This window comes from Chenopodium album, chromosome 26 (genome assembly GCF_948465745.1).
Source record: "Chenopodium album chromosome 26, dcCheAlbu1.1, whole genome shotgun sequence".
Taxonomy (NCBI): Eukaryota; Viridiplantae; Streptophyta; class Magnoliopsida; order Caryophyllales; family Amaranthaceae; genus Chenopodium; species Chenopodium album.
Window position 1 is genome coordinate 9972577 of NC_137859.1, and position 119544 is coordinate 10092120.

Sequence of the window (119544 nt, forward strand, 5' to 3'; positions counted from 1 at the left end):
AAAATTTGTGTACACTTGATATACTGTGATAGCTGTGCATTTTGTTCTTGCTGAATGTTGTTTTGTTGTTCTGCTTTCCAAATTTGTATACAAAGTGTGCTTGTAAAAAATGTGATGTGATTTGATATACTGTGATAGCTGTGCATTAAGTTTCAATTTTTACTGAATGATTTGAATTTAATCAATAACTTTTTCATATTATTCATTTTGGGCATATACAATAGTGTTTTCTTTTTCGCAAACTATACTCTGAATTTTTTTTTTTTTTTTTTGAATGAACTTTTGAATATTTATTCATACTCTTGAAGGAGAAGCTTTTAACATAACTCACATGAATTGTTGCACTGAAAAATTAAATATAACCATGGTGAATAATTTATAGATTTTAATGTGACGAGGAAGACGATAGATAATTGCTCTATATTTTTGAAGGAAGACCTTTATAAATACATACTACTCCGTACCTCTCTTAATAGGAAGACTATTCAATGGCTACAATAAACATGTACATACAATAGTCATTACAATTGTTTTCAATCTCAGCCATTAAAATTTTGAAGGATAAATCTTGTTCATTTATTTGTTTGACTATTAAAAAATTTAAGTCAAAATTTGTTTTTTTAAATTTTAAAATTAACGATTTGTTTTTTCTCAAAAAAAAAAAAAAAAAAAAAAAAAAAAAATACTTTCATTGCCAAATTATGCGAGTTTCTCATCTACCCAGCAAATCTCTTGATCTCCATTAATTGTACAGAAGAAAATCAACATGGTTATCTTTGTATGTTAGAATATATGACATAAAGCAGAGAGGGAAAATGTCTAATCGTTGCACATAACCTGTAACGGAGGTAATATATCTTTAGCTTAGTTATAGCCTTGTTTGTAGGCTGACATTTGACTTGTATTGTGTATATATTCTCACGCTTCTAATGAGAATGCAACAGATTGAATTCCTTCATGGTATCAGCCTAATTTTGATCCACCCTAACAAACACCTATATATCTTCTCCTCTTTCTTTTCTTTTCTTCTTCTGCAGCTGTTTCAATGGCCGAATCTTCCAAGTTTCATCCTTCTCTCACCATCAACAATGTCCAATCCCTCATTCCCATTAAATTAGATGCCGAGAACGGCATGTATCATTCTTGGTCAGCCTTGTTCAAGGTCTTAGTTAGGGTTCATGGTTTGCATAATCATATCATTCCTCCCACGGAGGAAAAAGAAGTGGCCGCGTATGCAGCATCTAAAGCCGCCAATCCAGCCCTATGGAAACGTCTTGATGCCGCGGTCCTCAATTGGATATATAGGAATATCTCCCCTGACCTCCTTACTGCGCTATCTTGCTTAAGGACGATACCGCTCAAGGGGCATGGGCGCGATAGGTCGGGTCAAATTCGAGTCGGGTCAATAACAAGTCGGGTTGAATTCAGGTCGGGTTAGTAATAGGTCGGGTTAAATTCGGGTTTTGAAGGGTTAAAACGAGTTTGGGTCAATTTCGGTTCAAGTCGGGTTCAGTTCAGGTCATTAAATACGTGTTACATTCGGGTCGGGTCATCTTCAGGTCAGTTCATGTTCGGGTTCGAGTCTCAAATACTCGGGTCAACTCGGGTCTAGGGTTGGTTTCAGGTCGAGTCAGGTCACCATTTTTTTCGGGTTTAGACGGGTCGAAATTTCGGGTCAAGTCGACTTTTGATAGCTTTAGGCGTCGGCAGGTTTAGGGGGTTGGAGCTTTGGCTCAGTGGGTGGGGAGGGTGTTGGTTTTTTTATAAATTTTTTTCTAAAAATAGTTTGATGATTAAAAAAACTCTAACTATTATTAACCCCAACTCCAATTAGATTGTTCAATTAAATTAAAAATAAATAAATAAATAAATAAAGTTTAGGGAGTTGCAAACTTTTATGTCATAAAGTTTAGGGACTTCATAAACTTAACCTGTTATTGTAGATCATATTTGATTTGAGTGGGTGAATTGCAACTTTTATAGTTTGAGTGAGTAAATAGCAATTTTAGTCCTTGTTTGGTTGGATGTAGGAAGTAAAAATTCCCATGAAATTTCAATTCCTATGAAATTGTAATTTCTAGGAATTTTTAAAAATGTTTGGTTGGATGTAGGAATTTTCACTTCCCACGGGAAGTTTCACTTACCTGGGGCGGAGGGGGGGCTAGGTAAGTTAATTCCTCCATATTATGGATAGTAGAACTTCCTAGGAAGTCCCAATTCTTACATTATTGTCAACCAAATAAGCATGCATAAATTCATTTTCTAGGAAATTAAAATTCCCATAAATTTGTTTGTCAACCAAACAAGGTGATATGTCCATTATATATATATATTTACCCCCGTTCCTTGGTCATAATTAGTAGTGTTTTTGGCTCTTTCGAGCCACTTTTATTACTAATATGTGTTTTCTAGTGTTTTCGTAGTTTTGGTTGAGTTTTGTAGGGAATTGCACCTTTGGAGCATTTTCCCGGGATTTTATGGAGCAACTATGAGCATTGGAGGAGCACGACCATCGTTGAAGCCCAAGGCCGGCTAGAACCATCGAGCCGGTGATTAAGGGCTCGATATTTGGAATACCGAGGTTTGGACCGAGTATTCAAGACCCGAAGAGGAGATCCGGATTGGGCCGAGGAGTCGAGCCCAATCGAAGTCCAAGCCTCGAGGAGCCACAAGGGCCCGATCGGGCAAGACTTAGCCCGATCGGGCGATGCAGCAGCAAGTAAGGCCATGCGTGGCCTAGGCGCGCCCGATCGTGCGAGGCTTAGCACGATCGGGCGAGGTGCGCAGCAAGGGAGCACGAAGCAAAAGGCGCGCCCGATCGGGCGGCCCCTAGCCCGATCGGGCGCGTGTTTCTGGGGAGCTGAGTTTGACGAAACACTTAGTTTCTAATTAGGAGTTTTAGAATTTCGTTTAAGTACGTTTTAGGATTATAATTTTTACTTACTTTTTCCCTTTTTCTTTCTCTCTCTACTTAATATTTTCTCTCTCTAGACTTTTCTCTCTACTTTTCCCTTGTTCTTGACTACTTTGTAATTCCGTCGTCTTGGTACGATTTCTATTTTAATTAATTTCAGTAATTTCTTCCTTTCAATTCCTTATGACTTATTTTATTACTTTGCATGCTTTAGATTTAATTATATCCGAGTAGTTTAATTCTAGGGTTTATGGGGATCCATAATTAATATGAAGGGATAATTTATTATTGTCGATTATTGATATTGCATGATAATTTCTTATTGAATTGTTTTAATTCTTTGCAATTAGATTATGAATCGAGCAGATGTAATTTTATTGTGAATGTTTAGCAATATTGAATTGATGAATCGAGCAGATGTTAATTTAATATTAAAGGCTATTTTCAATAGGAACTTAGATCTAGTAAATTGCGAGAGCCTGTTAGATCTATGTTGGTTAGTAAATTGCGAGAGCCTGTTAATCATGTTATCTGTGCAATGTTGATTAATTGATTGTTATGTTTTATCCCGAAATATTAATTATTGGTGAACCTGTGACCCTAGGCCTTTTTATTATCGACTTTCTCCCTAAACTTAATCTCCGTAGTTTAATTCCTTTTTTTTACAAACAACAAATTTGTTACTTTAATAATTTAGATTATATTAATTAATTAGGAGTAGAAAGACCAGTTTCCCTGTGGATTCGACCCTACTTCCCTATCTACTTTAGTTAGAGGATTTAGGTAATACTTTTGATTAGGTGATACGACCTTAGCCTGTCACAAGGCCTAGAGTTTAGGGAGTGAGTGTATAGTTAATTCCTTGGTGGAGTCTATATTTCTAGGCAAATTTGTCAAAAAAAAAAAAACCTTTTAAAAGCCCTATTTTGCAAGAAAAAACCTTTTAAATGATTTTTTGTTAAAAAAAACCACCACGATCAAATTATTTGTCTAAAGAAACCTAACCTCACTTTTCAGGCATTGACTACAATTCTCCGGCGTTGACCTCCCCTTTCTCACCACTTGCACCCAAATTTTTTTTATTTGCACACCACCTTTTTATTTCCCCTCTTATTTTCCCTCCAACTCCACTCTATTCTCTCTCTCCTTTGTTTTCCATTGAAGCTCTGCAAATCCATCACATCAGTTTGGCTTTCTCTCTCCCTCTCATCTGCTGCATGCAAATAATTAAGGTTGGGTAAGATTAAATTCACCATAATGTTACTCGAAATAGCAAAAAAATTGAGGCTTTTTTAACTTTGAACTTACGAACTTCTTCTTTTCAATGGCTAAAGGAGGACGAAAAGGGACGTTTGGACGCAAATCAAGGTTCCCTAATTACATTGTTAAGGGACGATTGAACCCTAGAAATTGTGGAAGAACCCTAATTTCCTTTCAATTGCTTTAATTTGGGGAATTAGGGTTCTTCCACAATTAGGTTAGCCCTAGAATATACAAGGAGAGAATTAGGTTAGCAAAAAAAAACAGTAGTGTGCAAGTAGTGAGAAAGGGGAGGTCAACGCCGGAGAATTGTAGTCAATGCCCGAAAAGTAAGGTTAGGTTTCTTTAAACAAATAATTTGATCGTGGTAATTTTTTTTAACAAAAAATCGTTTAAAAGGTTTTTTTTTTGACAAATGTGTCATATTTCTATTCTACATTGGTTGTAATTTTGTAAATGGATAAGACAAAGCCATTGGGAAAGGAAATAGTAAAACGGTTAAAAAACACAAGTAGAGTAATTTTAAAATTATCCATGCACTTGTACCGTTACCAAAATACCAACTATCAACCCATGTTACTTTTGGACTTGCTATTGTCCAGCTGTCTTCTTTCTCCGTTTTTTCTACGGGAGATAGATATGAAGAAAAAGAAACACACACAAAAATATTATGGAGTAATAAATAATTACAAGCATACAAAAAAATAATATGGAGTAATAAATAAATAACAAGCATACATTTCTCAAAACATACAAAAAAATAACACTGGTACCGAATAATAACAAGCATACAAAAAAATAATACGGAGTAATAAATAAATACAAGCATTTCCCAAGGTCCCCAACTATGCTTACTAGCTCCAATACTCTTTAAAAAAAAAAAAACTCACGCCTCTTTGTACTTAATCAAATTTCATCTAACCCAACTTGAAAAAAAAAATATACTGATCATTCTATAATGCATAACTTTAACTATGAATGCTATTATTAACATAATTGTAAAAAAAATGCTAATTATTACGAGTAAAATTTTAATATGATATGTATGTTTAATTTGCCTATGCATAATTTTGACTATTAATATTTTTAAGGTAAAAGCTAACGAACGCCCCGGGATGTTGATTAATAAGATCGGATACTAAAAGTAGAAATATTAACTCAAAATAAACATTTATTATATCGATCAACACATGATTTTGACATGCAATCTCAAATTAATACCATTTTAAGGGATTATTTAACGGCCTAAGGGCATTCGCTAAATCGCTACGTTAGCAAGATTCTATTTTTATTAATATAATTGTAAAAATTATAAAATGACATTTTTTGAAAATATAATTAAATCTAGTCAATTCTAATGAAAGTATGAAACCCAACTTTACTATATATTTATCATTATTATGTTTAATTATAAATGATGAGCAAATTAAAGTGCGTGGATAATAGACTATAGTGTCAAAAATCAAAGTGAAATATTGTAAGTAAATTACTCCCTCACATCCTATTTGATTGTCTGATCTCGCAGAAATTCCAGTAATCCAATCATATAAAATCTAATACTCCGTACTACGTAACCTAAAACAAAAGCATATACTTCATAATTAACCATGGTTTTTTTATAAAAGGGAAATTCACAGCGATAACCCCCAACTTTTGTTACGCACCAATGGTAACCTCCCTCATTTTTTATTATACAAAGTGACCTTAGTTAAAAACTTCATCTCACTCATAACCTTATTTCATTAATTATTAACTATGATTAGATTTATTTTTAAAAAAAACAGGAAAATTAAAAAGATTAACCCCAACCACCAAAAACCAGCCACCCCCACCTGCTAGCAACAATCACCCTTTCCGGTAACGCTTCCAGCTAGGTTTCTCCGACCTCCAGCGATGCTACTCAGGCTCCCTGACCGCCGGTGACGCTGCGCCTGCTCTACCTCGACCACCGCCAAGTTAAATTCCCAAATTCCCGTCCACGACCCTCACTCTCTCTCCTCCTTCTCACGTCACCACCTCTAAATCGCCAAACTCAAATTCCCGACCACCCTCCTCAAACCATTAGATGATTCAGATTCGACCACCGATTGATCTCTCTCTCTTTTTTCTCCGCCTTCTCCTTCACCGATCAGCCACCTTGCCCCTAGTGCAGCCCACAACAACCATCTTACCATCTTACAAATTGTGGCTAATTGTTCAAATTCGAACAATGTAGAATGGAATTGGAAGAACCCTAGAAATTGGGAAAAATCTAAGAATTGACAATTGCTTGATTTAAGGTTCGAAAAACACATTGTGATTGAAAATAGAGGACAATCGAACGAATTAAAGCACTGATTGCTCAATTGCGAACTTAATTTGAGCGAAAATGGTGGTTGCAATGGGAAGAGGAGAGAGAAGGAGGGTCGTCGACGGGGTTTGGGTTCTGGATAATGGTGGGGCGGCTGGGGTTGCGTCCCCGGCGGGGGGAACGGGGAACCCTAGAGACTGGCAGGAGGTGGTGAACTGGTGGTGGGGCTGGCTGGATTGGTGGTTTTCCTTTTTAGTTTTTTTTTTAATTTTTTTTTCAAAGCTTACCATAGTTAGTTTTTTTTTAATTAATTAACTCTCATTAATGTCATAAGTGAGATGAAATTTTCAACTAAAGCCATTTTGTATAATTAAAAAAAGGAGAGGTTACCATTGGGGCGTAGCAAAAGTTGGGGGTTACTGTTGAGAAATTCCAAAAAAAAAAAAAAAAAAAAAAAAAAAAAAAAAAAAAAAATGAAAAATCAATGGTTAAACTCTTGTGTCTTGACTTGCATTGCATGTTAAGCTACCAATATATACTTCAGAAGAAAAAAAATAAAAAAAATAAAAAAAGATAAAATTAAAAAAATTATTTGATATTGTCATCCCTATTCCCTAATCGTGTCCCTATAGAATTTGATTAACGTGACATGGATTTCTATATCATGTTGGGATGAGTATGTATGTAATAATTTTTTCCTAAGTCTGTGTGACAAAGGCTGTCAATAACAATCAAGTTAAGATAAGTAAAATTAATTTAATTAAACACTCCTTAATACCTTAAGATACGTACGGATGAACCGTTGACCAATCTAGCTAGCTACTATAGTATGTACATATAAAGAGTACGTTCATTAGTGTACATTGAAAAACCTTGCAACATTAAAGCAACCTAGATAACAAACAATCAGTCAATAACCTAAGAAAGAGAGTACTGAGAGTAATAGTGGAGAGAAGGTTGTATGATGCAGCAAGAGAGGGGAATGTAACATCCCTGCTGAATTTGCTCAAAGAAGATCCAATAATTCTTGATAGAATTTCAACTTTAGGAACATATTCAGAAACACCCCTTCACATAGCTGTTGTTTTAGGTAACTTTGACTTTGCTAAGGAACTTCTACAAAAAAAGCCAACCCTTGCCACTGAAGTTGATTTACACAAATCCACACCACTTCACCTAGCATCTGCTACCAACAATGTTGAATTGGTAACACTTCTTCTCAACGTTAGCCCCGGGATCGTGTGCCGAGCCCGGGACGCGTATGGAAGATGTCCTGTTCATGTTGCAGCTATTAAGGGTCGAATAGATGTGCTGAAAGAGTTGCTGCGAGTTGATCCTGATGCCGCTCTCGTGCGGACGTACCAGGATGATAGCATTTTACATCTGTGTGTTAAGTTTAATCAATTTGAAGCATTGAAGGTGTTAATTGAAAGAATAAGTGATAATGCTCTCCTTAATTGTGGGGATTGTGATGGCAATACCATCTTACATCTTTCGGTTCTTAACCAACAATCTGAGGTATGCTTATTTTTTCGTTACAAGTATTTTAAAATTGCCTTGTTCAAGTCATTTTATCCTTGTAAGGACTCATTCTCTTCAACTTTGTTCAAATATCGCTACTTATTTTTGTTAAAACAAATCAAATCAGATGTGACCAAACATTTTAAATCTAGTTACTTATTACTAATTATTTTTAACTGTGTAGTTTAAAACTACGCGATACGATTAACCTATATAACATGATCCAATTTAACGTGTTTTCCTCATAGATTAGTGTAAAAATGTAGTCATCGTTTAATCAGATTAGTGGGTAACAAAATCTATATTTTAAAAATTTGTATGGTAAATAAAAAAAAAAATGGGATATGTACAAAAAAACTAAAGTATGGTCTTTTAGTTGTACCATAAGTCAAAATTACATAATTTCATAATTTTAATATTTGACTTTTTAAAGAGAATTTTAATATTTAACTTAACATTAAACTTTCTATACTAATCTTAAAATAGAAAATTTTCAAATATGATGTTACTAAATTTGTATTATTATGTACTTTTTTATTAAATTTAATCTGAATTTATTTTATTTTATCTAATATTATTTTTGCAAAATATGATGAAACAAGCACATCCTCAACAATATGTGCTAAAATTAAATTAATTGAAATATACGTACAAATCCTTGGAGTTGTATTTATTGAATAACACTATATTTTCCTTATTTCTTTAATATGTTTTAATCTGAACTTATTTTAATTCGATCTTGATATTTAAAAAACAAAAATTAAAAAAATGTAATATAGAGTACTATAAAATAAATAATAATAATAATAAAAAAAAACCTTTTGCTTTTCTTCAATTTCTTGTGAACACACATGGTTTTTTTTAGTATTTTGGGCTTAACAATTACTACTACCTCCGTCCCCTTTTGATAGTCTCTTATGGGCATTTTTCACGGGAATTAATAAACACAAATAAGAATAGTTAAAGTACATTGAAAAAGTAAATTGGCATTGGATATACAAAAAAGTAGAGAGAGAAAGTAATAAATGTACATGGGAAAGCAAAATTTACATGGGAAATTTAAATTTGCACAAGTATTGTTGCAAATTGGAGGGAAGTTTGGTAAAAAAAATTAATATTAATGGTTGTTGGAAAAGGCAAATGGGGTGAACATTTTGGGACTAAAATTTGCCCAAAAGGGACTATCAAAAGGGGACGGAGGGAGTAGTATTTTTTGGGGCCAAGGGATGGCCATGGCCCACCCGGATGTTAAAGCTAAACCTAAAGCAGTATAACAATATTAATAGAGAAACAAAACTGATTTTATACTTCATCACACACTTCTCTACTCAATGATGAATATAAATATCATATGAAATAATAACCTCAAGCTACAGTATTTACATTAATGATGGCGTGTTCGGCAAAATATAGTTGTGAAGGTAGTTGTTAACTGTGTAGGTAGCTGTTAGCTGTTATTCTGTTAACAAGCTGTTAGCTGTGAATATAAATAATTTAGGTATGAGTGTTCGGTAAAGTAACGGTTAACTACTTGTTACATATAAAAATCAATATTTTATTTTTATAAATATAGATTAAATTTTCAACAACTACCTCAAAAGCTATTTCTACTTTCAAAAGCTAATATTTCTAACTTTTCATAAAAGCTACCTCTATCACTAAAAGCTATCCTAACCACTACTTTGCAAAACACTCACATTTTTTGCTTGTGAGTCAAACCACTAAAAACTACCTAAAAGTTACTCAAAAGCTAGCGCCGAACACGCCGGTACCTTTTACGAGTCTATCTATACCGATCCAAAACATATGATCTTTAATGTGTATATAGATGATCATATATTACAATAATATGTTAGCAGGCGGTCAACTATCTACTACAAATCCAAACCATAGAAGTCAACGCAAAGAATGGTGCAGGCCAAACAGCAATGGACATCTTATTCAAGGGTGTAGGAGGTATGATTGGACGCACCCTTCATAATGCTGGAGCTGTAATGACGAATACTAACAACCTGAACCTTGCATCACATTCGCTTCCTGAAAACAACGGTGGTAATGGTATGAGAAAGAATTCTCTGCTGAAGTACTTGCAGGACAAACAAGAAGCTGTAATGGTAGCAGCATCACTGATAGCAGCAGCCGCCTTTCAAGCCGGTGTCAATCCTCCTGGAGGCATTTACCAAGAGACTATAGATGAAAATAAGCAAGAAGTAAAGGATCAGCATAAAGCAGGCACTTCTATTATGGCATACAGTGACTCACGCCTTTACACTGCGTTCATTGTTGAAAACACAGTCGGGTTTGTAGCTGCCCTGTCTGTGTTCCTGTTACTTCTAACAGGGTTGCCTCAGAAGTACAAGTTCTTTAAAGGGCTTTTTATGGTGTCGATTTGGATGGCTATTGTTGCGATTGCAGCGAGTTACGTGTCTTCTGTAATAACGCTTGCTCCTCCTAAAGAACAAGATAAGATCGTTGCATTTTCTTATGCAGTGTTAGTCATTGCTGTATTGTTGTGGATTCTGATTATTTTGTGGTATGCTGGTTTTGGTCCTCGCATAGTTGGGATTATTCACCAGAGGCGTGCCTCGAAAAATGGACCAACGACGACACGAGCGGGTAGTCTCCTTGGGGGTGCAACAACTGGTGGTACTGGCAGTGTGTAATGATCCTGCTATGTTGAAGTTGATTTGTGATGGTTGAATTTTATGCAGAGTGGAAAACTTTACAGTTTACTCTGAATATGTGAGTGTGTTGTGTATTTTGTTCTTGAAATGTTGTTTTCCAAATTCTAGTGTGCTATTGTATTTTGTATTTTGTGACTTAGATTGGGGAAGTTGGTCCATCACAAAGTTTCTATTTTTACTAATGATTTGAATTTAAGCAATTTGATCATTCTATTGATTTTTGGGCATGTACAACGTTTTCTTTTTTTACTCCATGCCTCCATTCGTACTCTCTTCATAGACTTTGCTTCACTCTATAATTGGATTGACTAGAATTGAACTGCATTGAAATTTTATAACGACAATGTTAAGTACACATACACCGAGGCAATATATGAATCTATGATAGTTGTACAGTAACTACAATAATTTTGTAGCCACTTATTTTAACGTGAACCGTTGATAGTTATTGATTTAGGAAAAATTCATTGGAATAATCCGAGATATAAAAGATCTTCTCATATTAATCTCAATTGCTAGTTATTATATAATCTAAAAAAAAAGGTGGGTAGATATTTAATTTTCCCTCCAAAATTATTTATATACGAGTATGAACAAAAAAAATAAATAAACAAAGTTATAAAACAGTCTGTAATTAACCTGTCATCTTCCTTCAAAAAAAATAAAATAAAAATAAAAATAAAAATTTAATAATAAATCTTCTCTTTGCTTCATCATTCACGCAATAAGAAGAAATTTCAGATTCTGTAATCTGCAATTCAAATATTTCAAAGGTTAGTTTATAATTTCGATTTACCTTTTTACAATTAGTTGTTGAATTTGAGTTGTTGGTTGCTCTTGGTTGATTTTTTTTTGTTTTTTTTTTTTTTTTTTTATGTTAATGGAAGGTTTGTATTTTTATATTATCAAATACATATATGCAAGGTTTGTATTTGTTGATCTTGAATTTTGTTTGTTGCTAAAATTGCAAAGAAAAAAAAAATTAAAAAAAAAACGCATAAAATTTGAAATCATTTCTGAGTGCCCATAACCTGTTCGATAAAACGCCTAGCTTAATTTAACTATATGATAGTCTATATATATGTTAATGGAATTTGATAATATAAAATTTGTTAATTTAACTATATGATAGTTTATATATGTTAATGGCATTTGATAATATAAAATTTGTTCTTGCATTTATACAAAACTATAGACGGTAGCATGTTATTGCTTATAGTATATGATCAGAACCAGAAATGCCTGATTCTATCCAGTTTGTCGAATTCGGCTCGTCTTTTTTTTACCCCTGATACACATTAATGAAGGGAAAACATAAGATAAAGGGAAGATGCACAACCTAGTAAGAAGAAACAAATTTTATATCCTAGTGAATTGCTGACATTGTAGGCTATTATTTGAATGTAATGTTGCCATTGGAGGAAGAATATAGGAGAGACGAAGCAGAAAAGCTCGTATTATTGCTTCGAGTATATAATTGTTGTTGCATTGCTGTAGATGGTCCTCCTTTGGAGCTGTTGGTATTGCTTGTTTGTTGGTCTTTTGACATTGGTGATCCTTTAAGTTGTGTGTCAGCCTTTGCGCAATCTGCTTCCCTTTCTTGTCGTATTTCTTTGAGCATGGCTTCTACGTCTTTCATGGTGGGGCGGTCATTAGGGGAGGGTGTTACACAGAGTAATGCCACTCCTATTGTCTGCATCATCTCCTCGACTTCTGCTTCTGATCTTCCCTTTAACTGTTGGTCTATTACGTCTGCACCTCCTTTTCTTAGCCTCACCCATTCTACAATATGTAGACCGTCTGGTATGGTTGGGTCAATTGGTTGCTTCCCTGTTAATACTTCTAACATGACTACTCCGTAGCTATACACGTCACTCTTCTCTGTAACCTTCATCATGTAACCATACTCTGTACAATACACAAAGAGTATTGTTATTAGCCAAAAGATATCATGTTGAAGGAGAATGCTAGTTTATGAAGAAAAAATAATGTGTATCAGGAACAGGAAGAAATATGCTTACCAGGTGCCATGTAGCCATAGGAACCGGCAACAGTGCTGGAAGACCGAGCAAAATCTCCTTCATCGACAAGCTTGGCTAGGCCGAAGTCAGCAATGTAGGGCTCAAAATCAAGGCCTATTAGAATGTTGTTGACTTTGATATCCCTATGAACTATAGGAGGGACACAATCATGGTGTAGATAAGCTAATCCTTGAGCTGCCCCTAGGATGATCTTATACCTTAGATCCCAGTCCAAGCAACTTCCACTCCTTTCATGTAGAAGACTCCCTAAGCTTCCATTAGGCATGTAATCGTACATAAGCAACCTTGTATTCTTGTTCCAACAACATCCCAAGAACCTAACTATGTTTTTGTGACGAATGGAACCAAGAGTCTTCACCTCAGCTGAGAAGGAATCACGTCCATTGTCCTTGAATCTGTCTTTCTGACAATCATGTTTGGCTCCCATTGTTGCTGGCCATAGCTTCTTTACTGCAATCAGCTCTCCATTTTCCATTTCTGCTCGATAAACTGTCCCTGAGCATCCTTTTCCAATGATATTACTCTCCACCAAGCACTTCAGAACATCATCAAGTGCGAAATTTAGCTTTTGGAAAGGAGTGAATTGCCAAGGCCAGGCATTCATCCCTATCTCAGACTCACTGTCATCTTTAATCATTTTCCTTGCCCTAGCAACTGCAATGACACCTAGAGCCACCAGTATAACTGTCAGAGCTACCAGTAACCCGATTGCCAATTTCAATTTCTTTGATTGCCTACTATGCCCTGTATCCGATCCAATGCCATCACCTACAAAGCATGAATCATGATTTTGTGAGCACAATCCTTGATTTCCTTCCAACTCCTTAGATGATAGCTGTCGAAATAGCTTGTTATCCGGTAGAAAACCTGTGAAATTGTTGTAAGATACATTCAGAGACACCAGATTATCCAACGCAGAGAGCTGCATCAGACTGCCTTCAAGCCTGTTGTGAGACATGTCAAGAATGTTCAGCTTCTTTAGGGAAGAAATCTGCGGGGGTATAACACCTGAAAGATTGTTACAGCTCAAATTTAAGGCAATATCAAGGTCTTGAATTTGGAAAAGCTCCTGTGGGATCCTTCCTGACAATCCGTTGCTGCTTAAATCTATCAGTTGAAGCTCCAAACAGCTTCCAAGGGATGATGGGATTGATCCAGAGAGAGAATTTCCTCCAAGTATGAGTGAATTAATTGAAGCTAGTTGGCCAAAACCATCTGGAATTGGACCTGTAAGTTGGTTATATGACAGATCCAGAGCTTGAAGCTTACCCAAAGATGACAGTGAGTCGGGAATGGAGCCCCTGATTGTATTGTTGCTCAGATTTAGCATCTGCAACTCTTTGCACTTGCTTATCTCATCTGGAACTGACCCAGAAAGGCGGTTATGAGATAAATCTAGAAAACTAAGACTTCCAAGGAAACCTATTTCTTTTGGAATTTCCCCAGTGATCCTATTGTTAAAAAGGCGGAGACGAATGAGGGACTTGCAATTCCCAATCTCAGGTGGGATTGAACCTGAAATGTGATTGGAAATCAGCAGCAGCTTCGTGAGGTTTTGAAGCTGAAACAGACCAGAGGGCAAGCTTCCAGTGAGTGAGTTGTGTGATAAATCTAAAGCTTGGAGGCTGCTACAATTAGCCAATGCAGAAGGGATGCTCCCCTCAAGCCTATTCTGCCAGGCAAAGAGGATTTGCAGCCCACTCAACCTTCCTAGCTCGGCCGGGACAGAGCCTGTTATCTGATTATTATCAACCTGCAATTGTACTAGATTTGCAGCATTGGAAAGAACTGTTGGAATTGAGCCAGAAATGTTATTACTACTCAGCATTATCTCTAGAAGGTTAGGTAGGTTCCCAAATGATAAAGGTATAGTCCCAGATAGGGTATTCAATGAAAGATCAATAATTACCAAGCTTGAGATATTCCCAATCTCTTCAGGAATTGCACCAGACAAATTATTCTGCCAAAGCAGCAACTTCTCTAGCTTTTCAAGCCTACCTAATTCTTTAGGGATTGACCCAGAAAGAATATTTTGATAGAGATACAAATTCACAAGCTCAGAGCAGTTACCTAGTTCTGGTGGGATCTCCCCTGACAGCATTGTAGTATAAACTGCAATCGTATCGAGTTTACTCAGCTGGCCCAGTGACCTTGGAAGCGACCCCGAAATCTTTGTATCTGCCAACCCAAGCACTGTCAAATTCTGACATTGCCCTAGCTCTTCTGGTATCGGCCCAGAGATATCCTTGTTTCCGCCTGCCCTCAATGCCTGCAGATTTATGAGTCTGCCGAGCTCAGCTGGGAGCTCACCATTGAAGTTGTTATCAAAGAGCGAAAGATTTTCTAGGCTAATACAGTCACCTAACTCAGCTGGGATTTTCCCAGTGAGCTGGTTGGAGTTCAGAGTCAAATCTTGCAGGCTCTTAAGCTTCCCAATTGTACGAGGGATATAGCCGACTAACCCATTCGAGCTGAGATCAAGTAATGTCAGCTGCAGGCTATCCCCTACGCTTTCCGGGATTAAACCAGTTAGATTACAACTAGAAATGGTCAGTTTCTGAAGGTGGCTAAGGGTTGAGATATTTGAAGGGAAAGGTAGAGCCAACTGTATTGACTGAATGTTTATTTCAGAAACAAAGTAGTCAGCAGTGCAAGTAATAAAAGACCATTTACAAGGGTTTTGGTCCAAAGGGTTCCAGTTTGAGAAAGCAGAAGGTGGTGCAGGCTGGGAAGAGCTATGAAGCCATGAATGTAGGAAGAGAACTTCATTGTTTGTGTATGCAAAAGATGTGGGGAAGAAAAATAAAGAAAGAGAAAGTGTTAGGAGAAGGATAAGATGAATATGGACGTGGCGGCGGATACGGTGTTGTTTGTGGTGGGGCTTGAAGGGTTGCCTTGGCATCGGCGCTGGCATCGGCATTGGCATTGACATTGGCCTCAAACCCAACATTTCTCTTCTAGTTTTTGCATTGGTTTTCACTCTCTTTCTCTAGGGTAACATCTTACTAATCAGTTTAAGATTACAATGCTTTCAAAACAAGCAAGCAAAAAAGAGTGTATAAAAAAAATTTAGGTGAAGAAAGATTATGAGTTTGTTTAGTTAATAGCCCACCAGCTTTCACCTCGGGGTTCTGTGTTTTGTGTCTGTCTTCATAATATTTTGATTTAGGATGGGTAATTTTTTATACTAAGGTTTTAAGTTTGAATTGAATAGCTTTTGTAGCCATGCAACCCCATGTGTTCATGCATTGTTTTCCTCAAAATAAGGTCAGTGTAGTAAATTAGTGATGGGCTGTGGTTTAGCTTGGATAATCGAGCCTCTAATCTAGAGTCACTAATGTTAATTATTGGTGCTGTTCTTTATTTTCTTATTGTTAATTACAATTAGCATTGCGCGTCGCGAGACTCCTAATCTTATGCCTCCTAATCTTGTGGTTTTTTTCCTCTTGTCTTTATGAGTTTATGTATCATATTGTAGGTGACAAACAAGAAGGTGAAAGTAGAAAATTAAAGAATTAACATATGTGTTTGTTTGTGTCCCAGGTTTATGTTCTTCACTTTATCTAAATGTGATGCTTATTTGCTGCTTCATCTGAATAACTCACATTGGAATCCATCCTTGATTAATTTTTCTATTTGGAAGAGATAACTTATGTTAATGTATTATGCCCCGGTGTTTAAGGTTTTGAACACTTAGACCTTTTCACGTCTCGCCCATCCATAGTGGTGGATCCAGAATAGGTATACGGATAGGAATATGATCGTACATTTGTATCCCACTTTTATAAATATTTGTGTTTCTTTTATGAAAAATCTTAAATTTGCCGCTGTTCACACGTTGTTGCTTTGATGTATACAGTATACACCTTCCCACACGGCCACACCTTACCTAGATGCCCAAGCACACATCGTTGTTATTTCGAACTGTTAATCTGTTCACTGCATCTTATTTTAGCTTGTTAGTTGTTCATTTAAGGCTTAGGGTTTAGTAAAAGCACATTACACTGCTCAATGCCACAAGGAGTAAAGCTTAAAGTTCTGATAGTCTATCAAAGTATAATTAGCAGTAAACTTTAGTGAACTTAATTGCTTTAACCTTGCTTCCTCTTCTAAATTCTTACTATTAGTTTAAAGCAAAGGAAAAACAAACATGTACTTCTGCATATTTGAATAGTTTGTTATTCACATTAAGATGATTTGAAATAGTATAGCTCATCCTCTTTTTTTACCCTTATTTTCTGGTAAAATGAGCATCATTTGGTTCCTTGATTTCAGCATATTGTTCCACCACAATTAATATAAATCCAAATTATAGAAAAAAATATACCCTTGAAATGCAAAGTTTTCAACAACTCCACCTCATGTTTTGGCCCCTCCTTTTTCTTCAGTTTTTCAACTTGTATATTTCTAAATTCTACTGTAACAAACTTTGTTTTTTTAAGAAAAAATTTCCCATTATTTTAGGATGCAAAATGTGTTCAAGAATCTTAGACTCGAGGATCAATAAAAGACCCAAGACTCTTTCTGCGCTTATTATGTCTTTCTTAGCTGGTAGTGCATTGCTGCTTTCCATCTTCATTATCACAACATTACCCACTCATTTATGTCCCTTTTTAAATTTCATAAACCAATTATGTTAATCTTTTCCCAAGTGTATAAAATATTGGTTGATAAGTAGAAGACACCATATCAAATCAAAATCTCGTACAGGTCAATCTAATCCTAGTTTAGCTACCCTTTTCCAAAGTGCCCTTCAAGGAATTGTGATACGGAGTATCAAAATCCTTTGTACTAACTAATGTCACGGTGTATAATTATATTAGACTTATATGGAATACAATCCAAGACTTTGCATACCACCACCATTTTTCAAGACTTTATCGACTAAACTAGTTTGCGTTTATAATATTGTATTTCACACAACTCATTAGCCAAACTAAAGTAAGTTTGTAGAGTAACACATACTATTACCTCTCATCACAGTTAATATTTTTTTTTAATTTTTTTTTTTAATATGCATATAGTACTAAGAATCTAGCAGCGAAGTCCCGAAGTAGTATAATTCAATATGTTCAGACCTGTATAGTATCTTTTGTTTTTCAATTAATTAATTATTTTATCAATTAAGTTAATTGATTTTTATCATTAGACATATCTAAGGCACGTGTTCGGCTCTATGATAATCACACAAAACGAAGTGTCAAAAAATTTCGTTGCTTGCTTTTGTCAAAGTCAACATGGATTAGCATTTGCCATATAAAGTGAGGCCAATGGATGACCTGGTCATTTGGTCATGAGGAGAGAGAGAGGAGTTTTAATATTAAAAAAATGAAACAAAGAAAAAATTGGATGAGAGAGAGTTCATGACCTGGTCTTGAAGATGACCAAGCTCAAATTTTGGTCATGAAAATGTTAATGACAAGTGGCAGTCTATTATTAGAAGAAGAAAATGACAACCATTGGGAGTATGGTAAAAAAGTAGGAGAGAGAAAATCATGACCAAAGTTATTTTGGTCAACCATTGGGAGTTTTTGGTCATGCTTGGTCATGTGACTTGGTCATGGATGAGTGGAAAGAGAAAATAATAATATAATAATCCATGACCAAATATTTTGGGTCATCCATTGGGTGTACTCTTATACTCGACCTTGTCCTCCAAGGCTACAAAAGCAGATACATATATAGTCTTTATTGTGTGAATAATTTATACTCAATAGCTCAACCTAGAATATACATGTTAATCTAGTTATGATAAGAAAATGGATTTTGGAGGGGCTAAAAACTTAAACACATAAAACAAGCTTAGATAAACAAATACTATTTTCGTCTCATAGTCCCTAATTTAGTTAGCTACATTTGAGAGTTCACACCGGTTGAAAAACAACTTTTCAAAACGTATCAGGAAAGACAGAGTTAATATGTTGTCCATAATACGTGTAAATATATAATTACATTGAAGAAAATTACGACAAACTTCCAACGTTTGAAAACATGGTGATGTAAGTTCATGTTAATGATACAAGAGTGAATACATAATCAAATTTTACATGTTCTATCATTTGGACATTTAATGAAGAAGGTGATGTTTGTTGGGGGTTTGAGTTAATAAATTTTGGATGCATATTCTCAAACTCCTGAATTTAGGGCATTACATGTGACATAATGACATCATAACAAATCAAATAAACAAAAAATATGAGGTTGGAGCCTAAAATAAGTCAAGTATGCATATGTCATAATTAATTTGCATCTCAAAAATTAAGGTTGGCTTCACAAACACTACTCAATGAGTTAGTTTTAGGGGACAAACAAATGAGTGAGTAGTGGGGATGACAATGAGTGTAATTAAACACTAAAGGTAGGTATTAGTACGAGTGTACGACTTAGCAGTTTTCTTATGGTATAAATATAGCCCAAAAATCAAGGTCATAACCTCGGGAATTTCTATGTTAAGGGAATCTCACCACGTTTGTTTCTCAAAGTTGTACTACTTGTTGCATTTTTTCCTCTTCAACCTTGTTAAAATTGTGGAAAGTGGTCCAAGTTAAAATGGGCCAAAATCTAATTCTCAAGTCATCATGGTTTCTTTGGGTAGAGATTTGGGCCTAATCTGGTCCAAGTATTAAAAGAAAAAAGTTGCAATAAAAAAAAGCCACCATGTAAAAAATGCTACTACCTCTAGTTCGCATACTCGAAACAAAGGAGTATTATTTGTAAGACATAAAATATTCCTTTATTGCGAGTAATGCGAAGCAGAGGTAGTATATGAGATTTAAAAAACTGCAGTATGGTCTGTTTATGCAATCAAGTTAAGACCATCGAAGTTAAATCATTAAAATGAAATGGAGATTAGAACTAAACAAAAAATGAATCATGTTGTAGAACTTTTGCTCAAATCATTGTATTTGGTAGTGCAGGAAAAACCGCCATAAACAATTACCAAAGGAGCAAGGGAATATCATAGGCAAGCATGTCCTCAACTGTTTTAACCAGCTCCAGTTTGGGCCTCATTCTCTTCAATTTGTTAAAATCATAGTTGTGATTGAGGACTTCTTTATACTTATCCACACGAGGAAAATCTTCCAATGGTATTCCAAACTTCTTTGAGACCTGTTTCGCAAAGTTGATGATATGTGAGGAGATAGAATTGTAGAGAAAACAAAACCAAAAACCAAAAGAACAAAATTAGGATTTTGACTTGGAAATTAAAAGCATTAACCTTCTCAAAGTCATCTTCAAGATTATCACAAATTTGAAACTGATCTGTAATCCTCCAGCTGAAAGGCATCTTTTTCTTCAGGTGACTCATAATACAAGCATGAATCTTCGCATCTTTGGCACGTTTTGCAAAGTCCATGATCTGTATAATTTGATAGGATAATTACAACCGTACAAATAGTCTCAAGATGAAAAAAGAAATTGCAACAAAAGAGGGAACAAGCAAGATTTTACAAAATTAAACTTACTATTCTTTCACGAATATCAGGTTTTCTGTAATTCTTCAGTTCATTCAGAAAGTCATTCTTTACTTTCTCCGAGAAGCTGCAGAAAACAGAATTGTATAATGACGTTGATTAAATGATTAGTAACAACAAATTCACCAATACTATGTAAATATTAAGCAGATTATATCCAAGCCAAAAAGAATGTAAATTAACCGAAATCAGCCTGATGATAGACGTACAATATAGAGACATACAGACTATGAAGTAGATTACTCTAGACAGTTGAGACCAATCATAAAACAAGACCTACCCAATATAAGCAGGGCAAGCATCAGGTCTATTTATAACCTTCCCAAGTGACCACATCAGTGAACCATATGCTTTGGTCATCTGCAATTTGTACATTGCTCGATTAGTTACACTCCCTCCGCAAGTGTAATGTTGGCTTTTTCTTTTCTAAAAGCTCCATAATAAGTCCAGTTCACTGGCAACTTTATTGTATTCTTTTTATCGCTCTCCTTATCACATGACCTACATTTTATATACAAGCAACTCTCTTTGTACAACCCTATAATTTCAAATCAAGATCTTACCATCTCAGCATTCATGCAATCATGCCATCAACCCTATATATAACAATACGGAACTTGTGCTCATGACCACGTAGTGATGAAAGTAACCACTTGAATTCAGCACAAATCTCAGGGTTGTGAAGATTGAAAAAGAGAAGAATCATGTCACACTTTTGCGCACACCATAATATAATCTTTCTATATTGAGTGGTTATCACATGTCCACGACGACGAATCGCAGGTGTGTCCACAAAAGAAGCATACTCCAGCACCTGATGTCAACCAATGCAAACTCTAAAATTAGCAAGATGAAAATTCACAGTGAATAAATATTTAATGGCACCGTATTATATATATAGTTACCTTGTTTTTCAGCATTGCACCCTCCATACATGATAAGACATCCGACCCACACATTTGAAGGGAATCCAATGTATCTGAATTTCTAGCCAACACAGACCCCGGCACGTTCTTATTAAAAAGTCCATGCTGTGAAATGAAATGACCCAAGTTACTAACAACCAAAAAGTAACAAGAAAAAACACATTGTTTATTTGTTTCACAGATTTTCACACAAGTAAAAACCAATTGTGACACAACTATTCATTACACAACCGAAAATTCCAAGTAAATTAGCAGAAGAGAAAGGGCCAAACAATGATAGCATCTAGATCCTGGACTCAACTAAAAAAAATGCTAGTGACAATAATACCTTGATAAAATAAAACTTGTCTGTATGGCCATATTCGGAACCTGTTGGATGTATAGCAGAAAAATAACATTTAGTGAAGTCAGAATCGAAGTATTTCAATGCACATACATGAAAGCAAATACTTTGTAGAAGACCTGGATAATCACAGTCGAACAGTTGTTTCATTAATGAAGTTTTCCCGATTGAAGATTCTCCCAACACCATAACAAGCGGGTCAAAGGCAAATGCAAGTCTATCCTAGCAAAAGAAAATAAATCAAATAAATTATGATGATAACATCTACTAAACAAAGCATACGTGCTTAGAATTGACTACAAGGTATTAGAGTTTACCAACATAGGAGGTAGCGCAAAGTCACAAAAGTGATACTCAGTCTCCAATGGCTTCAGCTTTTCCTTGTATAGTCTCTCCATAACTTCTGCAAAGGACATTTCTGAAAAGTAAGGTTCCTGCCCACAAACACATCAAGAAAACAATCAACATACATACTTTTCCATTGGACCATTATGCAGAATCGCATCTAATCAAACATCAGTAAACAAGCAAAGTCCGTATAACAATTGTGCTAGAAAGGGAAGAAACAAAGAACTGTGAAATATTTTTTACGGGGTTACCATGTTGAGGAGGACTTTGAAACAGACTGCTTCAATAGGTGATTGTGCAGCATTAACAAAATGGATTTATTTGTTGTAATGGCAAATATGACCAGAGATTTTATAAAAGGCATTTGAAAAGAGAATAATTCTGCAATCTTAAACATGGCAACAATCTTTGTAATTCCCATAATCATGCAATCCCATGATCTTCTCCTAGAACTACGTTGTGTAATTAGTTAGCATGATTTTAGCTGTATTTATAGAGTACTCAAACTAAACCAACTCACAAAATGTTCATATTCATACTCAGTTTGACTTTCGAGCACATTTAATATAATTTCTTTTTTTTAAATTTATTATGCACACTAAGTTATTATGTTGAGTTAATAAAAATTGATTGCAAAAATTTCGCCAATAAAGAAGCAATATTCCCTATAAGTCATTAGCATATCATACTAATTTTCTATTGTAAATATAATCACATAGGTTATCAATCCGAATTACATTCCAACCAAAATTCAGATTAAAACTACTATTATTATGGAATTTAAACTAGGCCAAACCACATAATTAGCATTCAATTATACTCCAAACATAATAAGATAACAAATTAAGCTTGAAATATAATCATAAAATTGATTAAACAATGTAATTTTTAGAACATAAGCTTACCTTTGCAGAAGGTTTTTTTTTTGCTTTTCCAGACATGCTTGTCCACTCTTCACCATTGATCTTTGATGCCTATCAATCACATACTATGCCACATTAAACTCGGCATTGGCATATAAACACTACTACTACACTATTAAATTATTATCTCCTTCCGACTTTAGTTGTTACATTACAAGTTCAAATGACATTAACATATTAACCTCCAGATGAAGGGAGAATATCGAATAGATCTTGAGCCATAATTCAATTACCTCAAGCAAAGTATGGCCCTTTCAATAGGCTCGCCTCTTGATCAGGTACAGGAAGAATACAGTCATTGATTGTTTTGGCTTTAAAGGAGCCGTCTCCTTCATGAGAAATCCAAGGGGAAAAAAAATAAATAAAAGCAAGTTAAGAAACTAATCCAAGTCCAAGCAAACATTATTACAAGCAACAAATTATTAGAAATCAGTGCTTAGGTTTTTTGTATCTCTGTTTGCTTCTTGTTTGAATTCAAGGCACTGACATTGAGTAGGATACACAACTTTTATAAAAAATATTTTCAAACTTGTCATTTTTTCTGGGTCCATATCAATATACACATAAATCCAGAATACTTACATTTTTTATTTACAGAAAAATGAAAGGCTATCAGATAGAAGATTGAAAAAGTGAAGAGACCTCACCTGCTTTTTTGCCATTATGGCAACAAATCATCAATCAGCACTACATTTGAACCCAAAAGCCTCCTTTAATTGGACCTCCAATTCACACTATCATAAGAAACAAACAAGTAAAATTTAGAATATATTATAAAATGATTGGAAGCTAAACTGATCTGTAAATAAATCTCAATTCGAAGATATCTAATAACAGGATCCTAAGTCACTCATACCTTAATTATTAAGCAAACCACTAAATCTAAGATACATAATGGATGTATGTTACCTAATTCACTGTGTAAATAAATTAGACTTCTATTGATTTGATTATCACTCCGTATGATTTAACTTACTTCGTAATATTTCAATTTTTAATACTTGTCATTTATAATCATCAAATTAGACTGTCCATTCTAGGAAGTTCTGCAACAATACCCCTGAAGCTTGCACACAATATAAATATATTGACATCAATCTTATTTTCAATTCTCATTTTTCTAATTCTGCACCTAAAACCACTTTCACTTTGTTTCATTATCCCTCCCTTTCAACACTATTTCATTAATATCATCAAGCAATGTGATAAAATTTCAATTAAGTTTGGTGTAATGCCATATATGTGACAAGCACTGCTACTCCCAAAGTCATCCACACAAAAAACTATCATCACCCTTCTTTAACTCCAAGCACCAGAAATTATATAACTCACAGCTATTCAAACCAATCAGAGCATGCTATCATGGTAGCAAAAAAATTCTAATACGAATTAATCTATAATTCACTTCTTATACAGTAACCATGAAATTCATATAAGCCTATACCTTATAGCACCAGGACATGTGACATTGCCAAATCATAATGATAGCATAACAAAATTCTAACGTCGAAGCTTATATTTACATTAACAAAACTTACATTATTCTTGCTGCTGGTGTTTTTAGTAGCCGTGAGTTGGACTGGGTCACTGGGAACAGCTTTTTCCACCATTAAAGTCATTTGCAACTGAAAAATAGTAAAATTGGTGTTAGGATTCTTTGAGAAATTTGGGGAGAAATTTATTAAGATTATAGACGAAACTCAAAAAAAAAAAAGTTTACTCCATACTCCGCGGTGAAAATTATTTGTAGAAATTTAAAATTCAGTGATCAACAACATAGATAATTTTCTCCTAATGCCTACATTAGTACATTGGTACACAAAAATCAATTGCCGGGAAAAATTCCAAAATTAAAAAAATCTAAATGAAGCCAATTCATCCTAATAAAGTCACTGAAATAATTTTAAAACCCAATTAAACATCAAATCCTAGGAATGCAATCAAAGCCAAAATAGCAATATTCACAACAGATCATGAAATGACCTCATGATAAATGGTGTTAATGATTTAACTAATAAAAAGTATTTTGCTAATTATTCTAAAATCAAAAGAAATTACGTGATTGAAAATTGAAAATTGAAGGCATTATTAATTACTAAAATGATGAAATTGCAGACTAACGCAATGATAATAGCAGATGATGCTTAAAAATTGAACAAAGTTTAGAGAGTTGGAATAAGTGATGAAATTGGACTCTGAAATCTCCATCTCAATTGCTGATAATTATAATCCAGAACCCTAAATTAACTAAACAAATTCGAAGTATAAACAAACGATAAACCCCCTAGATTGTGGAAGTGATATTCGATGGTTACAAAATAACAGCATACCTTAGAAGCTGCTTCAATGGAGGTTTCAGAGTGCGCAGTTCAATTGAGAGAATCAGAGAAGAGATGGAGTGTAAAATTGAGAGAGGAAATTTACGGTAAATAAGCAACAGTAAACGACTTACCCTCACTACTCATTTTTAAGGTGGTGTTATTATTTTATACGTTAGTATTGGATAACTATATTAATATTTTACAAATTTTTATATGGGGCAGGCCACACCATGTGGCCAGCCACAATTTATTTATTTATTTTTTTTTAAAAAAAAATAAATACTCCCTCCGTTTCTTATATCTTGCAACATTTATCATATTTGGGTGGTTCACATTTCTTGCAACAAGTTTTTTTTTTCCTCTTTTAGTAAATTTTTAAAGGTAAATTTACATATGTGCCCTTATTATAACATGATTACTAAGCTGATTTCTACTAATCTAAATACAATTACCCTAGTTAAATCTAATCAGGAATTAATGATTCCCACCAAAAAAATCAACCCCCCCTAAATCTCCCCTCTTTATATTCATCAGATTAATGAACACATCTGTTCATCTTCCCAACTACTCCATTGAATGCGTTCTTCACCTACATGCATTAACTCCATGGCTATTTGCTCTCCCCCCTCTCTCTCTCCTCTCTCTCCTCTCTATTTAACAATCTTTCTTTCTCTCTCCTGTTCCTTCGGAACCCTAACTCATCTTCTCTCATTAGTCGTTTCCTTCCTCTTCCATTGATTTCCCCCTTCAGCGATTTCAGATCTGTGAAAAAACCAAAAAAAAAAAAAATGAGTTCCTCTTCTACCACCGACGCTTCACTGTTTTGCTACGAAAATCTCCCACCAGAAAAACTGATAAGTGTTTTATTTGTCCACTTATCATGGCATTTTAAACACGATTTTGTACTCTTTCCCCACTTCAATCCCTTTGTGCTAATTTGCATCTTTTGGCTTCCCCGTTCCTTTTTATGTGTGTGCTCATGTTTGTAGGTGCAATGAAAAATGGGTTAAATAGCATAAGCATGAAGAAATGCCTTTTGGAAGCAAAGGAAAGCAGGAGCGGGCGTGCAGCCTATAAGGAGCGGGCGCTCCTACCTGAACTGCCACAATATGCCTCCCCCTGCACTTAGAGGAGCGGGCGTGCACCTAAATAGGAGCGAGCGCTCCTCCCTGATCCTCTATATTCTGCCCCAATCGACTGCAAGAGGAGAGGGCATGTAGAGAGCCCGGGAGCGGGCGCTCCTACTTACTGGAGCGGGCGCTCCTCCTGTTCTGAAGCTCGATTTTGACGGATTTTACGATGTAACTTTTGGGCATATAAATAGGACGCTTGACTTCAGATTTTTGGATCATCTTTCCCTTTAGTTTTCTTAGGCCCTTAGTTTTTCTCAACCCTCATTAATTAGCTTAGATCTTCTCAAACTCAATCATTGTAGTAGATTAATTGAAGATTGTTCTCTTGAATTCAACAATTTCTCAACTTTGAAGCATTTTAAGTAATCTTTTTCCTCCATCTCTTACTCTTTAATTTCAGTTTTTATTTACTTTGAATTGTTAAATTCCTCTCTTGATCTTGCTTAATTGTTGTTGCATGTCCAATCTACATTATTCCTACTACTCCTCTCAACTTGTTAATTTAATGTTTGAATTAGAACTTGTTGTTTTGATGTCCCTCACCATATTTAGTGAGTAGTTAATTAGCTAGGGGTTGGGTGAAGACCCAACCAAGCCATGGGTTGATTGATGTTTGTGCTTGCATGTTCATTTTGGGTTGATGATTGATTGTTAAAGAATTGGTTAATTGCATGTGTAATTGGATGGCCGCTTATTGCTCATGTATTCACTTCTATGCTTGCATTGAGAGATGGAGTCTAATTGTGAGCCTTTTCTTATATGATTATGCTAAATTCCTCTTGATTATGGTTCCTTATTTGAATGATGTGGTAGTATTAGTTGCAACAATTAGGTGAGAAATCCCAATTGCTTGTGCCTTAATGCTTTCTTGGTCCGATCGAAAGACAAACCCGAGTTAGTAGTCTACTTCTCATCGTTAAGACTTGGTTGGCCTATCTTGTTAGTTGAGTTTGGCTTAGGAATGCTTAGTGTTGTGGCTTCGAAAGAAGGCAACATTGAGTGCTCTCTCTATCACCCAATTTGTGTTCATGCTTGCCTATTGTTTTGATCCATTGGTTTGGTTGGGGTCAATTCCCATTTCCCCCTAGTGTTTGTCTCCATAGTAGTTACCTAATCAAAACCCCCAATTTGTGACCGAACTAGATTGCAACCGTTTCATACTCTCGGTGTACTTACCCATTCCCTGTGGATACGATCCTCTACTTACCCTAGACTTGTCTTAGGTTAGTTTAGGTAGAATTATTGTTTGGTTTTAGGGTAATTGTCCAACGACCGATATTTCCCTCTACCAAAAACCCATTGATGATATTCCTCCAGGCACCACTAGATACATCTGTGAGAGGGGATCTAGGAAGATCAAACCTCTGCGCCGCGCTAGGTTGAGGCCATTGTACTTTCACTGCCGCCGAGGTGCTAAGCTTACTGAGTACATATCCTCAGACGATGAAAGTGAGGTTAACACAGATCTTGTTTCAAAAAACCCTAAAAATGATGTTGAGGTGATAATTCTGGAAGGGGAGAGTGAAGGTGAAGGATCTGGAAAGGGGAAAGGTGCTGGGTCTTCCAAAAGGGCTGTGACTGAGTCCCGTAACAAAGGGAAGGGAGGTGCTTCTGGATCTGGTGGTTCTGCTTCCCGATCTAAGGCTGTGGTTGATGGAGCTCAGTCTGTTTCTGAGAAGCAGCAGAAGAAGGGGTCCCTCTCAGGGATGAAAAGGGTCAGATCTGGTTTGCCTGTTGATCCGGAGCAGCTTGCTGATGAGGACTACATGGATTTTCTGAGGGATGTCCACCCTGAGTGGTTCGCTGGCAACTAATTCGCAGCGTATAACCTTTCTTCTCCCTTTATTTACTTTTATTGGGTTTTTTTATTTTAATAAAAATGCCTGTGTTGTGTGGTTTGAGTCCCTCTATCATTGTTATGGTTTGAGTCCCTGTCACAGTGATGCTATGGTTGATATTTTGTATGCTATATTCTTGATTTCATGATATCTTGCTGCTGTTGATGATGTATGCTATGTTGTTGATATTGACGATGTATGCTAGGTTGATGATGTTGCTGATAGTATGCTTTGTATGCTATCTTGATGATGTTTATGATAGAATGCCCTAAGGCTGTGCTTCATTTACTTGATGTTGTTGGATCTTAGTTGCTGTTGGAGTATGTAAGGTTGACATGGTCAGGGGAATGTGTAGTTGATGAATGATGATCATTTTGCATTTAGTTTGTTGTGGAATATGTTGCCTTATGGTGTTATGAGTCCCTACTTTGTTCTCAATGACATTGTAATGAGAGAACACTATGTTTATATGTTGGGTATGCCATGTATTCTGAGGGATAATAAGTTGCCTTAGGTTTGGTGTGTGAGTTAGTCCCCCCTTCTTCATGTCCCCATCTGCCTTTTTGTGCAAACCAAATGATGAAGGGACTCATTTGAATCGTTGTTGCCTGTGATAGAGTTGCTCCATCAATGGTCTTATGGCCTTGGTGTTGAAGTAACAACATTGAGCAGCTTTTTGATATATGCATACCCTTACTGATGGTAATAAGTGCTATGTGTATAATACACCAACATTCATAATGCAATAGAGTAATCTTAGATAGCAAAGTTCACACTACATTTCAAAATACTGAGGCCCTATATTACATGACTGCCTTACATGTCTTCAATGTTATTCATCAAAATACGCATAACCTAAGCATTAAACATTTAACTTGAACAAAAGGTGGTGAAAGGGTAACTATAACATGAAGTTTCTTACCAGAATTTTCAAAATACTATGAAGGTTATGTGTGGCAGTCATTGTGCATTGTTTGGGTCCCTTTTTTTGATGTCTTCACTTCAGTCAGCATCAACTTCCATGTATGCTTCTTCCTCTGTTGCATGTGGTGTTGGGATGAACATTGTGTCTAGAAATGTCAAAGCTTGTTGAATGAGTGACAGGCTAAAGTCGTATCACCTAATCAAAAATAACTACCTAAGTCCACTAGCTTATGCAGATAGGGAAGTAGGGTCGAATCCACAGGGAAACTAGTCTTTCTACTCCTAATTAATTAATATAGTCTAAATTATTAAAGTAACCAATATTTGTTGTGATTATAAATTATACTACGAAGATTATGAGTAAAGAGAATAATTAAGGAAGAAATCAATAATAATAAAGCCTAGGGCATAGGTTCACTAATAAACAATATTCCAGGGTAAAACACAATAATCAATCATCAATGCATTAATTAATCAGATCATAAAGGGCTTTCGCTACGTATTACAATCACAGAATTAATTTACCGGTATTAAATCTCATCTCTCGAATCTCGACCTAACCATTTATAAATTAATCTGCCTATTGAAACTAAGCCTAAACATCAATTCTCATCTCTCGAATCTCGAATCAATATTGCTAAACTCATACAATTAAACCTGGCCAAATCTAATTGCATAGCATTAAAACAATCAATAGGAAATCAATTAAGCATTAATAATCAACAATCATAAAATTACCCTCTTCATATTATTTATTAGATCCCCATAAACCCTAGAAGGAAGACTACTCAGACATAATTAAAACTAAGCAAAACATAATAATTAAACAAGACATGAAAGAAAAAATAGGATGAATAAAATACTGAGATTAATTAAGAGAGAAATCGTACCAAGACGGCGAAATTACAATAGAGTGAGGAACAAGAAAGAAAATAAAAGTCTAGAGAGAGAAAGTTGAGTAGAGAGAAGGAAGAGAATAAAAACTAGAGTAATCATAATGAAGAAGAAGAAGTCCTAATCTTGCCTAATAATAACACAGTAATACTAAGCAAGACAATCTCCGCTAAACAAAACAAATCGGAAATCAAAGCTCCCTAATTCTACACGCGCCCGGTCGGGCAAGGGGCCGCCCGACCGGGCCCGCCTTTTTCTCTTCAAATGCTTTCTCGCGCCCGGCCGGGCAGTGGCTCGCCCGACCGGGCCCGCCTCCTTTGCCTCAGATGTCTTCTCGCGCCCGGTCGGGCGCGTGCTCCGGGCGCGGGACCCTTCAAGGTGTTGCTCCGCCCCGCCCGGCCGGGCGCGCCTTCGGGCGGTGCTCTGGTGGTCCGGGCGAGGCTTCTTGGGCCTCGAGGCTCTTCCTTGGGCTCTCCAACTTGGCCCAAACGCCTCATATCTCCAAAACTGAGCCCTTAGTCACCGATTTGCTACCTCCAATCGGTCTTGGGCTATCGAACGTGGTCGCGGTCTTTCAATACTTGTAGATGCTCCTCGAAAAACCCGGGAAAATGCTCCAAGTACGCAAATTCCTACAAGACTCAAGCAAAACTACCAAAGCACTGGAAAACACAAATTAGTAATAAAAGTGGCTCGTAGGAGCCAAAAACACTACTAATTACGACCAAGGGACGGGGATAAATATATATATAAAATGAACACATCAATTGTAACACCCCAATAATTCTCTCTTAAAAACCTGTGAGAAACCTGTAAATAACCTGAACAAACCCAAGAGAATTACTGGTGTGCTACCGCCACGTGTTCAAACGTTAAGGCTATCTCAGAAGTTAGCAGCGGAAAACCAAAACAGTTTTAAATAAACCTCAAAGCAAAGTATTTAAACCAAAATAAGTATTACAAGTTGGAACCTTTAAGGCCCTTGTTCAAAACCCAAAAGTAAAAGTAAGTAATTAAAATTCAGTGTTTAAACAAACTTAAACCAAGAGAAATGGTGTCAAATGAAATCGAGTTAAATAAAATCAAACTTGCAAGAAAAGCGAAAACAAGCAACCAACTCTCTACTCAAGATCCCACAACCCTGATGAATGCTGCATGTGAGAGAACCTGTGGTTATTCTGCTCCCCAATATTACAAGTGTAAAAATTGGATCGTCACAGGGTCATTTGAAGGCGAAGGCCATGACCAAAGAAGGACACACACAAAAGCACGCAATCAGCAAAGCTGAGTACATACAAGCTGCAAAGTAAAATAAGGAAGTACTTAACATGCTACTAATAATCAATCATACGCATAATTAGATCACAAACTCAACACACGACTCGATTATTTAATTTATTAAGACTCCACTAGCTAATAGTAGCTAACTCATTTCAATTTATTCTTTGGATTTAGCAATAGACAAGGTTGTCCAACCCTTGTCCCATTTGGAACATCAATAAAGAAAAACCCCATGCCTCCTTTCGGAAACATCAATAAACATCCAACGACCACGGGCGGATGCCGAAGGCGTCCTTGGGGTGATCTCGTAGTTCCTACGGGGTGGAGACGATGGGGTCGGTCCATGGATTTTCCTTCCTTTTGCCGCATTTCGCTCAAAGGGTTGAAGGGAGATAGTGCATCAAGTTGTTCGCAAGGGCCAACTTGATCCTCTTCCCCAGGATCCAAGATTAGGGAACCCTAGGAGAGCCGCCGACTCCAACTACTGTCCATGTACGATCCATACTAGATCTGACCAACTGCCCATCCTACCTCCTCTACGTTCTTGACAGCCCATCTTTGTCCGTGACCGTAGTTAGTATGAGATCTCACCTAACTCCTAGTTTTATAAAAAAAAGTATTTGAAATAAGAGACTCGTAGATCAGACGGCCTCGAGAAAAGTACACGGCTAATACCCCATGTACCCCAACCCCTGATTGTCATTACTCCAGAAGTGCACCAATCCAGAGTTTTATTGCTCATCCATCTTGCACTTTACGTGATTTACAGGTTTAGACTTGGTGATGACTCATATGCATAACAATACAATCAATCCAATATTAATTCAATCAAGTAAAGCAACTTTTCAATTTCAATTCTTGATTTATTAGTGGCAAGCAACATTTATTATTTATTCCTTTACTACCTCGGTGTATAAACACCTTGAGTGCATAAGACACCCCAAACTCTTAACCTTGTCTTATAAGACATGAACCATTCCTTTACTCATCCTATTTCATTAAATCATGAATGAGTAATAATTAAGTCATTTCACCAATCACATACCTTTGCCTCTAAGCGCACCTTGCATAATTAGAACATAACCAATAATTACAATAAGGAATAGTGCACGTGAAAGGAAATTCACAATGTATAACCAAACAATTTAACCCAGTCATCCCTAGACATGATACTAAGTTCTCGATCCGTCCTTAAACATGCACCTAAAAGCAAGGTTTTGTAACTTGTACGTACCTTGAGCAAACGAATTGGTATGCCACTTTACTAACTAGAAATCACCTTCAATAAACTCCTCTCCTAAGCCAAATAATAACATCTCAATCAATACCCAATCAATCAAATTTACAGCAATACTAACTTACTTTAAAACCTTCAAAATCCAAATCAAACAACACTTTAAAACCTTCCCTTTAGTTAAAATTAAAGGCTTATATATAGTTCTTTAAATTTTTCTTCATAAAAACCTTAAAATACACTCTTATACATGAAATTACAGCAAGTTCAAAGTCTAATAAAAATCTGAAAATTATATAAAAACCCCTAAAAATCTCCCTTTTTAATGGGTGATTAAACCCTCTTTATAAAACATCAAAAGTAGTACTTAGAAACTATTTTCAACACTTAAAACTTCAGTAAAAACATATATTTATGCTTAATTAACTTTAAACATAATTAATTTTATTAATCAAACTCAAGGATAATATTTTAAGTATAAAAAAACTTCGTTAAAATCAAAAACTGCCCGAAAATCATATTTAGAGGCTGAATTTGGCCACGAGAGGGTGGTGCTCACTACCAAAGGTAGTGAGTCTTTCTTAAAACGTTGTTTCCACATGAAAAACACTACTTTTACATCAAAATCGGATGAGTTCAGAATCTGATCGGGATTAAAACGGGATTAATATTAACGAACGAAAATCTAAAAATTAAAACACGAATCTATGTGTTCAAAATAATCTGGAATTAAGTTAAACTAATCAGTAATTATAATCACCAAAATTTCAAAACATCATTACTATAAAAGCCCTAAATCAATTGTTCATAAAAACCCTAAAATCATGATTTTCAATAAATTAAAACCCTAGGTTTATAATTCATAAAATATGAAATTTATAACATAAATATAATCTGAAATTTATAATCTTTATACCATTAAAATATAATTTGATACTAAAAATATAATCTTTATACTAAAATCAAAACCCAAAACAATTAAATTAACATTAAGCAAAATAATGAAACAAAGGAGGATGAAAATAAGACTAACCTTTTTGTGTGGGAAATTTTTTGGAGATTCATGGGATATTTATAGGAGAGAATTATTGTAGGGTAAAAAGAAAGATTGGGCCTCATAAAAATAATGGGTTGATTAAGTAAACAAATGGGTTAGGCTTGTGTGATTGGACATAAATTGTAGAATAAAGGTGCATAAAATAATTTGTTCAAATAATTTTCGACCCAGATTAATAATTTGAAACTTTTCAAATTAAATTATGAAAAATAACAAATAAATATTATAAATAAAATAAATTTTCATTTACAAAATATTTAAAAATACGGGGGATTACATCAATGAGCTCCTTTGGGACATGTAGATGTTTGGGTAAAACCCTTAATCTTTCCAGCTTCTTCTTCTTCATATGTGGTGGTGAGAAGTTTTTGTTCCCTTGCTTTTCTAGTATCTTTATCATGACTGATTGTAGTTTTAGCCATATGTACTTGTTGGCCTTAGCTTCAAATGCATTGTATGCATTGATGACCTCTTTGATTAAGTCATCCAAAGTAGTTGGGAATGCTTGATATTGGAGGGATTGTATGACTTTGAAAAGCCCTAGGTCTAGCACATTCAAGTCAGGAGACTGTGTTGGTTGGTAGACCATTTCTATGTTGAACCCATTTGCATGGCAGGCAACAACAAATTCCTCATCTTTTGGCACTTGATGAGGTCTTGCATTATCCCACTGTATTTTCACATTTTTGGGGACACCCTCTGGCCACTATTGATGTATTGCTGGGATGACGTGGTCCATAAGCATTTCCCTGATTGCATCTTTGTTGACATTCTGCACAGCCTTTGTCTCCATTGTATCAGCTTCTCTGTTTTTACTCTTTTTCTTTGCCATCTGTTTTTTGACAAATGGAAAGATACCATACTTTCCATCGTGCAAAAGAGTCTCATCTCTTGCATACAAGGGTTTCCCAATCATTGCCATGAACATGGCCTTAACCTTAAACCTCTTTGACTGTTGACACCTGTAGGGGTCTTCTTCTTTTGGCAGCAGGTAGAATTTTCTTGTTTCTAGGTTCAAATAGAACCATTTTTTCATCAATATGAATTGTGTCTTGCATGTCAACAAACTTTGGGTTCCCTTTACTTGGTATGGGGTTAATGTGACTTAACACCCACTTCATTCTTACCACCTTGTGATTGGATGTTAAAGTTGGGTGATTTGTGCTTGTGTGAGTTATTAGTCTTCCTTTCTTTCTTAATCTGTGAATTGTTGAATGTGAAACATTAAGTGCTCCAGCATAGCTTCTCTCTGTGGTCCTCTTGTACAGAGGGACAGATTGAAGCCACTCATCAGAGTACTCTTTGGGTTTTGGCCCTATCTGCCTAATTTCTTTGACCTGACATCAATGACATTCCCCTGTGCCATCTGCTTCTTAATGTCAGCATTTAACCTTGACATTGTTGATCTATGAATGTCAAATTTTTTGCTAGTTGTGATAGAAAACCTCTTGGCAGTTCCCCCCCTTGCATTTTTAGCAGAATGGCATCTACAATCTGCCTTTTTTGTTCCATGGTGAGGTCTCTCCTCTTCTCTCCTCCATGTGTTTGTTGCTGGTTGTTTACGATTTGGGAATATGTCCATTCTGCAGCATATTCATCCTCTGAGTCATTACTTGACTGTGATGATTCACTTGAGTAGGGTTGATTTTCTTCACCAAGTAACTGTTCTAATGAAAAGAATTCTTCATAATCCATGGACAGATACTAACCTTGTTTTTTTCCAGGTCTTGGGATGGTGATGAAGTGGATGATGCAACTTTTTGGACAACTCGAACTGAACCAGCTTTTGGATGAATTCAAAGTGAAGATGCTGCTCCTAATGTAGCACTAATTAGGTTAGGTACTGTAGGAGTTGGGTAATTATGGTAGGATTAGGTGTAGCTTAGTGCTAACTTTTGAAAATTCAAGCTCATATGTATTCATTAAATGGGAGTAGAATTTGGTGATGTATTGATGAAACAGAATTTTATGGTGGTGTTTTAAACAATTTATACCCCCATTTGCTTGTGAAAAGTAAGTGGAGGGAACATTTGGCTGAAAAATTTGAACATTTTAAATTTTAGTGAAATTTTGGGAGGGAAAAGTACACCCTCCCAAAAACCAGCCCATGTGAAAGGGTTTAAAAAATGTGGTGCCTTTCAATTCCCTCCTTTTTAATGCTTAATCACATGGGATTATAAACTTGCTTTACTCCCTTAAAAGTTTTGACTTGGGAAATGTGCACACCCCCTTTGTTGCAAGAAACAAGAAACGGAGGGAGTACATAAGTCTTCTCTCTCCTTTATCTCTCACCTTTTTCTTAACTTCTTCTCCAAACCAAACCACATATCACCAACAACCATATCTCTACTTCACCCATTTTCTCTCTCCTCTTTTCTTAGTTTCTTTTTCAAGTCAGACTACACATCACCAACAAGCATATCTGTACTCAACCATTTTCTCTCTCCTTTTTGCCAAATTGATGCAATTAAAGCCCGAAATTGTAGAATTTGGGTGTCAAATTGTTGTAAAAATTGTGATTTATTAAGCTTAAGATCATCAACAACATTCGAAGTAGTGAAATCAACAAGAACCGGAGAATGTGAGCTTGTTTTCTTCGTGGAATCTTCGATCGAACATTCTTTGTCAAAAAATCAGCAATAGAAACAACAATAGTAGTATGAGCAGATTATAGAGTACTTGTAGGGTGCGATTGGTTTGGTCATGGGTACTTGTAGGGTGTTACTGGTTTAGTAACGGGATACTTGTACGGTGGTTTTGGTCAAGGATTACTTGTAGGGTATTACTGGTTATGGTCGGGGGTTACTTATAGGGTGTTACTGGTTTGGTATGGGGCCTACAAGCAACTCTTGAATAAGTAACTCATACAAATAACCTTGAATAAGTAACTCATACTTACTCTTTAAATTAGTCATACCCATAGATAATAAAGAGGTATTCCCATATAATTCTTTTTTTATAAGGAAGGACTGATCCACCATGAAGACAACAAACTTGTCTTTGTTACCAAAAAATTAAAGGCTTTTTGTATATCATCTTCTTTTTTCTCGAAGACTTTGAGTCTTGTCTCTATAAATGTCGCTCTAGTCAACATCTGCTTATAAAACAAACTCTGTTAGTATCAAATTAAGAGAAATTAAGAGAATGTGATGTTAACAAATGAAATATTTGTTAATATTAAATTAACAAAATGGAATGTTAACAATTGTTATTTTACCTGGTTAGAAAGCTTGATCACTTCTAAATATGAATGTAGAGCTTTGAATAATGAATCCACCTTCTCAAATTTTTTATCAATAATCTCCGACATGGAAAAGTTGGATTGATGCTAATAAATCAAAGCAAACAAACATAAATTAAATTATTTTAAAACAAGTTAAAATTCATTAGTTAGAGATTAGATAAAAATTATACTCTAATCATGGTAAAGGCAATATCACTTTTATTGATAGAGCTCAAACCTATTTAACAACATTACAAACATACATTAGTCAAATTATTAAAATACTAATTAATTGAATTGAAAAATAAAGATAATAAAAGAAAAATTACTTTGATCCATTGTCTCAAAGTCACTTAGAAATTCTTTTATGAATTCATATTTTCCACAACCTCGTGGCCCTACGACCAAAACCAATGGCTCAGTGTTTTTATCAAAATTTTTTTTCTCCTAAAAAAATCCATTAAACATTATAACAAGCATGAAAAAAAAAAATCAAGTTTTATAATGAGTTATACTTACCAACTCAGGTAAGTCAAAATGTGTAAAGCTTAATAAGGGTTCCAATGGCAAAATCTTTTGAAAATAGATGGAGTCTAAACTTGCATTGAATGATTTTGGACGAGATTGGCTCAAGGAAGGAGAAGCTCGGCTCGAGGGAACAGGCGAAGCTAATTTCTTAAAAAAGGAAAATGTGGAAGGGCTTTTGGATGGGAAAGGTGTAGTATCCTGACTACCCTCTACTGCCATCAACCTTTTGGACTTTGCTTTCTAGAAAATAAGCAAAAAAAATAATCGAGTTATATATATATATATATATATGTATATATATATATATATATGTATATATATATATATATATATATATATATATATATATATATATATATATATATATATATATATATATATATATATATATATATATATATATATATATATATATATATATATATATATATATATATATATATATATATATATATATATATATATATATATATATATATAACATTTACAAATTTGTTAGTATCAAGTTAACAAAATGTTTGATGCTAACATTTTGTTAAGATATATTTAGGAAATATTACTTAGTTGATTTGATAAATATTTAGTCTAGATATTATTTCCATATTTCTAGGATATTATTGTCATATCTTATATATATATATATATATATATATATATATATATATGTTATTTGATATTTGTTATTGTGATACTTGTTAGATATCAAACTTTCAAATATTTATTATTACAAATTTGTTAATTTATAAATATCACATTTACGTAATTTGCTAATATACAAATATCACACAAACAATTATCTAACAACTTTTACAAATATCACAAATCGCAAGATGTGACAACAATAGTGGAAAGATTGCAAATTCACATTTATATTATTATGAATTTCTGCAATCTAACTAATAGTATTTCACAGTAGAAAAGACATTCTATATCTAAAGCTTTCCACAGTAAAAAATATACTTTATGCTAGAATATCTTTTGTATTGTGGAAAGCTCTAAACATCGATGATAAGCAGGCCCTTCATATTTGGTACGTATATTATCTAATCTCTTGTTATACATTTTAGGTTTTTAGATCTTAATTATTTAATATTTTATATTTTATACATGTAGCTCACTCTTGTCTTCCAAAAGACAAAAAGAAGAAGAAATTTTGATGAGAAAGAAAAAGAAAGAAATTTATGTGAAAAAAAGTCATTTCTTCATTTCGTAAGGCGTTTTTCTTGACTAGCTCAACTCCAATTCTTTTTTGAAATAAGATTATGGTCCCGTAATTTGTTGAATTCTTATGGCATTAAAACTAAATTACTTTTCTAATGTTTCTTTCTTTTTATTAATTGTTTATGTTAGTTATGAGTGGCAAATGAAGTTTTTTAAAGTCAAATCACAAATTATGGATTTGAAGAGTTCTGCTAATGATGCGAAATTACAAGACTTGAAGGCAAAAATGAAAAGATTTCAAATTTGTATTCATATTACTACGTATTATGAGTTTGAAATCTTTCATGAAAAAAACCACTGTGACAGAATCTATGCTGGAATCTGCCTTTAAAATGGTAAATTATTAGAGGGTTTTTTTTTAAAAAAAAAAATATGTATTTTATGATACATTAATTGTTTACTAATTATTTTGAAATTCATATTGTATAAAGGTTGAAGAAAATCAAAAGAGTAAACTTGGAGGATTTTGTTTACCATCGGTCAACACATATCTTCAAATGTTCAACGAAGATCAAAATTTATTCTCTCTCTTAAAGGTGGAGAATAAGGTGTTGTCCGATTGCATGTTACACATATTCTAAAATGGGATATCACTCAGTTGTTTATAACTTCTCTCCGAATCCTAAGGTTAATTTTTACTATCTACCGTTCTACCATTCTGGTTTTCTAAACACACAATAAATAAAAAATAAAAAACATTTTTTTTTTAAAATGCTAAATACCACCATTAAAAAATTATCGAACCACCATCATTTCAAACAAAGAGACATCCTTGCCCTTACTAAAAGCCCCATTTTCTTTCTACATAGTTTATCCACCACAACCATGTCAACCACCACTGTAATCCCCCGTATTTTTAAATATATTAATAATGAAATTATATTTTATTCATAATATTTATTTGTATTTTTTTCGGATTTAATTTCAAAAGTTTCAAATTATTTTTGGGGTTGATAAACGATTTTATTACAAAGAACTTTTTATGAACCTTCCTTCTATAATTTATGTCCAACAAACAAACCAAGCCCACTTTACTTTCTTAATTGACCCATTAATTTTATGAGGCCCAATATCCTTACTTACCCTACTACCCTCTCTCCTATAAATACCCCATACATCCCCAAAAATTTCCCCACTCAAAACGTTAGTCTTATTTTCTTTCTCCTTTGTTTTATTAATTTGTGTAATTATAATTATTGATTATGGGTTTTGATTTTATTGTTTGAAATCAATTTAATTAGTATCAAATTGTATTTTGATGATTAAAATTTATAATTTCAGATTTTATAAATGTTATAATTTTCAGATTTTGTAAATTTTATAACCTAGGATTTTTAATTATTGAAAATCATGATTTTAGGGTTTTTATGAACAATTGATTTAGGGCTTTTATAGTAATGATGTTTTGAAATTTTGGTGATTATAACTACTAATTAGTTTAACTTAATTCCAGATTAATTTGAACACGTAAATTCGTGTTTTAATTTTTAGATTTCGGTTCGTTAATATTAATCCCGATCAGGTTCTGAACTCATCCGATTTTGATTAAAAAGCAGTGTTTTCCATGTGGAAACAATATTTTAAGAAAGACTCATTACCTTTGGTAGTGATCATCACCCTCTCGTGGCCAAATTCAGCCTCTAAATATGTTTTGTCAGGCAGTTTTTGATTTTTAACGAAGTTTTTTTATGCTTAAAATTTATCCTTGAGTTTGATTAATAAAATTAATTATGTTTAAAGTTAATTAAGCATAAATATATGTTTTTATTGAAGTTTTAAGAGGTTTTTCATCATATTATATTGTTGGAAATTACTTGGGTTAGTAATATTAATTCTTGGTTGTTTTCATGAAAGTGATTATTCCCTAGGAGAATTTTAAGTGATTAAAAGTGGCACAAAGGATTGTTTATACGAGGTACGTACATGTCTACTTCGTTGCAAGTAGTATCATGTTTAGGTACCAAAACAAATGAACTTAGTTTCATGTTTAGGGAACTCTTGGATGGAAATTGTTTGGTTATACATTTAATTAATTCATGTACTTATGTTTATGAGACATGTTTTGGTGAATTAATTATGTATGTATGGAATTATGGATACAAGCATGTTGAATTATATTGGATTAATTGTTTGTACGGAATGTCGATACAAGCATATTTTTATTGGATTGGTTTATTAACCATGTTTGGATTATTAAAGGATTGAAATTGAATGGTTTAAGTGGAATGAATTTATTAATTATTCCACAAGGTTATTATTTATTTATTTATTACTCAATCATGACTTGTTAGTATGTTGAGTAAAGGTGGATTATTAAGCCGAAATGGCTAGGTGGGTTGACTATGTTCAACAATTTGAATAATTTGAAAGTTTAATGGAATTAAAGGTCAACTTACGATGTAATCACCATTGTCCTAAATAAGATTAAAAGTGAATTGATGTATGATTGTTATGTATGGTCTTCTTGAATGAGTCGGCTATTAATTAAAATTGTAATCACGTAAAGTGAAACATGGATGAGCAATAAAACTCTGGAAAGCGTGCACTTCTAGAGTATTGACAATTATGGGTTGGGGTATGACAGGCTAAAGTCGTATTACCTAATCAAAAGTAATTACCTAAGTCCTCTAACTAAAGTAGATATGGAAGTAGGGTCGAATCCACAAGGAAACTAGTCTTTCAATTCTATTCCTAATTAATTAATAGCAATCTAAATTATAAGTAACAATTTGTTGTGATTAAAAATTATACTACGAAGAATATAAGTAGGGAGAATAAAATAGGAGGAATCAATGAATTAAAGACCTAGGGCATAGGTTCACCAATAAATAATACTCTAGGGTAAAACATAATAATCAATCATCAATGCATCAATTAACCATATTATAAAGGGCTTTCGCTACGTATTACAATCACATAATTAATCTACCGGTATTAAATCTCATCTCTCGAATCTCGACTTAACCATTTATAGATTAACCTGCCTATTGAAACTAGACCTAAACATCAATTCTCATCTCTCGAATCTTGAATCAATATTGTCAAACTCATGCATAAAAGATCAGGCCTAATCTAGTTACAGAGTATTAAATTAATCAATAGGAAATTAATCTAGCATTGATAATTAACAACAATAAATTATCCCTTCATATTATTTATGGATCCCCATGAACCCTAGAAAGAGAACTACTCGCACATAATTAAATCTAAACTAATCAAAGCAATAAAATAAGACATGATCGAAGGAATAAAATAAATAACTGAGGTTAAGAAAAAAGAAATCGTTACCAAAGTAATCGGAATAAAGAGTTGAGTAAAGAACAAAGTATAAAGTGTAGAGAGAGAAAATAAGCTTAAGTAGAGAGAGAAAGTCTAAGAGAAAGAATTACAAAAGTAAAGAGAGAATAAGGAAGTGTAAAAGAATACTAAAGTTTCTTAACAAAAACATTTTTATAATAAGCAAGAATCCTAAACTAAAACAAACTAAACGATGCTTATAAGATCTATCAGAGACACGCGCCCGACCGGGCGCCACACCGCCCGACCGGGCGCGCCTTTTTGATCGGGCGAAGGGCTGCTGCGATATAAGTCTTCTTTGCCCGATCGGGCACGCCACCGGACGGACCATCGGGCGGATCATCGGGCGAACCATCAGGCGGACCATCGGGCGGATACCCTTAGGCCGCTTGGACTCCTCGTTTGGGCTCGTAACTTGGCCCAAACCAAATATCCTCTTTGGGGCTTTAATCATTCGGTCCAAATGTCTTGTCTTCACACAAGTCGAGCCCTTATTCATCGGTTTGATTACTCTAACCGATCTTGGGCTACGAAAGATGGTCGTGCTTCTCCAACGCTTGTAGTTGCTTCGTAAAATCCCAGAAAAATGCTCTAAAAGTGCAAATTCCTACAAAGTTCAACCAAAACTACGAAAACACTAGAAAACACCAATTAGTAATAAAAGCGGCTCTAAAGAGCCAAAAACACTACTAATAATGACCAAGGGACAGGGGTAAATCACTGTATAAAATAGACATATCAGGGTACACGGTGGTAGCCCGTGGCTTTCCGAGGTTTGTTTGATCAACATGTCCTCTTTTCTTTTGGTATTTACATTTTATTTTATAATGAAAGTTAGATGGGATCCTAGACTAACTTTGTGAGAATGGAGTCGCGCCCATTCTTGCATCGCGCTAAACTTTTATTTTAAATAGTCATTTGGGTCCAAAATGATTTGGTGGATTAGACAACCTCGTCTATTGCTTACTCCAAACTAAATTAATTAAATTAAATATAGAGTCAAGTGTTTGGAATTAGTTAGTAAGTATGTTGAGTCAATTGAATTGTTTAAGTGTGGAGTCTTGATTATTGAATTCACGTTGTATGTTTATTTACTTTAATTAATTGAGCATGCTAGGTTTTGTACGTTGTAGCTTGTATGTACTCAGCTTTGCTGATTGCGTGCTTTTATGTGTTTTCTTCTGGTCATGACCTTCGCCTTTCAATGACCCTGTGATGATCTAATTATTACACTTGTATTATTGGGGAGCAGTATTGCAAAGGTTAGCTTGATGATGTGAAGTTCAGGGATTTGACAAATGCATTGTCAAGGGATTGATGTGATTGAAAGTATTCGATTCTTGTGTTGAACTTATTTATGATTTGCTATTTTGTTTATGTTTTGGGATTTTTAATATTGCTTTGGTTTTAATAAGGGTCTTATATGGTTCCAATTTGTAAGTTTTGACTTACTGGTTTTCTAAACTACGTTATTTTAAAGACTTATGTTTGATTTTCCACTGCGATACTTTGATAAAGCCTTAACGTTTTAACACATGGCGGTAGCATGCCAATGGTTCTCCACTATTTTATTTAAATTAAGTGGTTTGGAAAAGGGAGAATTATTGGGGTGTTACAACCACTAATCACGACACTGATACGACTCACGTCACCACATCGACCACCACAACCCATAAACACCATGTCAACACCTACCGTCTACACCTGACTGCCAACACAATCGCGAAAGTCGACGTGAAATGAATGGTAATGGAGGTGGCTTGTCGAAAAACGAATCAATAACACCACTATCGGCTTTTTTGCGGGGGTTTAAAGTGGTTTGATTGGCCAAAGAAATCGTTGTTTGACCAAGGTAACCGGAGGTCAAAACTGGATGGTAACCAGTTTGGCCTCCAGTTACCAGCTACATAATTTATATACTAGTATAAAAAAAAACTTCATCGTAAAACACTAAAACTTCTCCTTCCTCATATTTCCAGCCATCCCACCACTTGAACCACCGCCTCTTGACATCCGCCTGCCCGGGCGTCTGCTTTTGCGCCGCTACCTTCTGCCGCCACCAACTGTTGTCGGTAACCTATATTATGTGGTTGTGGTGGTTGTGTTGAAAAAGGTTGGTGGTTGGAATGTTTGATGAGAGAGAAAAAAAGGGAGTAAAAAGGGTTAGGGTTAATTAAGTAAGGGTAATATTGACCCTTTGTTCGTAATGAAGGCGGTTTTGATATGGATGGTGGTGTTTAACACCCCCCTTTTCTGGTGTTCAGAGAGCCACATGGGAAAGTTGAGATTGGAAGGATAGCTCATGTGGTTAGAGACTTAGAGCATCCTTTTCGGTTCCTAATCAACTCATCCACCACCCCACCACCGGTGTCGGTTCCCATCATATTGTCATCACCCCAACCCAGCCCCCACCGCCGTCACCCCAACCCAATTGACCACCCTCGACCGACAAAATACATCCTAGCCGGCCACCCTCAACCGTCGTAAACTAGCCCAACCTTAGCCCTTATTTGGTTTCTTGAGTATGGGTTTGGCTTTAGATGAGGGTGAGAGTAGGACGGTTTGTGGGTTTGGGTATGGGTATGGGTACGGGTTGGGGTTTTGGCGGTTCGGCGAGGGTGGCCGTGATGTTGTTGTGGTAGGTGGAGGTGGCGTGATATTGTTGTGGTTCGGCAACGGTAATGGTACAAGCGATGGAGTTTATCTAGGGATAGGGCAGGTGGGGCAATGGAGGGCCTGTTTTGATTTACAGAATTGAGTTGAACTGAACTGAACTGATTGGAGCTGAACTGAATTGAATTAAACTGAATTGAACTGCAATGAATTGTTTGTGAGAGAGGAAAATTAGGAACTGAACTGAACTTATTAGAGCTGAACTAAACTGAACTGAAATTAAGCTGAAGAGAACAGACCGGAATTTACTGGCGGCTTGGTTGAGCTTGGAGCAGTGGGGCTGGTCGATGTGGTGTGTAGAGGAGCCGACGGTGTTGTTGGTGGCTGGGTTAGGGTTTAGGATTTTTTTAATAATACATTTTTTTAAACTAATAAACAATTGACACGTGTATATGGTAGACTCCATTAAACGAATTCTATTTGCAGATTTTTAGGCCTTTTTAATTTGATGGTGCTATAGTGAAAGTATTTTTTTTTTTTTTTTTTTTTTTTTTTTTTTTGGGGGGGGGGGGGGGTGTTAAGTGTTACTCCCTCCGTTTTTAAATACTTGCTCCGCTTTCCTTTTCTAATCGTTTTTAAATACTTGCTTCATTTTCTTATTTAGAATTTTTTTACAATATTAAATTCATTTCTCTCACTTAGTGGACCCAAATTAAATCATACTTCCTCCGTTAATGGTAATTTGCAACAAAGGGGTATTATTTGTGAGATATAAAATATTCCTTTGTTGCAAATAACCATTAACGGAGGAAGTATTTCCACACTACTTTTACTTTTATCAATTTTTTATTCTTCCACCAACCCCACTACCTCCATATTTTATTCATTTCTCCTAAAACTCTACACATTGAAAAATGGAGCAAGTATTTAAAAATAGAGGGAGTATAATCCAATTTGTGACTATCTTGTGGTGTTACTCCCTCCGTTTTTAAACACTTGCTCCATTTCTCCATGCGGGGAGTTTCAAGAGAAATTGGAGAAAGTAATAAAATATGGAAGCAGTAGGTTGTTGGAAAATAAAAAATTGTATAAAGCAAAAGTAGTGGAGCAAATTGGAGGAGAGAGAATATATGTTGGGTCCAAAGGTGAGATAAATTAATTAAATATTGTAAAATCTTTCCAAATAAGGAAATGGAGTAAGTATTTAAAAACGGCCGTAAATGAAAACAAGTATTTTAAACAGAGAGAGTATTTTTTTTATAGGGAAAAAAACGGAGTTTAACAACAACAAATCAACCTTTGCTCCATTCTCCCAAAATGGACCAACCTTTAAATCTTCCAAAAATAGACACAAGTTTGCATTTTTTTCTCCCATATTAGACCAAGCAGGTCACTTGACCTGTTATACCAGGTTGCAATCCACGTGTCAAATCCTTATTGGTAATTGTTTTACAGAAATATTTTGATAATTGATAAAAAAAATATATTTTAATTTTTAAAATCAAATAATTAAAAAATAAAAACACCCTCCCTTAGTCTCTTTCCCCACCACTGCCAGCCCCACTCCCCACTAGCCACCTCTCCCCGGCCTACCGGCGGCCGACGCTTAACTGCAAGCAACACCTCAACACACAAAAGCCAATCAACAAAGATCAAATCCGACACCAAGATAAAAATCGATCCCCTTTTTCTGATCCGATCTCCTTTAATCATATCTCATTCTACCCTGAAAATCATCAATGGCGCGCCACCGCATCACCGCCTCGCCTTCTTCTTCTTCTTCTTGACCATATTTTCTCTCTCCTCCGCAGAAATCCGATCAACCAAGATCAAATCCCACAATCGACCCATAATACCCATCGACAAACTCAAACTATACTTTAAAAATTGAGTTTTTTTTGCTCAATTTAATCATGAGAAATTTATGAGGGTGTGATCTTGTGGAATTTTCAGAACTATGCTTAATTGATTGTGGTGGGGATATGTAGCAATTGATGTTGGCGATAAAATGGGTGTGGAAATTATTTAACTATGATTAATTAATTGCTGCCGGAATTTCAGTTTCCGATGACGATGAAATAGATTTCTCCATCAAACCTGAGTTTTATGATTCTGATCTTGATGACAAGGATGAGTCATGGGTGGCTAGAAAAAGGAAAGTTCCATGAACAGACGTCGTGCTCAGCTGGCAGTGGGTGGGGGGAGCAGGGCTAGCAGAGGTGGGGGAGGAGGGCTGGCGGTGGTCGGAGTTTTTTGTTTGTTTGTTTGTTTTTTTTTTTTTTTTTTTAATTTTTTTTGTTAATTTTTTAAATTAAAAAGATAAATAACTGAAAAAAAGAAGTGACCGGTCATTTAGGTCATAAGTCAACTTGGTCTAATATGGGAGAAAAAAGCAAACTTGTGTCTATTTTGGGAAGATTTAAAGGTTGGTCTATTTTGGGAGAATGGAGCAAAAGTTGGTTTGTTGTTGTTAAATTTTCCTATTTAAAAACGATCGTAAATGAAAAGTACAAATACTTAAATAGACCTGGTTCACACTAATTATTGTGGACTAATAACATTATAGAAACTATGGTTCTTTATTAATTAAAAAAAAAGTCACTATAATTAAATATAGGTCACTATGTTTAAAATAAAAGTCATTTTGGTGATATATAGGCTATAAGAGGTTATTTTTTTAATGAAAATTTTATAAGGTCAATATAAATAATAAAAGTCACTATGTTAAAATTAGGGTCATAACGCCGTACTTCAAGTTCACAATAATATTAAACGTTATACAAGTTTTAATAAAGGTTACTATGTTAAAAAAAGGTCCTATGTTAAAAATAAGTGTCACTATGTTCAATATAATGTCAGTTGCGCGTGTATAAACTTCGGGTCCATAATAATATTATTGTGGACCAGGTACACACAAGTGTTTTTGAATGAAAAATGGAGCAAGTATTTAAAAATGGAGAGAGTATTTTTTTTTAGGAAAAAAACGGAGAGAGTATTTTTTTTGTAGGGAAAAAAACGGAGAGAGTATTATTTTGCAAAACATCCTTATTTATTTTTGTTAACAATTTAATAATAAAATGAATAAAATGCAAAGTGTCAAGAAAAAAAGGAAACTACTATTTGTAAAACAAGAAGCAGAAGTTGAAAGGACAAAGGAGTGACGATGGCCGCTTCTTGTTCAAGTATTGTTTATGGCGTTCAACCAATCTTAAATGACCCTCGAACCCGCTTCAAAACCCCTAATCTTTCAAATTCCCATTTTCAATCTCTTTCCTCCAATTTTAGTTTTGATTCATCCTCTAAATTTCTACTGCCAAAGCTCCAAATTCGCGGGCTAAGAAGGCGGAATTCTAATGCTGTGCCCATCATCTTCAATGCTCAATCTAAAATCTTCCAAGGTTAATTTTTTTTCCTTTATTTCCCTTCTTTTATTTGATGGGTAGCTATTAATTCTTGATTAAATTGATTAATGTTATCTTTTTATATGGTTAATTTTGTTAATTCTATATGTAATTTATAGTTTATAACTTATAGTATTGTTCTTGTGATGGGGTTTGTTCAATCTCTATTTTGTTAAAGGTCATTTCTTTATGACCAGATTTTGAATTACCAGTTTGACAAAAATAACAATTTTAGTGGATAACAATCAGATATATCATGATATGATATTATTCTAATATGGGTGTGTTTCAATTTTCAAGTATTGGACATGCCTTAATTTTTGTATGAATTTGGGTAAATTTGAGGTTTGCTAATTTATATTTGTGACAAGGGACCATGCCATAAACTTTGGTTTGTGTTCAATGGTGGCTCAAGGTTAAGGCCAGTAATGCTCATGATTTAGGCAACCATTTGATAAGTAATTCATTTATAAAATGTATTCATTCGGATTTCAGCTTTAAATGATGTATGTTAGAGTAGTCTGAATGACTTAGGTTTGAGAACAGCCGAATTTGTGGATTTTTTTTATTTCGAGGTTGGAGAACTGATAATGCTCTCAATTTGTAGTTTTGCCCATGAGTAAGTATGACTATTTTGTAATTGAGGTCCAACCAATCTTGATACCAATTGTACTATGAAATGCAAATTGTGAACTACCTCAGACAAACCTTTTTCTCCTTTGATTAACGACGTTGCATAGAAGCATCAAAATGTTAATTTGGTCTCTGAAAATTCTCTTCTAATCAATTTATCAGAATGGATGAATATCTCAATTTCCTTTTGTGTAAATTGTAATCATGCAATTGATAGCAGAAGGCTAGAACAGAAAATACAAAAGCTGAATGCATATGCTAAAACAATTCCTTTTCATGAGCTGAATACCATGTAGATTTATTTTGCTTGTATTCATCTTTTTCATTCTGCTTAGTCTGTCACAATTCAATATGAGTTCAGTTCCCATGTTTGCGACTCTATTGACATCTATCTGATTTGAAGCAGCCATTCAGACAGTTTTTAAAGTCGGCAAAGATGGAGTTGAGGCAGGAACCAATCTTGTGCCAGTAAGATCCTCTTGTCTATGATGATAAAGTTTATGCTCATTGCAGCTATGTCGTTTTAACCTCTCATCTAATTTCTTTTTGATGGGATTAAGGCTTTGATAGTTTGATTGATTGATCAAATTTCTTTTTGATTGTCAGGATGCTGTTCCAAGGCCAGTTGCAAGACTGTCTGTAACTGTAGTTGCTGCTGCTGTTTCTCTTTTTGTGCTTCGGTCGTTCGTGTCTACAGTTTTCTTTGCATTGGTACGTTTGTGGTATCTGTTTCCTGTTGAATCATATACATAGTAGCTCATAACTGTTTTCCCTGTGCGTCCCTGGTGTCTGCTAAGTTTACCAACAGGCATTATCTAGCATTTATGATCATGTGTAGTTCATGACTTCATGTGGCAATATAGGGTTATCTTCCTCTGCATATAGTACTCCGTATTTTAGATGTAGTCATCTGTTTTTTTAAACACAAAAATTTTACCTTCTTCAGGAAGTATATTGCTAGGTTAATGGTGCATTGTTCTGAAAGCCGATGTATTGCACTGAAATAATAGCAGATGAATATTGTATTTTTTCATTTTTACATAAAATGCAGAACATTGACTAGAAGGTTCTGTCAATGTCAGCTGAAGTTGAAAATAATGATATACGGATGTATATTAACTGGCGGATAACTTGAGGGCACCTATCTGAATTGATGGTTATTTATTGATGAAGCTTGGGAAATACGTTATTATCACAAAACTAGCCTTTTGGCCCATGCATAGGCTATGTAAAGGAAAATTGGAAAAGAAAAAACGTTAATGATTTTTTGTCTTTTGGATTCTCAATGTATGTTTTATGAAAAATGTTGTAACCGTTGTGTGATTGAAAATCTATCAATTAATTTAATGAAAGTTAAAGAGTGTGGGAAGAAAAGAATTACTCGGATGTTAATTGAATAGGGAAATGAATACAATTGATGAAGAATATTGAACGGATTAATATGTTGGAGATGAATGGGGAAGATGGAGTGTTAAGGGAAGAGGATTAGTGGAATTGTAAAAGTTATTTCTTAAAACCTTACAATAAATTAATTTCAAAGGTTGAAGGAGAGGAGGACATGTGGTGTATATGGTTTGTGTTTTCATATAATAAGTATAGTTATTAAGTCTAGACCTATGCAGTCATAGATTTCTAGGAATTGGAATGTTTTGAATTGAGTTTTGATTCAATCTTTCAGTTATTGGAGTCTGAACAAAAGAAATTCTGTGCGAAAACTGTTTCAAATTGGGTTTGGACCTGTGATTCTGTGAAATTATAATCCCTGTCCAATTAGCACCCCTATGTGAAAGTTGAAAGTCAAGTGCTGCTCCTTGCATGATTATCTATTACTACTTTAATGTATTACACGAGTATGTGAAGGTCACAATTTATGAAAGAAGCTGACGGGTTCCTGGTATCTTAAGTTGTGAATTCTAGTATTTGACTGACATTTGGATTCCTCTCTCCTTCCTTAAAGATAACCATAAACATTTGGGTGTGCGTTCATGTGTTGAGTAGGGAGGGGCGAGGAGATGGGATTCATTGTATGTGTACAGCTACTGGGTGGTATTCGTATTCTTGTTTTGCATTCTATGCAGAGGGCCATTGTCTCATTATCTCTGTGATTCTGGCTGAAGCTTTGACTATAACCTAACTTGTTGTCTATCAACTGCAAAACAGGGTTTCATGGGCTTTGTGTATTTCATTTATCTTGCCTTCAACAAGGACAAAGGACCTAGAATGGACGACAAGCCTGGTTCAACGGACGAAGCTATAGAAGAAGCTAAAAAGATCATGGATAAATACAAATAGGCTGCAAGCTTGACAGTACTTCACGTGTATTCTGCTATTATTTTTCAAACGTATATATGTAGTATGTTTGAATGTTGCAACTTTCATGGTAATCAATTCACAAGAATATGTGGATCCAAAATGTCTAGTTGAAGCATGTAAAGTGACTATGAGAGTCCAACCACAGGATAAATTCTTGATACTTTTTAGATTCGTGTATCACCAATCATTTTTGGGCATCACACTTATTTTAAATGAAATTTCTTTGATGGAAGCAAATTGCCTTCCCCGTTCTGGTTTGAGCTTTTGTTGTCTTTTTTCTTGAGGAACTGATACTTTAAGCTTTTTTCAAAAAATATTCCTGCAGAAGCTGTGTTTGGTTGTCCGGACCTATCTGAAGATGATCAGGTTTTATTGAAGCATTGTTTTATTCTTGACTTCTGGTAATCTCATGAACAAGAGCTCCAGACTCCAGTATCCCAATTCGTTTGTCTTTGCAGTGATTATGGGCTTGGTCTTCGCCCAGGTACGCTCCTAAGTTGATATTAAAAATCATGTATATGATGTAGAGTGACTGTAGAATGGTTGGATTTTCATGTCAGGTGATTATGACTGCTAGTTCCTAGTAAAATTTACATTATATTATGGTAAACAGAGGCATATATCATTTATTCACTTCATCAATATGTAGACTTCACAAATCAATCAACTGGCAACTTTGAATAGCATATTTGTTCACTTGTTTTGACATTATTACAAAAATAAGTGAATGCAATCTTCTGAATTCTGCAAGAAAATTTGAATTATACCCTGATAAGATCAGATAATATTTCTGTTTAATCTTCCATGCTTATGATACAGCGCAAGCCTTCCCCTTTTTTCATTAACTCGAAAGCCTTGTTAATTTCTGAGAAGGATACTCTATGAGTTATGAATTTATCCAGATCCAGCTCCTGTAGATTACCAGAAAAAATCAGTTTAGATTATAGGTGTTGGTTATTCCTTTCCTCTCATCCCACCTTCATCTCTTTTCCCTATTTGATATATTATTTTTCCCCAAATCATTGTGCTTTATTCAAGAGCATTATTATTGCTGGCAAACTTTTATCTGACTCGATAACCTTTCAACATGACTTGTAACCCGAAACTCTCCTTTGTTGACATAGCTTTTGGATGGGTCTACTAGTTATAATAAATGACTATCCTTTGTTGTTGGAACATATTATCTTAGATGTAACTCAAGGGGATACTTTGCTCATTTGAAGCTCTATTAGTGAGCTAAAAATGGACAAATGAGCAAAAACTAAATTAAAAAATGTACGAGGGTACACGATAGAGACTCTTGCATTAGTTTAAGCAAAATTGATATCCAGGACCATCTTACCTGATTCATGTACATATCAACAACGGATGGGAGATCCGACTTGGGCTTGTAGTTGCCAAAGAAAGTTCCTTTGAGAGTTCTCTCATTAAGCAAATTAATGGGTTTAGTCATAAAAACTGCATCCTTGCTAGGAACTCCACAAAGCACAGCCACTCCCCATCCCTGTATAGTCAATCCCAAAAAACACAGAATGTTATTAAAAGCTCTGTTCTGAATCAAACTGCATTTCAAAATCATGTATATCTGAGTTAAAAAAAAAGGACCAAACTCTTACATCATGAACACACTCAAATGCAGATATCATAACATCAACATTTCCAGTACACTCTATACTCCTGTCGACTCCTCCGTCTGTCATCTCCTTGATAACCTGTTAAAGGAAATGGGTTTATCAGAGCTGCACAGAATTCATCTGAATCTTTTGAAATTGGGATGAAGATATTTAAACGTCACCTCTTGAATTGGTCTGTCATGATCTTTTGGATTCACAAAGTCTGTGACACCAAATTTCTTGGCTAAAAAAGAAGAAAGATACAATACATTAGTCCAGTAAGGACTTCTGATCTTGTGTTTCAAAGACTTTTTTTTTTTTTCGCGCTCTCCAATTTTCATTTCATAATTCTAAATTAACACATTATTACATTAAGTATTGTTAATCCAATTATCTCTTTGCCAACATGTATATAAGCTTGGGAACGGATGGAGTAATATCTACCTTCCTCAAATTTGCTAGGATTCCGACCGATTCCTATTATTCTTGATGCACCAGCAATTCTGGCACCTTCAGCAGCCTTGGCAATTTATAAAGTCAAATATAAGTTACAAATACAAAAACTGCATCATATTACTTACCTTTCCTATAGGAATTACATGTGTGAGCTACTACAAGAAATATATTCTACAACTCTTACAACACTGCCTAAAACTTACAGCAAGTCCTACAGCTCCAAGTCCGAACACAGCAACAGTAGAGCCTTTCTTTGGTTTTGCCACATTCAAAGTCGCGCCCAAACCTTAAATCAGAATAACAACAATTATAAGAAGCTTTAAATCACAATTGTCTGGTGAAAATGGGAAGACTGAAATTTATGATAGGAAACCTGTTGAAACACCACAGCTGAGAATGCAGGCTTTATCTAAGGGTGCCAATGGGTTAATCTTAACAAGACAACCAGAATGAACTACTGTATATTCACTGAAAGTAGAAGTTCCAATGAAATGGTTAATGGGATTTCCATTGAGAGAAAACCGGGATTTCCCATCGTTTAGCATCACTCCTCGAATAGGGTTCATCCTTAACAAATCACACATGTTGCTTTCCTCAGATTTGCAGTGGCGACACTCCCCGCATTCTCCAGTAAAAACTGGAAGAACATGATCGCCTACTTGAAAATCAGTCACGCCCTCACCTATGCTTTCTACAATGCTGTCAAATTTTAAACAGAAGCTTATCAACTAGATAATCTGCATATCTTTTCAGTCATTATAACTGGAAAGTATACGAGCTGAACCAATTACAGCATAGCTTGGCTCGTATAAGTTCATGAGCAGGCTCAGATATATAGATTAAATGGGGTTATAATTTACACTCCAATAGTTAACACGGACGAGCAATAATTAAACTTAATACTGTATTTTGTTAGCTGGAGTTTGTGATTGAGGCTTAAGCTACTCGAGCTTAATTTGAGGTTGTAAGCCAAGATGAGCTATCCTTAGCTGAGAATATAAGAGCATACCCAGCTGCTTCATGGCCAAAAATGCGAGGAAACAATTGTGTAGCAGGACTGCCCTGCAGAATAGAGGGAATCCTTGGAGTTCTCAGTTCTTAAAAACCATAGCTCAGAAACATGAAGGGTTACAAACTAGTATGAAAAGAAAGCAGAATGCTAGATAAATAAGATATACCTTAGCTTCCCAAAAGTAAAAGTCAGTACGGCAAAGAGTAGTGTACTTGATCTTAACTCTGACTTCCAAGGTCTGTGGTGGAGCAACCTCTACTTGCTCTATCACCAACGGCTTCCCGGCCTCCCATGCTACAGCAGCTATACAACAAACCGAAAAAATTAACAAAGTGATGATATGATCTTATAGAGTTATAGCTTATACTACTAGTCTTGGTTTCATACCTTTGCAGGGAATCACAAGGCCAGCAGTACTAGACATTGGTTATGTTCAGGGGAGTTCTCTCTTCTTTGAATCAAGTTTTCCAAACCCCTTAAAGAAGATTTCATAGATTCAGTTTCATAGTACAATTATAGGCTAGAGATGAGTGTGATGAAGACAAACATGATAAATGAAGTAGAGATACACAGATAAAACAAGGTTTTTATGGCCTAAGATTAGAAAGTGGGTGGACCACTAATTGTACTATAACTTGATATAGAGCTATTAATTTCCCTACAAAATTTGTTGCATTAGTAAAAAAGAAGTGTGTACAAGTTCTTATCAGTTGACTCCTTGTGTATGTTTTCTTGCTCTTTCTTTGCAAGGGCAAGTTATTGGGACTCTGACTTGGCTCTAAGTTTAAAAAATCACCACACAACTAACTCCACATTATCAACAACCATGTTGATAACTAAAACTAAAGAGAAATGGAAATTTATAAGTGAAACTCGTGTTACATACTCCCTTTATATGAAATTAGTTGTCACATTACTTCAACCTCTTAAAATTAGTAACATGACTAATTTTCAAAAATATCCGATCCTAGTATAATGTGAAAATTATTCTTTCCCATCACTCGATTTAAGTAATGGCATATTAGGAAATTCAATCATAATCCGTAACTCTTTTATAAGGGAAAGAGGAAGGTATACAATGCAAGTGCACAACATATGCACCTAAGCCACTAGATCATCAAGTCTTCTCCTTTAGGCACTAATCTTCCAAGCTGATAGATTATGCTGCGCAACTCTTGATAACTAAGCATGTAATTTAATGATTTAAAGCTTTATTGATTTTAGAGAAGACATTCTAGTATTCTACCATTGAGGTGATTGTCTGTAACTTTTATCAAGTTAGAATTGCTTGACCATGTATATAGCTCACAAGTCACAACTAAAGCTCAGCTCCACAGTTATAGTTTCCGGTTCATGACGCCATTAATCACACCTTTGTGAAGCAGGTTAATCAGCTAGATCAGTTGAATAATCAACTTGTGAATATTGGCATCTGGTTGGTTTGTGGTTGTGAAGGAACAAAGTAGACAAGTAAGAAGGGATTAACTTAAGGGGGAATTAGCCTGGTCCATGGGGGAGTTGTGGCCCGTGATCAGCACTGCTCTAGGCCCAGAGAGAGATGTGGTTTTCTTACACATATATATCTTGCTTGCTTGTTAGTTGTTAGTTTGTTACTAAACCAATAGGTTGATAGTCTTTTTCAATGAAACAAGGACGGACAAGAGAAAGAAGCTCGCTAACAGAACCCAAATTAAGTGAGGTTTCATCCTAAAACTAATTGACAATAGGAGAAATAGCCTACTTGGATGATAAATTAAAAGCTCTTTACTTTATTATCTTTTAATTTAGGACTCATGATGCAAACTTGCACTTAACAATCTTCCCCTCAAGTGTGAGTTCATGTACACTCGCCCTTAAATAAATACAGATAAGCAACACACCAAAGTGAAGTCTTATCGACATATGCCCTAACACATACAAGGCCTATCACATGGGGGCTTCGAGTAATGAAGTGAACCCACGATTTGGGTTAATGCCCACAAATTTACCATGTCTATTAATGTAGGCTACAATTTTCTGTTTTTGAGTTTATTTATAACCAGTGTATGTAATTTTTCTAATATTGGGGTACTCTTTTTTTTTTTTTTTGGGGGGAATAATATTGGGGTACTTTACAAGCTTCCAATGCTAACTTCGCCACAATTCTGTAATGTGTACCATCCGTCCTCCAGATCAATAAAATTGTCCACCCACCTTTCTGTTAAAGTAACCAACACAACATTAGTGAATCATGTAAAATCTGTATTTTTTATTTTTTTTTTATTTTTTTATTTTTTTGTTGATTTGTGAATATTTCTTGTATTTGTTATAACACTTTTCTCTATATAGTTAGGCCTTGTTCTTTTGAGCTTCTAGGCAAAGCATGCAGAGAAGAGCAGATTTCAGCAGAGCAGAGCAGATTGAAGCAAAGCCGAGCAGATATTATTATTATTATTATTATTATTATTATTATTATTATTATTTTATTTTTTTTTGAAAACATTATTATTATTAGTTATAAGTATTATTATTACTATTATTATCATTATTATAATTACTATTATTATTAAATATTAATTATTATAATATTATTATTAAATATTAATTATTATAATATTATTATTAATTATTACTTATTAATTATTATTATTAAATATTACTTTTTAATAATATTATTATTATTAAATATTAAATATCATTATTATTAGATATTAATTATTATTATCAAATATTAATTATTTATTATTATTATTATTATTAAATGATAATTATTATTATTATAATTATTATTACTATCAAAAGGGGACGGAGGTAGTATTATTATTAAATATTAATTATTATTATTATTAAATATTTATTATTATTATTATTAAAAATTAATTATTATTAAATATTAATTATTATTATTATTAAATATTAATTATTTATTATTTATTATTATTAATTATTAATTATTATTATTATTAAAAATTAATTATTATTAAATATTATTTGTTATTATTATTAATTATTATTATTATTAAATATTAATTATTATTATTATTAAATATTAATTATTATTAAATATTATTTATTATTATTATTATTAAATATTAATTATTATTATTATAATAATTCAATATTAAGTATTAGTTTTAAGCAGAGCAGAGCAAAACAGAGCAGATTGAAGCAGAGCAGCTCTAAAGAACGGGGCCTTAGTCTCATAACCACATAATTTTAACAAATGTCTGAAAATAGTTAATGGGATCATTGGTATAAGATAAGTGATGTGTTTGAATTATTAAGTTCAAAGGAAAGGTACCTAAGCTACATTTAATTCACACTACCATAAAAATAGGTCAATTCAAACAAAGAGAACATACTCTAATAATTCCATTATTTAGTGGGTAGATTACTTATAAAGTCATATGATGAAGCAAATAATCATACATAAGTCATGATCGAGTACAATCGAACTCAACTACATTACTCGGGCTTTTTTCCCTTACAAATACGAGTATTAAAAATTCATATTCTAAGTTTATGAAAATCATATTTTAAGTTGATTATGCTGTTAATATGAAAGAGAGGACAATGAAAACACACGAGTAAAATAGTTAACGACAATGGTTGTACTATGACTTAACTTTAGTGTTTTGACATGGTCCATCTTTTGTGTTAGCACGCTAAATATAGTATTTTTTACCTGTTAAAATCATTATTTGTTTTTGGCACTAAAGAACTTTTTCATTATTAAAGCTTAATCACTATGAAATCTTATAAATAAAGAATTAAAGTGTTAAGTATATTGTACATATTTGCTAAGTCAAAGGAGATAATTCTCTAATAATTATCCTCCTATTTTATAGTCCTTGGTATACGTGTATAGCATAGTTAGTTTCCTAGATTAGAGCCTAGGATTATGCTGTAATATTTGTACAAGTATATATATTCAGTCAATATGAATGACGAAGCAAGGAAAAACATTCCATATATTTCTATCATGGTATCAGTTGCCTAGTGCAAAATCCTTCGTCTCTTCCGCTGCTATCCTCGGTTTACTGCTCACTATTGTCAATCTTCTTCTTCTTCATCTCTTTCTTTTTTATTTTCTCCATGGGTGACTCCAAAGCTTCTTCTTTTCATCCGGCTCTTGCAGTACCTAACATCAAGAGCAATATTTCCATTATTCTAGAAATGGATAATTCTCAATACACTACGTGGGCAGAATTGTTCAAAATTCACGCAAAATCTCATCGGATCCTTCACCATATCATTCCCCCTGCCGGCAACGACAAAGGCAAGGAGAAGGTTCCTTCTACCGAGGAAGAAAAGGAACTATGGGAAACCCTTGATGCCGCGGTTTTATCGTGGATATATACTACCATCTCTCGTGACCTCCTCAGCACCATTATCGAACCAGGTGCTACGACCATGGAAGCTTGGAATAGGCTGCGTGACATATTTCAAGACAACCAACATTCTCGGGCCGTCACTCTTGAGCAAGAGTTTTCCAGTACTCATTTGGAGGACTTTCCCAATGTTTCGGCGTACTGTCAGCGTCTGAAATCGATCGCCGATCAACTCAAGAATGTAGGAGCACCTGTTTCGAATAGTAGGATGGTTCTTCAATTGGTGGGTGGCCTCACAAAGGCGTACAGTGGCGTGGGAACGCTCATAAGGCAGAGCAATCTCCTGCCTCCTTTCTATCAAGCGAGGTCAATGCTTACCTTAGAAGAGGCCGGCATGGCCAAAGAAGCAATGACGGGGTCTGATTCTGCAATGCTCGCTGCTTCCGGTGATGAGTCGACGGTCTACAATGACAATTCGGGGCAAGCTAAGGGTCCAAGACAGAAAAAGGGCAAGAATGGTGGCAGAAATAATTCGGGTAATGGTGCTAGTCGTGGCTCCGGCAGTGGAGGAAAGGGTCGGGGACAGAACGGCGGCGGCCGTGGCAACGGTGGCCAACAGTAGCAGCCCTCTGGTGGCCAGCAGCAGGTGTCGTACTGGCAGCAGGGAAATTTCCCGGGATGGGGATGGATGCCTATCCCGCCTTGCCCATTTCCTACGCAAGGTTAGGCTAGGCCTCCCTCCCAACAAAGACAGCCAGGCCTTTTGGGCCCAAGACCTCCGTATCAGCAACAGGCCTACCCACAGCAAGCCTATGCGTCATTTGGGCAGCAATCTACTTATGTTCCTACTGACATCGAATCAGCTATGCATACAATGTCGCTGAGTCAACCCGATCCTTCGTGGTACATGGACACCGGTGCAACTTCCCATATGACGTCCTCCCGAGGTACTCTCTCGTCTTATTTTAATTTGAGCAATCATCCAAATAATAGTATTGTTGTTGGAAACGGTCATACTATTCCAATTCAAGGATATGGTCATACTAAATTGTCATCTTCGAGTCCGTCCCTTTCCCTAAACAATGTCCTTCATGCTCCAAAACTCATAAAAAATCTTATTTCTGTTAGAAAATTTACTACTGATAATTCTGTGTCAGTTGAGTTTGATCCTTTTGGGTTTTCTGTGAAGGACCTACGGACGGGGATGCCAATAATGCGATGTGATAGTCGGGGGGACCTCTATCCTATATCTTCTTCATTTCCCAATCAAGCTACCTCATCTACCTTTGCCGTCATCTCACCTAAGCTTTGGCATGATCGTCTAGGCCATCCAAGTGCTCCTATTTTAGATGTTTTACGGCATAATAAAAGCATTGATTGTAATAGACTTTCTTGTTCTAGTATTTGTGGATCTTGTGTACTTGGAAAACATATTAAGTTGCCTTTTGTTGCTTCTTCGTCTAATACTATTATGCCATTTGATATTATTCATATTGATCTATGGACTTCACCTGTTTTGAGCTCTTCGGGTCATCGATATTATGTAGTATTGTTGGATGATTTTTCGAATTATTTGTGGACTTTTTCTATAGCACGAAAATCGGATGTGTATGATACTTTCTTACTCTTTAAGGCCCACATTTCCACTCAATTTGAGCGAACTATTAAAAATATTCAATGTGATAATGGGCGGGAATTTGATAATGGATCTTTTTGGGATTTTTGTAAGAAAAATGGGTTGTCATTCCGTCTTTCTTGTCCTCATACATCTCCACAAAATGGGAAAGCCGAGCGAAAAATCCGCACAATTAATAATATCTCTCGTACCCTTCTTGCTCATGCATCCTTACCTCATTCTTTTTGGCATCATTCTTTGCAAATGGCAACATATCTCCTTAATATTCTACCAAGTAAAGGGTTGGGAAATAAGTCTCCTCTTGAGGTACTTTATAAAAGAGTGCCGTCTTATGCTCATTTAAAGGTTTTTGGGTGTTTGTGTTATCCCTTGATTCCATCTACAACTATTAATAAGTTGCAACCTAGGTCTATGCCTTGTGTTTTTTTGGGATTTCCTAATAACCATCGTGGGTATAAGTGTTTTGATTTATCCACTAATAAAATCATTGTGTGTCGGCATGTTTTGTTTGATGAAAATGTTTTTCCATTTTCACAGTTGCATTCCCCACCTTCACATTATTATGATTTTCTTGACAATGGAATATCTCCATATGTTATCAATCACCTTCAGCAAACTGGCCTCACGCCTACTCCACAAGTCCAAACAAATCAGCCCACTAACAATCCTTCTCCACCGGTCCACCATGTGCCTTCCACACCACAAACGGACCCACCATCTCCACAAACAAATCAGCCCACCTCTCCAGCCCAACTCACATCACCATCTCATGACCAAGAGCAACACGCTACCTCCCCTCCTTCTGGGCCAGCAATTTTGACAGGCCCACACTCAGATTCGGGTCAGTCTTCTAGACAAGTTCCTGCCCAGCAGCCCAGTGTTGTGACTAGAAGTAGGAATGGGATTTTTAAACCCAATCCGAAATACTCTTGTAATGCTGCTATTGTGAGGTCTCCTTTACCTCGTAATCCGGTAGAGGCTTTGCGTGATCCGAATTGGAAAATGGCCATGGATGATGAATATGATGCTCTTATTAAAAATAAGACGTGGGAGTTGGTGCCCCGTCCACCTGATGTGAATGTTATTCGTTCTATGTAGATTTTTACTCATAAAGTCAAGTCTAACGGTGATTTTGAGAGGCATAAAGCCCGTCTTGTAGGTGATGGTAAAACTCAACAGGTTGGCATTGATTGTGGCGAGAATTTTAGTCCGGTTGTCAAACCGGCTACGATTCGTACTGTTCTTAGTCTTTCTCTGTCGAAGGCATGGCCTATACATCAGTTGGATGTTAAAAATGCTTTCTTACATGGTGAATTGCAGGAAACTGTTTATATGCATCAACCGGTTGGTTACAGAGATCGGGATCATCCTGATTATGTTTGTCTCTTAAATAAGTCACTTTATGGACTTAAGCAGGCACCCAGGGCTTGGTATAAGAGGTTTGCTGATTATGTGTTATCTCTTGGTTTTACCAACAGCACGATGGATAATTCTTTATTTATCTATCGGAAAGGATCTGACATGGCTTACATTTTATTGTATGTTGATGATATCATTCTGACTGCTTCTTCTAATGCTCTCCGATGCTCTATCATGTCACTTCTTAGCTCTGAGTTTGCAATGAAGGACCTTGGTCCTCTGAATTATTTTCTGGGTATTGCTGTCACTCGACATAAGGGTGGCTTGTTTCTTTCACAGCGTAAATACGCCGAGGAAATAATTGACCGTGCAGGGATGTCAACGTGTAAGCCATCTCCGACTCCAGTTGACACAAAGTCGAAGTTAGGAGCTACTACCAGTGCTCCTATTGATGATCCTTCTCTGTATTGGAGCCTTGCAGGGGCTCTCCAGTATCTTACTTTCACCAGACCGGATATTTCTTATGCTGTTCAGCAGGTTTGTCTACATATGCATGACCCGAGGGTTGAACATATGTCTGCTCTCAAACGAATTATTCGGTATGTCCAGGGTACTATTGAATTTGGTTTACATCTATATCCATCTTCTATTTCTTCTCTGGTTGCATATACTGATGCAGATTGGGGTGGGTGCCCTGATACGAGACGTTCAACGTCTGGATATTGTGTTTTCTTGGGTGATAATCTGATTTCTTGGTCGTCTAAACGCCAGCCCACATTGTCAAAATCTAGTGCTGAGGCCGAGTATAGAGGGGTGGCGAATGTTGTCTCCGAGTCATGCTGGATTCGGAATCTTCTCTTGGAGTTACATTGTCCGATTAAAAAGGCTACTCTTGTGTATTGTGACAGTGTTAGTGCTATTTATTTGTCGGGAAATCCAGTTCAACATCAACGTACAAAACACATTGAAATGGATATTCATTTTGTACGAGAGAAGGTTGCACGTGGGGAAGTTCGAGTTCTACATGTGCCGTCACGATATCAGATAGCGGATATTTTTACCAAAGGTCTTCCGCGAGTTTTATTTGAGGATTTTAGGGACAGTCTTAGCGTCCGTTGCCCTCCCGCTTCGACTGTGGGGGTGTGTTAAGTATATTGTACATATTTGCTAAGTCAAAGGAGATAATTCTCTAATAATTATCCTCCTATTTTATAGTCCTTGATATACGTGTATAGCATAGTTAGTTTCCTAGATTAGAGCCTAGGATTATGCTGTAATCTTTGTATATATATTCAGTCAATATGAATGACGAAGCAAGGAAAAACATTCCATATATTTCTATCATAAAGATGCTCTAACAATTTGTGTTTTTACTTTTTCAAAAATCTCTTGTTCATGCCTTCTACAATCAATCAGACTTTGTTTATTTTGTCGTTAGGAGATGGGACTTTTTACTTCAACTTGTCTACTAACCTTATAACAAGGCTACATAAATATTGACCATGTATGACAAGGATTAAAGACTGCATATCCTGTGCTTTGCTTTTTTTTATTTGAAATTTTTACTTAATAGGTAAATATTTTACTCAAAAGACTTTTTTTAGTATGTTTTAATTATCATTGGCGAAAAGGATTATAAGTGCTAATGAGATGAGATAACTCATTACTCATGAACTACTTAAACTCAACTTTAATTTGTTTACTATTAATCAATTTGGATGAGTTTAAGCATTCGTACTTTATACGAGTACTATGGTAATAAATGGGTCTTAGCTAGATTCAAATAATCTCTATAGCATAATAAGATAAATAAGGTAAATGTGAACATCGAGTACTATGGTAATCAACCAGGTCTTAAATTCAAATAATCTCTATGGCATAATAAGATAAATAATAAGGTAAATGTGAACATGGAGGAGAAAAGTGATCAAAATTATCTTTAACTTTTTTCCATCACCTTGGATGACATACAAGAGAATAGCAAAAGGATGAGGTTATAATTTTATTTAATTTTCATTCTCTTTCTTTTTTTTTTTTAAAAAAAAAAAAGTTGCAAATCAACCTAAAATATACTACTATGGCCTTTATACATCATTTTAATATCCTTATTATCATACAATAATCATGTCTTATTTTATTTAATCACACACTTAGATACATCTATAACCTTTTAAAGAGGGATATATTAAAGTGAAACCATTAAAAGTGGACAAAAATAGCATTCTATGAATGAGCTTAACAAATACTTACTTGAACAAAGTCAATTTACATAACATAACATTTCAACCTAAAAAGATCTACTAATTATGCTGCATGATTGGAGTGACTTATCTTTGTGAAAAAAAAATACTCAACCTATCTAAAATGGAAGCATCATTATAGAAGCTATCCTTAAAAAAGATCACTTTTAGCTAATGTCACAAAATCTTTTAGTAAAAAAATGTGTGAACTTAGACCCACAAACATGAAAGTGGAGCTCATTCCATGTGAATTTTGCCTGGATAATATTTTCCTATCATAAAATTTAACCCTTTAATATATATTCTTTATTTAATTTTTAGTCACACTACTTATCTTATAAACTCTTAGACCAAAAAAACATTGGGAGCCCACATTTAGGAATACAACATCATTGAATGCATTACAAGATTATGGTTAATCATATCTTGTCTCTAATTGATCTTATCCAAGGGCTTATATGTAATATCATTGCCACGTGTAGGGTCAATAATCATTGGAAACACCATTAGCAAACATGGTATCTTGGTTTAAACTTACTTTATGAAGAAGAGAGACAATCGTACGTTGGGCATGTTGCAAAGTAGCGGTGGTGCTAAACGGCAATAAAAATTAAAGTTTTGGAAACTCTATGCTTCTAATGGTGGGCGTGCATTTCTAATAGTAAACTCTTTGTATAATACTACTAGTATTAGTATTTTATCTATTTGTTTGTGATTGTAACAATTGAGAGAGAGAAACCTTTATTTTCAAGTAACGAAAATGATTCTGGTTAGGCTATACCTATAAGCTCTTACTAGCTAGAATAAAACGAGTTGGAAACGAGAATAATAGTATTTAATTTGTACCGATAAGGTACGTACTAATCTACAAAGACGTACACAAATTCTTATATGTGGATGGTAAGCCATCATGGGAATTACTTCAGTAGCGTTATAGAAATTACTTGATTGATGTTATAGGGGTTACTCGATAGGTATTATAGGAGAAATTTTGTTTTTTTATAAACTGTCACATGGTGTATGTGGCTAGCAGCACACCAAATGCGCTGCTACAAACTATAATTCGCCTCAAGTGCTTGAATGTGAGGTTTAAAAATATCTTTTTTAATATCTGAATTAGCAAGAATTTGAGATTGATGAGACTCGTGAAGTACAAAGTAAATATGGTACATGCGTTAAGTTTATTGGCATGTAAATGACGAGTTTAACAAAAAGAATCCTTGCTAGCTATATATCCCTACCTTATAAAAAGTACAAAACTACTCTTATGAATAGTGTTATACCAATTCTACCCCTTAAAATGTGTATTTACATTTATACCCTCATTAATTATGTACAAGTTTTTTAAATGAATAGTGATTTGACAATTATACCATCTAAAATGTTAATTTACTTATTTGCCCTCATTAATGATAATTATCTCTTTATTTTATCTATTAAAAATAATGTGTGGACATTTATACCCTTAAAATATTTCTTTATATATTTTCTCTCATTATGCTGCTAATAACTAAAATTTTAATATAAGTTCAAAGGGAAATAGATTCCGGATATGACTAACTATACCGCGCGCATCGCGGGCGTTAGCTGCCCTAGTAAACTAAAAAGAAAATTATTTTGGAATATAATGCTTAGCCAAATTTCAGACATATATTACAAACTATATGACCTTAAAAAATAGAGCAATGGACAATGCATTAGCCAATTACGTTAAATATCCTAACAACGTTTATAAATATTTCTTGCACAAGTGTGAAGATGCATATATGCAATATCCATTGCAATAAATTCACATTTGAAGTATAACTACGATTTCTATCCATGTATTTTCCCTTTGCACCAAAAAAAAAAAAAAAAAAAAAAAAAAAACCATGTATTTTCCCATGTACTCGTATTCACTAGCCCTTATCTTATATAATGATTAAAATCATCATTTTTGTAAAGTATTGATCCAATTTAAAAATAATTTGAAGAAATATTTAAGTTTTAAAATATCCAATGCTCTCATCAAGCAAGCAATAAGGAGTTTATTTGCTTTTGTAACTTGAATGCTATGAGGCTATAACATACATTATGTCCTAGAAGGCTATAACTCATAGATAGGAGCATTATCACAATTAACGAGGACTATCACAATGCAATGCCAATGATAAGATTCCAAATATGCACCCCATGTACTTGTATTTGGGTTGGTTTATTCGAGATTCTTATGAATGCTTTCACTTTGCTTTTCATTAGGACATTAGTAAGATCAATAATCTACCACGAAGTACACATTAATGGATTTTCTAATGAATAGTTATTGTTCTTTGTAATTTTCTAAGGCATAAAATAACTAATGTCTTTCTTGTCTTCCTAAAATACTAAGGGAATCATAACTCCATCTTTAGAAGGTTTTGCATAGAACGGACTCATGTGAGTCCAATTTATAACCTTCAAACACACCACCTCCATTTTCCTTATGCTAAACTTGCCACTTTAGTGATGAATTTTTTTTTGTATGATTGAACTCACGTGAGTCCGTTCTACACAATACTTTTCCCTATCTTTAATTTTGCCTTAAGAAAACACTAAACTTTATTAGTTTTATCCATTGATTTTAGTTGAATGGAACATATTTTTATTTAAAAACAAATTTAAAAAATCAACTAAAATGAAATATTTTCTATTGAATTAATCATAAAATTGCTTTGCATGCATTTACAACTGATTAATTTAGAACACCCAATAAGAAAAATTTGTACTCTGGATAGCCTACTTTACTCTATCTGAATTCAATTGCCAAGTTCTCACTTCAAATCACACGTGACAAGTTTTATAGACAAATTAAGCTTATTTGAAACTTCTACCAAGATAGGGCTCAATATCGGACAAAAAAATAATACAAGTATAAATCAAAGCTAAGCAAGTAATTTCATACCATAAAGAAATAAGGAAAAAAAAAAAGTAATTTAAAAATAAAATATTTTCTCTCTAATGAAAAGCTCACCTATATTAATAACATATTGTCTATTCATACTAAAATTCTCTTAAACAAGTAAATTGATAGAATTTGAACATTTAAATTATAGACCTTGAAAAATTTTCTTAAACAAGTAAATTGAGACGGATGTAATACAAAGAGTTGAGGTTCAAGGCCTTGAAGCATGATTTCAAAAATGTTGATATTCTGACCATCAAATCAGCAAGCAATCAAAATTCACATAAGACTGATACAAACAAAATGATAAAACTACAGAAAAAAAACACCAAAATTTTCAATCACAATGTCCCAACAGTCAAAACTCCCTTTTCTCAGCTTTCCCAAAAAGCAAAAACCTCAACACAAACCCTCTCAATTCATTCATTCTTTCTCCCACTCACTCACTCACTTCACTCCTTCCTCTTCACTCCTCACTTTCTCTCTCCTCCATTCTCAAACCTTTTCCTCTCTCCAATGCCAAATCTCACCAAACCCTTCTTCTTCTTCCTCCTCTGTTTCTTCCTATTCCTCTGTTTTTCTCCTTCCTCCATTAATGGCAGCTCAACTTCAGATGTTGAGCTTCTTCTTTACAAAATCAAACCCACTTTACAAGGTAACTCAGAAAGTCTCCTCCTTTCTTCATGGAACTCAACCATTCCTCTTTGTCAATGGAGAGGCCTCAAATGGGTGTTCTCTAATGGCACTTCTTTAGCTTGTGATTCTCTCTCTTCTCCTCAATGGTCTAGTCTTACTCTCTTCAAAGACCCTTCAATTCACATTCAATCACTTCAGCTTCCTTCAGCTAATCTTTCTGGTTCAATTCCTAGAGAAATTGGGGAACTCTCTGCTCTTAAAACCCTATATTTGAGTGTCAATTCTTTGTCTCTTGGGGTACCCTTAGAACTTGGGTACAGTTCTTCTCTTACAGATATTGATTTGGGGCAGAATTTGCTAACTGGGTCTCTTTCTCCTTCAATTTGGAACCTATGTGACCGCCTCGAATCGCTTCGGCTTCATGGTAACTCTCTCTCTGGCTCTCTCCCTGCTCCTGCTTTGCCTAATGCTAGTTGTGATAGTTTGAAAGTTCTTGATTTAGGGGATAATAAGTTTACTGGGTTGTTTCCTGATTTTATAACTAGGTTTAGAAATATTCATGTTCTTGATCTTAGTTATAATTTGCTTACTGGGGTGATTCCTGAGGGTTTAGGGCAGTTGAAATTTGATCAATTGAATTTGTCTTATAATAATTTTAGTGGGGTGTTGCCAAAATTTGGGGATAGTAAAGTTGGGGCTGAGGCATTTGAAGGGAACAACCCTGGATTATGTGGGTACCCTTTAGGGGGTTGTAGTGGTAGGACTAATTTGACTCCTGGTGCAATTGCTGGTCTAGTGATCGGGTTGATGACGGGTTCTGTGGTTGCTGTGTCGATTTTAATCGGGTATTTGCAAAACCGGAGGAGGAAGAATAGGAGGGAGAATGAGGATGATGAATTGGAGGAATGTGAAGAGGATGATACTGCTGGTGAAACTGGTGAGGCTAAGCTGGTTGTGTTTCAAGGCGGCGAGAATTTGACACTTGAGGATGTGTTGAATGCTACCGGGCAGGTTATTGAGAAGACGAGCTATGGAACGTCTTATAAGGCTAAGCTTGCTGATGGAGGGACTATCGCGTTGAGGTTGTTGAGAGAAGGTTGTTGCAAGGATAGAAGTTCTTGTTTGCCCGTGGTAAGGCAGTTGGGTCGTATTCGACATGAGAATTTGGATCCATTAAGAGCTTTCTATCAAGGAAAAAGAGGAGAGAAGTTGCTCATCTATGACTATGTTCCTACCAGAACTCTCTTTGAGCTTTTACATGGTAAGTGTCACTTTCATGTTTTATTTGTTGTCTATTTTGTCTTTTCATTGGTCTAAACAGAAGTATATGAAACAAGAATCCAAAGGATACCATATATTGTCAAATCAACATTCAATGTGATTTAAATTGGATATACAAGTACAAAATTGAACATTACATTACTAATGTGTACAACGACGAGTAATAACTTCTTTCATCCTGCATTAAAACTGAATAGACTGCTGAGAAGTTGTTAATACATAAATGGACAAACTGTCGAGAAGTATTGTACTGCTCTTGGTTAGCTGGAAATGAACCCATATGTGCTTTAATGCTGTAGAAATTTCTTCTGTCTAGTTGAAAAAGCTCTTTGTCTGAAGAGCTCCTTTGATGATCGTTAATGTGGGAAAGCAAACTCATAAAGGAAATTATTCAATACAGTATTGGTTTCAAGTGTTCAAAGTCCTGTTAAGTCGATAACAAAGAATCACCAATGGTCAGAATTTCTTGCATTATTTCACATCCCAGACCAGGCTGGTTCACAGTGAGCTAGTTTCTCGCCTCATTCATTGTTTTATGTTCTAGTTAGTTTTTTTCTGAAAGGACTTTTTGCATGTTTCTCAAAATTAGGCTCTTAGCAAATATGGACTAATAAAAACAAGGGATCTTAACAATGGTGTATGCTCTCTTCTTTGGATCTGTCTAGGACTCTGGGATGATTGCATCTTTATATTTGGTGCTACGTGGAAAACATGGTTTGTTGCTTAGTTGTTATATATGATATCTAAGTTTTTGTACTTGGAGAGTCTTACGCTCTTACCTTCCAATTTAATTAGATACTACGTCTTATGTTACCCAAGCTCTTCATTTTACTTCAAATGCTAAATACTATCTCTAATATGGTCATGGATATTGAGACTAGACCATGCAAAATTTTCAAAATGACGGATATTATTTAGCTTGGTTTTAAAAAGCGCGCCTCAGGCCCACGCTCTGGGAAATGGGCTTTAGCTAGTTGAGGCTCGGACACCTACGGAAGGCGCACGCCTCATGCGCCTCAAAGCGCCTTGGGTAAGGTGCGCCTTTGCGCCTCGAGGAAAATAACTAAGGTTTAAGTTATATTTTGAAGAATGGTGGACGTTTTTTCAAATTCAGACTACCATAGATATACATATATCATTATTTAATTTATTATGAATCTTTTTAATTGGTATCAAGTACAATCAAAGTAAAATATAATTTTAAATAAATATATAAATACATGCGCCTTGCATACAAAAGGGGCGCGCCTTCGCCTTGCGCCTCGCGCCTAGGCTGCAAGGACCATTTGCGCCTTGGTGCGCCCTGCGCCTTTTAAAACTAAGTTATTTAGACACGTGCCCATTTGTTACACTAGATGCCAAACGACTAACTGTGTCCAAACTCCAAAGTCTTAACTTCTGTCACATGTCTTGACTAATATTTGCCGAGTTGCAGGCTTAACCTATGGTGAATGAAATATATTACCAAAACTACATTGCTGAAGAAGAGCATTGTTGAGAATGTGGATTAACTTAGGTTGAAAACCTTTTCAAGTAGAGTTGCCTAATTGAGGAAACTGTAATCTTTAAAAATTACATTGATGAAGAACTTATGTCCAGTCAAAAACATTTACACACCAAAGTCCAGTCAAAATTATTCACACGCCAAATTTGGTAGGCTAAGCGGAGAAACTAGATTTTCCAGTGCATAATCACGTTGATATCCTCAAAGTTCTATGGGCCTAGTAGCTCTTGGTGAGGCTTTCTGCCTGCATTTTTACCCCACTCGTAAGCAATGTAGGAAACATAGTCAACTTAAGGCTTCATTTGAATTGATGCAGCTGCAGCATGCTTTTATGTACTTTGAATATGTAACAGTACTCAATAAGTATTAATTGTGGTCATTACATTATGTGGAGGTATTTTAAATTTTTTTTTTTTTTTAATTAATTTGTGTCTTTGTAGATCCATTTCTCACTGAGTTCATACACTGTTGTATTCTATGACTTGTTTCTGTTCTCACTGAATTCTGATTTTTGTTAAACCAGAACCTAAGCCAGGGAAGCCAGTGCTAAATTGGGCTCGACGCCACAAAATTGCACTTGGTATAGCCAGAGGACTAGCATATCTTCATACCGGCCTAGAGACTACAATGACTCATGGGAACGTTAAATCGAAGAATGTACTTATTGATGACTTCTTCGTAGCTAGACTTACTGAAATTGGGGTAGACAAGCTGGTGATCCCAGATGTAGCTGATGAAATGTTGTCTCAACTGAAGACAGATGGATACAAGGCTCCCGAGCTTCAAAAAATGAATAAATGCAATCCAAGAACTGATGTATATGCATTTGGTATATTGTTGCTTGAGATTTTGATAGGAAAAAAGCCCGACAAAAACTCCCGAAGTGGTGATTATATGGATTTACCATCGATGGTGAAAACAGCTGTTTTGGAGGAGACAACAATGGAGGTTTTCGATGTTGAGGTTTTGAAGGGAATAAGAAGTCCCATGGAAGACGGATTGGTCCATGCGTTGAAGCTTGCAATGGGTTGCTGTGCTCCAGTGGCTACTGCTAGACCCACAATGGAGGAAGTACTGAAGCAGTTGGAAGAAAACAGACCGAGAAACAGGTCTGCTTTGTACAGCCCTACTGAAACTAGAAGTGGGACAGGTACTCCCTTTTGATCTTCCTTCACCATGTTTTTGTTAGATTGAGAGGTAAAACCTGTCTGTCTGTAGTCTGTACTGCTGTAGGAAAAAGTCTCCTTAAATTGATACGATTTTCTGTGCATGTAATTTGTGGCAGAGGTAGTGGAATCGTGCACAGTGATTCATTATCTGTTGTAGATTTCTCATCTAATTCCTATATTATGATGTAGTTGTGTTAAAATGATGAGATTTATTATAAAAATTGTGATTGTAGCAAACTATTTACACTTATTAACTACGAATATAGGGTAATTTTCTCCAGTTCTGATTCGCTAGCTCTTATACACTTCTTTTTTCTTTCTGAATGCTTTTGGTATGGTTTATAATTGTCGTAAATGTACAGAATTAGAATGGTTTGTTCTGTTTAAGAAACCTCGATGATAGATTCTCTGTGGGGCTGGCGAAGATGTCATTATCGGTGGTTGGATGTCTCTCGTATTGTAGTTTCTTCACAGATGCAAAGTACATGACTGATGGCAACAGATTAACAGAAAATATTTCTGCTTTCAGTCATGGCCAATCCACATTCATCTGTTAGTATGTATTTCTGATGCTAAACAGGCAAATTGTTCATTAATGTCACTGCATACCCAATTTTATTAGGTACGTACTCCGTAGTACATTCAATTGTTGCCTTGTTGGTAAAACATGACCGCTGAAAGAGTGCCAATAAAAAAGTTCTTATAAAGTCATTTACCAAACAACGCCAATACAATCATTTGAGACGAATAGTATTCAAATAATTTACGAGTTCAAATGGGAACTGCAATTTAAGTCTTAAATTGAACTTGGTGGGTCTTAGATAATCAATTTTAAGTGGCTCCTCATAGATTTATCACGTGTCTTTTGCCAAAAATAGACCTACTTCCCATATGCTAATTTAATTGGTGGGCATATTATTAGGAGTAGTAATTAAGTCCTAATTAATTATTATGCAAAATAGTATAAACAAAACAACGGAAGTAAAAGCACACAGAATAATGAAAAACTAAAACTCTTGTTGCTGAATATTACTTGTACTAATATTCCACAATGATGGTTACAATCTCCAATTCCTTGTTTTGTTTGCTGTTGTAAAATTTGTGTTTGTATCCTGTCTATTTCGATTTTCTTAAATGAATCTAAAAGCCAGAAAATTGAACAAAGCAACTTGAATGACTGAGAAAGTCACTCAGAACTTGAAACAGAAAAATTAAGAACCAATGTTTAGTTTGGAGCAAATGAACAATGGGAGGGTTCAGAAGAGGTGATAGAATACAACTTAGGAAATGAACAACGCTTCCAGAATCGCCCCATTTATGGTTTTCAAAAATAAAACCTTAACGGGTGCTAGACGGAGGTTGAGCGATCACAAGGATAGAGAGTTTTAACAATCTGTGTGGTGGTGTACATGTTGAAGACAATAAGAAGTGAAATATATACTATAGCCAATTTACTTGATGTAAAAATGGCTTAGGAAGAAATGGAAATGGGCGTTTTTTTTTTTGTTTTTGAGTTTTTTTTCTTTAAGCAATTGGGTGTTTGGTTTCAATTGTATAGAAATTTTGGGTAAATTGGGCTAACAAGCTCTACCACGGCGACAAGTGAGAACACCAGCACCTGAAGTCAGGGTGGCTACAAGGCTCGATGGCTTGGCTGCCAAGCTGGAGGCTCTGGCATAGCTAGCACCAGCTCCTGTTCCCGAGGCTGTGAAAAAGGCACCATTTAGAAGTAGATCACCTTCTGATCTCCAGTTCCAGTGCTTCCAATTTCCCTGATTTGTGTCTACCCTCTTAGTTACCTAAGAACAGAACAAATATCATCAAAATCAGAGAACAAAACAAAGAATTATCCTAAATATATACTTGTATGATGATTCTTAGTTATATTACCTCTTTGGCAAAAGGGTTAGATGGGGCAAGGTATCTATTCCCTTGGCTGTTAATGGTGGGATCTGCACTTCCTCCGATAGCATACATTTCCCAATGAGTGTAGTCGTTGTTCACAACATGGAAGTAACCATGTCTACACCTGTAAATTGAATCTAGCTGCAGTTAGTTACAAAACTAATCCCAACTAGAGAGAGACAGGGAGGACGCGACTAAAACACAATTTTGTGTACCTTGGCATCCTCTGCATAAGACCTTCACCAAAGTGATTGTAGGCAATGGTGACCTGCATAATCTTATCTCCTGTGTATGAGTCACTGTGACCCAGCAACATCACCTGTTTTGATCGAAAGGGTTAGAATAAGATTGATAAGTATTATCCTTAGGTAAAGAGGGTAGTATTCTAATCTGATGCAAAATGAAACAGAATGAGGTTCATGTTTTACCTCATTGTGGTGAGTGAAGTAATTGTTAGAAATTGTGATGGCAGTGGAAGCAATGACAGCATCAATGAGGCCGTCCGCACAATTTGCGAGTGAGTTGTGATCAATCCATATATGACTTGATCCAAAGATGGAAATCCCATCACCATCAGCCATACCTCTAAATCCATAATGAGAAGGGGAACTTCTCACCATTGCATTACCAGTTGGCTTGCAGTCATGGATATGAATACCATGGATAATAATATTGGTTATGTACTGAATGGTAATGCAAGCTCCATTAGCAATATGGACATTCACCCCTCTTCCATCAATTGTCTTAAAGCTGTTCATAATAAGCTCCTCCTTCAAGGTGATAACCATATCCCTCTTAAAAACAATCCAAAGTGGCTCCTCTTGGATGACTGCATGACGGAGAGTTCCTGGTTTCGGGTTCACTGCATCATTGTCACTTGGGTCAGTAACCACGTAGAATCGCCCATCACGACCACCAACAGCATTGCGTCCGAATCCAATAGCACAATCAGCAAGCCTCTTTCTGTTATTGTGCCAGTTACGATCACACCTCCAACAGTCATCAATCGGGTTCCCTGTTCCACACGAAAAATATCCTAGATTTCTCCTAGCTGTGCTGTTGCTAATGCTCCTGAAAATTAAATCAGAAATTGCATTAAACCAAACCATCCAATAATAAACTCATTTAGCATAATTCAAATTAGGAAATCATCACTTTACAAAACCAGAGTATGTCATGTGACAACATGTGCAGGGTGTGATGGTCATACAGAATGGATGAAATACGGATCATACGGAAAAAAAGCAGGGCTCAGAAGAATTTAATGCTACATCCTCCTTATAGTGTTGAAGAGTAAATTTAGTAAAAAAAAAAATGTATGTGACATAAATGCAAGAAAAAAAGGACAAATTATCTCTTAGTAGCTAAAATGAAAGATGTGGTGTGTCGGTGAGACTAACTAATTCTACGATAGGTACTCGTACCAGCCAACAGAAGGCTTAAATGAGGTCATGGGTAGTCACATTCAATCTGCCAAGAAAATATTGCCTCTTTTGATCAACTGGGTTGTTAGCCCAAAAACAAATAAACTACATATCCAAGCTTTATATGAGAGAGATGTGGCGTTATTGCTTCCTCTATAATTCCATTGTTTCTTTATTTTATTAAAGGGTAAGGAGAATCAAACCCGAAATCGAGTGGATAGGCAGCAAATGCCTAAAGCCAACATACCAAAGTAAGGTCCTCTTGATAATGGGTTTGTATGTAAATATGGTCTCTACAATAGTGTTATGGTAAATTTAGGGCCTTCTGAATTAAGTTCTTATTTGAGGATGGTTTTATAAGGGTCAAAATTTGGGATTTAATGAGTTTACCTATAACCTACCATGAAATCAGATGGCATGACTATATATAACTAAATTAGATGACCAAACTCAAGGCATGACTTGAATGTGCTTTTTTCTATGTTTTTACCATATTTATTTATTACTCTTCCCCTCATTTTCAGTAGCAGGGAAATCTGTCTAGTTCAAAACATCTTAATAGTTGGGTTTATGCAACTCTCTAAGTAGTGTAGACCAATAAGAGGTTTTAAATAATACTTATCTTCTATTCCACCGATGTGAAAGCTACAAAATCTATTACTCGCACCAAAAAAAAATCATAACATGTAAACAATATGAGACAAAAAGAGTATGTGACTATGTAACTAATATACTCCATCTATAAATATATATTTTTTTTTATGTATACTACTGCTGATTATTGTTTATAAATCCATCTGATTTGGTCATGGGTTTGCCATTGCCAACATAAATTCGCCTGACAAAAAAACATAATCTCTAAAGACCTTTCTAGTCATGTGATGAGTTAATGACTGATGAAGATTGGAGAATATTTCCAACTGAGATAAGAGAAGGATTCCTATATGCAGTCAAAGAAAGTTCTTTATAAAAAAAAAAAAAAAAAAAAAAAAAAAAAGAAAATATATATTACTCATTTAATTAAATATTAAAAAATTAATGGAGACCCACAATTAATTGTTGATTAGAAACAGTCAAAATCCCTATAATATTATATTGAAATAAAGAATTTATATCATGGGTTATCATATAAAATGGAGAAAAAAGACATCAGAAATTAAATGCAGTATGTGCGGATCTTGTGGCAGAGGCATGTGAGTTTACCAATCAAACATAACAAACGGTTTTCCTAATAACATGGGTCTTGAGCTAAATTACTAAACACAACACTTTGTATTAAGCAACTTAATTAAATACTCCCAAATTATAGCCTTAATTACACGTAGAATAATTCACTTGGATTGTGACCATCTTATGTTAATGAAATATATATGCATGAGAATTCAATTGACAGATTTTTATTGGTTAATCGCCGTTTAAGATAGTCACGTTGATATTGTCATTTGAACAGTAATATGATAGCTAAATCTCGACTTAAGATTATTACTAGTTCTCTCTCTATAGGGAAATATCTCATAGCGACGAATCCCGTCAATTGTGGCATAATAGAGGAAGAAAGTGACACAATACTAGTATAGCATTTTCAAAACTTTGACATCCATGTTAGAAAGTGGAGATTGAATTTAAGAGGGTTTGTAGTGGGTGAGATTTCTGGTAGTGAGCATTAAAGGAATGTGTAATTATTTTGATATTTTGATTTTTTAAGATTCAAGAAAATGAAATTTTTTACCTTTGGACCATAGAAACAATCTCTTCTGGTTGTTCAACTGCAGCTTGTTCATTTTTCATTTCAGCATCTTTGGCCCTGAAATCAGAATTTCGTTGACCAATAATTATGAGATTCAATTTATTTCAACCCAAAAAATGTACTATTGTTGGGATTTAATCAATTTCAACTGTTTCTCTTAGGTCAAACAATTCATCCAATAAAAATTTGTAAATTCTAACTTCATATAGTTACAACACTTACAAGTTTACAACATATTACGAGTACAATTTAACCGATTTAACCTTTATACGACACAATAATAAGGTTGTTATAAGGATAATACTTTATATTCAGTGATTGACCAAACGACATGACTTTGACCAAATATATATTTACCGAGACTACTCGGTAGTACGTACCTATACGATTTTGAGGACAAATTTGATATGCTAAAATATAGGGATAAATCATACTCCCATATATTTAGGGTACATTTATAAATATCCCAAAGATTTGTTCATTATAATTGATAAACCATGTTAACACTATCTTATTAAAATAATATACACTAGTTATAACAGAACTACCGGAACAATAGTACAGTGTACTAGTGTAACAACTAACAATCAGCAAATCACTGACGTCGTCATTTTAACGACTTAATTCATTCGAAATGACAAAATTGCCCTTCATTTCATACCAGAAAAAGGCTATTTCAAGGGTATATAGTGGAAAACCATTTTTCCATTCTCGAAAACAGAGAAAAACAGAGCAATTTACCACAATGATCAACTTTTTTGGATCAAAAACAAAACTAAAATCATAAATTATGGGTTTGTTTGGCATCATTTTTGGTTTTCAGTTTGGAAACAAGAAAAAGGTGTTTCCACTTTTTTGTTGTCAGTTTTCAAAATTATCATAATTTTAATAAGTCTAAATAATTTTTGATTCATTATGTGACATATATAATATACTTTTAAAAAACAAAAAACCAAAAAACAGAAAACCACAACGATGCCAAACGAACCCTATACTACGTATTTATCTTTCCGATTTAATTAATTATTATGAATAAAATTACTGTTTTATTCATTTTAATATTTAGAAAAATGCAGTAGAAATGACGAACAAACCTATCCGCCATTGATGAATTCTTCAAGCTTTTCAAATGCTCTTCAACCCTAAAAACCAGAAATTCAACCTTTAAACTCAATCGAAAAACACATTTCAGCAATTTCAACGCAATGCAGCTGAAATAATCAACATTACCTCAAATTAACGACATCGTCATTAGTTAATCTGCCATTAACGACGCTTAAGAAAAACGCCGAAAACAACAATGTGAAGAGAGTAAAGTTAATCAAAGAAATTTCCGCCATATTTTTCTCTTTCTTAAAATTGAAATTCTCTCTCCTGAAATTTAGGGTTAAGAGAGAGAGAAAGAGTAGAAGATTGTTGTGAGACGAGGAGAGTGAAAGGAAAATGGCCAAGGTAGGCGGGTTTTTATAACAGAAAGGTAGAGCCTAACATGCTCTTTTTCATTTTATTTTAATTGATTTTATTTAATTTATATTTAATTTAATCTTATTTATTTATTTATTTTGGTAGAATAAATTTAGGCCCCGTTTGATTCACCTTACAAAAAATAATATTCAGTAAAAATAATTTCAGTTCAGTAAAAATCCCTCAAAAAAAAAAAAATTCAGTTCAGTAAAAATAAGTTCAGTTCAGTAAAATTCAGTTTTCTTAAAGAAGAATTATAATAGAAAATCAGTAAAAATAATTTCAATTTAGTAAAAATAATTTAAGTTCAGTAAAAATAATTTCAGTTCAGTAAAATTAAGTTCAGTTCAGTAAAAATAAGTTCAGTTCAGTAAAAATAATTTCAGTTCAGCAAAATTAAGGTGAATCAAAAGGGCCTTAATTGGAGTATTTTTATAAAATGAAAGAAAAAAAGGGAATGGGGAAGATTTGGTTAAATTAATTGGACTTTAAAGGGAGAGGAAGTACTAACTAAACAACAACCTAATCTTTTTTACCAATTGGTATCTAACTGCCACTAACTGAACTTTACGACTCCCTCGGAGTAGATTGTGTGAATAATTGGTGATTGATATACTTTATTTTCGTACTTTTATTTTGTGAGTATTTTTATTATAGGATGGTAGTTTATGAGTATATGATGGTCTTTAAACGTGAAAATTGAAAAATAATACTGAGTGTAAATTAAAGTATGTACACGGCTCGTCTTTAGGGTTAATGTATTTATTTTAGGAAAAATATAAGAACTTAAAATTGAGGTTGAGGTAATAGAGTAGTGGCATTGCTCCTACCTCGTATTCCTAAGGTATAGAGATTAAAATTTCTTGGGATTCATTTAATAGAGTCGTGATTAATGACATTTTTCATTGTTATTTTAAGGTTGAAGATGGGGTTTTGGAGGTCTCTCACTGATCCTATTTTTCTTAATTTTAATTTTTTTGGTGCTCAACTTATTTTTCTTTATTCATACTAGTCATTATTTTATTTTTTTTAATTTTTTTTTTAGGGAAATCCATACTAGTCATAATTCACAGTTTCACACATGTAATTTATTTTTTAAAGTGAGGTAGATTGTGTAATGTACTCTTACTCGTCTTCTTTCCAAAAAAAAAAAAAAAAAAAAGAAAGAAAAATACTCTTACTCGTCCATCATTACTCAAAAATGCAAATTTTAAGTCATGAACTGAAGTACATTTTCTCTCATTAATTTATGTAAAAAAATTAATAGAATTGAAGTCAATTAATGAAAAGATTTGGGTTTCCAAAAATTCTATGTGAATTGCTGAATTCACGATGTAGTATGTACACAAATAGTGGCATTAATGGGTAGGGCATATTTTGACAACCTTTTTTTTTATTCACCTTAATTCAGGACCTTCTTACTTATTCTAGACCAGATCATGAAAAAATAAGTTCTAATCGGTAAAATTAAGGTGACCCATAACTTAAATCTGATTTTCTATTCACTTTATTTCTTAATTACGTACGAGTAATATTTATCAATTCATACCGTATTTTGTCAAATACATTTTAATTCGTGTCAATACAAAATATATAAATTTAAATTTTGCATTTAAAACATACTTAACAAAATCGGAGTTGATAATGTTCTCTTTGAAAATAACTTATATATATCACTCAAACTAAATTTAATCAAAGCGAGATATCAAATCACAACAAACTTCCGATAAACTCAATCCAAAATAAAATTAGAGTTTATAAATTCAAATTCGATGCCTTATACTCCATCATCATGTTCCTTTGTAGTTTCCTTCAAAAAAAAATGAAAAAAAAAAAAAAAAAAAAATCACGTTCCTTTGTAGTTACATTTCAATTTTTTTTTTTTTTATTAAAAAATTTTTTTACACCTTTTCCTCCTACATAAATATATTTCATGCAATCATCCAAATTTATCCAAATATTTGTATTTCCAATGCAACTATTTTCATTCAAAAACATATAAATACACCCAATACAAATATTTTATTTTTATAGTGAATTTAATGTATAAATATACTTGTTATATGTGGGAAAAAACTACACATACATTCATTGTATGTGGGAGCCACATACATTGTGACATGGCAGCATGTCATAGGTTCTTTGTTTGGGGTCCATGATCCACTTATTTTCAAATTTCATTCAAATTTGAATGAAAATTCAAAGGTTTGAATTTCAAATTAATTGTCATTTTCAATGCAATTAATTTATTATTTTTTTTGCAAAAAAAAAAAAAAAAAAAAAAAAAAAAAAAAATGCAACATTGATGAACATCACAGAGAGAAAGGACGAAATGGGCGACGAAGGAAGATGAACAAAAAAACCTTGAAGCTGCTTCATTATATTTGCAGATGCTTAAATTTACATCAACCGCAAATATTATTCGGTTTAATTGAACAAAATAATTGTTGTTTACATGAGAATATTGAGAAATTTTGAGTTAATTAGGTTTCGGAATTTTCGATTTGGTGGTTTATGAACTGGATTTATTCTAGTTAATTATGTAAATGTATATATATTATTTGCAGAGTTATTGTGTAATTGACTTATTCTTCCTCCATTAATCATGTCCAATTCATAAATGGGTATGTTTGCATAATATACCCATTTTCAATTGATTAGTGAAATGAGTCGTCTCTTCCTATCGTATTCAAATGGATTTGGATTTTTTGTTGGAATATTATAATTGTTAAAGGCAAATAAGTAACCGAGTGCATATTGAATATTAGATAATTAAGAGATTTGAAGTCCGACAACAGCAATGGTTGAAAAAGGGCTTAGGTCGTCGACGACGATGGCGAAAATCCCCCAAAATATTCAAACAATGTTATTAGATATTTTTTTAGTAACTCAGGTTACCATATTTGGTACGAAAAAAATATGAAAACGTTATAACAATTCATACTATGATTTTTAGTAACATAGGAAAGTATATTTGGTAAGAACATATTCATTCTGAGTTACGTGATTATTTGAAAGCTTTGTCTCTCCCTTTTATTTTATTTTTTTTGTTGTTACCTTTATATTGATCTTGTGTAATTATTGTTTTGGTAATTATAACTACCAAATTTTAAAGTATTAATAATTTTAAAGTGGCGTTGATCATGTATAATTGTATTTCTTTAATATAAATTCACATTGAGAGGAAAAAATTAAAGGCCACGCTATCAAGTAAAGAATATGGATAATTTAGCAATGATGATTTTTTAGCAATTCAAATAATCATCTATTGTGAAAAATGTCATACGCCAATTCAAAATAATGAATTGAAGTAAATACTATAAATTTGTTGACGGATCACTTTCAAACAATAAAAAAGTGTATACTTGTCAAAGGAACTTTCTATGTTACCGAGTATCAAATTGTAATAAATGTCTTTTTTCTTCTCAAATCCTTAATAGACTATCATCACGATTTGATAAGGTCCCCTGAAAAAAATAATCATTAGCTTGTATTTCATTGTACATATAAAATATTTGATTGAAATGCCTTCATTTGTATATAGTCCTTATTATTATTATTATTAGTATTATTATTTTTATTACTATTATTATTATTATTATTATTATTAAGCCCCCCCCCCCTCAACTCACCCCATTTTTGTTCAAAAGTTAGTATATTAATTAGTAACCGTATTTTTGTAACAGAAAAACTTTAATTTAATACTTTCTTAATTAGTAACAGGATATGCTGAATCATGAAATTAGTTATAAACAAAATGAAAAATCTTAGCATTAATAAGTTTTTAGCAATTGAAATAATAATTTAGTGTAAGATTTCATTGTGTCATACACGAGCAAAATAATAAAGAAAATAATAAATCTTCACCTTAAAACAATTAAAATGCGTTAGTTTACTTGCCAAAGGAACTTCTATGTTACGTAGTATATTATTATAATAAATGTATTATTTCTTCTCATATGCTTACTAGACTAGCATCAAGATATTAATATTTCGTTGAAAAACTAATCATTGGATTGTGTTTCATTCTTTATAAAAAAATGTAACTGAAAAGTCTTCATTTGTATATGTATGCGACATATCTTATGTATAATAATGAAAGACGGTTGTCCTCTCCTTCTCTTGGAAATACTGTTTAACTTAGGCCCTATTGTTTTTGTTAGTAGTTTATGATACATATATTATATTCACGTTACTTATAAAATATCAAAGATAGTTACAATGAGTAGTAAGATCAACTAAAACTCAAAACATTTTTCACATTAGTATCTATTGATACTACAATTTTGTACCTCCTTACTAAAATTATATGTAACTTGATAAAATCAACTACAACTTCACACATGTTTTTAATGGGGTTCTCGAAACCTTTGTAATCAAATGTTATGTATTAGTAGTTTGTCAAAAACAAATTTATAAATCAAATCTATCTAAATCTATAAGTATTCAAAAACTCTAACCAGTAACGGCACATGTTCCCATCCCATTACATTTATGTAGCTTATTCTCTAACCCAAGTACCAAATGTTTTATTGCATTTATTAATCTTTTAAGTTTTTCTGTAAGTCTTTCATTAAACTTATACTTCATCTTCACCTCCCTTCTTCAATTCAACTCTTTCCTTTTCTCTTTTTAATTTTAGCCTTTCCTGGCCACCTCCTTTTTCCTCGATATAACCATCTAACTCTGGATCTGCTGGGGAAGTCGCATACAAAATACATATGCACTTATTGCATAGAGTTTTTGTAAGACTAAATTGAACTGAACTATTTTATGAAAGAATTAAATTAAAAAACCGAATTGAACTGAACTGAATTTGAAATATGTTGTGGAGAACATCCCCTTAGTAGTTAGTACTGTAAATAAATGGGATTGTATAGTTTATTTTTTAAAAGATATATAATTAATTTTTATTTAATTTATAAAAAATCATTTATATAATTCAATTGACAATTTAAGTTAAAGTGGTATACTATCAATCAATAATATATACTAAAAGACACACCAGCAATGACACATGTCAGTTTCTGGTGTGTCCTTAGTATTTTTTAATTTTTTTAAAAAAATTAATAGAATATTTATTTAAGGAAAAGTTTGTAATTTAATTACTATATAAATAAATTACTATATAAATAAAAAAAAATGATATTCACCTTTTTTAAATATTCACATTCAATTAACTAATTAATATGGAAAATAGAATAGCAAAATATAATCTTTGTAAATATTTTTTAAAAAATACAATCTTCCACTATAAATTTTTATGTGGCAAACACAATATCCGTTTTAAGGATACAATTGAGATAGACAAAAATTAATGACTAAAAATGAGATATTACAATATATGATCCGTGATAAGTATATACGTACATAATTTTTTTTTTGTCAATAACCGTGCATGGCACGTGACCTAACCTAGTAATATTATATTCTCTACCATAAATTATAAATACAAATTATGTAACCTTCTAATATTATTATTATTATTATTATTATTATTATTATTATTATTATTATTATTATTATTATTATTATTATTATTATTATTATTATATCTCAAAAACAAATAAAGTCATACAACCTATAAAAAGTTAGTGGGTAGCCGAGATACAATCTGCCCCCCCCCCCACTCCTCTAGCTATAGCAAATCCAATCCTAGTAATTATTATTATTATTATTATTATTATTATACATTGAAGGATAGATTTTTTTTTTTTTTGAAGGAATACATTGAAGGATAGCTATGTCAATTATAGTTGTTGTTTAAGATTATTTTGTTTTTGACATAATTATTTAGTAACAACAACTGTTTGATTAGTTTTAATTTTTGTAATTATAACATAACCTAACAAGTCCATTTGTATTCGGGGTTTTAGGGTATAGTGTGCAAATTGCTAATATAAATAGATAATTATTCTACTTATACTTAGTATACGTTTATATAAATAGTTAATTTTTTTCTTAATAAAGGCCGGTATAGGATTCGTTACTGATTTAATTAGTAATTGATTAGTATCTAACACATTTGAATTTGTACATGATCAGTGGAAAAATATGATTTTACTTAAACAATTGTTCTTGTTACTAAATATATATGTATCTATGTATCAGCCAAGAAAGTCGCAAGGACTGAAAATTAATTACCCGTTCAAGTTCAAAATCCAGTTTGGAACTTCGTGGAAATCTTAATACGAGAAATGAATGACAGCATTTCAATGTAAAGTATATATTGTCTAAATTGATATCATTTACTGGAATTCAATTTGCCGTTCACCGTCAATTGTTTAATTGGAAAAGCGAGATAGATAAGTGTAGTGAAATTCATTTAATTAAAGTAAAGAAATGATAGAAATAAATCGATCATGGTGGATTGTTGATTGCCCAAAATCGAATTTGTTTGTCCAGTAAACATGCTCGCGAATAGAAAATCTGATAACTTCATCTGAGTAACCATTGTCGGCGCTGGTTTTCGTAATCTTCACCGGCGTCCTGTTCATCTTCTCCGACGTCCTGTTCATATTAACCTTGTATAATGGTTATGATACCATCAGTGATAAAGTAATAGAAAAAAAAAGAAAGAAACAAAACAAAATCATTTGTGCATTAAATGTGGTTAGGTGCTAACTTTTTTTGCCAACCATTTTCCCGCTTTAGTAGCTTCTTAGCGCCATTGAGGGTGAAATTTTCCCCCCTAATATTCCCTCTTCTTTTTTTGGCTCTTGCTTATGTGGCAGCACCTTATTGGGAATGTATGTGGGTTCCACATACAGTGAATGTATGTGTATCACTCTCCGTTATATGTGACATCTAATCGTTACTTTTCACTTCCTTTTTTTTTTATATTAACCCGTACAAAACCACCAAATATTACTTTTTTTCAAAAAAAAAAAAAAGGATTATTAGATAAATTGAATACACTTCATATCATCCATTGGGAATCATATGTATGGTGTATGGTGTGTAGTGCACATATAATGACTCCGGACTTTCAATCTTGAAACTGCATATTGGTTATCCACTAATTGCCATTGTGATTTGAGTCTAATTTCAATAATATTACACGTTATGAGTGTGATTTGATTTAAATATGTTTAGTTATACATGTTTACTAGGTTGAAAGCCCGTGCGATGCACGGTTTATAAAAAATCTATTTTTAATTTGTACATTTTAAAAATAAATCATTATTGTACATGAATATAAATAAGAATTACATACATTTTGTAATTTTAAAAATTTTTATTTTCATCAAAATTATGATATAGTGGTCAACATTGTCTAATTCATAGTTCAATGTAGGAGGTGGAGGTCATATATTAGTGTGCGATTCAAAATTGTTTAAATTTCAAATGATAAACTGATAGGTTTTAATTGTAATGTAGAAGCTTCTAATATTTAAATTTCAAAAATGTAAAATATGATAGCAAAAAAAAATAAAAAAAAATTAAAAAAGATGACATCATCATTGCATTTAGGCGGTAAATCTTTAATTGAGAGAGCAACACGTGTGCAATGATGACGTCAGTAACATCTGTTTTAGGGTGTGTTCTATTCACCTGATTTTCACTGATCTGAACTTATCTGAACTTATTAGACCTTATTAAAACTTATTTTAGATGTAATTTGTACTTGGTTAACCCTTATTAAAACTTATTAGACCTGATCTGAACTTATCTGAACTTAACTGAACTTATCTGAACTTATTACACCTGAAATAAGTGAAAATAAGGTGAACAGAACAGACCCTAGTGTAGTACAATAGTTTTTCGTCTACTTATTAAAAAAAAAATAGTTTTTCGTCTACAATTAGATAAACCAAGCTAAAATCAACTTCACAGCTATTACAGATTATTAAAACCCTTGTTAATAAAACAACAATATGAAAGAGAGACAAAATAAATTACAATTGTAATTAGCAGAGTACAACCACACATCATAGATTTGCATGCATCATAATTTTGCGTAAAGACAATCTTATCAGATTCATTTTGATATGTATGGAGTTCAAGTATTAGTTAGAAATTTAGAATAGATTTGTATACATACGAAGTTTTTGTTTTTATATTTTTTATTATTTTTATTTTTATGTTTTTTAGGGAAGTTAAAATAGATGTATACGCAGTGGCGGATCCAGGAATCCGAACTAGGGGTAGCACTAGACAATTATAAAAAGAAAAAGTATAACATTGTTGTAACATAATATAATATAGCCAGCCAACACATGGATATAATGCGTTGTGTAATCGTATGATACTTAACAATCAAATTCAAACATTTATATTGACAATTTTTTTTTATTTTTTTTATTTTTACAAATAATTCAATTACTTCGTATATTGTAGATATCGATTATAAACTTTCCACATGTTTATTTTTTATTTTGTCAAAGTTGCATATGAATTTATACCGAAAACTTTGATATAAACTTTTCCTTGTGCACATATGCTAACGTAAAACTTTGACTGAAAATATCTTTAATAATTAAAGTTATAACAAGGAAAAATTAGAAAATAACACCCAAAAATTGTCACGATTTTGATAATAACACCACCAAAAAAAAAACTTTTATTATAACACCACAAAAAAAACCAAAAATTTGGTTTCACCACCACTTAACTTTGCCATCCAAAAAAACCGTTAAGTGGGCCCCACACAGTACACGTGTCACTCAACTATTGGATTAAAAAATTAAAAAAAAAAAAAAAAGAAAACCCCTACAATCCTAACCCAGCCACCACCACCACCACCACCGACGCCAGTTTCCACCGCCGTTAACTCGACCCTACCACGGCCGGCACCCCAACCCAACCCCCTACCGCTGTCTCCTAGACCTGTAATCGTCGCCGAACTACCCAGACCGCAACCCAAACCAGCCCAGCCCCCATCATCGTCTCTCCGACCCGAATCCATCGCCAAACCACCCAAACCTAACCCTAACTAGCCCAGCCACCGTACTCCTCTAACCAACCCCACCAAAAGTCGCCGCCAAATCATAGAAACCCCGACCCACCCATACCCAAAACCACTAATCGCCCTACTCCTCTCACCCACACCTTGAACCAAATCGGGGGTGGTTTATTTCGTGGGTACGTTAGGGCTGATTTCGACAGTCCAAGGGTGGTCAGCTGGCTGGTTTTGTGGGTCGAGGGTGGTCGGTTGGGATTGGTTGACGGCGGTGGAGCTGGGTTGGAGAACGGCGGTGCCGGTGGTGGCTGAGTATTTAAAGGGTTTTCCTTTTTTATTTTTAAAATTTTCTTTTTTTTTTTTGTTTTTTTAATTTATTTTAATCCAATGCATAATTGCCACGTGTACAATGTGGGACCCACTAACGGTTTTTTGGATGGAAAAGTTAAGTGGTGGTGAAACCAAATTTTTGGTTTTTTATGTGGTGTTATAATAAAAGTTTTTTTTTTGGTGGTGTTATTATCAAAATCGTGACAATTTTTGGGTGTTATTTTCTAATTTTTCCTTATAACAATTGAATATTATAGTAATATATTTGACGATTCCAGCAAGTACCCACATAACTATATTTATTATTATGTATAAATCACAAATATTAGCTAAAGGTGCTCCTTCTGTCAAAGTCAAAATCGTGCAGTGAATTAGATGAATTACAAAAAGTCAAAACGTTTCATTTATTTAAACACAGTTGGAGTGTGATTTTTTATATTTATTTCAGTGTAAATTTTCATACGATTATAAACGAAATTTAATAATGGCCAAATAAATGCAATAAATATTATGTAATGAAAATGAGAAGAATATAAAATATTACGAAAATGAGAGTATTTCATATTAATAAGGACTGTTTATAAAAAGTGTGAAAACGGAAAAAAAAAAAATTATCATGAAAAGATAGTAATACCTTATCCTTAAGCAAAAAAAAAAAAAAAAAAAAAAAAATTGATGCTAAGGGGTCTCAAACCCTAAACTTGTTGAACAAACATGTTCACCCATCCACCTCTCTTACCACTGAAGCAATGCTGGAGAACTTTAACAATATTACAGATTATAATATATATACAGATTTAATCGACGTTTATCCAGCTTTTTTCTTTTTTTTTTCTTTTTTTTTTTTTTTTTTTTTTTTGTGGGGGTAGCACGTGCCCCCCCGGGCGTCAATGTGGATCCGCCACTGTGTATACGTACTCCATATAATGGATTATGTATAATTTTCAATCACTGAATTATTTAATAGTGTACAATAACGAGTATTTTGAACTTTTTTAGGTACTCGTATTGTTTAGATCAATTCATATATCAATGTATAAATTTTATAAAATTAAATATTACCTTTTTTTGTATATAATTTTTCTCATTGATATTCGAAGTTAATAATGTTAAGCTAATAATGGCTAAAATTATGTATTGTCAAACGTGCTTACAAAATTATATCAGCTGAAATGAAATGAATGATGAAGTAAAACTCATTGTAATAGAAGATAATTAAATAAACTACATGATGTCAAAGAAGAAATCTTATTACGACAAACCACTAATGTGTTTGTAGCAATATCACAATATGAGTTGAAAATGTTAAAAGAAAATTACATTAACCACCCAAGATGAATTCAGGCTAATGAACTTGCATATTGTGGTATGTATAGTGCATAACAAAGGCCTATCATATAAGCACACAACAAAGATAAACTTAAGCCACTAATTGAAGAAATTGGGGTAGATAGTTGCCCACTAACACAAATAATTACAAGAACTAAAGCTTTGTGCTTGACTAACAAAAACCACTTAGAAATCAAAATTGAATCTAGATTTCTACCTTAATTACTAACAAAACAACTAGTGACCCACTAAAAAAATCCATTACCACATGCATACATTAATCAATTGTGTTTCTAAAATTAATGCACTACTTTTAAGCTTTACATTCAACAGATGCATCCTCTAGTTCAAAATTACTGTAGTATATTACCTTCACAGTTATATTTTGCCGAACACGCCCTATGAATCACTTCTCTCAATTGCGATGCACTTCTCATTGCTTGCGTAATTTTGTTGATGCACACTTGTTATAACCAACACCTTAATTTTAGAGCAATTCTCTTCGTGGTGCACTTTCTTATCAAAGTCCAAAAAACAATATATACCTACCAGGCTACCAGTATTTGTGTCATGCATTTATCGATCCAAGATTCAAGGTTTTTGCTTTTGAAGCATTCTGGCTTTAATTTCCCTTGTGCCTACAATCAACCCTTAGTAAATTGTACTCCGTATCAATGTCCTTCGAATAAGAACACTTGACCGCCATATGAGATCTTTCAACTTTGCTTTCGTCGTTTCATTCTTCATTGGGTTTTCTTTGATCCAAAGTAACTTGATCAGCCCTAAATATTAATGTTAAAGGCGTTTTTAACAATGTCCACGTGTCACATAAGCTCCCTTCACTACGCCACGTCATCCATTGAACTACTTATAAGCCACGTGGCTCTCCCTTCCATTGATTTTCTTTACATGTCATGTTCTCATAATAATAATAATAATAATAATAATAATAATAATAATAATAATAATAAAGTTCTCCATAAGATTTGAACTCGCAACTTCTAATTTTATAACTAAACGATTTATAACTAAACGATTTACCACCAAGCTATGTGATTTTTTTATGTAATCTATTGAATACAAAATATTAATATGTAGCACATGACAATATGAATAACAAATTTAATTATAAAAAATTAGATTGTAAATTACAATAAGTGTTAATGATCGGGTAGTTTCATGTAATAATCTGGGGCATCACCCGGACCCAAAAACTAGTTAGATGTTTAAAAAGGGTTTATAGTCTTTACCTTGATTTATCTAACTTAATTTAATACGGAGTAGTTATTAACGGTGTTAGTCACGGCTGGAAAAAAACTAAACTACAAATATACCAATAAGATTTCAAAAAATTAAGGGCTTGTTTGACATTGTTTTTTGTTTTTATTAGTTTTCAGTACGGCTGACTAAAAATTATAAACCAAAAACAGAAAACAAGACAAAGATATTTTTACTTTTCTGTTGTCAATTTTCAAAATTATTATAATTTTAATAAATTTGACTAATTTTTAATATATTATATAATATATATATAATATAATTTTAAAATAACAAAAAACTACAGTGATGCGTAACGTACCCTAAGAATGCATCAATTAGAAAATCAATTCCTTATCAATAGGAAATTAGTCCATTTTCCAAATTTCTCTCTCCTACATGTCAATATTAGGAAGGGTAAGTCACGTGCAATTAGGGACCACAACCACATCAGCAGAGATTTGGGTCTTTGGTGTTCAAAAATTAAATTTTTGAGAGAAACCGTACATCATGTGGGGCGGTGGACAGGTGTCAAATACCAGTACGGCTCAACCTTCTTATCCAGTATCTCTGACAAACTTTCCCACTTTATGTCACCGGTTCTTTCGGTTTCAGTTTAGATTGGATTTAGCTTAATTAAATTTTGTAAATTATCCCAAGTAATTTCGAAATTTATCCACTAATTATTTAGTTAATTATTTGTTTTGTATGCAATGTACCGGTTCAATATTCATCTTCTTTTTCAATTTTTTTTTTCTTGCTCATCTTTTTTTATTTACTAGAATGTGCACGTGTAAATGCACGTGTTATCATTAAAGATAGGATTATAAAATATATAGATACAGATAGTCTTTAATAAAACATAAAATAGTAACAACAACAAAAAAAAATAATAAAAAAAAATGGTTAGTAGTACTCCAATATTTTTATAGAAGTGATTACCCAGTTATTAGTTACTAAAGAGTGATTTCCATGGATAATCTAAGAAGAGAACAAAATTCCATAAATATGCTGCATGTTAATAAAATTATTGATGTATCTAGACCTATCAAAGCTGACTCGACCCGAACCCAGTCATTAAGCGATCCGTTTTAACCCGAAAAAATGGTGACCCGAACCTGATATGACCCGACCCGAAACCAACTCTAGACCCTAGTGAATTCGAGAATTTGAGACCCGAACTGAACATCAACTCACTTGGAGATGACACGACTTGAATATAACCCGTGAATTATTGACCTGAACCAAACCCGACCTGAATCGAAATTGACCCAAACCTGTTTAACCCGTCAAACTCGAATGTAACCCATTACTAAACCGACCCGAATTTAAACCGACTTGTTATTAACCCGACTTGAATTTTACACGGCTTATTACTATCCCAACCCGATCTATTACTAACCCGATCCTAAATCAGCACGACCTGTTATTGATCTGATTGAACCAAATTCAACCCGTATTGTTCCTAACCCATTTTGAACTAAACCTAACATGTTATTGGCCTGATCTAATTTCAAATCAACTTAAACTCAATGTAGACCACATTGTTAATATTGATCAAAGTATATAGTTATATAGTTATGTTGATTCTGTTTATTTTTTTTTTTTTATGAATTTATTACGTATATCTTATCAAAACTTATTTGAACTAATTAGCTCGAATTTGAACTTATCTCAAATTTTTTCTCTTACAATAAATGAAGAAATTGGAGCACTTATTCTTATTATGAAGTATAAATATGCTTATAGTTGAATGTTATTTAAAAAATGTGCAATTATATATGGAGATATATATTGTATTGTAGTAAAATACAGTAGTGAAAGTGAAACTGAAAGTGATTTATTTATTTATTTTTTATCTAAATGGAAGTTATTGCCCTCAAAAAAAAAAAAAAAAAAAAAATCTACTTTATGAAGATTCAATCATCATACATACAATTTCAACTGCCATTCTAAGTAACTCAACTGCAACAAACGCTGTCTAACTATGTATGCTGATTTGATAGCAAAACAGAATCCCCTAATAAAGAAAGATCTTTAATCCCAATTCTGAAAGTCGCTTACTCAATCCGTCAATCGCCTAATCCGGTTTCTCGGCCTTCTCCTTCGTGTTCTTGGCTTTCTTCTTCACTGATAACTGATTCGGGTTAGCTATGGTGTTCCATATCCTCCAGCCACTAAGATTCTCATTCAACTTGTGCTGTTGTGTGTTACCCATTATTGGGTTCAGGTGTTTATTTTATTTTTTGTTTTTTCCTTCAAAATGGATTAATTTGGGAGTATTGCATTAAGATTTAAGAACTTGAGATTATGAAATAGAGAAGAATTTGTTTAGTGGATTTATTTTAACTGTGTGATTGTTAAATAAACTTGCCTTCAGTTTTTTTTAGTGGGTAGTTTGTACTTTGTAGTGGGAAGTTATTTTTTTTTATTATTATTTTTTTTTAATAAGTTAAATTGTTTTTAGAATTTTAAATTTGAATGTAGGTTTTTTTTGGAGGGATTAGTGTATTTGAGCGGGAGTGAATGTGAGGCAAGTATTTGGGTTTTGGAGGCTTCTGGTGAAAAGTGACTCTACAATTATAATATAGATGTAGTTTATTTATATTTTTATTTTTTTTTGGGTGAAATTCTATTATTTTTTGTGTTTTTGTTTTCTTTTCACTATTATTGTTTGAGCACCTTTTCACGTTTGCCATGTAAGATGCTAAGTCGTTCCTATCATTCTAACAACTTTGTATCTAATGCAATGAACAAATAATAGCAATAAATTTGTGTAATTAATTTTGTTGGTGCTTATGTACAATTATTACTAAGTATATTCTTATAAGAAGAGGTGTATTATATTGATCACTCATTAATAGGAATCAATTATTACTTGACAATCCACATTACAACAAAAATAGCCTTACAAGTCGCCTCTTTAGAGCCGCATTATATATTGGGAGACTCGTGTTTTTAGATTCATCTATAATATATAAGACGACACGTAAGGTTATAGTGAGAATTTTGAAAAAAAATAATGTGGTGCCTGATTATTAATGTGCAGCTAATAAGCTTTATGAGTCAATGTTAGTATAAATTATGTGAAAACTAATGTTTTGATAGGAAGTTAGGAGAAAAACTTTACGCATTGCCTAAATATTAATGTGCAACTCATTACACCATTGGAATTGCATGTTATAAATTAAGCAACACATGAAGTAATAGGCATTTAGAATTAATAATCTAAATACTACCAAATAAGATAAGAAAATATACTCTCTCTCTAAAAATCCTCTCTCTCTATCTCTCCCATAACCACCGCCCCTCTTCTTCTTCTCCGGCCATGAGGCTCGCCGGCGGGCATGTGGCTCACCGCCCACGCCACAGCGTCGGCGAGCCTCCGATCTACCCTTTTAGCTTGTTTATTTCTTTTTCCGTTATGGTTTTTCGTGTTTTCAGCCTTTCATCTTGCGCCGCACCGCTCCTTCGTCCGCCGCCGTTGTTCTTCTCCGACCATGAGGCCGGCCTGCCGTCGTTTCTTTGTACCGCCTCCCTGCCGCGCCTTCGCCCCACCCTCTTGTCCGTTGCCGCGACGTGGTTTACGAGAACGGGGAGGGGGAGTTTTCTCCCTCTAAGTCCCTCGTGTAGGGCCGTTCTAAGTCCCTCGTGTAGGGTTGTCGTTGCAGCGGCTCGGGGGCGTGTGGGGTTCGGGCTTCTCAGGCGGGCCTCGGTGGTCCGTGCGTTTCTTTCCGGCGGTTCGTGGGCTGGGTTGGTGTTTCCCAGAGCGTTGGTGGTGGGACTCGGTTTGGCGGCGGGGTGGGATGTTAGGGTTTTGTATTTTGTTTTAGGGTTTAGTTTTCGTTCTGTTTTTCCTTTTAGAAGTCGTTGTGTGTTTTTTAGTTTTATTATTTTTTCTGTTTGTGTGGTGTGTTGGAGTGATATGGGGCTTGCAGATCGGTGTACCGATCTTCTGGTGCAGGATTTAAGCCTGGTTTTTTGGCTATGGGGCTTCGGTTTGATCTTCTGTTGGTTTGGGCTAAAGGGTTTTGCTTCCATGCCGATATCCGTGTTTGAGTCGGAGTTGGTCTTGTCTATGGTGAAGTGTACGACACCAATTTTGATTTCAGGTCGAGGAGTACGGGATTCTGAGCCAATGAAGGTTCTCGTCAGAAATTACATCATATTGCCAGACCCCCTTGCAAGAGGCTGCATAGGACAGCGTTATATGAGCCAAGGGTACTTAAGAACGTCATTCTGCGCGTGCAATTGTAGTTTCTTTTATTTCGAACTTGTAATTGGTTCGGTCGTCTTTGTATTGTTCGATTACGATCTCTTATGTAAGTGCCGTATGGCTTTTTATTAATGAATTTAATCTCCCCCCTTCAAAAAAAAAAAAAAAAAAAAAGAATTAATAATCTTATGCATTTTCTAATTATTAATGTTTGAGAGTGTGACTCGTAAGTCTTTTGGAGTCGTATCCTATCATTTAGGAAACACGTAAGGTTGTAACAAAAAATCAATAATTGGTAACAAATAAAAGTTAAGTTACACATCTCCTGATTACTAATGTCAACTTATATGTATGCGATTTGAGTCGCCTATTAATTTAGATAGCATGTAAGAATGTAACAGGAATTTAGAGAAAATCAATAATGTTTGAGAGTGTGACTCGTAAGTCTTTTGGAGTCGTATCCTATCATTTAGGAAACACGTAAGGTTGTAACAAGAAATCAATAATTGGTAACAAATAAAAGTTAAGTTACACATCTCCTGATTACTAATGTCAACTTATATGTATGCGTTTTGAGTCGCCTATTAATAATTTAGATAGCATGTAAGAATGTAACAGGAATTTAGAGAAAAAAAACCCTTATTATGTGTCTCATAATTATCAATGTGCGAATTACGAACATTTGAATTATGTATTTTAGGTGACACATAAGATACAAAGTTGAAATGTAGAAAACAATATTAATAAACAATATACACATTTTTAAATAAGAAAACTTTACCATTGTAAGACTACCTTATAAGTGGGTTAGGTCAAAAGGAGAAAAATCAAAATAGGATTAATTAGTGTCTCACAAAATTTTCTTATGATATTACAATTATTCTAAAAACTATAATGGATAGATCAAGCTAGATATGGTGTTGATCATTCAAGAAATATCCTTATAACTTTAATGTCACAGCCATTGAATTATTTGAATCTCTTAAGGGCCTGTTCACATTTACTGAACTGAACTGAACTGATTGGAGCTGAACTAAACTGAACTGAATTGATTGGAGCTGAACTAAATTGAATTGAGCTGAAATGAATATTTTATGAGAGAGGAAAATTAGGAGCCGAGCTAAACTGAACTGAACTGATTGGAGCTGAATTGAACTGAATTGAACTGAAATTAAGTAAATATGAACAGGGTGTATGCCAGATGTACAAAATGCGAAAACGCTTTAAATTAGAGAGGATTCAATGTAAAATTATAAAAATACTCTTTTTGTAGCAATGTAATATCAAAAATACAAAATACTTTTTATTTTTTATTTTTCAAAAAAAGTCAATAATGCAAGTATAAGAAATTGCACGATTTCTAGGTTGATTTGTATAAGTGGTATATCATTATAAAAAAAATTCTTGGCATGTACGATATATTCTTCCATTAGCTTGTTCTTTCTCAAATGTTGTTGTGCTCTAGTCATTTGTCCGCAACTGCATGCGGAATTCATTCTTAGCTTCCTAATGATGTTGCCAAATTGTTTTAAGATTATCAAATTTGTAATACCCCGTGTATTTTTAATGTATTTTATAAATTATTTATTTAATTATAAAATATATTTTCGGTCAAACCATTTTAATTATTGGATTATAGATAAAGCAAGTATTTGTATTTGGGTCAACAAGTATTTAATCCAAATGTAGCCTTTCTTATGAACCCAATCATCCTATTTTTACTTTTGGGCCACCTATTTCATCATTTAAAGTCCATTATTTTTATGAAGCCCAAACCTACCCTACTCTACACTATAAATACTCCATTTATCCCCAAAAATTTCCCACACAAAAAGGTTAGTCTTATTTTCTATCTCCTCTTGTTTTAATTATTGTTCTAACAATTCATAATTTGGGTTTTTGATTTTAATTGTTTAAATAAGATTAGTATGTTTGGTAATTGTATTTTAATGATTAAAGATTGTAAATTTTAAGTAATAAAGTGTTTTATTTTCAGATTTCATAAAATTATAAGTTAGAGTTTTAAAATTATTAAAGACTTGATTTTTAGGGTTTTTATGAACAATTGATTTAGGGCTTTTATAGTAATGATATTTTGGAAATTTTGGTGATTATAACTACTAATTAGTTTAACTTAATTCCAGATTATTTTGAACACGTAAATTCGTGTTTTAATTTTTAGATTTCCGTTCGTTAATATTAATCCCGTATTAATCCCGATCAGGTTCTAAACTCATCCGATTTTGATAAAAAAAAGTAGTGTTTTCCATGTGGAAACAATGTTTTAAGAAAGACTCACTACCTTTGTTAGTGATCACCACCCTCTCGTGGCCAAATTCAGCCTCTAAGTATGATTTTCGGGCAGTTTTTGGTTTTTAACGAAATTTTTTTTAAATTTTATCCTTGAGTTTAAAGGGTAAGAGATAATTTAATTTTTCTATGGATAATTTAAGTATGAAGATGTATTTTGATGAAGTTTTAAAGGGGTTTTTGATTAGTTTAAAATGCTGGAATTTTATTTGAAGTAGTATAATTGTGATTTTAATAAAAGGGTGTGATAACCTATTATAAAGGAGTTTAATTAGGGGTTTTTAAATAATCTTCAGATTATTCTAAATAGTTTAAAGTGAGTTTAAGTTGCTGGAAATTGTGTATACAAGAGTAATTAATTTAGTATTATTGTCCCTTATTGTAGGAGACTTGATTCGGGAATTGTTGTAGTATTTTCGGCCACTTTATGGGCTTAATTGAGGTACGTTCACGTACTTAGCATAATTATGTTGATGTAGTAGCATGCTAAATGTGTTTGATTGATTACAAGTAATATCATGCTAGGTTTGGAATGAAAATTATGATTTGGATGTTATTGGTGAATGGATTATGAAGCATGATTTATTTGTGATGGATTATTGAATGGAAAATAATAGCTTGGAATATTATTTATGAACCACATATTTATTTATGGCATGATAGAGAGCATGTTTGATTAAACTAATTGTTTAATTTGGTTTGGAATATTGAAAAGGAATATTATTATGGTTCATATAATTTTTATTGATGCTTTTAGCATGAGGAAGGAGCTCTATAAGTGTTTATGTACACAAGGAATAAATAGTATGTTGGTGCCTTTGTGCACTTAAGGTGTTTTTAACACCGAGGGATAGGATTTTTGGCGCTTTATGCGTTTAAGGTGTCTTTGACACTGAGGTAGAATTAAAAAGGGTTCAACATTAAATAATATGTGGTCACTAAGTATTCAAGAATTAAATTGGTATGTTTGGTTGATTGAACAATTATTGTTGATTGATTTATTATGCTTTGAGAGTCATCACCAAGTCCAATAACATGTAAATAACGTAAAGTGAAAGAGATTACGCATCAAAACTCTTGGAACGTATATACCTTGAGTATGAACAATGGGGGGAGTTATGGGGTTTTATATTTAACCATAACTTCTAATGGAGTACAGGACGCTGTACATTCCTTTTTATTTATTATTATGCGCAGGAATTCCGCCACCTTTGAGTGGTTTTGTCGCTGGCACGGTTAGCTCCCGTGTCAGTTAACCTCAATTTATTTGGGGGAGGTATAGTTGGAAACCCGTTCGATGCGTAATCAACGCTAAATGAATTATTTAGTGTCTAGTTAAAGTGTCTTGTTGATTGTTGTGTGTGCTTGTAAACAGGTACATTGAGGTAAGTGTGTGTTGATAGGTAAAAGCATGTTAGTGTGTTTAATTACGCTTATGTACTCAGCTTTGCTGATTGTGTGTGTTTGTGTGTTTGGCCATGTCTTTATCTTGGCTCTATGATGACCCATTTTTAATGGAGAGTAGTGGGGACAAGTAGAGATAAATTATTCAGGTTGAAGCATATTCATGACGGGGCATGAGTGAAGAGTGAAGAGTGAAGAGTGAATCATGCTAGTTTACGATGTGTTTTATGCTTTATTTATTTATGATCATTTTGTGTGGACTAACGCAAAGGTTTGGTTTTGGAACGGTATTGAATAAGGGCCTTTAATGGTTCCAAGTTGTAGTTTGATTTTATTTGACTTCGTTTGTTTTGGTTTTAAACTTTACTTACGTTTGGTTGTCTTTAAGTTGACTTGTTTTGATGAACGGATTTTAATTCTAAGTCTTCCGCTGTGTATCTTTGATAATTGTCTTAGCCGTTTTCACGGTGGCGGTAATGTCTTAGATATTCCTAAATCGTATTTTAAAAGAGTAAAGTAGGTATTTTTAAAGGAAAGGAATTTCTGGGGTGTTACAAAATTAGTTATGGGCCCGCACTTTTCAACCTCTTATTTTCATGTTACGACTCTGTATATAAATGATACAATGAAAATTTACATAAAAAAAAAGAAGAATTTATTCTAATATCATAATATTTAATTCGTATTAATATACACTTTCCAAATATGAAATTTTCATAGTTTTTTAAACTACGAAAATAAAGATATCTATACAAATATATTAAAAGGCATTTCTCACAAAGTCCACGTGTCACGTAAACTCCTCTTCATTACGTCATGTCACCCACTCAACTACTTATAACGCCACGTGGCTCCCTCTTCCATTTGTTTCATACATGTCATGCACTCATAATTAAAAAAAAAAAAAGTTTCCACAAGATTTGAACTCACAACCTCTAATTCTAGCATTGATAAGTGATTTTTTGCAATATTTTTAATATAAAATATTAGTATGTAGCAAGCAAATGACAATATGAACAATAAATTTAATTACAAAAAATTTGAATCATAAGTTACAATGTGTCAATGTATATTTCCCTCAAAAAAAATAAAAAAATAAATAAATAAATAAAATTACAATGTATATCAATGACTAGTTCCATGTGATAATCCGGGGCATCGCCCGAGTCTAAAAACTAGTTATAAATGGAGTAATAATTTAGAACCGGAGATTGTACATTATATCCATGTAGGTACTAGATGATCAATTAATTAAGCATTTAGGTAGTGATTGTATATTTGTATGGTGAATGAGGAATGAGGATTATTCTCGTTATATAGTTGAGGAAAATAATGATCAAATAGATTTCCAAGGAGTTAATTTATTCTAAGAAGGTGTATATATACTAGTGGTGGGCATGGGCCGTGCCGGGCCTGCCGTGGGCCGTGCCTAGGCGGGCCATGAACAGTGTCGTGCCGGGCCGTGCCGGCCCACGGTGGAGGCGGGCCGTGCCGTGCCGTGCCGGCCTTCAAGGTTTCCCTGTCCACGGCACGGCACGGCCCACCGTGCCGGTCGTGCCGTGCCGGGCCGCCCGTCGTGCCGGCCCACGGTGGAGGCGGGCCGTGCCGGCCACCGTGCCGGCCCACGGGCCACGGCTTACCCTTTTTTCTTTTTTTTTTTAAAAAAAAAAAATTAAAAAAAACTTTAAAAAAACTTGAATTTTTTTTATGAAAGAAAAAATTGAATTGAATAATTATACAATTTAATATTTGAATTTAATAATTATTAAATTTTTTATGGAGTTAAGTTATATTAAATATTGTTTAAATTATATTAATATTTATTGTTCATTCATAATTTACTATATATCATATTATTCATATAACTATATAAGTATTAGACAAAAATTAAATAACAATATAACATATTCCATAAAATTAAAAGTTGAAAAAATTCATTCATAAAAATTTATTAAGTAAAAGATAATATGAAGTACAAGGGTACAACTAACAATAATTGATGAATAACTTATTTTGTTATTTTATTATACGGCTAATGTTAATAGAGTACATAGCCAACATAGGAAATACTAACATTTTCACTAATTAATAGAGTACATAGGAAATACTAGAATTTTCGCTAATTAATATTAATTCTCGAGTTGTTGGTAATCTTCAATCAAGGTCTTCATTATCTTCTTCGTCTTCATCTTCGGCTTCATGTTCACTAGCTAATGCGGAGGAGCTAGAGCCGGCAGGTTGTGTGTTGCTTGCTTGAGTTGTTTGATAGTTAAATTCAAAAGGCATATCATGTGCGGAGGCATAATAAGGTGGAGATTGGGTGCTTTGCCATGGTTGGAATGTCCCTTGTTGATCTAATCCGGTGGGAAAACCGGTAGAAAACCCGGGGTGGGTGGGATTGGCCATTGTAGGGATTTGCATAGTAGGGATTTGCATTGTAGGGGGGGGCATAGAAGAGCCTTCCAATGGTCGTTTAGATTTGGCTTTTTTAGAGGAGGATTGGTTCGGGTTTGATGCCATGATTAATTAAGATTATTAACTAATAAATAATAATTAACAACAATATTAACAATTATAACAAATTAACAATTATAAGTTTATAACACTAACAAAGTAACAAATTATAACAAATTATAACAATTAACAAGTATAAGTAAGTTTTTTTTCTTAATTATTACTTAATTAGTAAGTTAATAAATTTTCAAAAATAATTATAATAATAGTAGATTATCTAAATCAATGAGATCCCAGGTAGGTTATGGTTAGGATCGACGTTGTCCAGAGCCCAAATCCCGCCTTAGACAGATTTCAACAATCCAAATAACCCACAATTAAAATAGAAAGTAGTTTTTATGTAATTAAGTAGTTCCAAGTATACAACAACAATAATAATAATAATAATAATAATAATAATAATAATAATAATAATAATAATAATAATAATAATAATAATAATAATAATAACAATAATAATAACAATAACAATAACAATAACAAATTAAAATAAAGTTGAGTTAGATCTTACAATGACGCTTCAATGCTTTCCCAAATTTATAATTTCTCGAATTTATAATTTCCCGAAATTATAATTTCCCGAATGTAAATATAACAATTTTTTTTTTTTTTTTTGGTAGTAGACTAATAATATTAAAAATGTAAAATTTATAATAGAATAAGAGATTAAGAAATATTAAGAGATTATAATTTATAAATTATAATATATGAGAATAAGAGAGTAAGAGAGTAAGAGAATGAGATGAGAAGATGAGTATTGAGTTGTGGAAAGAATTGGAAGTTGAGGGTGGTATTTATAGGTGAAAATAGAGCCGTTTATAGCCGTTTATAGCCGTTTATGGCCGTTGGAGGGAAAAAACAAGAGCAGCGCCAGTTTATAGCCGTTAGCCCGCGGGCCGTGCCTGCGGGCCGTGCCTGCGGGCCGTGCCTGCGGGCCGTGCCTGCGGGCCGTGCCTGCGGGCCGTGCCACGGGCTATTGGCCGGGCTCGTGCCGTGCCGGGCCACTTTTGGGTTTTTTTTCACCGCAGCCCGCACGAGGCACGAGGGGCGTGCCATCGTGCCGGGCCGGGCCTGCCGTCGGGCCGTGCCGTGCCGGGCCATCCTCGTGCCGTGCCCGGGCCGCCCGCGTGCTGACCCGGCCCATGCCCAGCTCTAATATATACTTTATGTTCATGGAAGTGTAGTAAATCAAATTTTCAACTTAATTATCCACCAATGCATGAATTGTAGATGTAAGATCAACCAATCACAATCAATTATTACATAATAACTATCGTTTGTTTAATAATTAACATCAAGATAAATCAAAGGACATAATAACTCTGTAGTATCAATAATTGTCTCAACTTTAAACTTTAGACAAAAATCTATCAATTGCCAATCGATCAGGTCGTACGTACAGTTCTTATAATATTATTATCGATCTCTATACTCTAGTTATATCCATTTATTTCATTTAGCTTCATAAATTGTGAAAATGATAGATTATTCAGTGACAAAATGTTGCATGTGACAGCATAAAATTCGACTCACTATTCGTTTATATGCTAATTATTAATTACTCCGTAGCATATAAGTCACTTAAATAAAACCTTATACGACATCTCTGGTTTATCATACACCTGTTTCATACAAGAATACCTAATAATCTACTTTGTAACATTTAATTGATTTGAACTACGCGGATAAACAAATAATTAACATCATGATTGGTTTCACCTTTGTCTAATCACTTCGAATTACATCAAGTCATCATCAAGTACGTATGCCCATTAGTTATAATACTAGGATAACGTGGATATCCTTGTTTTCTAATGTTAAGATCAAATTAGTATATACTATATAGTCTCATTAGATGACAATTATGAACACATTAAGAGAGTAATTTATTATATTTGGCAACAGAGATCTGTTTTAAGGTCAAAAGAGTGCATATGGGAAATTTGTCCTTATATTTCAACAAATTAATTAATTTCTTAATGTACACTCAAGATAACATGTACAATTTACATACACAACTAATTAAAGGATGGATTTGTTGACTATGATTTTGTATTTTTGCCCACAAATTTTGCCCAAATCTTAAACGTTTCAATCTCCATGCATATGATAAATAAGTATGAAGTAACAATAAAGGCAGTGTCAAGGAGTTATGTACATACGTAACGTTACCTATCTACCTAAATCATGGCTTGTCTTACTCCGATCATTAGACTTGTAACTAATAACTATATTAACTAATAATCATTGAATAATAACTACGAACGTCGTATACCACATTTTTATAATGTATGTATGGACTGTTAGTTATTATTGTTTATATCCTATTAGGATTAACCCAATACAATTAGTAGGAAGCTATGGATTGGATCGAGTACACCGTACATTGAATGAAAGAGATATGATCTTTTTATTTGGTCAGTAGAAATGTATCTCAATTATTGAGTTTCTTTCGAGTAACACAATCTTAACATGCTATATAATTAAATGGCATGGACATAAATAATTAAATCAAAACAATATATGTGTATGTATGTACTTATCTATGATCAAGTGAAAATAAATTAATTAAATATAGCAAATAAAGATTGAATAAGTGTCATCTTCATAGTAAGTGAAATTGAGAGGATGGGAGTTGTTGATTGATGTAAATTTGTAAATTTAGTTTCTAAAATTACCTAATAAAACCTGCTTAACCAAGATGATTGTCAAAGGTGGTTCAACATCTATGAATTTATACATAAAATAAGAATAAAATAGCTACCTAGCAGCTTATGCTGGAAAGTGAGAAGCTCCAGCAAATTAGGGTTGTTATCATTGGTAACAAAGCTAAGACATTGTTTGGTAACAATACCTGAAAAATTAAGAAACGGATAAATAAATTGTTTGAAACAATCAACATGATGATAATACTAGTATGTTTTATTTGAAAATGATAATTTATTAACTGAAATTGATCTGAAAAGTTAATGATTTTTGCTACGAATAATGGATCGGAGTAATTTATTAGGTATGATCAACTCTTGCCGTGCATCAAAATTGTCAATTTAGACTTGATTTTATATACCATAGTAATGTATAACGAAATTCAATTCGCCTATTAACCTTAAAATAGATACTTAGCTATATATCTAGTTAAGCTATGGACTGTTGCTAATTAAAACTTCAATTAAATTAATAGGTCTAATCATGGTTAATTTGAATTGCAAGGTACACTTAGCTTGCATTGAGAGCTTGTCACAACCTCTTATAGCTTAGGACTAGCTTGTGCGCTTTATGGGCTAGCTTATAGGACTAGGGCTAGCCATCTAGGGCTAGTGCATGGACTAGATGCTCCTCTTACGTTAATGCATGCACAAACGAGGCATGAACACATGCAGTTCAATACTTGTGCATGTGTTATAATTAATGGAGCACATTTACATACATACCCTAATAATGCTTAAAGTAACTCAATTGATATTATGGGTGAATATACGATTTCATTCATTCATCAAACTTTTGCAAGAATTATTGATAAGCATGTAGAATTCACAAGAATGTTCCCAATTTCTTACTATCTTTGTATATACTCTTCCATCTAATTTATTACTCGTAGTTGTCATGTTAACCTTTTGATTTACTTACATTAAGCTAGCAATGTACAGACTACCTATATATTGATTTCGTACAATATGGTCATTAATAACGATTGGATGAAAGTAGACATGGGAGCTGTTCATTAGGAGCCAGCTAGCTTAGGTTTAATTCGGGTCGAGTTGTTTCAATAATTTGTTCTACTAATCTTACATTTAAATTAGTAGTGTTCAAGTTAGGTTCAAATAATTTTAGATCAAACAGCTCAGTATGTATAGATATTGAGGTACGGTGCACATCAATTTTGGAAATCTAATTTAATTAGATAAACACTCTACCTAATTAACTACGACTTTGTAAATCGTAATTACTAATTACTCCGTAGGCAATTTCATTAACAAGCTAAGTAGCTAACTAGCTAAGCAAAGGTTTTGTGTATATGCATGGCTTGTATAGTAAATATGATTACAATATATAAGTTCTGCTTTATGGTATAAAACAATCACATATAGCTACAAATAACTACTCTTAATGCTACAATTAAGACTTTCTAACAAATTAGCTAGAGGAATCATATATATACAATTAAGCTGCTAATATTCCCCAATTACTAAAACAACAATTACAAGTGCCAAATAATGAAATAAATGGTTTTGTTAGCTTATGGTTGATTGGTTGGCTCACTACCAGTAGGCTTTCAATATAAGTACAGCCTATGAAAATAATTCCAAGTCTATGAGATGGCATGGTGCTGATAACTTTTGATCTTTTATCTGTCAATTTATATGAATAGCCTTTATTAGAATGTCTGTGCCGCTGTGTGTTTAGATTTAGTTGTCACGATACTAGTCTTACATACTATAAACGTACTATTAGCATGCATGATTGTTAATCCGAATGGAATGGTAATTTTATTTCAAATAATATTGTACTTAAACCGTTAAACGAAATTTATTAACATTTAGTATTAATTAATAATACAAGAAAAAAAAAAGAATAGAATAATAATGTTTCAAATACAGAGCTGGTCCAATTTGGCGAATTGCTACTTCATGTGTAATGCATGGCAGCATAAACATAATTAGCCGGTGTAGGTTATAGTGTGAACTGGTTGATTTTAGTTAATAAAAGTAATGATATTCTTAAGCATTTATTGAAATTAATAAACAATCAAACAAAAACCTACATTACCTTATTCAAAATAATTTAGGGCATGTAGTTTAGTTCAGTTTTAATATATAAATTCAGTTCAGTTCATTTCTTGATATCTTTCTCTCATAAAATATTCAGCTTAGTCAATCAAAACAGGCCCTTAGATTACTACACTAATTTATTTTAATAGACGATTTTACTATTATCTTATACTGACATTTATAACATATAACAACATAACACGGTAACACCTATCGACACATCATTTTAAAACGAGCTCCTCAACAAAATGGGTAATGGATACCGGATCCCTACTAACCAGTGACTTATTGAGACAAAGAGAAGGTCCGACAATCACGGGAAAAAATGGAAAATGAGTAGACATTTGAATATGATAGGTACAATTGCTAATATTACCGATAGCTAAGGGGGCTCCACTAATTATGCCACAAATTTAACTTTTTCTAAGGTTGAAAATTCGTATATTATATGGTTGACCGTTTATTATTTCTCATTATAATACGTAGTATTAAAATTAACTGCTTCTTTGACTCATTTTTTCTTTATAGTTAATACAACTACGTACAAATTACGCACTCAACTTTTGATATAAACAGTAGCATGTCATGGCGTAATAGACTGTGTAGTGTTTGCATCATGCCAACAATTATTGGTAATTAAGTAAACTAATTGAAAATTAAAGGTAGTATTTGTATCTAATTTGTTTTCTGATTGGATTACAAGTATGTAAGAACAAAATCAAAGGATGCATGTGTGTTCTTTTTTCAATTTTCTACTTTTTTTGTTTTCTTTTCTCCAAAAAAGTTTGGCCAAAAAGTTGGAAATTAATGTTTTTAACTTTAAGCATTTATAAAGAAGCTAAGAGTACATGACTTGAAGAGGATTTTGAAATACATGACATAGTTTTGACTTGAATTGATCCTTCCTTAGAATGAATTTGACCACTATAGAGTGATGGACAATAAAGCTCTGATTTCACACGTGGTCTCTTCATTTGAAATAAAGTATTTTAGCTCGATTTAAATAAAATATGGCCCGATCTTATCTAAGTTAATGTCATAAGTTGATTAAACTTTCATTGTATTTGTACACTTATATATAAGAAAAATAAATTTTCAAATGAGTTCTTGTTATCATTATTTTTAGGAAATTTTATCAGAAAAAACCATTTATAACAACTATTTTGTTGGAAAAAACCTTATAAAATTTTTTTGGCTAGGAGAAACCAGATTGTAAAATATTTTTATTGAAGACAACCTAAGATCTCTAATCACTCTATTAAGCTCTAATTTTTCGATCAATTCTTCAAATTACTCTTAATTTTCATTTAACTATTTAATAATTAAGTTAATAATTTTTTTTTAAAAAAAAACTAACACCACCCTCACCACCACCAACCGTCCAACCGTTCCTTCTCCCCCTCTTGTGGCAGCAGCCCCCTCCCCCATCCCCAGCCACCGCCTGGAAACCCCCCACCCTCGCCGACCAACCTTGACCGGCAAACCGACCCCCTCCCTTTCCCCTTTACCCTCGCTGCACCACCCTCTTTAACCCTAAGATTGGAGCAAAGCTAGTCAAGAATGGGTCGAGCATCGTCGTATTGAAAAGGCCATTCAAAACTATTTGGGTCCAATTTTTGGTAACCTTTAAACCCAAGCTCCCCTAACAATCCTCACAATCTTGCTCCTCTCATTACTAATTTATGCAAATTTCTGGAAAAATCGAAGAAATTACTCTAATTCGGAACTCATCAGATCCTGAAAATGTAATAGAGGATTGATTGATTGAAGGTGAAATGATGAGAGAGAATGTGAGTGAGATTGTTGAAATTGTTTGAAGTTGTATGACAGTCTTTTGGAGAATGATTTTGTATGCTTGACAATGCTTAGGGTCGGTTCGAGGTTGGTCGGCAGGGGTGGGGGGTTCTACTGTTCTAGGCGACGGCTGGGGATTGGGGGGAGGGGGCTGCTGCCATGGGAGGGGGAAAAGGAGAGTGGTGGCTGACTGGTGGTGGTGAGGGTTGTTTTTGGTTTTTTTTTTTTTTAAAAAAAAAATTTATTAAATTAACTTAATTATTAAATAGTTAAGAAATAATTAAGAGTAATTAGAAGAATTAATGAAAAATTAGAGGTTAATTGAGTGATTAGAAATCTTAGGTTGTCTTCAACAAAAATATTTTACAATCTGGTTTCTCCTTGTCAAAAAAATTTTATAAGGTTTTTCACAGCAAAATAGTTCTTATAACAGGTTTGTTCCGACAAAATTTCCTTATTTTTATTACTATACAATTAAAAATGATATTTAATTAGTATAGAGTAATAAGTAAACAAATGATAAATTCAAGCTCTAGTATGGCCTAAAATGATCATGTAACATCTATACACAGTATTGTAAAGAATGAAGAGAACAAGTTCTTGACTTGGACAAGTCCAAATTAATAACCCATTTACCTACTATCTGCAAATTGTTTTACTAAAATTTTATGTTTTTACGATATGAAGGCATATTTTTCATTATATTATTATATATCATCAAACACTCTTGCGAATATAGTATGATTTTTTTTTTTTTTTTTTTTGAAACCAATATAGTATGAATATGAAAAGGGATATATCCAACCTTATTAGAATAAGTCATCAGTATGAAAGAATTGCTTGTTTTTTTGATGCACTCCGTATTTGTTATATTAAAATGATATACATTAAGCATATGTCAAATATTAGCAACGTCAATCAATCAATCAATCAATCAATCAATCAATCAATCAATCAAAGCCTTAATCCCAAAAGTGGGGTCGGCTAACATGAACCAAATTTGATTATTCCGTGTAGTCATCAACATAAATCTTTCTCCTCCATCCCTTACGATCCAAAACTTCATCCTCACGTAAATCCATGCACTTCATATCCTTCCTCACTCCTTCCAACCAAGTCATCTTTGGTCTCCCTCTTCCTCGTTTAATCCCTCCATGTTCCCACTCTTCCACTCTTCGCACCGGTGCACCCTCGGGTCTCCGTCTTACATGTCCAAACCAACGCAGACGATTTTCCCTTAATTTATCTACAATGTCCGCCACACCTACTTTCTTGCGAATAACCTCATTTCTGATTCTATCTCTTAAAGTGTTTCCACACATCCACCTTAACATGCGCATTTCCGTAACCTCCATCTTTTTAATATGCTCTTTCTTAGAAGCCCAACATTCTGTACCATAGAGCAACACTGGTCTTATGGCAGTCCTGTAGAATTTTCCCTTCAACTTTAAGGGAATGCTGCGGTCGCATAACACTCCCGTGGCCGCTCTCCATTTAAGCCACCCTGACTTAATCCTGTGGGTCACGTCTTGATCAATGTCACCATTCTTCTGGATGATCGACCCTAGGTACTTAAAACATTCACTCATGGTCAAATCCTTTCCATCCAAACTCACCACTTCATTGCTTGTCCCCCTCTGAGTGCCAAAACGACATACCAAATATTCAGTCTTACTCCGACTTAGCTTAAACCCTCTAGATTCCAACCTTTGCCTCCATTGCTCCAACTTGACATTAACCCCATCCTTAGTCTCATCCACCAAAACGATATCATCTGCGAACAGCATACACCATGGAACCTCATCTTGAATTGGTCTAGTTAATTCATCTAGAACCGTTGCAAAAAGAAAAGGGCTTAATGCAGACCCTTGATGCAATCCGATTGTAATAGGGAAATCTTTTGTCAACCCTCCGCATGTCCTCACATTTGTTGACACATCCCGATACATATCCTTAACTAGGTCTACATACCTTCGTGGGATACCTTTCTTCAACATTGCCCACCAAAGTATCTCTCTTGGCACCTTGTCATATGCCTTCTCTAAATCAATAAAGACCATATGAAGATCTTTCTTCTTTACCCTATAAAACTCCATCATTTGTCTTATCAAATGGATTCCTCCATAGTAGATCTCCCAGGCATAAAACCAAATTGGTTATCTGAAATGCTTGTGCATGCCCTCAACCTTTGTTCAATTACCCTTTCCCACAACTTCATAGTATGGCTCATAAGCTTAATTCCTCGATAGTTAGAACAATCTTGAGCGTCTCCTTTGTTTTTATAAACCGGGACCAAGGTGCTCTTCCTCCAATCTTGTGGGATCCTTGTAGCCGTCCATATCTTGTTGAAAAGGTTTGTTAACCAATCAATACCAATCTTACCCAAACACCTCCACACCTCTATCGGTACCCCAAGCAACGTCAATCAACTTGTAATTTAATCATCAATATTTAGACCGCACTCTAAACAACCCTATTTCAGACCGAATATGTTGTAACCATACTAATATCTTATTATGAAAGATCTTATCAAATCAAACTTAAAAGGTACTTTTATAGTTTTATCCATGTTACAAATCAATATATTTTCTAGTATATTGATGATCAAAACTAGTTAAGTTTGATGCAAAAAGGCTAACACAACTACTTTTCAAGGAAAAGTGGAGTAGTATTTTGAGAAAGGCAAAGGATTACTCCACGAGCGACATATATACGCAATTAGTGTGATTGGTTAATACTTTTTAGGTGATTTATGACCAAACATTGTGTATTTGCTTATTTGGTCCCAAGAATCCACAATTTATATTAGTAATTTCATTGTGAAAAGAGCCTTTTTTTTTTTTTTTTTTTTTTTTTTTTCTTTTTCCTGTATTTTTGATGAGTGGAAAAAAAAAAAAATCAAAAATGCAAGCTTAATATGAGAGCCCAACCCCTAAAAGGGAGGAGGCATGTGACAAAATTGATGGGCTAACAGCTCTACAAAAGCAGACCATTTGGCCCATTTAATCACTCATCTGTGTTTACAGTTATGGGCCCTAATGGCTTGAACATTCCTTAAGAGAAACTTATAACATATACAAAGTATTTCCTCTATGCCTTACGGATACTGTAAAAGTCAAGCTGTTATACGTAAATATCCAATAAACACAGGAACGTGTAATAATATTTTTTTTTATTATGGATAATAATTATATTAATTGAAAAGATTTACATGTAGTATTTTGGTTTTTTCTTTTGGCTACAAAAAATCTTGGAAGAAATGTGAATTATAATACCACCAAAAGTACAATCTTCTTTTAGCTCTAAAGCAATTATAAAAAGATCTAATACTGTTTAGGGTAAAAATACCCCAGGTACGTGGCCCAATCTCATAGTGACACGTGGCCCAATAAACAGGTGACACGTGGCCCTATGAGAATGTGACACGTGTCCACTGGTCATAGTGACACATGTCAGCCATCTCTAAATGCCCCAATGCTAAAATCAGAAAGAGAAAAGGGCCCTGATGACATCAGGCCCAAATCCCGAGAAAACCTTGAAAGCCGTAAAACGGCGCCCCTTACGACACGTGGCGACTTCTGATTGCGCAGCCAATCATGTCACGAAATTCTAGGGTATAAACCCTAGAGGGGTACAAGTTCTCACCCCTATAAATACCCCAATCATTTATGATGGGAGGGGGATTTGGTGACATAACATAAATACAGAGCATCAAAAAGCTCCAACTTCTCTCTACTTTCTCTCTCTAGCCTTTTCCGTTTCCGTTCACTAACTTGAGCGTCGGAGGCGAATATTCCGTACACCGGAATATTCGTTATTTTGCAGGTGTCCGAGTCTCATTGCCAGCAGAGCGTGACCAGTATCCGAGGGAATCACAAAAAACCCCGAAACATTTGGCGCCGTCTGTGGGGATACTCGTCCGTTATGGCAATAGACGGTCAGGCACCTAATTCTGGACCTCGTCCAGGCGAAGATGGATATGTAGAGGACTTACATACTACCATACACTCAAGCAATCCTTTGACCGCCTCATTTGAAGAGGCCGAACAACCTTCCCCGGCTGCTTTAATGGCCGAGCTGACTAAGCTCCGCAAGGAGTTAGCGGCTGTCCAGCAAAAAGGGGGAGGAAGTATCTCTAAGAAAGCAAACAACAAGACCAATGCAACTGATGCTGGTAATACCCCATTCCGTCGTCCGCACGGAAGATCTCCCCGAGTCCCTCGGACCAATTTCTCTGACCTGCTGGCGAAAACACAGTCGGCTGGGGGGAAGGGCAGACAGCCAAAAAGAGTAGAGGCTGAACCGTCCCAGCGTTTTAAGGATGCAAGGGATTACATTCGGCACAAACAAAGGGAGAGGGCCGCATACTCTGACACGGCCTCTACCCCAACCATGCCGGAGGGAGTCTCCAACCAATCTTTCTCCCAATACACCAACACGGCTGCTTCTAGCAAGAGTCATACTATTACTCCCCGACCAGTTCAGCCGTTGCCATATCAGCCCCCTCAGGTACTCAATGGGTGGATGCAACCAACTCCCCAAGTTTTTGGGCAAAATGGGCCGTATGGTCAGATGTTCGGCCAGACTCCCTACCTGGCTGGAACGTCCGCTCAGCCTCAGCCCATTGACTGGCAGATGCGTTTGTTGAATTTGGGAGATAAGCCGCCTCCGTTTTCGCAAGACATATTAGCATCTCCTCAACCAGCAAAAGTCAAGAGTGTACTAGTGGGTGCCTATGATGGTACGGGCAACCCAGAAGAGCATGTTACCTCGTACAGGAATCTGATGTACTTGCAAAGTGTAGATGATGCTACATGGTGTAGATGCTTTCCGGCCACTCTCAAAGGGGTAGCTCAGGATTGGTTTAACAGCCTCCCAGCCGGGTGCATCAATTGCTTTACCACCCTCAGTTTGTTGTTTGTGGGAAACTTCTCATACAACATCCCACCAAGAAAGACAAGTCTCAACTTGGCTACGATTGTCCAAGAAAAGAATGAAGGACTACGCTCGTACGTCCAAAGGTTTAACCAAGAAAAAGCCCAAATTCATAATCTTCCGGACGAAATGGCTTACTCAGAATTTCTCCGGGGATTAAGGCATAATGGTTTTAAGTTTGATTTGGTAAGGAAAAAGATTCGGTCATACGCAGGTGTATTGCGGGAAGCCGAAGCCTATATTGAGGCCGCGGATTTTTGTTCGCTCACCAAATCAGAACAGCCGGCCAAGGGGGCTGAGAAGAAACAATCTTCTCGGCAAGACTCGGCCGGCCGAAAGAAAGAAAGAAACAAAAGAAAAGAAATCTGGGTAGCTGATGACCAGCAACCCAAGTCAAAGAAAACCAAGACATACGAGCCTCAGCATGAGTTCAACAAGGATGGGTACTCTATTTTGATGGAGATAAAAGACAAGTTTGAGTTTGAGAAGCCTCAGCCTTTGAGAGGCTCAGCCCAGTACAGAAACAAAAACAAGTATTGTCATTACCACAAGGATGTGGGTCATGACACAAATGAGTGTATTAACTTGAAGAGACTGTTGGATAAGTTGGCCGACAAGGGTCTGCTGAAACCCTATGTGACCAAGTCCAAATTCACCTTCAAGCGGACAGACAACACGTCCGAGAAAAGGCAACAAAGCGAAAAGAAGAATGACAAGGAAGATGATGGGAATAGCACTGATTCAGGTTTTGTGGCCGTCATATCAGGAGGCTTTGCTTCAGGCGGCCCTACCATGAAAGGAATCAAGCAGGACGCCCGAAACCTGTCAAATGTGATGCAAACGGACGTTGTTAAAGCCGAGCCATTTCCTGAAGTTATCATAAGTGAGGCTGACCGTGGTGAGGTCAGAGCTTTGCACAATGATCCCATGGTCTTTGTAATGAAAATAGCAAATTTGAAGGTGGGACGGATATTGATTGATACGGGCAGTTCGGCCGATATCATAAGTCTCTCTGCCTTGAGGAATTTAAGCTTCCCAGAAGATGCCCTCCAAGATATAACTCACCCCTTAGTAGGATTTGGGGGGAATATCATTCATCCAGTCGGACGGATTGACCTTCCCATCCGTTTCGGGCAGAAGGGGGAAGGGAGAGACATGGTCGTCCGTTTCCTTGTGGTAAAAGAGTTGACTGGGTACAACGTAATCCTTGGCCGCCCTACTCTCAATGCAGCCAAGGCGGTCATAGTGCCTCACTTGATGTTGCTCAAGTTTGAAAGGTCAGACGGAAAAATCGGAACAATTCAAGGAAGTCAGAAAATGGCCAAGGAATGTAATCAGCTGGCCGTGAAGCCAACAGCACGCGGCCCAAAGTTGTCCGAGGTAAAGGAGGAAGGAGCCTCACTCCCAGCATACCAGGTCGGCCAGAAGCGTAAGGCGACCAGGACAGAGGAAGCCTAGCAACTAATGACTGTCGGCCGGCCAGATGAGTTGAGGCCCCAGCCGGCCGGCAGCCACCAGGATATAGTGCTTGACTCCAACCACCCAGAACGGACGGTTAGTGTCGGCACTATAGCCTTGGAATTGCTTGGGGATGAGTTAGTGCGGCTGTTAAGAAAATTCAAAGATGTGTTTGCATTTGAAGTTGGTGAAATGCCAGGAATAAGTCCTGACCTGGCCGTGCACAAGTTGGCCGTGAATCCTTTGATAAAGCCTATCCGCCAGAAGAAGAGAAATCACGGAGAAGAAAGGAATCAGGCGGCCGCAGCAGAGGTAAAAAAGCTGCTGGACGCCGGTTTCATTCGGCAATGCTTTTACCCAGATTGGGTGGCCAATGTAGTTCTTGTGAAAAAGCCGAATGGGACTTGGAGGATGTGCGTGGATTACACGGACTTGAACAAGGCGTGTCCTAAGGATAGTTTCCCCTTGCCTAAGATCGACCGCTTGGTTGACTCTACAGCCGGACACGCCCTTATGAGCTTCATGGACGCATACTCCGGATTCCATCAAATTCCTTTGTGGGAAGAAGATCAAGAGAAAACAGCGTTTGTGACCGAGCAGGGGTTGTACTGTTACAAGGTTATGCCATTCGGCCTCAAGAATGCCCCTGCTACATTTCAGAGGCTGGTTAATACAGTCTTCAGAGACCAGATCGGCCGTAACATGGAGGCGTACATTGATGACATGATTGTCAAGTCAAAAGAGCCGGCCGACCATCTCAAGGATCTACGAGAAACGTTCGCCGAACTCAGGCGGCATAAGATAATGTTAAATCCAAAGAAGTGTGTATTTGGTGTTGAGTCCGGCAAGTTTCTCGGATTTTTGATTGATCAACGTGGAATCGAGGCCAACCCTGAAAAAATTCAAGCCGTCCTTGACATGAAGTCTCCAAGAACAGTCAAGGAAGTGCAAAGACTGACCGGTTGTTTAGCAGCCCTTGGAAGATTTTTGTCAAGGTCAGGGGATAAGTGCCGTTACTTTTTTCAAACCATAAAGAAGAAAGCCATGTTCGAGTGGACAGAGGAGGCCGAGGAAGCATTTGTACAGTTGAAAAATCACTTGCATACATTGCCTCGCCTCGTCAGTCCGTTCAAGAATGAGAAACTATACATCTACCTTGCCATCTCTGAACACTCTCTAAGTGCCGTCCTTCTCGCTGAAAGAGACGGCCATCAGGTCCCAGTGTATTTTATCAGCCATGTACTTCACAATGCTGAGCTGAAGTACCCTCCAATTGAAAAATTTGGCCTGGCCTTGTACATGGCATCTAAGAAGCTGCGGCCATATTTTTTAACACATTCAATCGTGGTCTATACAGACCAACCCTTGAAGAAGCCGTTCTCAACTTTGGAGGCAAGCGGCCGCATGCTCAAGTGGGCCTTAGAGCTCAGAGGTTTTGACCTTGTATTTGAGCCAAGGAAGGCAATCAAGGGGCAAGCCTTTGCAGATTTTTTGGCTGAAATGACACGCCCTGATCTTCAGCCGGCCGGGGACCGAGTTTGGAAAGTGTTTGTGGATGGTAGTGCAACAGCGACCGGGTGTGGCGCTGGTATTATATGTGAATCTCCTGAGGGAGACAAGTATGAGTACGCGTTGAGGTTTCAGTTCCAAGCGTCAAACAATGAAGCTGAGTACGAAGCATTGTTGGCCGGCCTAAGGATGTGTAAAGCGGCCGGGGCAACCAAAATTGAAGTATGCTCGGACTCCCGGCTAATAGTCCATCAGGTCAATGGTGGCTTTGAGGCCAGGGAGCCGGCCATGATGAAGTACATGCAGCTAGTTAAAAATGAGGCCGAAGGCCTAGAGCTTTTCTCTCTCAAGCAAGTTCCCCGTTCAGAGAATCATCAAGCGGACGCCCTCTCCAAATTGGCTTCCTCGGCGTCATGTGATACTCCTAGATCAGTGTTTTGGGAGGTAAAGGAAAAAAGGAGCATTGATGCCGAGCCCGTTCATATAATAGATAGAAGTTCAACCTGGATGGACGGAATCATTTCCTACTTAAGGGATGGAATACTTCCGGACGATCCGAAAGAAGGTTGGCTATTGAAGAGGAAGGCGGCCTGGTTTGAGATGAAGGACGGAGAGCTATTCAAAAGAGCCTTTGTGAAGCCTTACCTTAAATGTATAACTCCCGAAAGAGGGCATGATGTGCTGGATGACCTTCATCAGGGGCATTGTGGTTCGCATATTGGAGGCCGAGCCTTAGCTGAAAAGGCGACACAGTTGGGATATTACTGGCCGAGCCTAAAATCGGACGCCATGAAAATGGTGAAAAAATGTGACAAGTGCCAGAGATTTTCAACCCTTATTCATCGTCCAGCAAATAGCCTATCAGCCATCAGTAGTCCACTTCCCTTTGCCAAATGGGGCATGGACATTTTGGGACCGTATACTCCTGCATCCGGCCAGAGACGGTATGTATTGGTGGCAGTAGACTACTTCACCAAATGGGTTGAAGCTGAGGCCGTCCGGGGCATTAAATGGACGGATGTGTCAGCCTTCATTTGGAAAAGCATTATCACTCGGTATGGGGTGCCTCAGTCAATGGTGTTCGACAATGGACCCCAATTTGAGACGCGTCAACTCAAAGAATGGCTGGGCGACCAAGGCATTACCCATTGCTTTGCCTCGGTCGGCCGACCACAAGCCAATGGTCAAGTTGAGGCCTATAACAAGTTGATTGCAAATGGGATCAAGCGCAAGCTTGAAAAAGCAGGCGGCCTATGGGCAGACGAGCTGGTCAATGTACTATGGTCCATACGGACAACAGCAAAGAGTTCTACAGGGGAGACTCCATTCTTTTTGGTCTATGGAGCTGAGGCCGTACTTCCAATTGAAATGTATGAGCCCACTTTGCGGGTAATGCTTTATGATGAATCGGCCAATTGGGAGGCCATGAAGACCGCCCTAGATTTCCTTCCGGAAGCTAGGGGCAATGCGGCGCTTAGGCATGAAATTTATCGCCTAAGGATGACAAGGGCATATAACCGCCGAGTGTCTAAGCGGCCGCTCAAGATGGGGGATCTAGTGTTGAGAAAAATGGAAGCTGTTGGTCGTGCCAATGAGGACGGCAAGTTGACTCCAAACTGGGAGGGACCGTACAGAATCAGGGAAGAAGTCCGAGACGGCACATATCGCCTTGAGGCAATTGATGGCCGTCAGATCCCACGGACATGGAACACTGATAACTTGAAAAAGTATCATGTTTGAGCTTAGTTTCTTTAAGTACTTAGCCAAAAAGCTGTTTATACAGCTAGGTCTACTGACCGAGCCTTGTAATTAAAGCCGTACGGCCACAACAATGTACTTTTGACAAAAATTAATGAAAGTCAGGCATTGTTGAATTGTTTGTTGTTTTTATGTTTAAAGGCCGAGTTAATAAGGAAGCAAGGTTGCTTCCAATATAGTAACACGGCCTATCATTCTTTTTGAATGGCCGAATCAAAAAGGAAGCAAGGTTGCTCCCAATATAGCAACTCGGCCACACACACAAAAAAAAAAAAAAAAAAAAAAAAAAAAAAAGAAGCTGATTTAATTCAGAGATCAATGCGTCCGCCCAAATCTAGGCGGACGATTGAGGCAAGGTATCCCGAACTTGTGTAGAGAACAAGTGTCCTTTATAAGTAGGGCAAGGGCATACCTAGGCATTTAGCCCGGCCAATCAAGGAATCTCTGAGTTGAGATAATACTCAGGATTTCTAGGGTACGTCCGAGCGATAGATTCAACGGACCACTCGTACAATGATAGCCGAACGGCCGATTAAATTAATTCGGTGCTTCACCTAGCCCAAGGGCAATCATTACTATGATTTGATTAACCTGCTAGCCGTCATGCCCTTTTAAGGCATAAAAACTACCAAGTTAATCAAACCACTTAGAAAATGGACTAGGCGAACACCGAATAAAGGGGCATACCCCTAGAAGCGTACGAAAAGGCATAATACTGAGACGTACGGAAAACTTGCAAAAAGCATAAAATTTGCAAAAAATTGCCAAGTATGAAACAGAAGTAAGAGCCGCCATAAGGCGGACAAAGCTTTCATTAATAAGACCGCACAAAGGCGGCCGAAATGCTTACATAACCGCTTGTACAGGCTGCCTCAAAAAAAAAAAAAAAGTACAAAATAAACTAAGTACACAGTAAGCTGAAAAAGAAAAGGAAAGCTGAGCAGACGGCTGCTGGAGGACCTGAGCTCTACTTAGCCGTGTTATCTGTGGCAGGCTCCTCCGCTATCTTGGCGTCCTTGGCCGGGGCAGCCTTCTTGTCCGCCTCCTCCTCCTCCTCATCCCCGTCCTCTCCGGACTCGGGGGAAGTAACTACTAGTTCTGGAGGAGGCATGCCGGCCTTCCTTGCCTCTTCTTTAAGGCAGACGTACTGAAGCCGCTTTTTGAAGCGTTCCTCGTAGTAGGCGGCTTCACCTTCGTCCACCATCAAGTTGAAGGCATCATAGAAGTATGCCTTAAGCCTGTCTTCTGCATTTTGCTCGATGCGGATGACTTCTTCAACGCTGATCGGCCGAGGAGTTTTAAGTTGCTCCTCATAGTCCGCAAGGGACTTCTTTAGGGTTTCCACCTCGGCCTTCAACGCGTCCGCTTCATCTAGCGCAGACTTAAGGTTGGCTTGTGCCATCTTCAGTTCGCTCTTCAGGGCCTCGGACGCCTCGAAGCCCAACCGCCATTTTTCCTTTTCCAGGACGGCCTCGTCCCTCTCAACCCTCATGGCCTCCCTGGCCAAGGACTCCCGTTCGAGTGCCTGGCCCAGTTTGACCAGGTCCTCTGTTTGCCGCGCCGCTTTGTCGGACAGCGCGGTTATTTGGGTCTCAAAGTGTACCCTTTGGACGGCGGCCGTCCCAGTTACAGCGTCCTCAGCTTTCCTGATTTCAATCCAAGCGTTCTTCAACCGTTCATTCTCCTTGTCCTTCCAATCTAGGAAGGCGTTCAAACGGAGGAAGAGCTGCGGACAGAAGGAAGAAACTCAGTCAAAAATATAAAAAGTTGGCTAAGTGTTGGAGAGCAAAAACATAAGGAGATAGAAGTCTACCTCGGCACTGCAGTTCAGCATGGGGCCGAGGAAGCCTTCGTTGATCCCCCGCAGCTTATCACGCTGCGCTTGTGGGACCGCGCGAACCATGGCCTCGCGCATGGCCTTCCTGTCCGCGCCAGTCAGTGACTGGCCGGGTACCCTCAACTGCATCTCCTCTGATATATCTGCGGACGACCGTGTAAGAGAAGTTAGCTGAATTTTACAACAGACTTATAAAAAGTGAGGAAAAAGATGGCTAACCAGTGGAGAAGGTTGGAGGAGAACGGTTGGTGGGAGGAGGCGGTAAAGGAGCTTCCTCCTCTTCCGGACGGCTCCCTTCAGCGTCACTGGACGGTGGGTTGACCAGCACCGTCCCGATCCAGCGACCGGTCATTTGTTCTGGGGTTAACCTATCCCCACCGTCCGAAGGGACGGACTCCTCACGGACCTGACCAGCAACAGGTTCCGTGGGCTTGGAGGCCCCGCTTTGTGTCAGCCGGGGTTGTTCTCCTTTAGACTGCGTTGTAGCAGTCTGCGACTTTGCCATGGCCGCTGCTTGAGAAGACGTCTTGGAAGCAACCGTCTTTCTCCTCTTGGATGCGTTCGCATCAGGAGTGGACGTGGCCGGCTGCTTCCGCCTGGCCTTCGGGGTGGAAGAGGAGGTCTGCAAAAACACCAAGTCAAAACAATTTGATGACGTCCGTGCGATTTGGGAAAGGAGCTCCCTGTCAGCATGCATGAACGGACATAGAGCGTCCGTGCAAACTCAGGAAGTAGGCTCCTTCCAATATAGCAGAGCGGACGCATTAAGAAATGAGAAATTCAAAAAATAAGCTAAGTGTTTACCTCTTTGAGTTGCTCGTACATCTTGAAGCGAGCCTTGTATCTGGCCAAGTCCACCTCGGACATCTCAACCTCCGCTTTTTGGGCCGAGTCAAGCATAGCGTACGCCTCCGCTGCAAAAACAGAAGGCAAAAGTGTTAGAATATTTTTCTGAAGAATTCTATGTGCGTACAGAAAAGTTTATATATCTAGGTGCCCACCTTGGGGCATGTTCTGGTACAGGCCGTACGCAGACATGAAGATAGGGTCCCTAAGCCAATTGGCAAGTGGAACCCAATGGCTAGGGACCCGTTCAGTTTTGTTGCCCCGCCTGACTCGATTAACTTTGAAGTACTCGAGCTGGTGTTCGTGGCTTGGGTGGATGGGCGGCTTGTCAGGCTTGAGGTCTCCGCGTCCGAGTTGAATAGGCTCTGGACGGCACCTGTTCATGCGGAGGTTGAACTCCGCATCCCGAGTTTTGATACGGTAGAAACGGTGCTTCCAGTCCCTCCACTTACTGACACGGTCGACCACGACCATGTAATCCCTGGTTGCACTCAAGATAAGCCAACCATCCACCTCCTTTTCCAGCCGAGTGAGTGAGTGCATCTCACAAAAGACCGCAAAGTCTGGTGTAAATTTCTTAGCGATGCACGTCACTAAGTACCCAAAGATGTTCAACCAACTGTTTGGCGTCAGTTGGAAGAGGCCGATGTCATACTCGTCCAGGACAGTCCGGACGAATGGGTGAAGAGGGAAGCGGAGCCCTACATCAAAGGCGGCCCGGTAAACGCAAAACGCTCGTTTGCGCGGCTTCTCCTCATCCCAGATAGCCACAGCAACGGCCTTCCTGGGGACTTGAATCTCGAATCCCTCCCCCAAATGGAGGGACTCCTTATACTTCTCAAAATCTTTCTTTAAAAACTTTAGGGCTGTCTCCCCAATTGTACAGGCGTACGGGTCCCTAAAGTTATCAATGTTGGCGACGGTCTCTTCGGCCGCCTCCTCGCCCTCGGCTGTCTCACCCACGGCCTCTTTTTCAACTTCCTCCTCTTCCACTTGGTGAGAAGGGGCACTCCCAAACTCTGAAGACAGCACTCTGTCCAAATCTGCTGCCTCGGCCGAGCTT

The 119544-nt window shown here is 35.2% G+C and overlaps 7 protein-coding genes across 8 annotated transcripts; 3 read left to right on the forward strand and 4 right to left on the reverse strand.

Annotated features, from left to right (window-relative positions):
• Positions 1-12019: 12019 nt before the first annotated feature.
• On the reverse strand, positions 12020-15661 carry LOC145618467 (uncharacterized). The gene is made up of 2 exons (XM_081673239.1): positions 12691-15661; positions 12020-12577 (listed from the first exon to the last, which is right to left on the reverse strand). Exons 1-2 carry the CDS (start codon positions 15659-15661, stop codon positions 12063-12065), a joined length of 3486 nt encoding a protein of 1161 aa, XP_081529365.1. The 3' UTR covers positions 12020-12062.
• Positions 15662-19463: 3802 nt separating this feature from the next.
• On the reverse strand, positions 19464-25174 carry LOC145618391 (EH domain-containing protein 1-like). 2 transcript variants are annotated; one of them, XM_081673163.1, is made up of 11 exons: positions 25057-25174; positions 24265-24351; positions 23374-23460; positions 22960-23055; positions 22709-22777; positions 21773-21889; positions 21575-21677; positions 21441-21481; positions 21092-21217; positions 20750-21000; positions 20498-20546 (listed from the first exon to the last, which is right to left on the reverse strand). In XM_081673163.1, exons 5-10 carry the CDS (start codon positions 22742-22744, stop codon positions 20761-20763), a joined length of 663 nt encoding a protein of 220 aa, XP_081529289.1. In that variant the 5' UTR covers positions 22745-22777; positions 22960-23055; positions 23374-23460; positions 24265-24351; positions 25057-25174; the 3' UTR covers positions 20498-20546; positions 20750-20760. The 2 variants fall into 2 exon arrangements, with proteins under 2 accessions (XP_081529290.1, XP_081529289.1); XM_081673164.1 differs by lacking the exons at positions 21092-21217; positions 21441-21481; positions 21575-21677; ... (4 more) ...; positions 24265-24351; positions 25057-25174 and adding exons at positions 19464-19821; positions 19931-20071; positions 20178-20253 and having other exon boundaries at positions 20467-20546; positions 20750-20823.
• A 22228-nt stretch (positions 25175-47402) lies between these two features.
• On the forward strand, positions 47403-50897 carry LOC145618542 (uncharacterized). Its single transcript, XM_081673314.1, has 4 exons — positions 47403-47688; positions 48731-48792; positions 48931-49035; positions 50485-50897. Exons 1-4 carry the CDS (start codon positions 47454-47456, stop codon positions 50614-50616), a joined length of 534 nt encoding a protein of 177 aa, XP_081529440.1. The 5' UTR covers positions 47403-47453; the 3' UTR covers positions 50617-50897.
• Positions 50898-51288: 391 nt separating this feature from the next.
• LOC145618541 (alcohol dehydrogenase 1-like) lies at positions 51289-54275 on the reverse strand. The gene is made up of 10 exons (XM_081673313.1): positions 54106-54275; positions 53885-54021; positions 53716-53768; positions 53080-53405; positions 52910-52992; positions 52695-52770; positions 52433-52494; positions 52254-52349; positions 51980-52141; positions 51289-51548 (listed from the first exon to the last, which is right to left on the reverse strand). The coding sequence occupies exons 1-10, from the start codon at positions 54140-54142 to the stop codon at positions 51432-51434; spliced, it is 1149 nt and encodes a 382-aa protein (XP_081529439.1). The 5' UTR covers positions 54143-54275; the 3' UTR covers positions 51289-51431.
• A 3598-nt stretch (positions 54276-57873) lies between these two features.
• On the forward strand, positions 57874-58951 carry LOC145616779 (uncharacterized). The gene has a single exon (XM_081671508.1). It carries the CDS (start codon positions 57874-57876, stop codon positions 58648-58650), a length of 777 nt encoding a protein of 258 aa, XP_081527634.1. The 3' UTR covers positions 58651-58951.
• Positions 58952-66585: 7634 nt separating this feature from the next.
• Positions 66586-71019, forward strand: LOC145617825 (putative kinase-like protein TMKL1). The gene is made up of 2 exons (XM_081672576.1): positions 66586-68080; positions 70128-71019. Exons 1-2 carry the CDS (start codon positions 66700-66702, stop codon positions 70766-70768), a joined length of 2022 nt encoding a protein of 673 aa, XP_081528702.1. The 5' UTR covers positions 66586-66699; the 3' UTR covers positions 70769-71019.
• A 754-nt stretch (positions 71020-71773) lies between these two features.
• LOC145616664 (putative pectate lyase 8) lies at positions 71774-77281 on the reverse strand. The gene is made up of 7 exons (XM_081671427.1): positions 77080-77281; positions 76944-76991; positions 75832-75906; positions 73107-73749; positions 72894-72997; positions 72664-72802; positions 71774-72572 (listed from the first exon to the last, which is right to left on the reverse strand). The coding sequence occupies exons 1-7, from the start codon at positions 77187-77189 to the stop codon at positions 72351-72353; spliced, it is 1341 nt and encodes a 446-aa protein (XP_081527553.1). The 5' UTR covers positions 77190-77281; the 3' UTR covers positions 71774-72350.
• Positions 77282-119544: the final 42263 nt, after the last annotated feature.

Excerpts from the sequence above, each read along its gene's own strand:
- LOC145618467 (XM_081673239.1), bottom strand. The coding sequence starts at position 15,661 with ATGTTGGGTTTGAGGCCAATGTCAATGCCAATGCCGATGCCAGCGCCG. Across the intron at positions 12,578-12,690 it reads CTATGGCTACATGGCACCTG|AGTATGGTTACATGATGAAG; the intron begins GTAAGCATATTT and ends TGTATTGTACAG.
- LOC145618391 (XM_081673163.1), bottom strand. The coding sequence starts at position 22,744 with ATGTCTGGAAAAGCAAAAAAAAAACCTTCTGCAAAG. Across the intron at positions 21,890-22,708 it reads AAAAAAAACCTTCTGCAAAG|GAACCTTACTTTTCAGAAAT; the intron begins GTAAGCTTATGT and ends GTTTGTGGGCAG. Across the intron at positions 21,482-21,574 it reads GTTCGACTGTGATTATCCAG|GTTCCGAATATGGCCATACA; the intron begins GTCTTCTACAAA and ends TACATCCAACAG.
- LOC145618542 (XM_081673314.1), top strand. The coding sequence starts at position 47,454 with ATGGCCGCTTCTTGTTCAAGTATTGTTTATGGCGTTCAACCAATCTTA. Across the intron at positions 47,689-48,730 it reads TCAATCTAAAATCTTCCAAG|CCATTCAGACAGTTTTTAAA; the intron begins GTTAATTTTTTT and ends GATTTGAAGCAG. Across the intron at positions 48,793-48,930 it reads CAGGAACCAATCTTGTGCCA|GATGCTGTTCCAAGGCCAGT; the intron begins GTAAGATCCTCT and ends TTTGATTGTCAG.
- LOC145618541 (XM_081673313.1), bottom strand. The coding sequence starts at position 54,142 with ATGTCTAGTACTGCTGGCCTTGTGATTCCCTGCAAAG. Across the intron at positions 53,769-53,884 it reads TTTACTTTTGGGAAGCTAAG|GGCAGTCCTGCTACACAATT; the intron begins GTATATCTTATT and ends TCTATTCTGCAG. Across the intron at positions 51,549-51,979 it reads TTGATATGTACATGAATCAG|GAGCTGGATCTGGATAAATT; the intron begins GTAAGATGGTCC and ends GGTAATCTACAG.
- LOC145616779 (XM_081671508.1), top strand. The coding sequence starts at position 57,874 with ATGGATAATTCTCAATACACTACGTGGGCAGAATTGTTCAAAATTCAC.
- LOC145617825 (XM_081672576.1), top strand. The coding sequence starts at position 66,700 with ATGCCAAATCTCACCAAACCCTTCTTCTTCTTCCTCCTCTGTTTCTTC. Across the intron at positions 68,081-70,127 it reads TCTCTTTGAGCTTTTACATG|AACCTAAGCCAGGGAAGCCA; the intron begins GTAAGTGTCACT and ends TTGTTAAACCAG.
- LOC145616664 (XM_081671427.1), bottom strand. The coding sequence starts at position 77,189 with ATGGCGGAAATTTCTTTGATTAACTTTACTCTCTTCACATTGTTGTTT. Across the intron at positions 76,992-77,079 it reads GACGATGTCGTTAATTTGAG|GGTTGAAGAGCATTTGAAAA; the intron begins GTAATGTTGATT and ends TCTGGTTTTTAG. Across the intron at positions 72,803-72,893 it reads CTTATGCAGAGGATGCCAAG|GTGTAGACATGGTTACTTCC; the intron begins GTACACAAAATT and ends TTCAATTTACAG.